The following is a 133869-nucleotide window of genomic DNA, read 5'->3' on the forward strand; positions in this document are numbered from 1 at the left end:
CACTGGGATCCCCGTGCTGGGTGCATTTCCAGGATACCTAGAAAAAAATCAACAACTATGGCAAAAGCTTGTCAATGTTTGCAATGTGGGCAATGTCAAGAGCTTTTCAGGTCCAGTGGACAAACTGTACAGGGACAGGGCGAAGGCTGGGAATAAGGAATCCACTGGGGCCCACGTGCACTGATGGGCACGTGAAGACCTCCTCCATCTCACCAGGAATCCCATCCTTTACCTATCACATTGTCAAAGGTTGAAGAGAAGTTTGGAAACTTGGAGTGTGCAGTTGGCTTAAAAGCTTTCGAGGTCTTCCCTGGCGGCGCAGTGGTGGAGAGTCCGCCTGCCAATGCAGGGGACGCGGGTTCGTGCCCCGGTCCGGGAAGATCCCACATGCCACGGAGCTGCTGGGCCCGTGAGCCATGGCCGCTGAGCCTGCGCGTCCAGAGCCTGTGCTCCACGACGGGAGAGGCCACAATAGTGAGAGGCCCGCGTACCACACACACACAAAAGTTTTCGAGTCTGTTTCCTGCTCTCGCCTCTCTGTGCGTCTGTTTCATCTTGGTCCCTCTGTTACTTTAACTGCCACCGTTCAGTGAGCTTTGCTGCTTCTCGTTCACAAAACAGCATTCATTTCATCTGGGCGCTCATAATGCCTGGTGGCCAGTATTACACCCTTGATTGTGCTACAGAGCAGGATATCACACCGGGCAGGAGGAAGAAAACGTTCCTGATCGGAATGATACATATTGGTGGAGCTAGAAAAATGATTAGTGACCAATGCAGAGATGAACTTGGCCACGGACGAGTGTGTGTATGAGTGCACGTGTGTGTGAGAGAGATCACACCCAGCCTTGGCACGGCGAGGAGGCTAGGTGGGCTGGAGGGGTGGAGCGGTGCATGGCGGGAAGTCTGGTCCTGGCGCTGCTCCCGGTTTCCCTGGGATTTGGAGCAAATCATTTAATCAGCTTCTGCCTCTGAAGCCCCTAAAACCCCTTTCAGCTCGGGCCTTAGTTCTGTTACCTTCAGGGATGGGTCAGCGTTGGGACAAGCTTTGCCACAGAAGGGCTGTTCTGGGGCCTGCCCCTCGTGGGACCCCATAGGTCATGCTGACCAGGCTAGACCTCAGATGAAGTCTAAAGCAAGGTCAGTCATGAAGGCCATGCCTGCTGGGAAGCACAGGCACCGTCACTGCGTACGTGGCCTCTGTCCACATGACGTCTTCAATTCTCCTAGAGTTTGCCATGTCGTTTTCAAAAACCAGACTGTCAGGGAGTAAACTCTGCCCAGACCTGCAGTGGGCCACGAATGTCAAATGTCCCCTCATCCCTGGAAAGCCCAGAGAAGTCTCTTTGGAAAAAACAATTCCAAGTTTTGTTGTCCAAAAATAGCCCCTTTGTGAACGTGGTTTTCTACCACAGACACTTTGATCAGACACCCCGGTAAACCATAAGAACAGGGTTTGCAGAGAAATGCACGCAGTGCCGTAGAGCTGTCGGGGGAGGGCCCTGGGCGGCAGCCATGACCGGCAGGGAGGCTGGCTTCCAGGAGCCTCATTCCTTTACCTGTAAATGGGGAAAAGCCACGCTGATCATGTAGGCGGTAGGGGCCAAGCTTGGCCATCAGGGAAGAGTTGTAAACCACTCAGGTGCTCCAATGACCCTCCACCTGCTTACAGCGTGAGCTCCTCTTGTGGTTGCAACAAAACCAGGCAGGTTTCCAGCTTTCTAGAAAAACTGAGCACAATAGAATTGTCCACTAAATAAAGCGTAGGCAACCGAAACCTGCTTGACTTTGATTTGTTTGTAAACTGATAATAATAAGAAAAAAAAACCCCAAAACCCCAGCAGCAACACTGTAGCATGTAAATCAAATTTGATTCAGTCAAGGCAAAAACCTAAAAAATGTGACTCCAGATAATCCCTGCTTTACAGACGCCTGGCTTATTAACACAAATAGCTACAGAAGCCTCAGGGAGGCCCCTGACCTCTCCCATTCTCTGTCTCCCCATCACTGGTCCCCTTTGATACAAGGCAGACACTGCTCTGCCCTGGAGCAGCTGAAAAAACATCCAGACTAGGATTCAGAATTGGAGGGAGAGAAAGCCCTGGAAAAGTAGGACCTAATTAAGGGAATTGAATAGTTAAAGTAGAGGCACCTCAGTGACTGTCTCTCCTATTGTCTCTCCCCCAGATAATTTCACCAACTTTCTCTGCAAGCGTTCCATCCACTCTGTTACCTCTGCTGCCTGAAATGATAGAGTCATGTGTTATAACAGATGCCTTTTTACAAACTTGGAATTAGTCTGAGCGGATTCCTCCCTCTGTCAGCTATGAGCTGAGACGGGCTGCAAAGGAGGAGTATGAGATTTTATGATGAGATGAATTGTGAGTGTGGGGCAGGAGGGGTGACAGGGTGCTGGGGACCCCAGGAAGGCACTGGGGACCCCAGGGAGGCAGAGGGCACTGGGGACCTCAGGGAGGCAGAGGGCACTGGGGACCCCAGGAAGGCACTGGGAACCCCAGGGAGGCACAGGGTGCCTGGAGGCTGGGTGCTCAGAACACAGAGAGGTGGGCAAACACCAAAGGCAGAGTGAGCCTATTAAACACCTTCTCCTGGGCCCTCCTCCTACTTGGCAGACAGGGAGCTGTCCCATCTCTGGCTCCTGTAGTTTTCCTCCCATCTGCACCTCTGATGCTGTGACACAGAATTCATGAGGCCTCAGTGGCTCAGCCTCACTTCGGGGCTCTTGTGGGCTGGTTGTCCTACATGGGAACACACACTCTGAAATCTAGACAACCCACTGACAGGTGAACTTTGAAATGCAACCTATTCAGAGTTCTAGGTCAGGTTGTCCTCAAGCTTCTGAACTTCGTACAAAGTTTGACTGTATTTTTTTTCCCATTTTTATTCAGAGTGTAGAATGACGTAGTCAGGCTGACAAAGTGAGCATATTTGAAGCTTTGATCTCTTGGTGTCAGAAGAGTGAATTGTTAAATTTATGCTGAGAACAACAGTGTAAAGACTTGTGCTTCCAGGAATACTGACCTAAGCAATTTGGACCAACCCTCCCTCTGAGGACAACAAGATGTATTTGAACAAAATATCTGAAAAAAATTCTTGACTACTGATGGACTAATAAGATAGTGAAAACCACGAGGCCAACATCAGGGAGAAGATCAAAATTTGGAAAGATGAACCCAGCTTCTGGGGCAATTTTTCCACTAAGAGTGTTTGCCAATCATGGAAGAGGCCACTGAGAAGTTTAGCAGTGCCTTTTGCCATCCCATAGGAAGAGAGGATGACATTTAGAGTTCAAGATCCTCCAAGTTTGGGGGTCTTAGCAAGCTTTCTTCTTTGGGTTGGGACCCCAAAGTGTTACGCCTAAGGAAAAAAAGTGAATTGGAAATAAACAAGCCTTCACGAAACGTTCAGTCCGGTTTTCAGACATTAGGATGTCTCAGAAAATCTCACTTATTACAATTAGATTAAAATGATTCCAGATTGCTAATATAACCAGGAGCCTGACAGTCACAAAAAGTTCTCAGAGAAAAATATTTTCATCAATTATTTCTATAAAGTATTTTTCTCCAAGTGCATTGTCCAGTACAAAATCTAGAATAACTGAACACACTAAGAGAAAAGATAGTATTGACAAGAACGAGCAGAAACAAAGGACAATGAAATTAGACAGACCCTCAGGGGCTCTAGATATTGGAATTGACCAGGCAAAATGTTAAAGTGAGTGAAAATTGAAAACTATAAAAAATGATATAACATAAATGAAAATAACCAAATACAAATTTGAGAATAGCAATATACAATTATTGAAATAAAAACTCAATGGATTGGTTTAATAGAATGTTCAATTACCTCATGAGAAAATGAGTGAATCTGAAACAGGTTAAAAGCAAACATCCAGAATAAAGCAAGGAGAGACACAGGACCAAACATACAAAATAGGGGGTAAACGACATAAAGGCTACTGTGAGAAGATTTTGTAAATATTTACAGGAGTCTGAAAAGAAAAGGGAAAAAAAGAATTGGCAGAAGCAATATTGAAGAAATATTGGCTAAGAATTTTTCTCATTGAAGAAAGGCATTCAAGACCCAAAATGTTTCTCTAGACACTGCTTTGTTGCATCCCACAGTATCTAAAAAGTAAGGATAAAAATGGCTTAAAACAAAATAATGAAAAAAAACATGCCAGGCAAATACTCACAAAAAGAAAACTAGTGTATATATACTAATTTCAGAAAAAATTGACTTCAAGATTAAAATCACTAGAAACACACATTTTCGAATGACAAACGGGGATACTTTGATTCACCAGGAAGATATAGCAATTCTAAATTTGTATGCACTTAATAACATGTTACCAAAATATATTTTAAAAATTGACAGAATGAAAATAAGTAGAAAAATCTACGAATGCAATGATAGCGGGAGATGTTAACACACCTGTCTGGAATGTGTAAACTGTGTAAGCCCCAAACCTACGAGATGCTTCTTTTCCTTGGGAAGTCCTGCAGGTCACACCATTGACAATAGGCACATGAAATGCATTGGTGAGACGAGAACCAGCCTCATGAAGAAGTCAGTAGTGGCCTCGTCTGTGGAACAGGCTCACCGGAGGAGGGGCCATGAGAACCAGGATCGCCAAGAGCAACAGAGACAAAGACATGAAAACCACAAGATCAGGTGTGGATGAGGACCCGTCAGAACACAGGTGGACAGAATCATTGCAGAGAGCAAAAGGGTCGGTGTGGCAACCTGCGGACCTCTGAAATGGTTAATAGAGCATAGCATCCTCAGGGGCAAAATGTACATGCAGCCAACAAGGGGACCACTCAACGCAGACCATGAGACAAAAGCAAGGATGCATATCTGGAGGGTAAAAACAGCTGCCCCATTAAAGAGTCACGATCCTTTGCCCTCTTTCCAGACCTGAGAAGCCTGGGTCCCTAGAAGAATGGACCATGTAACACGTGAGCTTATTACAGCCATTCCCTTGTGGGCGGGGGGGGGTCTCCAAACATTTTAAGGATCGCTAGACATAGGTTAGAGTTTACTTTGGTACCTAAGGACCCAGAGCTCCACAGTGGCCCCCTGTTGGGGGGTGGGTATATAGAAGTCAGGTAGTAATTATAGGTGGTCATGGCCAAGGACTGGCTTACAGTGGGTCCACTGGGTCTCTGACCCCCTATGGTCACGTCCCCCAACCCCAGATTATAATTAGGATAGGCAAACTTGGAGCAAGCTGTCTTTGGGTCTTTAGCCTGTGGGGTAAAAACAATCACACTGGGACATGACAGGTGGAAGCCTCTGGAAATGCCCCTGACCCTGGTCAAGATAGTAAATGAAAAACACTCCCGGTGAGCAGATATAGGAGGAGAAGCCCCGCCCAGTTCAGGGATGGGTCCATTCCAGCCAAGACAGCACGGCTGCCACACGACAGCCTCTCTCAGGTTGCTCCAGGGAGAGGGAATGTTCTCCCCGTGGGCAGAGCTTTGGGCCCACCTGGTCCTCCGCTCTGTGTGGAAGGAGAAGCAGCCCCAAGCTTAGAAGGTACTGGAATTCACGAGCGATGGGGAAGGACTTGGCCACTGAACAGAGGTTGGGATGGGGGACGTGAGGGGGGGAACACGGAGGTGTAAGTGGAGGCGTTGGTGGGTAGACACGAGTGAGCAGAAAGAGAGGCTCTCTGGGCAGCAGGGGGCATCGGCAAGGGGGAGGCAGCCAGCAGCCCAGCAGGAGGACCAGGCCTGCGTCCCGGACCTGAGGGCCATCCTTGCTCAGGTCCCCGCCCGGGGACCCAAGGCCGTGGTCTGGTCTGCACAGCAGCTCCACGGCGCCCTTTGCCGCGTCCTTCTCCGCCCCTCTCTTCCACCGCGGCTCGGTCCCAAGGGAACTCCTGACAAATGCCCTGCGTGCTCAGCTCCGTCTCAGGGTCTGTTCCCTGGGAGCCCGGCTGGGTGCCTAGTGGAGGGAACCGAGGCCATTGTGAGCAGCACTGACGCCCACGCATCCGCTCCACTGCCCAAGGTTCCCTCTCCTCACATTGGACATAGCGCTGCCGTCACCACCCCCAGTTCCTGTTCAGTCCTGGACAAAGCTCTCTGGCTCTCTGGGTGGTGTGTGTGTGTGTGGGGTCTCTGCATTGGGGGTGATGCCCAGCGGTTCCCATGGGGTCAGAGATCTGGATGAAAAGGCCAATTATCCCCTCCACATTCAATATAAAATGTCGGAACTGGGCTGGGATGACAGCGATCCTCACACCCATTGGAAAGGGGCAGGAGGACAGGCACACAGGAGTCCCGGTGGGGTGGGAGGAGCCCCGTCCACGTGCTCTGGCTGTGGCTCTGCTTCTTGGGTGTTTTCCCTTTGCTGTTGCTGTCTTCGTTCCTGTCTGAACGGGACATGGGGGAACCGCCCTCCTGGGGGCTGCGCTGCTTTCCCAGCCTGTCTGCTCCTATGAGAACAGGGTATGTTTAAGTCCCCATCAGTCTCAACCACAGCTGGTCCTCGTTATTTGTGGATTCTGTTTTTAAATTCATCTATGCGAGAAAATTTATTTGTAACCTCGAATCAATACTCGAGGAATTTAGGGGCCTTTTTCTGACATGCACAGGGGGGCAAAGTGTCTGAGTGGCCGGATGTGCAAGTCCCCAGCTGAGGGTGACAGTGACTCTGCCTGCTTGTTTCAGCTCGTGCTGCAAACCAGCATCCTTTCCAGAGCCTATTTAGTGCCATGTTTTTCACATTTTTGTGCTTTTTGCTGGTGATTTTGCTTTTTAAATGGCCCCAAGCACAGCGGGAAGGGCTGTCTAGTGTCCTAAGTGCAGGAAGGCTGGGACGTGCCACCCCGGAGAAAACACATGTGTCAGATGAGCTTCGTTACAGGAGTGAGTTATGGGGCTGCTGGCGTGGGTTCAGCAGAATCAACAACACGTATGAAATTAGCTGTCTTTGTGCAGAAACACACACCAAAGAGGCTCATTGACTGATGAAAATGTAGTGACCAGAGGTTCGCAGGACCCTGACCCTGTGTTTTTTCCCTTTGGAGCAAAAATGGCTCAGATTTCACTAATTCTGTGTTCACGGCGACTTCGTGCAGTGTAGCTGCTGCAAATGATGAGCAATGGCTGTTTTTCTCCTGGTTTGTAGCCTCTTTGGGGGATCGTCCTCTTACCCTGATGGTGGAGAGATGGCTGTGGTCTGTGAGCCTACGAGCCGACATGGGGGTCATGACCTTCTCTTTGCTTGTGTCCACCTGGAATGACTCCCTGGGAGTCACCTTGGTCCACGGAGAGGTTTTAGGAACGGACGCGAGGCCGTGCCCTGATCTCACCCTCGGAAATGGCTGAGGTTCATGCAGCTGCTGCTTCGGGAATTTCTCGGTTTCACCACTTTGCCATTGGGGTTTGAGAATCAGTAGCGTCTTTCCAGTCCTGCGAGTTCCTGAATGTGTTGACTCTCTGCCTTCCATCCCGCTTACAAACCAGAGAATTATTTTCTGAGCTCATCTTTTTGTATAATGTCTTTCCAGCAGCAACTAAACCCACACACGCTAAAATCCAATTTCCAACCGTGTCCCCTAGAGCTACGGTGTCCTAAGGTGGAGGACCTGCTTCCCACGGGTCACAGGTGACAGTTTTACTAAACGAGTGATCAGGGAAGAGAACAGAGAGAAGACTCAGCAGTTTTGATTCCAGTTCTTAGTTTTGGTGGTGTGTTTGCAGGAGTTTTTATTATTTCTCATAACTTACAAACAATTAAATATATTCTTTTGTATATTACCTAATAATATTTAAAAAATCAAAATCCATTGTATACCAAAGATAACCCCTAGACATTAATTATAGAGAGTCCACTTTGAAACAACATACATAGTTACTCATAAATCTTCTGTAGTTGAAAGCTTTTAGCTATGAAATTCTTCCCCCTTCATATGAGGACTTTATGTTCCATAATGAAGGAAAATTGTTCCTACTTTGGGACAATTTGCCTTCTTTATTTAAGTGATACTAGTCCTTTGGCTGCCTAGAAATTTTAAAAACAACTGATAACTACATCTACTGCCTGCAAGAGAATAAAGGAAAAGGAGCATAGGAGGCAACCTCATACGTTATTGATAAACGCATACAAAGACAATATTGGTACAAAGCTATTTCTCCATATAGTAACTCTGAATTTTGTTAATAAATACATATATATATATGTCAAACATTAATAAAAGAATAAAATTAAAAAAAAAATGAGTGACCAAGCCCACCAGGAATGACCCTCTTCTCGCCTCTGATGATGGTCTCTGCACGGCCCTCCTGCTAGCCCCTCGGCTGTGTAGGTTTTGCAGCGGGGACCCCGCCCCTGGGCCTGTCAGGGGCTCTGCTCACATCTAAGCCAGGCTCACAGAGCAGCCAGCATCTCAACGTCACCAGCCACGACGGCAGAGAAAAAACTGCTCCGGAGGGTCACACTCGGGCAGTTAAATGCTTCAGCCCAGAAGGGACACGCACAACCTGTCCCACAACTTGTTGGCTGAACAGGCAGGGGGCTGGCAGCATAGTGGCCGCGTGTGCTTGGAAGGGGCGAGAATATTTGGTAGAAAATGCGAATGACTGCCACAGAGGACTAAAGAAGCAGGAGGACTTTTAGGGACTCCAGGGGAGCAGACGTATCACAAGCCTGCTTGATGTAGCTTCGGGGCTGGGAGGACGAGCCCTGCAGAGCGGGCTTGCCAGGGTGGTCAGGGTGAGCACACACGGTTTCATGGTCCAGCCCCAGCTCCGGGTCCTGCTGGCCGCACACAGTGCAGTGTCTTGAGGTGTGGTGACTCGGCTCTCGGGGTTGGGTAAACCCTGGCACACACCCGGCCATGTACCTGAAAGCCCTTTGGGGGTCCCTCCATGGGTCCTAGCTCAGGGAACAGGCCTGAAGTTTTGTTCCCACTTGACTCGGGGGCCCTAGAAGTACTGAGCCACCATGTTCCTCACGCTGCATTTGCTTTGGTGGAGAGCGAGCTGATCTTTCCTGGAGGATGTCATTAACACCATCAATTTTTTGCTGAATTGCAAGCCCTGCAGTGGTTCCCGGTCCTGATCAAATCCCGCCCCCAGGCCCCTCTGAGTCACGGGTACTTGGATGGTTTCCTGGCATTTCATATGATTTGGAGGCATCAATTTATCATTTCCCCTACTTGGTATTCTAGAGACACTCATTTTTCATTTCATGCTGAGGTTTCTAAAAATGAACTTAGTGGTATCTTGAGTTTCTTACTCATTTCTCTTCCTTTTCAACCCCAGGCGATTGGATTTATGAAATCTTGGGGCCGAGGAGGTGAATGGAGGACCTAGTTACTCAGCACATGTGTTGTCACCCTTCTGCTTCGGTCCAGGTGGCACCTGTGTGGTCACCTGCAGAGGCGACACCACGTCGGTGGGGCTTGCTCCTTGCCCTTGGGGTCAGGTCACCAGCAGGGCCCGTGTCCCCAGGGCTCCGAGCTCTGAATCTCGTGGACATGCTGTGGGAAGCTGCTCAGGCTCTCGGGCCATCAGTGACTTTGTCTGGACAGTGGAGATCAGCGTCTGGTCTTTGCTCCTACAGGAGAAAGCCGAGCAAGTGGCTGGTGAAGCCAGTGAAGGTGTTTGCGTGCAATGATATGATTCCAGATTTTACCTAAAGATACGTAACGTCATAAGAGGAAAATGAAAATGCAAAGGCAGAGAGGAAACAGGAAATGCGCCGGGATGGCTGTTGAGGCCGTGGAGGGGAGTGTGGAGCTTATTACGTTATCTTGTCAATTTCATGTAGGCATGAAAATTCCCTTAATAAGAAGTATTAAAAAAAAACAACCCATAAAACAAAATCACAAGGATTTTGCTGGTTTGCTCCGGCCTCTCTGGGGAAGGACAGACGGACGGTGAGCTGCGGGCAGACACGTGGATGCTTACCTGGCTCAGGGAGCTCGAGCAGTCAACCTGTCTAGACCTCGGTCCCTTCGTTATTTTATTAAACAAAGGGGAAGACGGGGCCTCACAAGTGTTGGAGGAGGGGGTGGTGACTGGACGTGATGGAGCTTCCCCCCCGCGGTGGAGCTGAGCTTGACAAGGTCGGTGCCTCCCAGGTCCCCCTCCGCCCCCCTCCCCCGGCTGCACCGGGCCCAGCCCCTCCCCGCTGCCTGCAGGTCCAACTTTCCCCTTGCCAGGCTGGCCATCTGACACACAGCACCTGCCCTTTGGTTTCCTGTACCACATTAAATGTGACAGCGAAGCAAAACGACCCTCTGAAAACCCAGCCCTTGAGGGAAGCCTGGGGGCTTGGCTGGGGGCCCAGGGAGCCCCTGCAGAGGAGCCCCCCAGGGACGTGGCCGTACTTCCCCAGGTCCTTCTGTGACTCAGCGCAGGGAAGCCCCCTGGTGGCGGCAAAAGATCTGGGTTCTATTAAATCAGAACAAAAGAAAACACATAACAGGGGTCTTGGCCTTTCAGACCCTCAGGCTGGCAGGTCCTGTGAGCCCTCCAGCCCCTTGGCTGAGGGGGAGCCCCTGGCGGTCTGTCAGTGGCCGGGACCCGTGGAGCGTGGGCGGTCCCGTGGGTTGCGAGGCATGAGTCACGGCAGCCGGAAGGAGCGCTGTAAACACAAGGGCGTCTCCGGGGCTACTGGCGATCGGAGGTCAGCTGGACTCGGCATTTATAAGGGACGGTGGGCAAAGCTCAGACCAGTGGCCGGCAGGCCTGGGCTGGTCTCCACTGGGCCTCTCTTTGGGTCTCAGTGTCCTCCATCGTCAAGTGACCTCTGTCAGCTCTGAGCTTGTGATCTGTGCCCACGTCGAGCCTGCTACTCTTCACCCAGATCGGCTTTCCTTCTGGACCCTTCGTCTCTAACCCTTGTCTCCCGATCAGCGGCTGCCCAGCTTGGCCCGCCTCCCCCCATGTCAGCCCCCGTTCCCGCCATCACAACCTCAGCCTTGCTGTGGCCAGGATCGCCACCACCTCCCGAGTCTCTGCTCTGAGGCCCGCTGACCACCTCCTCTGCCCGTCCGGACCGTGCAGCACTGTCCCTCCATCAGGTCCTCAGTCCCCCTACCACCCGCCCCTTCCCCCACCGGGGATCCCGTCCCCCCTCCCCGCCTCCCCCTGCACCTCCATCCCTCCTTCCCTGGCCCTGCCAGTCCTGGTTAAGGCAGCGTCCACTGTAGATGGTGCCCGCTGACCGTCCTGCCAGCTTGCCCGGGTCCCTGGATGGTTCACTCCATCCCGTCACTGAATCCTCTGCTCAAGTACCCCTTCCTCAAAGACGACCATCCGACGTTACATAACCTCTTCCCTCATGTTCCCTCGCGCTGGTTTAGTTTCTCCTAGAACTGGCCCCCTGACGCGGCACCGCTGGTCCGTCTGCTGCTCTGGTCTGTGTCCCACAGAATCAACCCCACGAGGCAGGGGCTGCACTCACCCTGCTTGTCACTGGTTCTCTTCAGCGCTGGGAGACACGTGTGGTGGATGAAAGAATGACTCCAGTCTACCGATCGGGCTTGAAGTCATGACTCCAGGCACCCGAGAGGTGTCTTCACGGGTGTGGCTTCCCGGCCGGGGGTTCTGAACGCAGCGCTTGTGCAGCTGGTGACATCTGATGTCCCTGAGGGTGTGGCAGGGTCCTAGGCTCCACAGCCCTGTTGCTGCAGCCCCTGGAAGAACGTGCTGAAACACAGCTGGCCCGGGAGACCACAACCCACAACAGTGGCCTTTACTTTCTCTCTAGTGTTACCCCTACTTTCAAAATTAACTGTATTACTTGTTCTGATTATAAAAATAAGACATGTCCCCTTAAAACCTGAAGACAAGAGAGGAAGACATTGTACAGGTCAGGCTTCCAACAGACACCCAGAACCAGTAGGGGACTACACATGCACACCCACACACAGACACACACGCGCCAAGCGGAAAGCCAACCATCAGAGACGGGGACCAGCTCCAGGAGGTACTCTGCCAGGCAGAAAGAAAAAGGCCAGCAGCCCAACAGGAAAACGGGCAAAAGCTCTCAAGGGGCCGGCGCAGGTGCCCGGGGGCCGCCGACACACGACAGGAAACACACCCTCACTCGCTGCAGTACAGGAAAACTGGGAAGGTCAGAATAATGTTGACTTTTAAGGGCAGGGAGGCCTGGGGCCCTCTCCAGGGTAGGGGTGACCTTCTACCTTTTGCCCTGGATCCCTGCTACGTGGCTGTGAAGTTACAGTCATTGATCAGTTGTACATGAAGGGGTGAGGGGCTCCCCTGGAATGGGGCTGGTTCTCGCTTAGGGGGTAGAGGGAAGGCAGTATGGGCCTCAGCCTTTTGGGGTCAGACATGTTTGTGGAGAGAATGCTGTAGCCCTTGCCCTCTGGAGCAAAGCCACTTGCTTCTCCTGCGGCCCCCAAAGCACCCGGCTTTTCTGGTGCAAATGCAACCCATGCGGGGACCTCAGTCACATCGACTTCCACACACAAAGATATGTTTTGGCCAGGGTTTTCTGTTTTTGGTTGTAGGTTTAGTTTGACTCAAAGTAGTAAAAATAGTCTAAATCGATCTATTTTAAACACTGGTGGACCCATGCACACTTACACACATGTGTGATGTGTCCCGGCTGGACAGTAAGCCATTTGGTGCTGTTGGGAAATCATCAATAAGTAAAACCAATGGGAAGAGGAGAGGAAATGGTGTTTAGGACACAGGTACTGAGGCATCCGACTGAAAAGGAAAGGGGGGACGGGCCCATCAAAAGGGGCAAAACTCTAGCAGCCTGCCCGCCTTCTGAGCTGCAGGACACAGCCCGGCTCTGCCCGCGGGGTACCCCCTGCAAGGGCTCAGCGGGACCAGGCCCCTCCGTCAAGATGTCACAAGGTCCCCATTTGGCTTGCAGGGAGTTTGGAGGTGACGCCCCTGCCTTGTCACGGAAGCATCTCAGTTGGAATGGTGACTCACCAGTTTCAGGGTCAGGCTTTGTGTGGGTCTAGGGTACCAGCTCCTGTGCTTTATTTGGGGTGTGGGGAAGTCCGGCTCCTGGCATGGAACCCCTTCCCCGTGGTGGTGTCACTGCCCTCGAAGCCCCACTCCCATGGGCCTTGGTAAAGTGGCCCCGGTCAGTTAGCACCCTCAGCAGTGGCTGGGTGGGAACAGGCCGGGGATGGGGACACTTAAGCACGCTTCCTTAGAAGCATATCAGGAAGTCTGAGCCTTCAGGGGACAGAGACACCAGACTGGCTGGTAAAAGGGTGACTTTAAAGGAACTGACTGGCTCAGCTGGAGAGGCAGGTCAGCCCAGCACCTGGAAGGACTGAGACAGGCTGGGACCTGGGACACTTTGCTGCAGGGCTTGCACCTGGACAAACGTCTTCTCAAGCAACAAAATACAAAGAAACTATAAGGGACTAAACATAACTGCGTGCAGGCACAGCTTGGGTAAATTAATGACAGCAAGGTATAAAAAGACCAAAACCCAAGTGCCACTTCTGAAGAGCCAAGAGCAAAAGCAGGGCACTGCGCATGCACCCTGCACACACCACCACCTAAGGGGTGGGCAGACCACCTAAGCCACCCTCTGGCCTGACCCCTGGACACAACCCTCCCCTCACCCCATGTAAGGAACAGCTCGTCCCCTCTCGGGGAGCAGGCAGGCAAGGGAACCTGCGGTCTGTTGCCGATCTCGCCCGCTGCAGCAGGGGCCCCAGTAAAGCCCTGCCTGAATTTCTTGTCTGGCTTCTGATCAACTTCTATTGGTTAAGGAGGCCAAGAACCCTGGTCGGTAATAGGACGAGCCCAGAACCCGTGTCCGTTCCTGGGGTGGGGTCGGGGGGGCGGTGGGACATTTCAGACATCCTAGAGGAGGGCGCCCACAGGCCACCTAACCTGAATGGGCTGCACGACGTGCAGGGGCCGCACAGTGGCAGGGAGAGCACGCAAGCCCCCTCCAGCTGACTCTGGCCCCGGGCTCCCCGTCTGGCCTGCAGGTCCTGTCTAAGCCTGGGTGGGGCAGTGGCATCGCGGTGATGGCTTCACGGGCCCCGGCCGCCGCAGCCAAGGGCCCTGTGCGTGGGTTTCTGCTCTGCTGTTGCGGTGTTGAGTCCTGCAGGGTGTTCTCTCTGGTCTGTGGTTCGTAGTGAAGTCCGGTGGGGCAGTGTTAAGGGGCCGTAGGACTGGATCCTCAGCGGCCCCGGGATCCTGTCTCCTACCGCCCCTTCCCAGGGAAGAGGGAGAACGGTTCATATTCCAGTACTTTGAACAGCACTTTCTTCTGACTTTTGAACAAGGGGCCCATGTGTTCATTTGACACTGGGCTCTGGTTGGAGAAACAGAAGCCTGCCAGCCCGGCCAGTCAGCAGAGGAGCTTCCGGCACTTCCCAGCCTGGCGGACCTGGGGCGCCCCGGAAGCCAGGCTGCTGAGGCTCCTTGGCGACACTCCACATGACGCACAGTGTGGGTCACTCACAGCAGCCCCTGCACCCCCACAGCCAGTCTCCAAGCCATCCACCCTGGAGCCCCCATCCCCGGGGTGGGGGCAGCCACGCAGCTCCCTGCCCTGCAAGTTTCCCTGCTATTCCGGGTCTGTCTGGTGGGTCACTGGTTACAGTTCACGATAAGATGAGCAGATTTCGAAAACAAATGGATGGTTACTGAAGGGGAAACGTGGGTTGCGGGGGAGGGATGAACTAGGAGTTTGGGATTTACATACACACACGACTATATATAAAATAGACAGCCAACAAGGTCCTACTGTAGAGCACAGGGAACTCTACTCAATATTCTGTAATGACCTATATGGGAAAAGAACCTGAAGAAGAATGAATGTATGTGTATGTGTAACTGAATCACTTTGCTGTACACCTGCAACTAACACAACGTTGTAAATCAACTGTACTCCAGTAAAATTTTTTAAAAAGGGTGAGCAGAGAGGGGAGTCAGCATTCACAAACTTCCACAGCAATGTGGCAGAGTGCTTGTATGTGTATTGAATCTAATGATAAAAAATTATGACTTGTATTCTTTTTCCAGTGATTTATTTTTATTGGCTTTTACAAGCTGGTGATCGGAGGGGGTTCTGGTGTTTGACTTTGAGGGGCTCTTTATTATGGCAAGTTTCTAGGACCAGTTTCTCTTTCCTTTGTGATTGGAGGGCTGTAGCCCTGCCCTTGGCTCCTTCACTGCCCCTGTCACAAGCTTGCATTTCAATCATCCTGGGCATTTTTTTTTTTTTTTTTTTTTGTGGTACAAGGGCCTCTCACTGTTGTGGTCTCTCCCGTTGTGGAGCACAGGCTCCGGATGCGCAGGCTCAGCGGCCATGGCTCACGGGCCCAGCCGCTCTGCGGCATGTGGGATCCTCCCGGACCGGGGCACGAACCCATGTCCCCTGCATCGGCAGGCGGACTCTCAACCACTGCGCCACCAGGGAAGCCCATCCTGGGCATTTTTTATGGATTTGAATAGGAAAATCTTACTGACATATAAATCAAGAAGGGCAGAGTTACATTTCCACATGAATACAAGCATGCAGGCACCACGGCTGGCTATCTGCAGAAGGATATTATCCCAGCTACAGCGCGGAATGAAACAATGATGTAGTTTTATACTGAAATCATATACTTTTTTCCTTAAAAGTCAGGATGAAATCTTCCATCATGGACAGAGAATGCTTCAGCCAAGCGGCTTTAAAAAAATAGCCGTGTGTGAGCCTCCTTTTCTAAAGGGGTCCACTCTCCCCTCCAAGGGCGTTGTTTGCTGTCCCTTTGCAGGCTCAGAACAGCTGTCCCTCTTCCTCTGTGGGTTGTGGAAGATTTTCTTCTAATACCTTAGTGCCCTGGGCTGGGAAAAACAACGATCGCCTCCTAAAAAGCTTTCTGTTGCTGAACCACAACAGAAGGTAGCTATTCTTCGGGGAAGGTGCAAAATTGAATTGGGTCAGCTCAAGACCTCACCTGGGCATCTGAGCAGCTCAGGCCCCAGACAGAACTGTGCTCTGAGGCGGGAGCTCCGAGTCTTCTCCTGCCCTTGTTGATGCAATTTAGTAAAGAAAGAAGGACAGAGGCCGTATGGTAGCAAGAGGGCCGCAGCCTGCAGGGCACAGGCAAGCATAGGCCACCAAGATCCCTGGAGGCCAGGCGAGAAGGTGGCTTACAGCCCTTAAGGGCAGGGAGGGAGAATGACGTGTGGGCCAGAGGCAGAGGATGAAACACAGGATGCCGGAGGGACAGGAGGATGAGGCTGAGGGAACCGTGTGCGCTAAACGGTGCGGAATCCACTGGGCGTCGATGGAAATTTTATCTTTAGGAGGAGGAAACTTTCCAAGTGTGTAAGTAACTCTGGTTAATGAAAAAGCAAGCTCCCTGTGAGGACCAGTGCTCAGAAGAGCCCTCACCTCGCCTGCCCTCCACTGGAGAGCGGGGACCACAAGATGGCCGTGATCTACGGCCAGACCCTGACCACGGCCCCAGGGACAGTCTGCCTCTCAGTGCACAGGTGTTAACACGCGGCACCCTGTCTGACAGAGACGTGTGTCACCTTAGAAGATGCCTGTTTTAAGAAGGACGTCTGAAAGCCTGCCCTGAACTGTGCAGTGTTCAAGTGCAGCCCTGCCCCTGCCGGTGTGACATTTCATCGTCAAGGATAAACCTTGGGGTATTCCTTGCATCACATGATTTACAAAATCTCCAGCCACTGGCTTTGCTGGGGCCTGGGCATGACCTTCTGTGTAGACTGGGGACTTGTCCGCAAGCAGGTGACCCCCTCTCTGCTGGAAACGGTCTCTGCTTCCAGCTGCAAAACCACGGACCATGTCCGACCCTGAGGAAACCAAGAGCCCGAGGCTCTATTTGGAAGTTTTCTTTTTTGAATGTTACGGAGATGTGAGCAGAAATAACCGACATTCTGCCTGAGTTTGCTTTTTTTTTAAACATTTTATTTCAAAGGTCAACAACCGAGAGGCAACACCCGAGGCAACAAGTGGTCAGAGAACAATCGGAGTTTGTCTGAATCAATAACAAGATGCCACGTATGTTCCCTAAGCTTCTGTAACACATTACCCATTTCAATAAATAAATCCGCTCCAGTGCTGTGTCGCCAAGGACAGGCCCAGGTCTGTGCGTGGCGTCATGGGGGAGACAGAGGGCTGGGCTGGGGGCCCGGCCTCGCCGCGTCCCCCCCGTGACCCCACCCGGGGCCAGTGGCTTCGGGGCCCTTGGGGCTCCAGTGACGGGAACCCCCGGGGCTCCGGGGCGGCCGTCTGTCCTCCAGCCTGTCCACAGGCTTTGACGGCTTCACCGCAGTCCACCCTGGACCGTTTCCGGGTGGGTGCAGAGCAGGGGGAAGCGCTGGGGACATCTTTTGGGTGACATGATGGGTCTGAGCTCTGTCTTGGTTTTGATGCAGGCGTCAGCTTTGTCCTCACAGAGGTGTCTCTGCTGTCCGCACCCCGACCGCCTGCAGCATCCTGACTGTCCCCCGGCACGTTCCTGCCATCTGAGCTCCACCCACTCCGACATCCCGCGCTGAAATACCTGAGAGAGACCGAGGCTCCCCTGGGCGCCGCACACCAGTCCCGGCCGCTGCCACGCAGGATGCGGAGGGGGCACCCGGCGCCCCAAGGTGCCAGTGCGTGGGGCTCAGTGGGTGGCAGCCAGCACTGCCCACGAGCTGCTCCACCACTGCCGGGGAGCTCCACGGCCCAGCTGACATAGTACCAGGATTTCTCAAAGTGGCTTGTGTGTCTTTCCCAGGTGAATGTGCAAAAGGCAAGGGTAAATCACTCTTTTCAACACAGGATCCTTTATTTGAACTCTTCCTTGAAAGACAGTTTGTGGAGGACTGGCCCAGCCTCCCTCCACAGGACTCGAGGGGTCAGTGCTCCTTAAACCTGCAAGAGGAGGGTGAAACAGCAGCTGGTCACCCAGCCTGCAGCGCTCAATGCATGCCCCAAGCGCAGAGTCTGGAGCCTCTCCCTTCCCATCCTGAGGCCTTGGGGACAGAAAAGGGGAGAGGACACAGGAAGGCGGAGCAGAGGCAGGCTGAGCCTGGGAGCTGCTCTGTTTGTCCGAAAGCTGCAGCTCAAAGAACAGAACAAAAGAGGCAAATTTCCCACATTTTTTCCCTCCATTTTGAGGAGAGATTGCCGGGATCGTATCCACACCAGGTATTGATTAGGAAAGGAAAAATGAGCGTGAATGAGGCGTGCGGTGCCAGGGGCCACGGGGGAGGTGTGGTCTTTTAGGAGAAGCAGGTGTGGCAGCAGACAGGCCAGGCTGGCGCTCAGGGGCTGAGGGGCGCAGGGCGCAGGGCGCATGGGGCAGGGCGCAGGGGGCAGGGGGCAGGGGGCAGGGGGCAGGGCGCAGGGGGCAGGGGGCAAGGCGCAGGGCGCAGGGGGCAGGGAGCAGGGGGCAGGGGGCAAGGCGCAGGGCGCAGGGGGCAGGGGGTAGGGGTCAGGGGTCAGGGCGCAGGGGTCAGGGGGCAGGGCGCAGGGGGCAGGGCGCAGGGGGCAGGGCGCAGGGGGCAAGGCGCAGGGGGCAGGGGTCAGGGGTCAGGGGTCAGGGCACAGGGGGCAGGGGGCAGGGCGCAGGGGGCAGGGGGCAGGGCGCAGGGGTCAGGGGGCAGGGGTCAGGGGGCAGGGCGCAGGGGTCAGGGGGAAGGGCGCAGGGGTCAGGGGGCAGGGCGCAGGGGACAGGGCGCACTTACAGAGGTTGGTTTCCCGTCGCCGACCCCGGGCAGCTCAGCTCCTTGTGTATGAGGCGGAGCAGGAACTGCACCCAGAGCAAAGACAAGGCCACGGTTACTGCCGGGAGACCCTGGGGGTGGTGCCTTGCTGTCACCGGGAGGGTGCCGGAGCAGCCCCGCCCCCCGGGAGCCCAACCCAGCGGGCGCTCAAGGTCACTGTGTCTGTGGCTCTCCCGTGGGGCACTGGGAACCGGCTGCCCACGGAGGGGCCTCTTCCTCAGAACGTAAAGAACTTAAAAGCCTCAAGCAGAGCGGCGGGAGTGCCCCGCACAGCTGCCCACGGGCCAGGTAGGGCTGCTGGGCACTGAGTCCCGTGTGTCACTGCGGAGGCCGTGCTCCTGGGAATAAAGCCCTTAGGACAGATTCCAGCCAGAAGGATGTCTGTTTAAAAGGAAACCAGTCCAGTCATAAAGTGTCCACATGGGAAAAAGACAGAGAGTGAGGACAAGGTGACCCATGGTCACGGTGACACTGCGGGAGACTAGGGTGACTGAGGACCAGGCGAGGGTTCGCAGCCAGCGGCACCGGAGGCTGCCCGGCCACCCTTGGAGCAGCCCTGTTTCCTGGGGTAGCTTCCCCGGCCGTGCCACCTCAGGGCCTGCTGGTCGCCCCACCAACTTCTCAGACGTGACAGAAGCGGCCGTCTGTGTGCACTGCCCAGCAGGGAGAGGGCCTCTTGGCCCCAGAGCCCACCCAGGTGACTGCAGCCCCGTGTGACGGGGGCCAGAGGGAGAGGGGAAGGCCCGGGGCTCGGAGAGCAGGGCCCCAGGCGTGATCACAGCCAGACAGTCCGCAGGCCCCCAGGGTCACCTGCCGGGTTCGTGGAGCTCCAGCCTCAGACGTGGCAGGAGGTGAAACTGGCCTACTGACCCCAGAAGAGAAGAGGCGTGTCTGGTCTTTAAGGCTGAAAAGACTGTCCTCAGGGGAACCACCGGCCGTCTGCTGACTGTCCTTCTTGCTCTATCTCCCGCAGCGATTCTGGCTGTAGTCTCTCATCTAACCTAGCCGGTGCCTCAGCCTCGCAGTTATTGTTTGCCTGTTATGTGTTTTCCCTTTCGTCCTTTCTGACATTTCAGGTGAGTTTCCTGTAAGTAACTGGAGTCGGGGTTTCCAAGCCAGTGTGCCGTCCGCTGGCGACCACAAATCCGCTTGGACCCTCTCCCACACCCCTCACACCTAGCTCCTTTCTCTTCAACGACTGCTTCGACCTCAGGTTCTCCAGTTTCTTCCTCTGGGACTCCTCCTGGACGGTGCTGGGCCGTCTCATCTGAGCCTCCAATCTCTATCTGCTCCCTAGTATTTTCCATCTTTCTCTTTCTGGGCTGCATTCCGGATGATTTCCTTATACCTGTGTGTCACCAGCTCTGTCTTTTTTAGTTCTTGTTCTTTGCACATGAATTCAGGTCCTTCTTTGCCATCTTTAGTAATTTTTTTTTCATCTTTTTTAAATTGGAGTCTAGTTGATTTACAATGTGGAGCCAGTCTCTGCTGTACAGCAAAGTGACTCAGTTATACACATATAGACAATCTTTTTTTTTTTTTTTTGGCAGTATGTGGGCTTCTCACTGCTGTGGCCTCTCCCATTGCGGCGCACAGGCTCCGGACGCGCAGGCTCAGAGGCCATGGCTCACGGGCCCAGCCACTCCGTGTCATGTGGGATCTTCCCGGACCGGGGCACGAACCCACGTCCCCTGCATCGGCAGGCAGACTCCCAACCACTGCGCCACCAGGGAAGCCCTAGACAATCTTTTTTTATATTCTTTTCCATGATGGTTTATCACAGGATATTGAATATAGTTCCCTGTGCTCTACAGTAGGACCTTGTTGTTTATCCATTCTATATATACTAGTTGGCATCTGCTGACCCCAAACTCCCAATCCTTCCCTCCCCCACTCCCCCTCCCCCTTGGCCACCAGAGTCTGTTCTCTATGCCTGTTTGTTTCTGTTTTGAAGATAGGCTCATTTGTGCCATATTTTAGATTCCACATATAGGTATTATCATATGGTATTTGCCTTTCCCTTTCTGACTTACTTCACTCAGTATGATCATCTTAGTAATGTTACAAGTGTTTATTTTTACAGTTTATCTGATAACCCTTTTACCTGCCGCTTGGGGGTCTGTTTCTTGTGCGTGTCACTCCATCACAGCAGGCCGTTTCCTACTGTTTCCTGATTTGGGAGTGTGAGCTCATCTGCAGCTGGGTGTTAGAGACCCCACGCAGTGGGCGGTGAGCTTTGTCCCTCTCACATGGTTTGGGATTTGCTTCTGCCGAAGAACCAGGTACATCACCACCCTAGAACCAACTTTACTTAATTTTTTTGTAGGTGTTATGTAATATTTACACAATGCTAAGTTAAAAAATGGGAGGTTAGGGCTTCCCAGGTGGCGCAGTGGTTGAGAGTCCGCCTGCCGATGCAGGGGACGCTGGTTCGTGCCCCGGTCTGGGAGGATCCCGCATGCCGCGGAGTGGCTGGGCCCGTGAGCCGCGGCTGCTGGGCCTGCGCGTCCGGAGCCTGTGCTCCGCAACGGGAGAGGCCACAGCAGTGAGAGGCCTGCGTACCGCAAAAAAAAAAAAAAAAAAAAAAAAAAGGGAGGTTACTGTAAGCAGGTCCATGGCTAAAAGTTCTCAGGGAAGACTTCCCCCCAGTCTGGCGTGTGGGCTGAGACGGCACAGATCCTGGCTGTCTTCTGTACCAGTGTGCAAACGCGCATGCTTTCACTACACGCAGGGACCCCCGACGGTCCGGGCTTGACGAGGGGTCTCCACTTCCAGCTCTGCATCCTGGGCCAGCCCAGCACCTCGCCTCTTAGTCCCAGGGCTGTGGGAGGGGAGGCATAACCATCCAGCCCCTCAATTCCTGAGACCGACGACTCACCCTGGCTGCTCCAGCATCAGCTTGGGTACTTATTTTAGTTATCTTTACATTCTGGGGTCCTGGGGATATCCTTTCCTTTCTTACGAGTTTAGCTGTGCTTTAAAAGGAAGTTTAGTGTATATATTACCTGGTATTTCTGAAATTGAAGTGTTTTCAGCCTTAAACAGCCATAACGATGGAAGTTTCACTGCTACTTGGCGGAAATAATCTGGGGACTTAATTGAAGAGCTGCTTTTAACACCTAACAGGTTCATAAGTTGAGAGTCGGTATTTGATTCTGTATGAAATGGGGGGAGCTGTGTCTTAGGGCCTCCGGGAATGAAAATATAAAAGTTTCATTTAATTGATGGGTTGATGTTTCCAAGATCCTCAGCTCATTTGTAATGGGATCAACATTCGGTTTTCCGGGTGATGCGGAGGAGACGGTGGCTTCAGGTCTGGGACCCTACGCTGGGTGACCAGTCGGGGGGCGCGGTGGCCACTCTTGCAGGTGGCCGCTGCAGGGCTGTGCCGTCGGGACCGGCCTTCTCCATGCCGGGGAAAGCCTCCGACCTTCGTGTGCAGGAGGGGACACACGTGGGGCGCAGAGACCGCAGTGCTCAGCGCTGCATGGGCGGCCCTGGCTCCTGTTCTGAACTCCAGCCCTTTGGGTGCGGGAACTGGCCGCTTCCCCAGTGCGGCCGACTGGGGGCAGGAGGGGTACGGGAGCAGTCGTGGCACCGGGTGGGAGGCCAGCTCGGTGCACCGTCCCCTTTAATCCCCACAGTGATCCCGTCCCTGGTGCTGTTATTCTGCCCACTTCACAGGTGGACGCTTCAGAGCAGAGGGGCTCAAGAACCCGCCCGAGGCACACACGAGCCCCCTCTCAGCCTCTTTCCCATCCTGCTGGAAACCACCTGCTGCTGCTTCGGACATCTGTTTAAACCAGAGAAAGGGCCTAGGACCACGAACATTTAGGGGTCTGTCACCGGCCCAAACTCTGCCAAGAGCCACAGGAGTCTGCAGGAAAAAGTGCCACTGGTGTTTGGTGGACAGCCACAGAGACACTCGTGAAAGCTGCTTGGGTGAAAAGCAAGATGACTCACCACTAAGGCACAGGCGTCTGCAAACATCAGCATGTAGAACACGTTGCTCCATCCTGACGGGGAGAGGAGCCCGGCCAGCAACGGGCCCAGCGCTGCTCCTGGAACGAGGCAAAGGGACACGCGTGGTGCTGTGTGCAGAAAACTCTGGAACCGTGACTACCCAATACCCAGGCCCAGTAAATATACAGGAAGGTGCTCAACACCGTACTCCTAACTTAAAAGAGCACATTAAGGGGACTTCCCTGGCGGTCCAGTGGTTAAGACGTCCAGCTTCCACTTCAGGGGGCACGGGTTCAATCCCTGGTTGGGGAACTAAGATCCCGCAAGCCACGGCACATGGCCCAAAAAAAGAAAAACCACATTAAACGCTAAAATTTCACTCTCACCTGTCAGATTGATAAGGGATAAAAAAGCCTGGTACTTGTACTGGTGAAGGCAGAATTGGTACAAGCTTTTTTTGGACGCAAATCTAAAACTGTGTCTTCACTTTACAATAACCATTCTTTTGACCCAACAATCCCATTAAAAAATTATTATAAAGTAGTCAGAACCTAATGCACAACCTTAGACATTCTTATGCTATAAAAATATTTGGTTAAATATGAATAAGGTTCGTAGATGTTAATACTGTACCACTGTTAACTTCCTGATTCTGATCATTGTACTGGGGTTATACCAGGAATTCCCTGTTTTGGGGTAATACACGCTGAATACATAGCTATTGGTAAAAGGGGCAGCATGTCTGCAATTTACTCTTAAGTGGTTTGGGAAAAAACATGCACGTGTATATTCATAAGTATATACGCATGTGTGTATACATATGCGCCCGTGTGTGGGTGTGTATGTATAGAGAGAGACAGAGAAAAGAGAGAGAGAGGGAGGGAGAGGGAATGATAAAGCAAATGTGATTTCTTTGTACTATTTTTGAAACCTTTTTGTAAGTCTCAAACTATGTCAAAATAATTTTTAAAAAAACGATAAAACAGGGCTTCCCCGGTGGCGCAGTGGTTGAGAGTCCGCCTGCCGATGCAGGGGACACGGGTTTGTGCCCCGGTCCGGGAAGATCCCACATGCCGCGGAGCGGCTGGGCCCGTGAGCCATGGCCGCTGAGCCTGCGTGTCCGGAGCCTGTGCTCCACAACGGGAGAGGACACAGCAGTGAGAGGCCCACGTACTGCAAAAACAAACAAACAAAAAAACCCGATAAAACAAAAAAAAGCAAATATTCCTCAAAATATCCAAAGATATCCATTTAAGAATGTTTGTTGCAGCAGTTGTTTATTTTCCTAAGAGAGACTGGAATAAGTTATGAAACGCGCGTAGGATGGTTCAGTGGCTTGCAACAGGAAGAAGCACGGAGAATTCACACCAAGTTACTGAGATTTAACTGCTGAGAGACAGGATGATGAGGGTCTTTCTTATGTTAGACGTGCTAGTGTTGTTCTAAGTGCTCACAAAGCGTGCTTACTACTTTTACAATCGGAGAAGCAATCGTGTTTTTTGAAAGTCACAGAAGGACTCCAGGTAAACGTGGATTGTTCACACGGCTTATCTCTTCCCTCCCGAACACCCCAGGATGAACCATAGCTGAGTTAAAAAAAATTAAAACCCACAAGGAGACGGGTGGATGAGAGAAGGCACTGCTTTTGAGGATGGGATTTAAAGGGCGTGACTGGCACGGTTTTCTTTGCTCACGAGAAGGGGCCGGGGACTCCCAGCTCAGAGCCAGACTGCCCAAGTGCACGAGGCAGGGGAGGGGGGGCAGGAGGAGAAAACGGGATCTGGCTGAGACTCTTCTATAATGAACTGTTAGGTACGACCCTCCGGCCCCTCTGATCCCAGGTTTCTCCTCCTCAGCATCACTACACAGTGATCACCCCCCCCACACACACCCACCCCCCAGGAGAGCAGAAGCTTAACCTTGCCTCCCAGTGGCAGTGAGGTCACACCCCTGTGGGTCCTGGGGGCGGTCTCCTCCTCCAGACCCCAGTCGGACCCCGAAGACCAGCAGTTGACATGCCCCCCGTGCAGAAAGGGCTTCTGACGAGTTCTTAGTGGCTCCGTCTTAAATATGAATATATGACGGGATGGCCAAGGTTCACCTGTGTAGAGGAAAGCCTCAATGTGAAAGCAAACAAGCTGGGAGGAGGGGGAATCTGGAGGAAATAAAGAAACTGTGGAGAAGAACATTCCCAGGAAAATGTCATACCCTCCGAGAACTAACAGAAAAAGAAGTTGAATCATGCGAAACTCCCACTTTTGTGTCTGAAAACCATCCAACTTCAGCAATTTCACAGCATTCAATCTCACAACACCGCATCCAAGAAGTAAGAACAGGATGCACTAAAAGGGCAGAATGACACTAATGAATATAACATTGTGATGCCTGAACTAAAAAGTTCAGTACGGAAGTTGGAAAGGAAAGCCAAGAACATCTCTGAGAAAGTAGAGGACAACCTCAAAGACATCGTCAGGCAAGGAAAAAGGAAAATTGAAGGATGAATCCAGAAAGTTAAACATCCAACGAATAGGTTTCCTAGGAAGACAAAAACAGTAGAGGAGACTCGTCAAAGAGAAAACACAGCACACTTTCCCAGGGATGCAGGGCATGTGTTTCCGGACTGGGTGGGCCCCAGGTGCCCAGGGCATGGGGGATACAAAGAGGCTGCAGAGGTACAGCGAGCCCGGGGGCCTCCAAGAGGAAAGACCAGAGGTCAGAGGTGGAGGCCTGGGCTAAGGGTGACAACGGGCTTCTATGTGGTGACAATGGGAGCTAGAAGACAGAATTCTGGAGAAAAAGGACTCTCAGCTAGAATTCTATACCCAGACAGACTATCCACCAAGGGAGAGAACTGAATCCAGACCCCACAGACTCCCGAGCTCTCAAATCTGCCTCCTGCAAACTATTCCTCGGAAGCTACTAGGAGACGTTTTCCACCAAAGAGGAGAAGTAAACACGGGATCTAGGAAACAGGGGTCCACCGTGGGCAAGACATGAAAGGGGCTTGCAGGAGGGCGGTACAAGCAGCTCTGGGATGAGAGCCATGTCCTAGGCAGAGCACAGGGGTCACGTGGCTGCAGGGGCCCTCGCAGGCTGCTGGCCATGCTGGAGAGGAAGGAACAGCTGAGACAGAAATGTAAACAAAAGGGAAAACAGGACATTTGTTACTTTGGGGAAAAACAAAAATGTGCATATTAAGGGTGTGCAGTTAAAGTTTATTTCTGGGCTCAAGAGTGAGCGAAGTGAAGCAGTCAGGATGGCTGGGGAGGAGGAGAGGAGGGGCTTGGGGAGCAGGGTCCCCAGCTTCCTCACCAGGAGGACAGCAGCGAAGGTCGAAAGGTGATGGATCAAGAAACCTGTGAATGTGTTTGTGGGGAAGACTGGAAAGACTGGTCGAAAGTGGTGGCTTCTAGAAAGAGGGGGCGGAGGGGGCGTGGGCAGGGGGCTGGCATTTTGCATTATAGCAAGTTTCTAAGACTGCTATCTGGTTTCTAAAGTAACACTGTGTGTTACTTTGAGAAAATAAAAATTAACTTGAAGAAAGTCAGGGCTCTATTTAATCGCTCTGCATAAACATATAGAAACAGCCAGCCTTGCAGCCCACCGGGATGCCGTTCTCAACCCTGCGAACGCACCACACACATGAACTGGTGTCCCTGCAACCGTCTGGCTCTGGTGAATTGCGAGAAGGCACCAGCCTGTCCACAATTAGTCGAGCTGTCTCCGTCGGAACCAACATTTACAACATCTAATAAATACATCAGGGTAAACGCCCTTGTGAACAAAATTTCTGCTGGAACAGTGTGCATTCCCGCTTGAGCCTGGCTTTGCTTCCATCTACTTGGGCAGCACTTAGGCAGAGAAACAGTGGGGGAGACACAGTGGTGTCCGCATGCCTGCATGCCGTTTCCATGGCGACCACCTCCCCTGTCCCGGTGCACTGGGGCTGCCAGAGCCCATGGAGTCTCAGTCTCAGCCAGACCCCGGATGCAGGACCTGCAGCGAGCGCAGAGGTCAGGGATGGCCTGAGTTAGCCTCTGCCCTCCTTCTGTGAGGGGTGACAGGCATCCAGAGCTGGGCTTTGGTGCCTCCCGCGGCTCAGAGCCTGCCCCCGATTAGAGACGCAGAGTTTCTACCCTGGGCCAAGGACTTCTGCTTCCCTCTTGTTTTGAGAAGGAGATCAAGAAAAATGTATTTTTTAGGCTACTTCATAATTTCCTTCTTTTTTTTTTTTTTTTTTGCGGTACGCGGGCCTCTCACTGTTGCGGCCCCTCCCGCTGCAGAGCACAGGCTCCGGATGCGCAGGCTCAGCGGCCATGGCTCAAGGGCCCAGCCGCTCCGCGGTATGTGGGATCTTCCCGGACCGGGGCACGAACCCGCGTCCCCTGCATCGGCAGGCGGACTCTCAACCACTGCGCCACCAGGGAAGCCCCATAATTTCCTTCTTTTTAACCCCCCATCTTCTGCTTTAAAATGCAGTCAGGGCTGCCGGCCAAGCTCCCAATTTGCTTTCAGAAAAGGGTGTCACAGTGGGCGCTGGACTGACTCAGACAGAGGCCTCTGTGGACAGAAGGTAGAGAGGATGCTGCCGGGTCACACAGCCCCTCAGAGCCGTGCTCAGCCCAGGAGTCTCCCGACGGCGCATCTTCCAGGCCGTGGGAAACTTCTCAGGGGCCATGTGAGCCCGAGGGGGCGTGCTGGCAGGCTGCGGACACCCGTCACACGGCACGGCCCCCTGCCCCACCTCCCTAACCCCAGACCTGTACCCCGATTCCCAAGAGGTGCCCCCAAGGGGATGGTCTCACCGAGAACATCAGAGTGGTGACCACTGTCACAGTGCAACACGAGCAGGGACTGGGGAGGCCCCGTCCCACGGAGCCGTGCAGGCTGAGGCCTCTGCTACCCGGCCCCGCATCTTCGAACCCGACAGCCTGGATGGGAGACTGCCCAGCCCACCTGCGATCTCCCGTCTTAGAGCCACCGGGCAATTCCTTCCTCACCCACTTACTGAGTGCCTGCTCTATCCCAGGCACCGTCTCGGGGCTCAGAGTACAAACGAGAATGAAACAAACTCCTGTCCTCCTGGGGCTTCCATTCAGGTGCAGGGAGAGAGGACAGTACAGAGCAGACAGGTGGACGGTGCTCCAGAGGAGGGTGGGCCAGCGGGCAGAGGCCCTGAGCCTGGGCAGGGAGGGGTCCGCACACCCCAGACAGGGTGGACCGAGGAGGGCCCACGGAGAGGCCAGTATCGGGTGGAACTGTGCTTACAGAGCTGCTTTTGTCTGGGAAGCGCTTGGTTTACTGCTACAAGGGTGATCCAGACCCCCCCAGGGCCCCTCCCCACCTGGCCTGCCCTCATTGTCCCCCTACTTCAGGGGCCTGGGGCAGTAGGTGACACATCAGGATGCAACCGAGATCCTGCGCAGCAGCCATCGGGGCCACTCCAGCCCATCTCCCAGCTTCAGTTCCCGTGTCTCCAGAGAGGGGCCCTCGCCGACGCAGGAGCCCAGGGCAGGCAGCTCTGGGGTCTTGGCGGGAGGGGTCCCGCGGTCTGTGTGCTCCTCCCAAGAGGCTCAACAAAGGTCAAGGACGTTGCTGTCAGCCTTCTGACTCACGGATCAGGACAGGCTTGCTGTTTACCAGCTCCCATCTGCCCAGCTCAGAGCGGTGAGTTGCTCATTTTGCTCCCTTTCCCTCCAGAACATTCTACTGCATTCTCTCCAAGATCCTTAACGGGGCTGGTAACACCCGGAGGCTTGTGCGCCATGGGACCCACAAGTTCACCTGTCATTTATATTGAAATAAGATTCTATCTCCCTTGAAACAACTGTGATAAACAGTCAGTGGCCCAGCGGCCCGTGAGCCATAGTCTGCCCACCACCGGCTTGGAAGAAAACCTGGGTCCACCTCCTTTCATACCGAGGAAACCTTGTTTTGCCAGCCACGTGCGCAGGTCTCCTCTGGAACCATCCGAACAAAGAGGATAGGCAGGGCCAGCCACCTGTTTGCTCTGGGTTTGCATGTGCTTTTGATCTGCTCACATTTTAAGAAGGCCAGCTGGTCCTGATATCACCAAGGCAACTGGAATCCTGGGCATCTGTTAACTAGGATGTGACGATGTGTCTCCCCTAGGGCCACAATCATGGGCTAAAAGCATCCACGTACCTACAGACCCAGTTCCGTCAATGATGGCGGTCACGGTGGCCAGGGCGTGGGAGTTTCCCTTCAGACTTTTATGAGTCCCCTAGAAGAGAGGGAAACACAAATGTGAAACACGTCCCAGCAACAGCAGAGCAATTGCTCATGATTTTAGATACGCTTTTAATTTTAGAATAGTCTTAGAGTCACGGAAAATTTGCAAAGAGAGAGCAGAGTGTGGCAAACCCTGCTCCCACTTTCCCCTGTGTTAACATCTTACACCTTTCGGCTGTTTCTCATGATGAATGACCCACTACCGAAGCAGTACTCACGAAAATCTACACTGTATTCAGACCCCCTGGGTTTTTACCTAGTGTCTAATTTAATCTCTCTCTGTCCCAGGATCTCACCCAGGACACTGAATAACATTTAGTCGTTGTGTCTCCTGGGGCTCCTCTTGGCTGTGACAGGTTCTCAGACTTTATTTCTGGGACTTTCCTTGTTTCTTGTGATTGGATGGGGTGTGGGTTCTGGGAGGGGGACCACGGACGTGAAGGGCCGTGCTCATCACCTCTTACCCGGCATCCGTGTGTCAGTGCACACCTGCTGGTGTTGATGGTGACCCCTGGCGGAGGTGGGGCTGTCAGGTGTCTCCCCTGAGAAGTTACTCTATTTCCCCCTCCCCACGCTGCCCTCTGTGGGAGGACATCCCTGTGCACAGCCTGCCCCTTAGGAAAGGGGAGGTGTTCTTCCTCCCCCAGGGCAGAGGACCTGCATAAACCCTTCTGTGCAGGACACTTGCCTCTTCTCTCCCGTTTATTTATGGAAACTACCTTCTAACAGGGGATTTTGTATTTCAGTGCAGTGTGTCCTTCAGATGTCTGCACGTGGCCACCACACGAAATGACCGTCTTTCCTATCAGGTGGATGAGACAGCCCTGCTCTCTCAGGGCCCCTAAGGTCGACAGTCAAATGTCATCTGTAAGAAGCCTCCCGTCCAGGGAGAACTGGTCAGGAGCCCCTGTGGATTCCAAGGCCCTGGGTGGCCCTGCCGTGGCATTCACCACCCTGTACCTGAACTACTTCTTTACCATGTTGGCCTACTACCTGGAGTATGTCCTCCCAGGGCCAGGACCCCACCGGGCTTGTCCCTGAAGTCCCCAAGACCAGCAGGGAGCTGGGCACAGAGGGGGCACCCGGGATGGGCTGGACTCTGCTGAGGCCCCGAGGGGGGGCTCTGGGGCACACGGCCACCAGCCTCCGGGGCTGCCAGGGCAGCTCAGAGGAGCGAGCCAGATGCTGGCTTCGGACCTCGGGCCTCAGACCGTCTCAGCCCGCTTGTTTATGGGATGGGACTGCCATGTCCCCTTATTTGCTTCAGAAGACTCTTGGCATCCTTACTGGTCATCTGCAAAAGAGTGCTTCTAGAAACAGACCATTTAACTAACAGAGACCACCGCGTCACGATGGAAGGGGCGGCCGCCCCGGGCAGCATCTGGCCCCGGCTCTGCGCTGAGCTGCCCGCACTCACCAGGTCGGCGGAGACGGCGGTCGTGATCAGTGCGTACGGCCCGCTGACCAGGGCCCCGCTGAGGAGCAGCATGGCTGAGGGAAACAGAAACCGGGAGCGGGGACTCAGCCAGAAGAACAGGGCCCTGCGGGAGAGCCTCTACCGTCTTAGCTACTCCCTAGGTGGGCACCCCGGCATCACACACGGGTCGGGACGCAGGCCGGTGTGGGGAGTGGCCACTGCTGGGGCAAGCGTCACAAACATCTTCCTTCAAAGTTGCCCTGAGGTGTCTCTAAGTCCAATCACACTTTCCCAAAGATCCAAGCTCTGTTCAGAGGACCTGGTCCCCGCCTGCTCAAACCTGACGGGCAGCAGCTGTTGTCAAAAGCCAAGAGGGGGCTTCCCTGGTGGCGCAGTGGTTGAGAGTCCGCCTGCCGGTGCAGGGGACACGGGTTCGTGCCCCGGTCCGGGAAGATCCCACATGCCGCGGAGCGGCTGGGCCCGTGCGCCATGGCCGCTGAGCCTGTGCGTCTGGAGCCTGTGCTCCACACCGGGAGAGGCCACAGCAGTGAGAGGCCCGCGTGCCGCAAAAAAAAAAAAAGAAAAAAAAAAGGCAAGAGGAACCGAGAGCCCCGGTGCCCGGGCACAGACGGGACCACAGATGTGACCATAGACGTGACGCGGGTGAGCGCCTGGATGCCACCACCAGCCACAGCCTCGTCTGCAGCAGACAGGGCTTCCTCTCTGCACCCACAGCTGCACAGCCCAGCTCCGCCTGGGCGGGGCCACCGAGCTCATAACCTGTCCCCTGGGCTCACTTTCCCAGACCATCCTCTGGTTCACATTCCTCTGTGCGGAAGCTTCTGGACCGAGGGGTCCCAGGAAACTCCATGGTCTCCTTGGATCAGGAACCTGCCCTCTGGATGACTTTAACGGGATCCCTGCCAAGCCCCACTGCTGTCATGTGACAACAGAAGACGCAGTTACTCAGGGTCAGAGCCACAATTTGATAGCGCTCCTTGCAGGACGTTAAAGATAGCAACTGTGCCCAGAATGGCAGCTGACAGAGCAGCTAAGAGGGGACGGTGCCCCTGGGCTGGTGATGCTGGGGGTGCAAGTCTCCGCAGCCCCGCCTGCTGCCTTCCGGGGCATGTGCGGCTTCTCTGAGTGCCTCCTGCACTGGGCACCCAGAGCTTCTCACCGCCCCAGCCCAGGGGCCTGCACCCTCCCACGCTGGCCCTTAAACCTGAGGCCTCAGGTCTGGGAGCAGAAGTCTCTATGGGCCCCTCCCATCTGCCCCCCCATCCCCCAAAGAGGGACACGGGGACAATTTTAGCCACATCGCACAAACTGCATGCTTCGTTGTTGATTTTAAATTTCATTTCACAAGGCTGTGTGGACAAAAAAAAACTGTGTGTGAAAGAAAAGAAAGGCCTCATAGACTCACCGATGGTGGCTTCTAGACCCATTTTGCTGATGGCAGAAAATACGTAGAGCTGTGAACGGTGTCAAAACCAGAGAAAGACAAAGGTTTACTACGACTAGCTGAGAGGTTACCCAGGAATCTGTATTTCTGAAAAGCGATTCTCAGGCAGCCAACCAGACAGTGGAAACCCCGAGAAAGGAAGGAAGGCCACGCCGCCCTGGCAGGCTACCCAAAGACGGGCATCCAGAGTGCTCGGCAAACTGTCCCCAGGCTTGTCTCAGACACACAGGGTCTGATCACCCTGTGAGCTGGGAACCCAGGGGGGTGTCCCCACTCTGAGCTCCCAGGGGAGGGGCCTGGCTTTGGGGCAGCTCCCCCTGAGCTCCGTGTCCCCTCCCAGGCTGTCTGTCCTGAACACCAGGGCCTGGGTGGCGAGGGGGCCACACTCAGCACTTCTGAGTCAAGGTTCTTTGAGTGTCTGTGCTGGGCAGTGTCCAAGGCCCCAGGACTGTGCAGGGAGCAGTGAGCAGTGTGCAGGGAGAGTGTGCAGTGTGCAGAGAGCAGTGTGCAGGGTGCAGGGAGCAGTGTGCAGGGAGAGTGTTCAGTGTGCAGGGAGTGTGCATTGTGCAGGGAACAGTGAGCAGTGTGCAGGGAGAGTGTGCAGTGTGCAGGGAGCAGTGAGCAGTGTGCAGGGAGTGTGCAGTGTGCAGTGAGCAGTGTGCAGGGAGCAGTGAGCAGTGTGCAGGGAGTGTGCAGTGAGTGTGCAGTGTGAAAGGAGCAGTGTGCAGGGAGCAGTGAGCAGGGAGAGTGTGCAGTGCGCAGTGAGCAGTGTGCAGGGAGTGTGCAGTGAGCACTGTGCAGTGTGCATGGGGGAGGGGGAGAGTGAGAGGGGGCGGGGGGCACTGACTGGGGCTGAGGTGATGCCAGTTCCCAGAAACCAGAGCCCTGAGAGGAGGGGGCCCGGGCAGCTGGCGTGTGTGCTGGGGGGAAGACAGAGAAGCTGTTTCCAGAGGCACAGGGGCCCTGACGAGGTTGGGGGCTGCTCTCACCGTCGGGGCTGCGAGCAGCAGCATCAGGCCGCAGGTGGAGGCCCTTTTCTCCAGTCGATCGGAGATCACACCTGCCAGGATCCCACCTGCAAGGGAGAGGGAGGGTCCTGAGGGGCGTGTGTGGCCAGGGCAGGACCCCGTGGAGAGGGAGCAGGACCCGCGTTGCAGCAGCGGCAAGAAGAGAACGAGCTCCTCTCCAGACCCGTTTCCAGAGCCCGTGAGCAGGAAGCTGCCTCAGCGCTGGCGACCCGTGACCCAAGGGCACCTAGGTCCAGGGGTCGGCTTTCAGGCTGGCCTCAAAGCCCCTTTGCCTGTGAGGGTCCTAACACCGCCCGTCTGTCGCCCACGTGAGGCGTGCCCTGGTCCCCAGGGAGCACCAGCTCACGGCCCAGGATGGGGAGGGACCTGCCCTCAGAGGCCCGGCTCGGGGGCCTCCCAGTTGGAAGTCCACTCAAAGAGCGTGCGGGCCACGGGCCTTCTCGCAGCGCCGCAGTGGTGAAGGCTTTAGTCAAAGTAGAACAAAAATGAACTCACCGAAGATCCCGCCCACATCAAACAAGGTGGAGAGCTCCCCGGCCTTCTTGGCATCGAGGTGATCTAGTAACGGGACAGCAGGGCGTCACCGCAAGCAAGTTGCAGCAGCGCGCGAGCCTCACACAACATTCTTTTGTTTCAGAAGCATGGTTTAAACCAAGCAGCAGTTATTAGATCCATTATCAGATTAAGGTCAAGGGAGTAATTACAGAGGAGAAGGGAGAAAAAGAGTCCACTCTGCAGGCAGACACATAGAAAGGATGGAAACCGAACACTCTTAACCGTAAGGTGAGGATTCCCTGGCTCGGTCTAAGCATCACCCCGCCTTTGCTCAGGGTCCCCCTCGGGGCAGCCGTGAAGTCAGACACGGCCCGAAGGCGAGGCAGGGCCTGTGGGGGGCACCACCTGGGGAAGGCGCTGGCCTGCAAGAGCGCTCTGGACACGGACCAGACGACCCCCAGCGTTCAGGCCGGGGGTGGGGGCGCTGGAACCTTCTCCTCCAGAGGAGGAGACCGAGGTGTCCTCACACTCAGCTCAGGATCCATCACTGGACTTAGCACAAAGCCTGAGCTTCAAGCTGGATTCCGGCTGGCCAGCGCCTGGAGGTTTGGGAGCCTCCAGCCTGTGAGTCAGGTCGTGCCCTTCCTAGAGGCCCGAACGGCACATACCGGGAACTCTGCCCCTTTCAAACGATCCCTCAGGTGGTAAATGCCGGTAACTCATGATGTGAGCCCTTCACAGTCACAGGAGACCGCTGGGGTGGAAGGCGCAGGGCCGGCCTATCAAGGGCCCACGGGTCTACACTGCGTGCGCCTTGCCTGCGGTAACGAGTGGAGGTCGCTAGCCCGGGAAGGAAGCTCCGAAGCCCCTCCTTGACCGGGTCCCTGCTAACACAGGGTGGTCTCCTCACCGCCTCCACAGCCTCCATCCCCGAGAAACTCAGCCCTCTGGCCTCGGGCTCACATCCACCTCTGCTGGTCCTACGACACTGCCAGGAGTTACTGGTCTGTTCTCTGGAGCCCCCATGTCCCAAATGTCTCCTCTTTTCACGTTTGCTAGAGCCCACTCCTCCTGGGGACCCTGGTTTCTTTGCTTTGTCCTCACACTCCCTGACCCCGGGGCCCAGAGCTCGGGGCCCTCCTTGACCATCCCTGTCCCCATTTAGCCGCGGCTGCAGCCCCTGCACAGGACCTCTCCCCGGAGGAGCTGCTGGTCCCTGCCCATCTTCCCGTGTGGTCACGCACGGGACAGGGAGTGGGCGTTACTGCGGGGCGAGTCTGCTCTGTCAGAATCTCCAGCTTCAGCCCCTGCTGGACTGGAAATGCGAGACAAACTGTCCGCTCCCCAGAATTAGAGCTCATCTCCAAGAAGCAATTTCCAGGCCAGTTCCTCAGCCTTTCTTATCTCAGATCCCTCAGGCCTCTGCTCCTGTTCACCAGCTGCTGTGACCCAAAGTCCAATGCAGCCTACATTTAAAAGCACGCTGCCCCAGATAGGAAGAACCCCGTGGAATTTGTAGCCACAGCTGGGATATACCGTGTCAACCCTTCACACCCCATCCAGGTTATCATTATGGCAATGAAACGTGGCTGTCTGAATTCTTTTTGTCTGTACATTTCTACTAATCATGTTGTTTGATTCAAAAGCATCATGCATCCCTTTCCTTTCCAAGACTGTAGACACCAGTGGATAAAAGGGAGTCCCGATCACAGACCCTGCCCAGAACCTCCCAGCTGTGAGGCTAGCCACAGGTACTCACCTACATTTGTGATGTACAGTGGAAGCCAGAAGAGGAAAGTATAGCTGACCAGCTTGGCAAACAGCAGACACAGAGAGAACTCGATCACGCCCTGAGAGAGAGAGAGCAGGGGTTCACCCCGGCAGTGGACTCAGCAGGTTTGCTGAGATATGCAATAGAATTACACAGCACTTCATTCCCGTAAAAACAGCCCTCATCTTGGGTCTGGTTTTAGCACCTCCAGATGCACGGACACTGTATCGCTGTGGAGGACGTGAGGTAACTGGAGAACTGACCGATACGGACTCTTACCTTTTAAGGTTGAAATTCAATGTCTTTACATCGGATTAGAGTCAATAAAAATACTACTGGTTTAATTCTCACCCCACATCTCTCTGAAACTTAGCTATTAAAGGGGTTCTCAAAGGGCACAGATGTTGTGCAGAGTCATCTAGTTACTGAGTATTTATTGGCTATGTCTTTTTCCCCTAAAACTGAAATCACTACAAAGGATAGAGATCTGGAAACACACAGCACAAACAATTTCCACTATTCTGTAAGATACACAGGCTACCCCCACCTGCCTGGGACTAAGCAAACAAGTGGGTGTTGGGGAAACACCCAGGGAACCGGGCAGAATCATGTAACACCCCCTCCCCCTCCAAGTACAAAGGCCCCTCCATGCCCCTGCCTCTTGTTTGTGGAGAAGCTGAAGTCTCCCAGGCCTCCCGGAGTCACAAGGGAATAGGCTTGAGCTGTTAATAACCAGGATAACAGAGTCACAGAATCTTTCAGTATCTGATGCATATTCCTGAGTTGTTTTACAGATACTGTAACTGCCACCGGAGGAAAAAGCTGACTGCATGATGACCAGACTGTAGCCATGACAAAGCTGCTTCATCTTCAGCAGTACTGGATCTATGGTTAGCACAGTTCCGAGAACTGGCCTCAAGAGAACGGGATTAACACTATCGCACATAATAATCTCTGTCTTTGTGGGCATCAAAATATTGCGTTGACCAGAAAATTCATTTGGGTCTTTTCGTAAGGTGTTATGGAAAAACCTGAAAGAACTTTTTGGCCAACCCAATAATTGTAGCTTGTTCTGCCCATGGACATAAGCAGGCAACTAAAATTGTCAGCAAAGAGGTGCCCCACGTCAACTTCTCCCACGCCGAGAATATGGCATCCTATGTCAGCATGAAGAAGTTACAGAAGATGGACCTTCCCCCATGAACCCACAGAAGTGGGATGACGCTCTGACAAGGGGGATCTGTCAGCAGGTTTTGGAAGGCAAGAGCTCTCTGCAGGAGATGCCCCTTCTCTCGTCACTTTAGCAGAGCTGTACTGTAACTAACCTTAAACCAGACACCCCCATGGTCTACGCGTCTCTGGCCTAAGCACACCTGTCCAATCTTTTGATTACACAATACCTTGCCTAGCCTGTTGGTTCTTTCCTAGATCAAAGAAGTAAAAACGAAGAATAAGTAATTAATATCGATGGAGGACCAGATCTCTTCCTTAGCTTCCCTGTCAGTAAGCCTGTGAACAAACTGTGTGAACAAGAGAGCATCTAAAGAAAGACCACAAGAAGTCAACAGGCCTGCACACAAGCCTGCACACACTGGGGGATGGCGACAACTCTGACCCCTTATCTCAGTGATTAACTGAGATTTCTTCTCCTTTTCTCTTTAAAAACTTTCATGGCCGAGCAGAATCTTTGGAGTTGGTTTTGGGGACATGAGTCCGCCTTCTCCCCGGGTTGTCAGCTTTTCTGATTAAAGCGACTTTCCTTTCTAACCAACACTTGCCTCTCGAGTATTGATTTTCGAGGGTGAGCAGCAGGACCTGAGTTTGGTAACGCCCAAAAGGGAAACGTAGATCTTGATGAGGATACTGAGGTTTGGAGTCTCACGGCTACTGTGAAATGCTTGTTTGTGTTCCATCTTATGTCTGCGTTTAGAAAGAGGTGGCCCTTGTGAGACAATAAGTCCAGATATCACTTGGGAAGTTTGAGTGAGAAATTGGGTAACACTAAGGTACTGACCCCCTCCCCTGCTACTCCCAGGTTATACTGCATAGTTACAAACATCCCTCAAAACTAGGCAAAGCACACAATATGGAATTCATGTCAGTGCCTTTGAAATTAAGCAAGTTATGTTTTCACAGTCAGAGCCAGTATGAGGGTGTGTGTGGGTGAGGTACTGCATGCTTACCATGTGCCTGGCATTGTGCTTATTGTGTAGTTAATTATCTCATTTGATCCTCAGAGCAGCATTAAGTAGTAATTCAGGTCCTAAGCCTGTGTTACGGCGAGGAAATGGAGGCCCAGAGTGGTTAACACCCTTGCCAGGCACACCCAGCTCCTCTGTAGCAGGGCCAGGTCAGGCCAGGCCAGGGCTCTGAAGCCTGTTCTCTCCACCACCCCACTTCTATTTATAGTGTGCACCCTACTTTTTAGCAAAAGTATTTGAGGTGGCTACACAATAAGGTACAACAGAAAAGTTACTTCTTGTTATTAGCAACATTTAAAAAATAACTTCTTAATTTAGAACCAGCATGTCCTCTGGCCAGCCCACAGAGATCGTTTTTAGTGACCCCAGGAGTCCAGGCCTGGCCTTCAACATTCTCTTCTGGCAGGAGACCGGCAACAGGGTCCTCCACAGCCCAGTTTCATCTGGGTGCTGGCAGAAGTTTCTGTTCGAAAGCCGAGGTTCTCAGTTCTTTCACTTCTGGGCCATGATTCTAAGGCTCTGGGTGCACTGTTTAGCTTCCAGCTCCCACATGGTCGCTACGGAGCCTCTGGGTTCTCTCGGCTGGTTTTCCCCGAGGCCAGCGTGAGGGAAGCGATCTTGCTGTATGAGACCCACGTCTGTTCCCCTGAATAGGACCCAAGGGCAGGAGCCCAGGTGTTTCTGAGTGTGGCCCATGGGGTCGTCCATCCCGGCCCCCAGGGGCAGGGTGTGCTCTCTCCTCTCATCCTGCCTCTGTTCTTGGCTCTGCCTTCATCGCCCTCCACGGGCTCCCCGTTAGAAGAACACAGCTCCTCAAAGTCCTCTGCATGGCTCCCCAGAGGCTCTGCTGAGGGAGCCCGTGAATTTCGTATACATAATCTACATATATAATATATTTTATAACTATTAAGAGGCGAACACAACTCTGCAGCCTTATTCATTCCTGAGCTGACCTGTCGGCAACTTCTGGTTCATGCTATGGATTTCTAATTTATGGATTACGTGATCCGGAGAATCACGGATTTCTCTTTTTAAGCTTGATTATCAACAGGCCAGTTTCTGTTCATAGTAAGCATAAATGCCCCCGTTTGAAACTCTCCTGGGCACGTGTACTCACGGGAATTTTCAAGGCCCCTACGAAGCTGATGGCCGTGACGCCGCCCCCGCCGTCTGCCGGGAGAATGACCACGTGGTTCTGGTGGCCGGAGCGCTTTCCATCTGACAGCAGTAAGCACTGCATCTCTGGGTCCTGGAGACAGATCCCGTTGAAAAGATAAAAGAAAAGAAAAGAAAAGGTGTCACCAGGTAGTCTATTTGGTCGAGGTGTGGTAAGCTGCTCCACTAAAGGTCTTGGGGAATGGCTTGGATAACACCCTCACTGTGGCCATTGCTTTATGACCATTAACATTCACGTGGTTTTGGGAAATACTAACTAAAAACACACAAAATCCTATCCTTTGATCCAACAATTCTAGGACTCTGTGAAAAATAATTTGGGAAGTGGAAAAATACTTATATCATAAAATTAATGTCACACCATCACTGAGAAAAATTGCTAAAGTACATCCATATAAATATCTTGCAGTTGTAAAAAAAAAAGTTTGTGAGATTTGATGACATGGGAAGGTGCTTACGATACATTAAGTAATAAGACATCATTCAAAAGCACATTTTCATTATGATCTCAAAGAATGTTTAAATATGTACCTATGTAAGTAGGTAACTAAAGGATCTATTTATAGGAAAAAAGAAGCTAAATTCTAAACCGACAATGGTTATCACTGAATGGTAGAATTACATGTAATTTGTATGAAATGTCGATAAATTCTTTCCATGATCCTGTATTTTTTAAGGAGTTCACAAAGGACATACACGATCAAAAACAATATTATTTTAAAATTCATAAACCAATTCCACTATTTCATAAATTCTGATTCTGGACATCCCTAAAGGACAAAGTTTATCTTCATTAGGGCTTCCCTGGTGGCACAGTGGTTCGGAGTCTGCCTGCCGATGCAGGGGACGCGGGTTCGTGCCCCAGTCTGGGAGGATCCCACATGCCGCGGAGCGGCTGGGCCCGTGAGCCATGGCCGCTGAGCCCGAGGAGCCTGTGCTCCGCAACGGGAGAGGCCACAACAGTGAGAGGCCTGCGTACCGCAAACAAACAAAGTTTATCTTCATTAAAACAAAGAACAGTGGTCCTCAACTCTGGGGGGGATATCAAGTCAGAGCAAGGATGATCATCTAAAAGTGTCCTTCATGAGGGCACTATATAGGTCAAGGATTGAAAAAGAAATGTTTCTATGTATATTGGACTTACCACAAAACCAAATAGGTTTTATTGTACTTATCTCACTGTAATCTACACGAGTTAGATTAAAAAATGCAGTTAAATTTAAAAAAATGACAATGCATTGCAGTATCCCACTCTTGATATTAGAGTTCTCTTCTGGTGAAAGACAGAAATTGGGAAACGGGCTGGCAGGCTACAGCAACTATGGGCACTGAGCACCCAGCGCCTCACCTCTCGGGCAGCAAGGGCTGCATCACCGAGAAGCCCAGCGCCCACCATGACTCAGGCATCGAGAACTGGCCTTTGGTGAACATGGTCGCGGGTAACCACGTGCTCTGATGTTTCAGGATGCAGACGACAAACCCCCGTGTGGAAGCAGAACATCCTCCTGACGACAATTCCGCAAAGGTATATGAAGACAGAGAATTATGATTTGAGTTTGGAAATAAAGTTTTCTCTCGTGAATTACACCGGCTGTCCAGTGTAGGAGACGAAATCTTTAGTTCTCCACCCTGGCATCTCCTGGGGGCTCTGAGAGACCCCGGTGCCCAGGCTGCACCCCAGACCGAATACTGCAGTCTCAGGGGCAGGCCCCAGGAGAGACCGATGTGTAGTCAAGGCTGAGAACCACTGGACAGACTTTTTTAACACTAAGTGGTCTGACTGGTGGACCATGAAACGCAGCCAGAGAAAGAGAAAAAAGAAAGTGAAAAGACTCTGCTCAGCCAGGACAGTAGTAATTGCAGGTCCAGCACAGAAACCCACCAGGTCACAGCCCGGGGTCAGCACCTGGCCCTTCCTTGTTCTGTAAACTGGGCTGGTTGGCCGTCCCAGCCACCCAAGTCCAGTCTTTTGCAGTGTCTGCAGGAGACAGAGGGATGCGTGAGGTCACGGCGGGTTTTCCAAAGCAAATCAGGAAACCAAGGCTGCCTCTTCCTCGGAGCCAACAGAGACCTGCCGGGAGGACAGGGCAGGGGAAGCGGTGTGCCTGGAGCCCCCAGGGGATCTGCTGGGGTGGGGAGCCCTCAGTGGGCTGGGGGCTTATTCAGCTGGGGACACGCCTCTGAGGTTTATACAAGCACAGGGTGAAAGGGCTCCGTGTGATGAGAGCAAATGCACACGGGGAGTTTGCACGGATGACGGCTTGGCCTTGCCTCACACGTGCTGGCCTCACACGGAGTCGCGCTGGCACGCCGGGTAGAGAAACCTTCAGCGTCACAACACCCACTCAGCAGTCTTTAAGTGGCCGCTGAGCCACAGCCAATCAGAAAGGCCCTCAGAGGGGTGGGAGAGGGTTGGACTGGGAGGTTGGGGTTAGCAGGTGGAAACTGGTATACAGAGAATGGATAAACAACAAGGTCCTCCTGTAGAGCACAGGGTACTCTAGTCAATATCCTGTGATAAACCATCACGGAAAAGAATATGAAAAAGAATATATATGTATGTATAACTGAGTCACTTTGCTGTACAGCAGAAACTAACATGACGTTGTAATTCAACTATATGTCAATGAAAATAAATTTAAAAAAAGATAAACAAAAATAAGAACACAAAATGGAAAGAATGTAAAAAGAAAAAAAATAAAGAAAGACCCTCAGAGAAGCCAAGGATGACATGAAGGACATGTGACTACAAAGATGACAGAGGTCGACATCCCCAAGACGACATGATAAACACCCACGAGGGCTGGACGCAGGTCCGCTGCGTGGCAAGAGACCCCGGAGCCTCTTTCTCTTTGTTCACATTCTCTTCCTTGACCACCCCCTTCTTTATGTATTTCCCCATGAAGTCTAAGAACCATGCCTGGCATAGAAGGGAATTAAGCACTCCCAGCTGAAAAGCAGTCGTGATCAGGGTCCTGGGTAAGGTTGCACTCTGAGCCCATGGATCTGAGCCAGGTCACTCTGGGAAGGGTGACACCAGTGTGTCTTGCCAAACGTGTGGGACATCCTTCCTGCCTGTTGACCCAAGAGCCACCTCCAGCACGTGAGCTCTCCACGCTACAGAAGGGCGGGGACCAAACAAAGCCTGGTTAGCACGCAGGGGCCAGCTGAAAGGGGACACCCATCCACTGCGGCCAACACCTACCCGGTCATGTCCACATCAAAGTCAGCCTGCGGCGTGGCCGGGCCTGAAACAGGATGATGTACGGGGGCCTCTAAATATGTAACTGTCTCTTTGGTGACATGTTAGTAAACAGACTTTAATAGAAGGAACCGAAAAAAGGAAGAGGGAAGTTATGCTCAGAAGACAGAGCTAGCTTTACTGGTCAGTAACTACATTAGAACACAGGGCCTGGCTCTTGCCTCAAGGAAAAGATAAGTCTTCAGCAAGAAGTGGAGAGGAATTAGAGCCATTTGGACATTGATTAAGACCTGATGCTGTGGACTGATATTTGCGTTCCCCACAGATCTGTATGTTGAACCCCCATCTCTAATATGATGGTACTGGGAGGTGGGGTCTTTGGGAGGTAATGAGGCCATGTGGGTGGAGCCCGCACGGTGGGATTAATACCCTTATAGGAAGAGACAGCAGAGAACTTGCTTCTCTCCCTACTCTGCCACCTGAGGATCCGCAGAGACGGCGGCTGCCTACCAGCCAGGAAGAAGGCTCTCACCAGACATCACACCTGCTGGTGCCTTGATCTGGGACTTGGCAGCCTCCAGAAACAAATGTTTGAAATGCGAGAAATAAATGTTTACTGTTTAAGCCACCCAGTCCAGGGTATTTTTGTTACAGCAGCCCAATCTAAGACACCTGCTTCTGATGTACACTCAGAAGTGAGTAGAGATTTTAAAGCATTTCAGTTGAATTTCACTAAGATCTAAGAACCAAGATGTATGAGACACCATTTTTCCCTCTTCCATTCTTTCAACCACCAGAAATAACTTCCTTGGGCAATAAAGAAGAAAAAGTAAGAAGCCTGTTTAGTACATGTATCCTTTAAGCTAACTGATTTAAAAAGAAAAGAGAATATCTTATACTTTCAAGAATTAAAACCAAACCTAAAATGCCCTTGCGGCTCCATGTGGTCAGCTAGGCAGAAGTAATGGGAGGAATTTCTTGGAAGGACAGTCACCCTTTGGTACCTGGGATCCGCAGGGGATTGGTCCCAAGGATCCCCCGCCGAGACCAAAATCGGCAGATGCTCAAGTCCCTTACGTACAATGGCTTAGTACAGTCAGCCCTTGTATGGGCGGGTTCGCATCTGTGGATATGGAGGCTGACTGCATCTTGAAAGGAGAGGGGAGGGTGAGCCCAGCGCCCGGGAAGAGCCCTGGGCTGCATCCTGGCCTCCCCACTTGTGAAGGGGACCAGGCAGGGAGCTGAGCATCTCCGTGCCTCAACTTCCTCTTCTGTACAACGGAGGGGCAGTGAAGGGGCGGGGGGCTGGAAGTGGACTTCCTATGTTGCCTTCGGGTCGCTCTTCTTATTCCCAGACCACCCTATGCTCTCTCCACCTGAAACCCCCTTGGGCCACGTGTGTGCACACTTACTCCTCACCTCCTTGACAGCTCCACGCAAAGCCACCAGCTTAGGGAAGCTCCCAAGACCAGGCCTGAATGAGTGCCTGCTCAGTCCTCTCTGGGTGGCTCTGTCTGCTGGTTTTCTCTCTACCCCACACTCGTCCCGCCCCAGGATGTGAGTTCCACATCCTGGGACTGATGTCCATGGCACAGGTGCTGCAACCCTGAATGTTGCAGACAGTTGTCGGATGAATGAATCGCTGACAAATTTGATTTACAAACTAACAAAGGCAAACTGAAGAAATACAAGACCCTGGATGTCTGTGACAGGTGTCACCGAGGCAGGACTCTGCTTTCCTGCCAAGCGGCCTCGTGTGCAACTCACCAGAGGTTTGCCCCTCTCCTCGGTTAGCACCTGCTTCTGCAGCCGAAATCTGTGCGTGCCGTTCTCGTAGCCTTTTGGATGCTGGGAGAAAAACATTTAATTAGAGCAATTACCGAATCAATGGACAGAAATTACACCTAAACTCACTGCAGCAAGGACACTAAATATCTTCACAAAAATGCTATCAAGGGAAAATAAGACAAATGATTAAAACAAAACAAAGGCTAATCAGTTTAATCTCAAGGCTCCAGACTCTCAGATAACAGAGGGTGAAAATAAAATCCTTTCCTGAAGAATAATCCAAGACTGAGGAATAAAGAAACGTAAAACTGCCGATTAAGGCAACTTAAATTTCCTTAACGGCTTTGACATTTCTAAACGACTTTTCCTCTAACCAGTGAAAAACAGAGTCCCTTCCTACAACAGCAGATTGATTCAGAAGGAAGAAAACACCCTCCATATAGAAGGAAAGCATGGCTTGCCAGACAAGACAGAGATTGACCACTGGGGCCACGGTGTGTGTGTGTGTGTGTGTGTGGACAAGACAGAGCTTGACCACTGGGGCCACGGTGTGTGTGTGTGTGTGTGTATGTGTATGTGTGTGTGTGTACAATGAACGTATGTTTTAATTTCTCTTGGATTTAATTTCACCTAGGAGTGAAATTGCTGGGTCATATGGTGACTCTATGCTTAGCCTTTTGAGGAATTGCCAGACTGTTTTCCAAAGTGGTTGCACCATTTTAACATCCCCACCAGCAGTGTATGAGGGTTCCAGTTTATTATTATCTGTCTTTGATTCTAGCCATCTTAGTGGGTCTGAAGTGGTATCTCATTGTGATTTTGATTACATTTCCCTGATGGCCAATGATATTAAACACCTTTTCATGTGCTTACTGGCCACTTATTTATCTTCTCTGGCAAAATGTCTCTTCAGATCCTTTGCCCCTTTTTAAACTAGCTTGTCTTTTTATTACTGAGTTCTAAGTGTTCTTTATGTATTCTAGATACAAGTCTTTCATCAGATATATGATTTGCACATATTGTCTCCCATTCTTTGGGTTGTATTTTCACCTTCTTGATGGTACCCTTTGAAGCATAAAAGTTTTAAATTCAGCGAAGTCCAACTTATCTATTTTTCCTTCCACCCCTTGTGCTTTTGGTGTCATACCTAAGAAGGCTTTGCTTAATCCAAGGTCATGAAGATGTCCTCCTATATTTTCTTCTAGGAGTTTTATAGTTTTAGCTCTCACATTTAGGTCTTTGATGCATTTAAATGTTGTGTACACAGTGACAAACAGTTCCAAATTCACTCTTTGCCTGTGGATACCCAGCTGTCCCAGCACCACATGTTAAAAAGATTATCCTTTCCCCACTGAATGGTCCTAGCACCTTGTCAAAAAACAATTGACCATGAGGGTTTAATTTCTGAATTCAGTTCTATTCCATTGATCTGTACGTCTACCCTTACGATAGTAATACAGAGTCTTGAATACTGCAGCTTTGTAATAAGTTTTGAAATTGGGAAGTGTGCATCCAACTTTGTTCTTTTTCAGAATTCTTTTGGCTACTCTGGATTCCTTGAATTTTCATATGAAATCAAGGATCGGCTTGTCAATTTCTGCCAAGAAGCCAGCTGGGGTTTTGATATAGATTACACCGAATCCATAGATCAATTTTGGGCAATATTGCCATCTTGACAGTATTAAATCTTCCTGTCAGTGAACACAGGGTGTCTGTTCACTTATTTAGGTCTTCTTTAACTTCTTTCAACAATGTTTTTGTAGTTTGCAATGTATCAGTCTTGTACTTCCTTGGTTAAATTTATTCCTGAGTTTTTTATTCCTTTTGATGCTGCTGTTAATGAAGTTTTTTTAATTTTCATTTTTGGATTGTTCATGGCTAATGTATAGAAATATAATTGATTTTTATATACTGATCTTGTATCCTGCAACCTTGCTAACTTTTTAATTAGCTCGAATAGGTTTTTGGTGGATTCCTTGGGATTTTCTATATACAAGATCATGTCATCTGCTAATAGAGGCACTTTTACTTCTTCTTGTCCAATCTACATGTCTTTTATTTCACTTTCTTGCCTAAATGCTCTGGCTAGAACCTCCTGTACAACATTAAATAGAAATGGTGAGAGCTGGTATCTTTGTCTTGTTCCTGATGTTATGGGGAAAGCATCCAAGCTTTCACCATTAAGTATGACATTAGCTGTGGCTTTTTATAGATATTCTTTATCTGGTTGAGGCAGTTCCTTTCTATTCCTAGTTTGTTGAGTGTTTCATTATGAAGGGGTGTTGGATTTTGTCGAACGCTTCTTCTGCTTCTAATGAAATGACCCTATGGTTTTTGTCCTGTATTCTATTCATGTGGAGTATTACATTAATTGATTTTCAGATGTTTAACCAACTATATATTCCTGGAATAAATCCCATTTGATCATGATATTTAATCCTTTTTTATATGTTGCTGGATTAGTATTTCGTTGAGTTTTGCATGTACATTCATAAGAGAGCTTGGTCTATAGTTTTCTTGTGATGTCTCCTTTCGTTATCAGGATAATACCTCAGAGAGTGAATGGGGAGTGTTCTCTTATTTTTTGGAAGAGTTTGTGAATAGTTGGTGCTAATTTTTCTTTAAATGTCTGATAGAATTCACCAATGAAGCCATCTAGTCCTGGGATTTTCTTTGTAGTCAATTTTTAAATTAATTATTCAGTTTCTTTCCTTGTTATAGGTGTATTCAGATTTTCTATCTCTTGAGTCAGTTTTGGTAGTTTATATCTTTCTAGAAATTTTCCCATTTATTCTAAGTTATCTAACTTGTTAGCATACAGTTGTTCATAGAATTCCTTTATAATTCTTTTTCTTTCTGTGAAGTTGGTAGTAACGTCCCCTTTCTCATTCCAGATTTTGGTAATTTGAATCTTTTTTTCCTGGTCAGTCTAAAGGATTGTCAATTTTGTTGATCTTTTCGAAGAACAAATTTTGGCTTGTGGACAAAAAATGTTGTCTGCCGTTTCAGTAAGCAAAGAATATTGCTGCCACCAAGCTATCAGCCACTGCAGTCCCCACCTCAGCCCCTCCCATCTGTGTGCCCTGAGGGGAATTCAGGAAGGAGAGAAACAGGACACTGGCCCTAGATAGTTAAGATGCATATCTAAGGAATAATTTCAATGAGCCCAGACCCCTGCATCTTCCCATACAGAGACAAGCAATAAAATCATTAACTTGAGATGTCTATTTTTTATGATTAACAGTAATCTTTAGATGTTTGACCACATGGCTTTTTTTTTTTTTTTTTTTTTTTTTCAGCGAAAGCTCCTTTATATCCTGGCTCCTACCTTACCTCTTTGGAACAGTTCCTCAGAGCTACGGAGAGGCTATCTCCTGGGATACAGTCCTCAGTAAGGTCCCTGAATAAACATTACTCACAACTTTTAGGTTGTGTGTTTCTTCAGTTGTCAGGCTTAATTGATTATCTTTATTTTTTTTTTCTATTCTTTACTGTTGGTCTTTAGGGTGTGCTAATGGTATAGTAATGTTTTTTTGTTGTTTGTTTGTTTTTAATAAAAGAATCCTTAAGAGTTTAGAAACATATACTGAAATAGTCGGAGACAAAATACTACGATGATTGGTATTTGCTTACAAAATAAATCATGAGGAGACGGAGGGAGTATTAGAAGGGGTACTGGTGAAATAAGACTGGCAGGGTGATGGGTACACGCGGGTTCATGATACTATTCTTTTTACCTTTTTACGTGTTTTAAAATTTCCATAACGAAAACTTCAAAGAACTGGAAAAGGTAAGAACTTGATGCTGAAAATAACACCTTCAGATGGGAAATTCCCAGGACAAGGCTCTACTTAGAAGTCAGCACCTGTGAAATGTCTTGCAAGTGCATCCGGCTTTGCACAGAAGCTCTGCTTATGATAAGGGGGAGGTGCAAAAGGACAGAGCAGATAGAGAACCAGCCAAGCTTGCCCTCAGTTCCCCAGGCTCTGGGGCCCCTCGAGGAGGTCCTGTGACACGGGTCTCTCCAGGGCCCTACAGGAAGTGAGTAGAGTTCCTGTGGGAAAGAGAACTTTGGGGCTGTGGTAGAAGCTGATGAAACGCCCCCAGAAATCAGTCCAATCTCTCCCTCTGACCGACCCCTGAGAGGAAGAAAGAGGAAGAGGAGCCCCAGCTCCGTGGGCCACCCCGCCCAATGTCTCCTGGGGAGGCTCAGTGAGCTGTCAGGGAGGATTCAGCAGGGGAAGATGACACAGCCTGGGCCCCAGGTCACACACACAAGTGCAGGAACGCCTCTAGCACAGGTATGCTTTCCCGTACGTCTGAAGCTGTGCACAAGGATGATTCCATACACACACGTGCACGTGCACACACACACACAGAGCTGACGGGCCTGGTGATGGATGGGCCACGGGGCTGACGGAAGGAGGAGGTGGGATGAGTCCTCTGGATCCAGCCTGTCCAAGGGGCGGAGAGCGGTTCTCCGACTGACACAGGGAATGCCAGGGGCCTAGCAAGTTTATGGGGTGAAAATAAAGAGAACATTCTGGTTGTGTCAAGTCTGGCAAGACACACAGACGCCTCTATGGGGATGTCGGGTGGGCGGTGTGACCTATGACCACGGAGCTCAGGGGGGAGGACCATGCTGGGGACTCCACATCAACGCACACAGAGGTGCTGTGAGGATGCTGAAGGCCCCGCCCGCGCAGGATCTCCTATGCTGAGCAGGAACGAGGGGAGAAGGGGCCAAGGACCAGGCCGGGGGGCTCCCACGTTTGGGGGTCTGGCAGAGTAGGGCCAGCAAAGCGCTCTGCATGTTACCAGAGAAGCAGCAGAGCGTGTTACAAGCCCCCAAAGGGAGCCTCTCATGGAGGGAGGAGACCACTACATCACACGCTGGTGACAGGCCAGGGGTGAGGCCAGAGTGCCAGCCACACGCGGCCAGACCGTGCTGCTGGGGGCCCTGGCGGGTGGCTTTGGCAGAGCGGGGGAGGCCGGAGGACAGGAGGGGAGTCAGGCAAGGGCAGTCAGGGAGCATGACTCGGGGGGTCTACTCTAAGGTAAGCAGGAAACCGGGTGCGAGGGCGACAGCCATGCTGGGATCGACAGAGGAGACAGGGCAAGCCGGAGGCCAGGGGAGGGGACTGCAGGAGCAAGGCCCTGAGGCCAGGGGCGGGGAGCTGGCCTGCGTAGCTCCCAGAGTTACTGTCACCTGGGGGTAGGCAGAGACCTCTGCGGACGCTGGCGGGGCAAGCGCCCTTCCAGGGCCGCGAAGACCACAGGGTCGCTCACCAGCTGGGCATGAGCAGGTCAGGAAAGGGGTGGCAGTGAGCAGTGACAATGACCCAGGGAATGTGGTCCTGGTGCTGGGCGATCCTAACAGGCCACCTGCCAGGTGTGGACGCCAGTTTCAAGTGATGTCAGCCAGCTTAGCTTTGCATCATCCTGTAGTCACACCACGACACCCGCCCAGGAAAGGTATGATGTCCCCGCTCCTTGTGAGGCCCGGCCGGTCCCCAGCTCCTGGTCACCCTCTGAGTCCCTAACCCAGACCGCACCAAGCCTCTCGTCTGCTTTTGGTTGTTCTCATTATGATTAATCTTTTTCTAAAACTGCCGATATTTTGAGGGAAGGACCTGTGCCCATACTTTGTTACCCACTGACAGGACAGACAGGGCCAGGATGGTGACAGTCATCAGACACCTGGCAGACGGCACACCATACTGAAGACACGAGAAGCAGGGAGCACGTCCTTACCGTGGCCAGGGAGGAAGAACAGGCGATGTCCTTCGGATCTGAAATACCAAACACGAAACAGTGTGAACCAGGGCTGGGCGTTTCCTCCGACACAAGAAAGTAAACCAAAACAAGGCACCCTCTGATGCTTTTACTAAATTAGCAACAATTTAAGAAAAAAGGCAATGCACGAGGCAGCATGTTTGGTGGGGTGAAGGCGCAGCTCGGCCACCCCTGCGAGAACCCACACGCGCCCCTTCCCTCACTCGGGCCCCGTGACTGCCTGATCCCCACGCGCTGAAGCCAGGAGAGTATGAAACCAGCACCGACAAACGCAAATTGTCACGAATATGAAGCCTGCTTTCCAATATGGAAGATAGTTTACAAATAAAAATAAGCAGAGCATAAGTACACTATGGTGACAAGCCATGTAAGATACATTTAAAGGGTAAGTATCAGAAGGAACTAGAAAAACATGACCAGCAGACCAGAGTAGTGGGTTCTGAATAACATCTGGGATGTCACTTAATGTTATGGAATTAACTAGAAATGAAATTAGCGGGCTCAAAACATCTACCTTGAAATAGAACAAAATGCCTTTTACCTAAATGCAAGGAGGTGTGAAATAAAATTCATGTTTTACAGCAAGACAAGGAAAACTTACACATAAAAATGATTCTCTGTCCTTTGGCGTCCTCTCCCCCACACCGTGCATCATGTATCCGCATTAGGCATCAACCCAGCCTCCCCCATGAGCAGGAATACCTGTGCAGCCAAGAGGAGCAACATTCTCCCAGCATCCACAAGACAACTCCTTAAAGATCACAGTCCTTCCTGATCTTGTAAGGGGTCACATGACCCACCACGATGCCACTTAGACCTGGATTATGTAAACTGTCAATAACCCCTCGGTCTCAAAAAACTTACATAACTGTGCCTTGACTTCTAATGGGCGGAACAGTCCTCAGAGCTTTCTGCGATGCTCTTCCTGGGTTAGAATCCTCAAATTTGGCTTGAATAAAGTTTTCCAATTTTTTCTTACATCCACTGCTTAACTTTTTGTCAACAGAGGGAAGGACATGAGGAAGCGAACAAAACCAGAAGCTAGGCTTTTTTCATCTTCGTACTTTTTTTTTTTTTTTTTTTTTCATCTTCGTACTTTAAAATCACGCTGGTGTGACCCGGGAATGAGAGCCAGGCTTAGGGCCACGAGTAGCCCTGGCAAGCAGACTCCACTTCTTGAGGATCTAGACAGGCGCCTTTTAACAGCTTTGCTCCTTCCCCATCACCCAGAACCCGGGTCTTTTTTATAATTTTTGGTGAGACAGTTTAACCGCCCTGAAACACAAACCGAGCCACAGGGCTTTAAACTTCCCACAGCGGCGTTCCCTCCCGCGAGATACAGAGGGTGACACCGCGGAGGGGCCCCTGGACCACATGTGCTCCTGGGCTGGAGGCTCCTCCCCGCTGCCCTCTGCGGAGGGTGGGCCTGGGGAGCCCTGATGGTCCCGATGGCCCTGGGGATGTGCAGTGACATCAGCAGTTCCCCAGCCCGTGGCTTTCCCCAGCTGTGCTGTGAGCCCCAGGGTCAGTCTCAATGGGGTATGGCTGGTCCCCAGGACATGGCTTTTCCTGGGCTTTCACCCTGCAGGACATTAGTACCAGTGACCCTTGGCTGGGACACGTCTGAGGGCAGCTTCCCAGGCAGCCCTGGAGGGGCCTGTGGATGGGGTGCCCTGTCCCTTGGGCCCAGCCCCGGCAGGAAGGAGGAACGGGTGAGCCGGTCCCTCACTGCTGGTCACGAGAAGGGGCGCTCCTGGGGCTTCCCCACGCACCCTGCAGTAGGGGACTGGGGACCGGGAGGGAGCCGAAGCAAACCACCGAGATGCACGTGGCTCCGGTCTCCCCTCTCTGCAGTGTTCTGCCCTTGGACACAGGATTTGCCGGTCACTGCCTGCAGCTGGCTTTCATCATCACTCATACAGACGCCACCTCCTTGTCACCAGGGAAGTACAGGTACCAATCCCCTCAGCAGAAAGGGCCCGGGGGTCTGATTCTCGTTCTGCCGTGGAGGGTCTCTGTTAGAGCAGCAGGCCTGTGCCTGCAGTGGACTCAGGCTGACAGGCGACGTCGGGCCCAGGAGGCGGCCTCGTTCCCACGGGCCCGGCTCGTGCTGAGCGAGGAGGAGTAAGGGTGTCCGAGCCTGCGAACTGGCTTCTCTCCGTTCGCTGAGACACTCGTGGACACGGGGCCCTGGGTGCCGGGTCCCAGCGTGGGAGGGTTAGGGGGCCACAGAAATGCCTCCTCCCGTTGAGGCCGGTTGCAGGAGCTGCCCCCAGAGGGAAGCGTCAGAGGCACGGTCGGCTGGCGTCCTGTCCACGTCATGTGCGCAGAGCAGTGCCTCCAGGGCCTGAGCTCAAGAGGAAGACGTCCAGAGGCAAGGTGGAGAAACGGAAGTCCGGAAGGTGCCCCAGGCCGCACAAGCTGGGCCCTGGTGACCCGGACGGGGGCCAGGCAAGGACAGAAGCAGCAGCCGAGGGCGGTCTGACAAAGCCGGCCAGCCCCGGGGAGAGGTGACCGGCCCAACGCAGAGACAGCGAGGACCAGGTGACTGAGTGATGCTCGCGGGACAACAGAGGGCCCTGCCCCAGCCATGGGGAGAGCGGGAGGAGGGCGCAGGCGTGAGGGCAGGAAAGGAGGCCCAGTGGGAGGAAATCCTTGGCGGCCTCGTGAGGAACGGGGACACGGAACTCAACGGACGATCCTGCACCACCCTGAACATATTGACCTTGAACACCTGACGGCTAAAGGCTAAGACCCCAGGTAAAGAGAACCAGCACGGCCCAGGGGAATGCGATGGGCTGAGGGAGGAGGAGAGAACGGCCTCTGTGGCCCGGACCTCAGCCCACAGCGCCCTCCCCGCGGCCCCCAGGGCCCCGTCCGTCCTCACTGCCCGCTGAGGCCGCCGGCCCACAGGCCAAGGGGGGGCCCGAGTGCTCATCTGTCCTGAGTCAGTACCAGTACATCTCCGGGGAACACCTTACAGTCCTGGGGGAAGCTGGGCGAGTGCATTTCATCCCAGAGTGGGCCGGGGCGGGGCGGGGCGGGGCGGGGGGGAGGGGGGAGGGAGGCAGAGACCCACAGTCACCATGGAAACAGGAGAGGGGGTGAGAGGATGGCCGGCGGTGGGAAAGCAGCCTCGCCCGCCCCCTCGGAAGCTACAGGAGCGGCGGCTCGGTGGGGAGGATGCTCTCATTTTACTACAAAAGACCAAACCAGGGCTTCCGCGTTCTTGGAAATCCTGCCCCGCCCAGGCTGACTGAGCCGAGTGGTGTTCGCGCTGAGAGCCCTGGCCAGGCCAGCAAACAAGCTCCCGTCCACTGCCATGCCCTCCGTTCCTTGTCACTCCGCCCCTTTATCAGTTGAGGAAGAGAATAAAAGCCACCGTGGACTCTGGACCTCAGGCCGAAGGCACGCCGGGGCGGCGGCGGGGGGGTCCCTGCCCTAACATAGAGGAAGCGCGTCGTTGTCCAGGTGATGGTGTGGAAGCAGCCCCGGGAGAGTCCAGGTGACACGATGATCCTTCCCGGAACTCCGGTGGCACACAAGCGACAGTTAATGCCACAGGTCGGCATGTCGGCAAGGAAGTCACAATACCCACCCCACCCCCCCGGCCCCCTATCTGTTTAACAATTCACTTGTTTGGGCCATTTCGAGATGTTGCTAAAAGCTTACTGGGCCCCTGGAGAAAACGGCGAAGACGGGAGCTGAGCAACCCCGTGCCCTCTGCTCACACCCAGGGGAGGGGGGCGTCTGATCCCTCATCTAACCTTGGCTTCCTTCCTCACTGACGGGACAACACTGGCCTGAGAGCCGCACGTGTGCTCCACTAAATGGCGGTTAGTTTAAAAATGAAAAGGTTAGCATTAGCAACAAGAAAAAGGAAGTGAGAAACTTCACAGTGCCTTCACCTTTTGGATGATAAAACCGGCAACTCCGCATGCAAAGCTGAAGCTACGGTTAACGCTCCCCAGGGATGAAGTCATCTGACTCCGGAGCATCCCTACCTGGGGGCTGACAGTGGGAGCTACCTAGTACCATATGATTTTATTTGGCTTTAAGCCGAATCAAAGAGGCAAACGCGAAATATAACTCATCAGAATAGCTCGTGGGTTTAGAGCACCCTGACATGTAACAGCTAAAGCAGCACCTGCTTCTCTATCATTAGCGTAATTGCTAGGAATGCTTGTCCTGCCGATCTCTATTTTAAAAATTAATTTAAAATTCAATTAAAACAAAAGTCTGGGATTGAGTCTAGGATGGAACAAAGGCTTGGATTTTCTGGTACAACACTACCTACCTAAGGTATATGATCTTAAGTCATGTCACGGTTTTAAAACATTGTCAAGGATATATCTTATCAGAAGGCAAACAAGCTGGTGAGGCACATTTCAGTTTGTGACAGCAAGATTGGCGTGAGCAGGTGCAGCCACATGGGCTGGGCAGTGAGCAACGTGGCGGAAGACCATGCATGCCCAGTGCCGCGGGGCCAGAGGACAGGGCGGGAGGAGTTTCAACACTGGTTACTCTAGAAATCAGGAAACAGCAGAAAATCCAGCAAGACCAGGAGAGCAACGGCTCATCAGGGAAGCCTATACCTAAGAAGGAAGTCTTTCTGGCAAGGGAGAGCTGGACAATCCCAACCCTGCCTGGGACGAAGCAGCAGCAGCCTCTTCTCCTAAACTCGCCCCCCCCACCCCCGCAAAGCCCTCCCGGGGAGAGGTCATCATCCACCGGTACTTACGTTCTATGAGAAAGAGAAAGCACACTATCCCCATGGCTGCCACGATGGCCCCGGGCACGACGAAGGACAGGCCCCAGCAGGTGGACACCCAGTAGCCAGCGATCAAGGACCCCAGAATGTTGCCCACAGAGGTGTGGGAATTCCAGACCCCCATAATCAAACCTCGCCTGCAACACAGCAAAACACAAGGTGGCAAATGACGTCTCGGGGCTTACATGGATCAGTATGTGAGGTTACAACAGTGCCTGCACAGCATAAGAGCTGGTGTAGAAATAAAAAGGCAGTGCAACACACCACCTCTGCAAGGCTTGGGACCAGGGGTGCTTACAAGAGGACAGTATCTTCACTTACCTCCGGCTGCATAATTACATCTCTCTGAGCTTACTCATTCTATGATTAAAAGAAGAAACAGGCCTTTTCCTAGAATTCCTGGAAGGCCCCCAATTTAAATTTGTGCTTTTGCAATCTAAATACAATCATTTGATGAAATATCCCATTAACCAAAGTTCATGTTGAAGAACCTGCCAGATGAACGGGGCTAAATAAGACTGGATGAGTGAGTTTCCTGTTTTAGTCTCCCCATCTTGTGAGGCATCTTCGACCACTTCCTAACCGTGGGCCTGGCTGTGCTGCCTGTCACACAGACGTTACAATGGAATCTGACCGCAGTGAGGTCACCAGAGGCTGGGTACAGCTCTGCTACCAGGCCCTGGGTGACCTGGACAGGTCACACTTCCCTGTGTCTTTCAGTCCTGTGAAAATGTAGCTTCTGCTTCGAAAGGCCCTGACTGCATTTCTCCCAGGTTCCCAGGAGGCCAGGTGAGGCCCGGGCTGCTGGCTGGCTGCGCAGATGACCGAGACTCCACCCTACCCACAACGGGGGGGGGGGGGGCGGGCATCTCTGGGACAGAGGCCCGCCTGAGTTTTAGACCCTCAGGACCCAGAGGTTTCAGTCATCTTATTTCATACAGTAGCCTGACGTGTTTTTTTCTGTAATGAATCTAAAGAAAAACTAAACATAAAGCCGTCTGGTTTTCATCAGAATCTTCTGGAAACGAACGCTGCTGGAAGCAGGGCTGCCTTCCTCACCTCCCTTTTCCAAACCAGTTGCCGAGGCAGGTGACGACGCTGGGCCAGCCGGTGGTCTGTACCAGTCCGTTGATGATCTGTGACAGAGGGCAAAGGAAGAGACTGCTGAGGGGGGGACACCCACACCCGGGAGCCTGGCCTCAGGGGTTTGGGCGCCCAGTGGGGACTCTCACAAAAGGGAGGGGAAGAGCCCGATTCGATATGAGCCTCAACAGCCAGACGTGTATTGTAACAATATACGCAGACATCTTACCACGAGAGTCGTACGTGCCTGTTGTGAAAATTTTAGAGTAAGTAGAGAAAAAAAAAGAAAAGAAAATCTCTTGCTCGGAGATGAACTACTGTTAACAGCTTGGGGCCAAGCTGTCCGCTCTCTTTCCAAGCTAAAACTTTATGAAAAGAGAAAAACCCTCTCCTTTTTACAGAACTGTGATGATACCAGAAGGGTGGCTTGTAAATTGCACGTTTTCCCTTCTTACATCACGAAGAAGGTACTGTTGCTGACGATCCACCGAAGGGAGCAGAACCTTGACCTAGTGCCTAGAGAAATGATTTCTCCAACTTGCCAAGAGCGCCCTGAGCTTTTGTTTGAAGAAGGGATTTAGGAAGTGTATCAGCAACTGGCTCTGCTTTAGCCTCGGGGGCCTCAGGGGCAGCCTCCTCCAACTGCCGCCGGGAAGGAGCAGCCTCCAGAGGCAGACTGGGAGACGCTGGTCCAGCCTCAGGGCCAGCCAGGCTCAGCCTTCCCTCCAGGAACATGCTGGGACTCTGGGAAATAGGTTTTTCCTTCTCTCTGATTTTCTGTATCACCATAAAGTGTGCATCGCTTTGGTAATTAAAACAGCCAAACTCGAAATTCAAGTCCTATGGTGAAAATTTTACAAGCGAATTACATACAATTTGCCCTGATGACCTTGCAACATCTCCCTGGGCTGTGTCTGGAGAGCCTCGGAAGCTGAGCATCATTGTTTCAAGTCATTTCCCATTTCTAGCCAATATTATCTACAGGGCTGTGGGGAGGGGCAAAGCCAAGAGTTCCGGGAACCGCTGGAAGGGCCGGGCCGCATGCTCGTCTGGCCCTCACTCCCCTGCAGCACCCTTAGGCCCTCGCCTTTCCCTCCCCGCGCCCCGCTGACTGCCCCCAACCCTGCCCGACTGCCGACTATCCCCGAGTCCCCTCAACCTCCTCCCCTCACCACGCCCCTCATCCCCCCAACCCCAGAGCGGTCAAGTCTGACACAAGACAGAACATCTCAAATGCACCCAAATTAAGGCAGAAGGACTCAGAAAGGCTTCCTGCTTCAGTCCCCCTGCTGGGGTCCCGACAAACAGGATTCTTTAGGCGGCAACTCCTGAAACTGAGAAACACTGCGCGGCTGCTGGCATTGCAGAGCAGAGCAGAGCAGAGGGGCTGGGTGTGCCAGCGCCGACCCTGACCTCAGCCAGGACACAGTGCTGCGCCCGCTCCCACCACCTGCCACGTTCTCTCTTGGCAGAGCTGGGGACCCGTGACATTAACACCCCGTCTGGCTCATCACGGAAATCCCATGCATGGTGAGCCGTGGACCAGACCTTACCTGGGTCACCACGTAGAATCCAAAACTGTGGATGTTGTAGAAATACCCTACCCCAAACAGGGCAGTAAAAGCACCGCTGGCCACCATTCCGAAAGTCAGGTAATACCTAATTGACAGGCGTTCCCCTATTATGCCACTGAGGAGGGAGAAAAAAGAGAGACAAATATGAGACAACAAACACACCCGTAATGTAAATGACCCAGCGATTCCTTTCTGGATGCTTTCATGTTCTGTGCTTTTAGAACCTGAGAGCACTCCAATTTCCAGTAAAGTTTAATCACAATTATTTTCCAGTGGAGCATTTATTAACCAGAAGCTGGCAACACCTTTTAAGACTTTCTATTTCCAAGAAAAGTCACTGTTAAATAATAAAACGGAAACGCTCCGACATATGAGATGCCAGTTAGAAACCAAAACCCAAAGCGTGTCCTGCTAGCTGATCCTGTTTTATACAGACAACAGCCCGTGAAGGTAGAGGGTATTTTAAGATTTCCACTGTCGAACTGTAGACCAATACGAAAAGGGGTCACCTATGACCTTGAGCACGTCTCTTGGCCCTCGGGCTGGCATTAAGCCGCGGCATCAGCGGCCAGGCCAGAGGCTCTCTTGCCGACGACCCTCTGGCCACAAGCACTGTGATCTGGTTTAAAGACAGAGCCTTTTCCTTAAGGTAAAGTCTGAAACGTGGGGCAAAGCCTCCATGCTTTCTTTGAACAGCAACGTGACGCCATAAAGAGCTAATCCCTCTGGAGAATTGCTTCCTAGAGCTGCCCGGGTGCTCAAACGAGATAAATTCGGTTAAGTGCCTGGCAGGGAGTGGGTGCTCAATCAAACAGCTCCAGTGCTGCCAGGGAGGGCGAAAATCTCCAGTTTCATACTGGGACATACAGTCAACAGGCCTTTACCACCATCACACCTCACTACCCAATGCCATATGACATACGTCCTTTACTGCCTTGTAGGACATGTCACTATGGAACAGCTTGACACTGTGACTTATTGAGTGAATAAAGGGCTGAAGAACAATCACAAAGGACTGTGAGCCTTTTGCAATCCTTACATACACTCTGTGGCTCTCGTTTTCTTCCGCATAATCATTCTAGGAGTCAGATAAATAGGAACCGTAATGAAGGATGATGCCTGCCTGTCCGTGCACAGTACTCTGGGAGCCAGCTCCAAAATCCTGGTCTTTCATCTCAAGAACAAATACCCCAGAGAGATCTTCCTTCAGAATTTACCAAAGAAAAAGAAGACCAACCTAGTATCATGCAAATGACCTATTAAACACTAAAGCAGGAAGTAATTTAAAATTGTAAACAGCATTCAGGTCCAATTTTAAGCTGAGTAGAAATTGATCACATACAAACTCGAGAGCATTCCAGAGCTAAAGGAATTATCTATTTCATCTCACTCACCTCAGAGAAGAGGGAACATGTCCCAGAGGAGGTCGCGGACCTGCCCAAGGTCACGGAGTAAGTGCCAGAGTCAGATGGGCCTCCTGCAAGCTAGTGCCGTTAGCTGGGGCTTACAAATGTCCTCTAGTCTCGCTAGACCGTTTGGTCTATTGTAAAGTTTTAAAGAAAAGGCCTAACGGAATGGACCCACGTGGTATCAGAGGCTCCTACAGGTAAGAAAGGCCACGCCACACCTGCTTGAACCTGCCCGCAATGACCTGGGTTAGCGAAGGTGCCACCACGTCTGAGTTATCTGCTACACTAACACCATCCATCTCGCTAGCAATGTGTCATGATGTCACCAAGAAGCCATGCAAGGAAGCATGCAAGGAAGCAGGGTACACCCTCATCCCCGTCATGAGTCCACTGCGGAGTTCACATTAGGTTATTATGAAACAAATAATACGATTTCATAATAAAATAAAATTATTTAATAAGAACCTTCGTTGGCGAGTTGCATGAAGAATGATCTTTGCCAATAAATAAGCAATAAAAAAACCACTTTATTCAAACCAGGTTTCTTAGCCTCAGCACCCTTGGCGTGTTGGGCCGGGTAATTCTTTGTGGCGCGGGGCTGTCTTGTGTCCTGTAGCACACTTAGCGGCACCCCGGTCTCTGCCCACCAGATGCCAGTAGCACCCCCTTCTCCGGCTGAGACGACCAAAACCATCTCCAGATATGGCTAAAAGTTTCCTAGGAGACAACATCACTCCCAGCTGAGAACCACATTTAACTAGTGTTTTCTAGTAACTGAGAAAAACACACTCCAACCTTGGGGTCTTTTTATATTATTGATTATTGGTGTCCAGTAAAACTGTGGTTTTTAGAACATAAATATTTGACCGCAGGATGGAATACGGCTGGCGGCCGGTTGCAGCCCACGCCCTAGGTCGCCTGAGGCTTACACCGTCCTTTTCCACAGCTGGGCTCCCGTTCTGTGTGGCATCCGTATTATTTATTCCGCACTCAGACAAGCCCTGCAGCTCTATGCAGATGTGCAAGTTCAACAAAGGGGTGACAGCCACTCCATCAGCAGAAACCGCCTGTCTGGGTACCAGACACCCAGACGGTCCTGAGCTGGGGAGGGGGTCCAGGTCTCGGTGATAACACAGTCTGGGTGGATCTCAGGGAAGAAGGTAAACATTTACAGGGATTCCAGAGATTCCCAAAGCTCTAAAACTCTGTGTCTCTGAACAAAGCCCTCTTTGGACTAAAGGCCTTAGTCCCTGTAAGTTTTGTTTTGTTTTTTTTGTTCAACCTGGCTGGACTGACACAATAGCAGTTTTTAACCGGCCGACTGCATGTCCTGTTATTACCCACTAATATTTACCACCTCCCTAGGCCAATTCAGAACTGGATCAAGAATGGGGTTAACTGGCTTCCCTGGTGGTGCAGTGGTTGAGAGTCTGCCTGACGATGCAGGGGATGCGGGTTCATGCCCCGGTCCGGGAACATCCCACATGCCGCGGAGCGGTTGGGCCCGTGACCCATGGCCGCTGAGCCTGCGCGTCCGGAGCCTGTGCTCCACAACGGGAGAGGCCACAACAGCGAGAGGCCCGCGTACCGCAAAAAAAAAAAAAAAAAAAAAAAAATGGGGTAACGATCGTACGTAACAGACGCTGGGAACACAGCACGGGCCAGGCCCTGTTCCGAGCATTCTGCGTGTACTAACTCATTTAAACCTCACCACACTCCTGTGAGTTAAGAACTACTATTTCTCCCATTTTGCAAAGGGGAAACTGAGGCCCAAGGAGGTGTGGTAACTCGTCCAAAGCCCCCCAAGCGGGCAGTCAAGCTGGGATCAAATCCCAGCAACGTGCCTCTGGGGTCCACACCTCCCACCGCCAGGCAGGACGGCCTCGGCGCTCAGGGGAAGCTCTGTTCCGGCCTGGCGGGGCATCCAGGTGGACACGCCAAGCACCCGCTGTGTGAACTGCTCTGATGCCAGGCGGGGCTAGGAGAGAGACGGCGGCCCCTGAAACCAGAGGAGAGGAGGCTCTGCCGCGCTCGCCGGGTGGGGAGCTGCCAGTGCCCTGCTCCTGGGTGACCGGGTCCCGGCAGGGCTCACGGTGCCTCCAACCCCGGGGCCAGGAAAGCCGTCTGAGGACAGTCTGCCCGATCAGCAGGACACCCGGGCCGTGCGCTGGCTTCCACCTCATCCTTGTCTCTGAGGAGAGACTGGAGGACCAGCCACCCGCAGGCGGGGCCGCGTCTTCAGCGTACCTGAGCCGCGCTGTGCACCCAGCGGACCACCTGGGTCTTGCAGTCTTGGCCAGACCTACCTCAGGTACATGCCAACAGCGTACGCACACAGGAAGGAGTAGTCCAGGGCGCCGAGCAGCTGCTGGTAGTTTTCCTGATCTACACGGGGCGAAAAGCAACAGGAAAAGGAGAGTATTGTTTACTCTTCACTGAATACCAATTTATGTCCAGGAGAGGTACAGTGACATACGAGGCCTCTGCCCTCTACGTCTGGGTGGCGTCCTCAGAAGGGAACACAGAAAATACAGCAACTGGAAATCGAGTCACCATGTTTCCAATAATCGCTACATAAACATTACTCCCATTAGGTCAAATCCCCATGGCTGGCGGTGAGCTTGTGGGTTCTGTTCTGTTTCACATGTTACACCGGCTGTGGTCCGGGCGCCCCAGGCCAGCCCCACACCACAGCTCGGAGATTGCTCTCTTCTTTCCACCCACAGCTTACGCCCTGTAAGTCCTAACTTCCAGCTTGGACAAATGCAACCTGCAGATGACCTTCAGCAGATCTGACCGCTGAGCGACACCTGTGCCCACGGGCACGGGAAACGTGCGGCCGCTGAAGGTGCGAGGCTGGTTTGCTGGGAGGAGAGGTTAGTCTGCACCTGGACGCGCAGCTGCATCTGACAGCATCGTCACCGCTGCTGAGACCAGCCCGCTGGCTCGGGGACTGCCACCTGGGGAGGAGGCCTGCGGGGATGGCCAGCTTCAGCCATGGGACGAAAGCAGGGGGACGGACGGAGAACTCACCAAATGGGGCCCAGCCGCAGTCGGTCCCGTTGTCTGGGAGCTGGTGAGTGGGGGTGTCCCCGGCTTTTCGGCTCTGGCTGTTGAATCCGACCGCCCCCTCATATGAAGCCGTGCAGTAGCTGTGCAGCTCACCCTGGGATATCCATGGGGAGGACAGAAGCCAGAGAGAGAGAGTGCACTCAGGTGGGGCTCAGCCGCCCCTCTCCTTACAGCTGTCCTAGGGTGACTGCGTTCTAGGGGGATACGGCACCTCTGGGGCGGTGTGTCTAGGGGACCCACAGAGTGCCTACCAACGAGGATGGTTTCTCGAGCTCCCTAGTGGCCGTGCCCTCCTGAGCACAGACACAGCCGACGCAGCCTGTACCGGGCCACCCAGAGACGACTGCTCAGAGCAGCTGGGCAGCATGGGGGACCAGCTGCCCAGAACGGAAGAATGGATTCATCTTGCTGGATTTATATAACTGACTACAAGTTACAGGTCCACACAAGGATGAGGATGAATCTCGAAACAAAGTAAGCCTGACACAAAGGAGCACAAATGGGAGGACTCTGTTTATGAAGCTCAGGAGGAGGGAAATAAATCCAGGTGACATTGGCGAGAATGGTGGTCACCTAGAGAAGGGTAACAGTGACGGGGACCAGGCACAGGGAGCTGGACAGGGACCAGACCTTAACCTAGGTGATGATTTCCCAGGTGAGCATGTAAATATTTGCCAGGCTAGACACCGCAGATCTGTGCACTTTACTATGTGCAAATCACATGTCAAAACTCCCCCTAAAACTAGCTCAAGGTGCTCCTTAAGGAGGCATCCACACTTCCAGAAAAGTGCCGCAGGGCAGCCGGGGCTGTCCTGTTATGGGGACCTGAGTAACAGGTGACTTGTTCCTTAAAATACAAGGGGGGCTTCCCTGGTGGCGCAGTGGGTGAGAGTCCGCCTGCCGATGCAGGGGACACGGGTTCGTGCCCCAGTCCGGGAAGATCCCACATGCTGCGGAGCGGCTGGGCCCGTGAGCCATGGCCGCTGAGCCTGCGTGTCCGGAGCCTGTGCTCCGCAACGGGAGAGGCCGCGACAGTGAGAGGCCCGCGTACCGCAAAAGAAACAAACAAACAAACAAAAAAACCAACAAAAAAGCAACACAAGGGGCAGCAGACAGGACTCCATGCACCTGCGGTGCCACCTGGGGGTCACACGTGTCCCCTCCCAGGTGGCCCTGGGCTGCCACTTCTCCCCTGCTGGGTGCTTTCTGAGGTTTCCGCTACACGGGGCTCAGACGAACCCATCCATCAGGTGTGAGCGAGGGCAGAAAGGAGGCGTCCTCAAGGTCAAGGAGGTGGCCCTCAGCGGGAGCAGAGGTCCTGAAGGGGCGTCCTTTAGTGAGCTGCGACCTGAGAGAGGGCCTGGGGGGCTGTGAGGAAGGCTGGCCCCGGAAGGAGCATCTACGCCGGGGTCAAGACACAGGGCAGCGGGCAGGGAGCTGCACCCCAGTCCACCAGGTGGGGGGCAGCCAGAAGGCCTGTCCACCACCTTCACTTTGTGGGTACCCCGCCTCTTCAGGAGGGGGTCACTAAAGAGGCTGATCTCCTTTAAAAGGCCGCCTTGCTAGGGCTGTGGTCAGCCACGGCGGGACACCTGATTTTACATGGACACACGCCCCCGAGACCTGGCCTTGGCACACGGGACCCAGCCACTCTGTGGTCACGTGGCTTTGTCATTATCGCTGGGCTGCTCTGTTGTAACTTAAACACAAGGTTCCGCTAAAACCAGCCAAGGTTCCGCTTTCCAAACTCAAAGTAACACTTTGCAAATAGCTTTCCTCAGCCGAGCTCACACTCCGCAGTGGTGGAGGCCGGGCGCTGTCATCCTGGGATCCTCAGAGCCCCTTCCCTGCCCGCCTGAGAAACTGTGCACGTGGCTGTGAATTTGGGACGGGACACGGGGGAGCCCTGCCTTTCTGCGTCGAGCTGGACTTCCGGCACCTCCCCACCCGCCCGAGGTGGTACTTCCCTTCTCCTCGTGCCTTCAGAAGTCAGGTGTGTCCGCCCCGTCTCTGCTGCTTCTCTTGGAGCTGTCCATTCACCGTTCAGTAAGGGAGCCACAGGCAGGACGCAAGGACCCCCGTGGGCTGAGGGGGACCCTCGAGCGGGGCTGGCGAACACACGCCTTACATGGAAGCCCGGGAAGAGGACCGTTAGGGACGCGGCTCCCACTGGCAGGTCCACACCCTCCTTCACCATCCACGGCGGATATAAAGGATTACAAAGCATCCCTTCTTGTTTCACAAACAAGCAGAAGAGGTTTTCTGTTTTGGTTTGCCCCGGGATGAGAGGTGCCGGTCAGGGACACGGGCTCTGAGCCGGGATCCTGGTGCTGCTGTGCCGGTTTCCAACCTCGGCCGACTCACGGGGACTCCCCACGGCACCTTAAGAAGCCAGCACAGCGCGGCCCGTCCGGCGCTGCTGTAAAGATGAGCACGTGGAGGTGTGTGCAGAGAGCTCCTGTCCGGGTCCCTTGCCCTCAGAAAGGCTCAGCGACTGGCAGCTGTTTGGGGTCCACCCACACAGGAGCACCCCAGGGCCTCCAGCTGGCCCTAATCTCATTCAGCTCCCTTCTCCCCCCAGCCCTCCTCCTTCATATGAGAAATGCAATCTCCAGCCCACCCCACTGAAAAGCGGAAGCAAAAGCAATAAAAGACTTAACATTACTTGAGCATAAAGAGTTCTGAGGATATTTAAATGACCACATCTTAGCTTTTAATAAGACTGCCATATTTTAACTTTTCAATGACTTTTATTCCCCAAACCTGGTGTTTGCAGGAAAATTAAGGATTAATGAAACTAAGATAAACTTAGTTTGTCAGAAAGAAAACTCACCAGGTGAACTGATGCTTACCATGTTATAAAATCATTTCGGGGGTGGGGAGCTAGTCCTTTGCTTTCATAAAAGCAGTCTCCTTTGCACATTTCTTACACATGTGCCTTTCCACAGATAACACATAAAATTAATCAAAATACACCAGGCAGTGATTAAAAGTCGATTAATCAAAAGATAATGTGGCAGCTGAGAAATACGGTTGTGAAACGCCAAGGGAGGAAGAGCAGAATGGAACATTCCAGGTTCCTGGGGCTCATAAGTGTTTAAAAATGTCTGTGTAATACACAAAGGAACGGCAACAACACAATAAACCGCGAGACGCCAGAGTCACTGGAAGGTGGGCGGCGGGGGGGAGTGAGAGAAGACAGGTGTGGACATGATGGAAGGATGCAGAAAACAGCCATGATGTCACGAAGCACCATGTGGGGGGAGAGTCAGGGACACGGGGGTGTGCACTTACCTCCCATCTACAGATCCCCTCTCTAGCGCCCTCCACCTCCAGCACTGGGCAGCTGGAGCTGCAGCAGACATGTTCCCCGTAAGCTCCACACACACCGGCCCGTGCAGTCACTTAGGCACCAATGTTCTTATATAAATGTACATTAATGAAGACTCTACACGCTAAACTCTGAACTTGAGCAGCTTCACCCTGAGAAACTCTTTATTCGCTCATTCATTCCAAAAACATGGGCTCTTCGGTTCCCTGGCCAAGGCTACAGCGAGCTGCTCGTTGCCTGTAACGGAGGAGACAGCCCGGTGGGAACGGGGAAGGGGTCCAGAAGATGCTGAGAGGTGACAGGGAGAGGGGCAGGAGACGGAGAGCCGGGGATTCGGGCCTCATCAGGAGGAGAGGGGTCGTGTCAGCTTCACTTCACCTCTGAACGACACACAGAGTTTCGTGTGTGCGCACGTACGCGCACGCGTGTGTCCGTTTGAGTGTGTACATCATCTATACAGAGTGCATATGTTTCGTAAATTTTCTAGGGTTCATTAGGTTGTGTGGGTCCATTTATTTTAACTAGTCCTTTAGACTCCTTTTATAAAGCTCTGGGTTGAAAGAACTCTCCAAAGCATTATGCAAAAGAAGTCCTAGAAGAGAAATGAAAGTTCTGGTGCCTGCTATGCTCTGAATGCTGGTGCTCCCACAAAATTCATGTGTTGAAACCGAACCCCTGAGGTGACCGTATTAGGAGGTAGGTAGGTCATGAGGGTGGAGCCCTCATGAATGGGATTAGTGCTCTTTTAAACGGACTCCAGAGAGCTCCTCAACCTTCCCCCAAGTGAAGCTACAAGGAAGCGGCCGTCTGCAAGCTGGAAGAGGGCCCTCACCAGAAACTGACCGTGCTGGCACCCTCCCTGATCTGGGATGTCCAGCCTTCAGAACTGTGAGCAACAAACGTCTGCTGTCCACAGCCACCCAGTCTATGGTATTTTGTTACAGCAGCAAGAGTGGATGAGACAGTGCTCAAAACAGGAAGAACAGACAACCTGGGCCCCATTTACAATAGCACCTGGAGGTGGTCAGTTCACAGGAGCCACATGAAAACAGACCAGACACACACCTGCATATGCAAAGGTACACCCACTCACAAAGGTGTACAGGAATACACAGGGAAGCTTTTGGGTCACTGTCTATTTTTTTTTAATAGGATCATCCTACATGGACTTATGTCCACCTTGACTCTTCTTACTCAAAAATACCTGCTGGGAATCCTTCTGAGTCAACTGGTTTGGCTCTAATTAATTCTTTTAAGTAGTTGCACATATCAGAATATGGATGTGCCATAATTTATTCAAACTTTCAGCTGCTGATTAAGTTCACATAATAGCCAGGTTTTTTTTTTTCCTTTAAAAAAAATTGCAGACAACGCTACAAAAAAGATGCTTATGCAAATACTCCTAAGTGCTGGCACTTTCATTTTTATGGACAAGATTCCCAGAAGCAGGACTGAAGGACAAGCATCTTTAATTTCAACAGGTGTTACCCAGATGCTTTCCAAAAGGCCCTAACACTTCACATCTCTATCACCCATACCTGAAAGTCTTCTCCCGCCATCACTGCCAGCGACAGGGGCTATTACTCTTTTAGGTGTTTTGCCACTTTGTGGGTATAAAGTGGTATATCCCTTGTCTGTGAACTGCCTCTTCACCCCCTCCGTCCATCATTCCTTTGGATTTCCCAACTTCATACCCCTAAGATGGACATCATCTTGTTCTTGGATTTTTACTTTTTATTTTTTACATTTAAATCTCTAATCCATCCATCTATTCTTTATAAGATAGGGGTTCAACTTTATTCCAGATGAATCTGCAGTTGTGTCAACACCATGTATTAGATGAACTATACTTTTCCCATCACCTCTGTCAGCCATTCTACTGTATGTTTCCACAGTATTTTCTATACTTTTCTACTGACCTCTTTGTCTATCCTCATGCAATACCATAATAGTTTGATTATAGTGGCTTAAAAAATGTTCCCTTTTCCACACTTTCCTTGGTAATTAATTCTTGGTCATTCTTTTCACATAAACTCTAAGATTATTTTATTCAATTAAAAAAGACATTGCTGAGATTTTCATTGGAGTTGTGTCCTATTTAGATACGAATACTGGGAACAGGAGAACTTTCCAGAGAGCAAGTTTCCCACCCAAAGCCAAGGTACCCACTTCCAGCCTTTCAGGCTTTGTTTTCTGTCCGCCACTGAGGATTTCACGACTTTCTTTTCCTGGGTCCCGTGTGTGCAGAGAGGGCTGGACATTCACACTCAGACCGGTCAATGGGACAGCTCCCCTCGGGGACCTTGGATCCCCTGCAGCTCAGGCTCTCCCCAAGAACCCTCTGCTTTCAGGCTTTTGTTCTGGCCCACCCCGGGGGTGGGGGGCCAGGGAAGACCCCCCACCCCAGAGTGTCCCTCGGGCAGCGTGCAGGCCCCACCTGTCCATCGGCCTCCAGTTAAGAGGCAGGGCTAGCGCTGGAGCAGCTCTCAGAAGAGAGCGGGGTTGTAACCCCACCTCCTCCCAGCCCTGTTTTCATCACTATCACTTATTTTTCCTTTTTGTTATATACTAAAATCAGAGAAAAATGAAAGGTTTCATCAGTGGTTAAACTAAATCTAAACAGAGTAGCCTCATGCCACCACGACATGTCACATCACTATAAGTGACACTAAAGAATATGAATCATTTTATGATTCGTCACCCCTGGTGATCAATTCCAGGTACGCAAATATATTTTAATTTTGTTTTGCTCATAATGTGCTAATAAATATAGGTTATAGATAATTCAGACTGTTCCTTGGGTCAACAGCACCATCACTACTTCTAGTTTTATAAATAAGATGAGCTAAATAAAGCCCGTGAAAGCCTTGAAAGGCATTGCAAAGAAAGTTGTCATATGTAGTGTGACATCTTATCTATCTCAGAAGGCAAAGAAGCCCCGGGGTTCTGCGTCAGGCCAATCCACATCCAGACACGTCTAAGGTGCTAAGTCAGACAATCTGCGCATTGAAGAACATCTGGGTGTGATGCCGCGACTGTACCCAGCTTCTTACACCTGCCCTAGAGACCCTGTGGCAGGGAGGGTAAGGGCAGGGACCCTGGAGTCAGCCCAACCCTGTGGAATTCACCTGCGGTGGCCCTGGCCTGCACAGAGGAATTAGGCTCCAGAGTCTGTTTCCTCAAAAGGACACTCATAGGACTGCCGTGACGATATTAAATAAGGGAGGCGTGCCCCTTGTCAGGCGCGGGGCTCGGCCAGTGGCAGTCACTGTGACTGATGAAAACTGAACTAAGAGCCGGACCCCTCATCACTAAGCCCCAAGCCCCCGACGGGGAAGCCGGGAGAGTGGCCTGGAACGATGCCACCTCCCTTCCTGGCTAAATGGGGACCCTCGTGACCACCAGAAGGAGACCCTCCAGTGGCCAGCCCCCCTCAGCATGCTGCCTCGGTCCCAACACGGGCCCTGCACCTTTCCGGCTGCTGCTGCACCGCGATGCCCCCAGCAGGCCAGGATTGGCCCCAGGATCCACGCCCGGCCTTCCAGGATCCATCGGAGCCTCAGGAAGGCTCCCAACCCCACCGGCTCCTTCAGTTCTAGGCGCTTTCTAAGGTCCCTTCAACGGTCTATTTCCTTTTCATAACTTGCCTTTTTCTTGAGCCATATGTGTATTTCCCTAACCAGGAAGACAGGAATTAGTAGTATTTAAGTTGACAGGGGTGGGTTGGTCCTTGGTAATGATATTAGAGACACTGGTCAGGTGGATGAGGGCCCACCCTCTCCTGCCCCATCCTTTTCTCTTTTTTGAAAACTGCATTATAAAAGGTCTGCAAAGATTGCCATAGTTATTCAAACTTCCTACGTCAAAAAAGGGAGAAGTTTACAAGCGACTTGAAGGGCCGGGGAAATTCCTCCTTACTAGGGGTCAAGGAGGAATTTTAGGATCCTTGGAGTAGACAGACGATGTTTCACGCCCACTGGGAGTTGCTAGAGACCGGAGAACACAGAACCGTCCAGAGAAGCAACAGCCTCGGCACTGCCTCTGCCACTGGCCGGGAGCCTGAGAGGACAGCTGTGCAGCAGTTGGCCCCTCCTCCCCCCGACCCGGGGAGCACAGGAAGCAGGGCTACAAAGGTCAATGGAATTACAGTCCTGGACCTGTGTCCCGGGGAATGAGGAAAAAGTGAGGGAGGGGCAGTGGGGCTGTAAATGAACTACCTTTGGCCCTGGACGATGTCCTCGTCCCTTCTATAATAAAGGCTCAGCAGCCATTCAAGCCAGTTGACAGTCTGCAGGCAAAATGATGGCATGCCAGTGAGGGTGAGAAAACTACTCTGCTTTTTCCCAGGGTACAACTGGCTACTACGTAGGACTGTCATCTTTAATCTTCTTTTCCCCAAGTCGAGTTAAATGCCTGCTTAATACCTTCCTGCCCACCCATGACTCACACAGAAACTCAGTGTTCTAAGAATAATGGAGAAACACCACCACGGCCAGACTTAGGATCAAAGCCTAATGACCGTAGAAGCGATTTGGGGAACATTTTTAGACTGGATATATTTGGAGGGAAAGTTCACACAGGACAGAATAGATATTTAATTAAGCTTTAGAATTCTGGAACAGTCAACGAATATAACCGGAAGTATACTACCTCTGAAATTATAAATCCTAAAACCATTTTAAAGCTATTAATTTCAGAAAAGAGAAACTAAAAACCAAAGCAGCAAAATACCTTGCTTCTCAACAATCCAATTTCTCCATTTATCTCACTGCTCTCGCCCAAACTCCCCTTCCCCCAACCGGCTTACTAGTTCCTTACAGAGATTACAGGCAGGAAATGACATCGAGTGCTTTTAATGATTTCTTACCTTAACTATGCTGATAGGCTTTCGAGATAAGTGAAAACTTGCATACAGCAAAAATGTCAAAATAAAAATGAAGGCTCTGTACCTGAAACACAAAACAGTGGCAGGGGTGACATAAAATAATATAAGATGCCATATGATCCAGCAATCCCATTCCTGGGCATACACCCAGACAAAACCATAATTCGGAAAGATACATGCACCTTATGTTTGTTCATAGCAGCACTAGTTACAATAGCCAAGACATGGAAACAGCCTAAACGTCCATCGACAGATGAATGGATAAACAAGATGTGGTACATATATGCAATGGAATATTACTCATCCATAAGACAGAATGTAATCATGCCATTTGCAGCAACATGGATGGGCCTAGAGATTATCATACTAAGTGAAGTGAGTCAGAAAGAGAAAGACAAATATCATATGATATCACTTATATGTGGAATCTAAAATACGATACAAATGAACCTATCTGCAAAACAGAAACAGACCCACAGACATAGAGAACAGACTTGTGGTTGCCAAGGGGGAGGGAAGCTGAGGGGAGGGATGGACTGGGAGTTTGGGGTTAGTAGATGCAAACTACTACATAGAGGATGGATAAACAACAAGGTCCTACTGTATAGCACAGGGAACTATAGTCAACATCCTGTGATAATCCATAACGGAAAAGAATATAAAAATGAACATATATATGTATAACGAACATATACATGTATCACTTTGCTGTACAGCAGAAATTAAACACAACGTTGTAAATCAACCATACTTCAATAAAAAAAAAGGTGCATTAAGAATCCATTACAACAGTATTCTTAAATTTCCTTATGCTGTATGTTTTTTACTCAGTGCTACATCAAAGATCAATCCTGTTTATAACACCACTACAATATTTTAAAAATGTGCCACTTTTATTTTGTTAATTGAAACTATTTTAAACCATCATGAGAAAAACTAATCAAAGAGAAACCTGGGACACAGATGTACACATGGGTTTACAAAGCAGACAAAAAGGAATGATGATTTAGTTTGTAACAAAATCAACTGCAAGTGACTTATAAGCCTGCTACCCTGGGCATTTAAGATCATATTTATTTTTTACTTTTTGGAAGGACACAAGCAAGGCAGAAATATAACTATTTCACTGGCCTCGGTGAGAACAACTCAGTGACGCTGACAAGCTATGAATAAGGCCAATGGCATACAAACTATTGGCCCAAAGCCCTGCTGCTGCTCTTGGTTTATGAGAAAAGCAGTTCGAGAGGAAGTGCTGAGGTGTGTGGAGACTACAGACAAGAAGATACTTTAGCAAGAAGATGAAAGTTCATTCAGGTCTAAATGTGGTTCTAAATGTTTGAACCACCCTATAGAAAAGCGGCCCTTCGGGGAAGACAACGGGTCAGGAGGAAAAAGTCCTTGGCAAGAGATGATGACAAGCAGTACCCAGCAGGAAGGCGGGCCCTCTGCGTCCTGAGGCCCCGCCCCTAACCGTGAAGACCCGTCCTGTTCTGGTCTGGAAAGGCCAGTGACCTTCCAACTGCGTGCGGGCTTAAACCCGTAATGACCCAAGGCAGACGCAGGGGCCACAGAACAGACAGGGGCTGCAGGGGGCCACGGCCCCCGGGGACGCGGCTCATTCAAGACCCTCGATGAGGAGGGGACCTTCCTCCTGTCTCCCACCCACATTTCCAATGTTGTGATTTACTTCTCAAGGGTAGCTTTCTGGACTAACACGAGGACTCCTGAGGGTGTCTGGCTCCCTGGCCACCAGAAAAGGCAGGAGTCAAATAAATATTGCCAGCTTTTTAACAAAAGGTCATAGTTCAGGTGGGAAAAAAGGCTTGGTAGTACCGTGGGACTCAAACCTTCAACCTCTGGAACACCTGCGCTTAGCGAGGGCACACCACACCGACTTCATCAAGGAAACATTTACTGATGGTTTTCCTAGGATTCTTTGCTCTTCGAGCCCCTGCCAATGAGCAGGTAGGAAAAGAGTGAAACTATAACCAAGTGAGTGTGTCGTCTATCGCAAAGAACACAGACTATGCAAGTACGGCGGACCTGTGACAAAAGTCTAGGCCTCTGTCCTTGTGTTTCTGAAAGTCACCCGTTTTGGTAGGGGGTGGAGGTCTCTCAATTCCTTGCTGGAAGCTCTCCGCATCCCAGCCCCTGCTCCCCTGCACCAGCTTATGAAGGTTCTAGGCCACTGGAACTTTCAACACCCGAATTTCCAGCCCATAGCTAGACTCACTGGTTGCTTGATGCCCACTTGCTAGGGCTAGTGTGGACTGTGGGGGACCCCGATCGGCCCCCATCTGGGTACAGAGCTCCCTTTTCCCATCTCCACAAGGAGTAAGAAAATATTCTCAGTCTGAGTTACCTCCAGCCCCTCCCAAATCAGAGTCTGAGAGAAGGATTTGGAGCCCTCAAGGATGCTATATACAACCAGCTTACAGGTGTGCCATCGGCCAGGAGACTCTGAATTTCATCATCACCCAGCTCACAAGGATTTAGAAAGAGCAGGTCTACATAAATGGGCCTTGGGGGACTTCCCTGGTGGTGCAGAGGTTAAGAATCCGCCTGCCAATGCAGCAACACGGGTTCGAGCCTTGGTCTGGGAAGATCCCACATGTCGCTGAGCAACTGAGCCCATGAGCCATGGCCGCTGAGCCTGCACTCTAGAGCCCGCGAGCCACAACTACTGAGCCCGCGAGCCACAACTACTGAAACCCGCGTGCTTAGAGCCCGTGCTCTGCAACAAGAGAAGCCACCGCAATGAGAAGCCCGTGCACCACAACGAAGAGTAGCTCCCGCTCGCTGCAACAAGAGAAAGCCCATGCACAGCAACAAAGACCCAACGTAGCCAGAAATAAAATAAATTAAATAAATAAATTAAAAACTAAAATGGGCCTCAGGTTCATGGTCTCCACTCTCTACCCAGAACATTCCACTTATAAATATTCTAGTTTTATTAAATGCATTTAATATATTTATTAAATAGAATAAATAAACCCCGAAATCACGAGCTCGTCCATATGCCTCGATCAGGTCTGAAGACCCCTGGGGCCCTAACACACCTGCATTCATTCCTAGGCTGTCAAGCTGTCCAGGTTATTGGAACCCAGCAGCCATTCCCGGGCCCTTGTCTTCTTGTCTAGCGGGTGGTCTTGCATGTGATGCTCCCCTGCCCAGAGCCTGCAGGGGCGGAAGTAGCTCCCATGACCGCCCCGTGCTGGGGGATGCCACACGCTGGAGCACAGCCATGGAAGCCCCGAGAACACCGAGGGCTACAGGGTGGAGAACTTGCCTCCAGACATTTTCAGTTTAGTTTTGGGTGGAGGTGAAACACCACCTTGATGAATCAGCCCCTTTAGGAAGAGTACCGGCCTGCCGGTTAGCAGGGTTCTCGGAGGGAACCTGCTCTGCAGAATCAGGGCAAAGGGTCAACCTACCCTGCAAACTGGGAGTTTCCTAGACACCGAATGTATGTCTCCTAAAGAGGAACCCGATCTTTCATTTCACCAGTATCAGGCCAACCCTACTCCCTCTGTTTTCAAATCCTTCCTCTCTCTTTCCTCATCTTATTACGTAGGATTTGAGGAGAGGGGAAGACCCCGCAGCTAGAGGCTGAGTTTTCCACTTCTGGAAGGCCTAAACACAGCCCCAATGGTCACTTTTAAACCACTGTGGGGCCGGTGCCTTCCCAGTGGCCATGGCAATACCCCCGTCCTGGAGAGCGAGCAGACTTTTTACTTCTGCAGGATCACCCTGGGTTATGAGGACTAAACAGCCCTCCAGAAGCCCTTCCCCATCTTGTAATTCTATCCTTGTCCACCTTCTTCCTTTATCACCTGTGAAGCAAGGACTTTGGATAATATTTGTTTCCTTTTATCCATCTTGCAGTGGGTTGAATACTGTCCCCCCCAAAATTGATGTCCACCATAAATCTTAGAACGTGGCCTCATTTGGAAATCGGGTCTTGCAGATGTAATTAGTTATGTTGAGGTCATACTTAACTCACGTATGACCTAAAATCCACTAAGATCCTAAATCCAGCTCCGTGTCCTTATAAAAGGCCATGGGGAGACACAGAGACAGACAGGGAGGAAGGCCACGTGGTGATGCAGGTAGAGCAGGACAAGGAGCACTGGGACGGCCAGCAGCCACCAGAAACGGGGAGAGGAAGGAAGCATGCTTCCCTTGAGCCTTCCGTGGGGGTGCGGCCCTACCGACACCTTGATCTCAGACGTCTGCCTTCCAGAACCATGAGAAAATTAATTTCTGTTCTTTTTTGTGTGTGTGTGCGGTACGCGGGCCTCTCACTGTTGTGGCCTCTCCCGTTGTGGAACACAGGCTCCGGACGCGCAGGCTTAGTGGCCATGGCTCGCGGGCCCAGCCGCTCCGCGGCATGTGGGATCTTCCCGGACCAGGGCACGAACCCGTGTCCCCTGAATTGGCAGGCGGACTCTCAACCACTGCGCCACCAGGGAAGCCCAATTTCTGTTCTTTTAAGCCACCCAGTTTGTGGACTTGTTATAGCAGCCCCAGGAAACGAATATAATCCGATACTTTAATTTCTGCTTTGTGTTACATTTAGGCTTATGAATATTAAGCAAATACAATTAAATATGAATTATTTAAACCCTTACTTCATCAGTGTTCCACTTACTTTCTGTAACAGTAGATAGCATTCTCTGTATCCACCAATACTACAAGAATAGTGTTTGGGTTAACCCCAAGTTTCTCACAAAAAAAGCCTATCTCAGGGGCTTCCCTGGTGGCGCAGTGGTTGAGAGGCATTCCCAGACAATTCAGAGACTCAAGGGAGAATATCATTTCCTTATTTGAGTGTTATTTATCTCGGTCATATGCAAATAAGAAGTAAAAAGTTCTTTAGACCAGAGTTACTAAACGGTGTCATTTGGCACAGAAATTAGTAAGAAGACATCCCTAATTGAGGAACAAGGAAACGAGGCATTCTGTGCTATGAGTCTCTCCAGAGCGCCCTAAAGGAGGGTCACGACGTAGTAACGTTATCACTGACCGCTTGGTTCAGGGGCTTTCTGCCTGGTCGCCCCTCAGAGAAGCTACAGTTTTTCCCTCTAGTACTCAGGAGTTTGTGGGTACGTACTTTGAGGTTACATAGATCTCCTGTTCCTCTAACCTTCCCCCTGTCATGTGTGTCCACTGATGATCCTTGCCTAAACCAAGCATCCCTGATGGTCTCAGATGGCGATGTTCCAGCTTGGACACTCCTGCTCTACTTAGTGGCTGGCATTCCACTGCAGGAAAGAGCTTTCCTTCCTCCCATTTATGCATTGTTTAGTTAGAGCAGAATGGACTCACTGGATTCTTGTTTTATTCAATGGGCTATAATCCATTACTGGTATCGTTTATTTAAAATCTCATCCCAGATCGGGCCAGGGAGCGCCCCTTCGTTTTTAAGCACTTCCTTATTTTTTGGCACAAGATATTCCAGGCTCATCTCACTTTCCCTTCCCAGTGCTGACCCAGCCTCCAAGGATGCCTGACTGGCTCCTTCAGTGGAAAACGTTACAGAGAAACTGAGATCCAGCACCGGGTGTGCTCACTGCTGCCGGGGTGTTACTGTTCCCAGGGCCCCTCAGCGGGCAGAGAGAGGGCATTTTACATACACACACACACACGACCCATACACACAAAACACACACCCACATACACTACATACACACACATCACACACACACGTATTTCTCCCCCCACTTCCTCCCCAGTTCCTCTCGACATCTTTAATTCCAACCCAACACCACATGATTCATTCTGTCTCTCCTCCCCCCGCCACCAATACTCGTAACTCCTTTACCATCAGCGAGAAGCTGTCTCTCTTCTGTGTTATTCTTGACAAAGACGCATAATCTGAATCTAACCATGAAGAAATGCCAGACACACACAAAACAAGGGGCAGTCTATAAAATAAATGGCTTGTAGCCTTCAGAAATGGCAAGCTCATGAAAGACAAAGGAAGGCCAAGAGACGGTTCCAAATTAAAGGAGACTAAACCCACAGGACAACTAAATGCAAAGTGTGGCCCCAGACTAGATCCTGGCCCGGGGAAAAAAATCTATAAAAGACATGATTGGACATTTGATATAATTTTGAGTATGGACTGTGGAGTAGATAATAGCATTATATCTGTGTTAAACTTGCTTATTTTGATTTTTGTGTGCAGTTATATGAAAACGTCTTGTTCACAGGAAGTACACACTGAAGTATTTAGAAATAAAAGGGCATAATGTCTTTAACTTGCTTTCAAATGGTTCAGGAAAAAATGTGTGTGTGTGTATATGTACATCTACACACACACACACACACACACACAGATGAGAGAAGGTAGGGGGAGAAGCAGATGAGGACAAATGCTAAGAATCTGTCTGCCAGTTGAACCTGGCCCCCCACGGCTGGACCAGAGGTGAGTCACCATTTCCTCTGCCCTAGGTTCACTCAACTCAAGACAGAAAGTCTCAGAAGAGAGAGGCCGGTAGCCCACCTTAGGTCCTCTTCTGCCTCCTGCTGGACCTGGGCTATGGCGGAAGGGCACGGGGCTGCCATAATGGGATGGAAAATCCTGAGACTCACCTACCTACACACCTGCACATGAAGGAGGGAAGTCAATTCCCCAAAGGAAATCAAAGTGCTGTTAGGAAGAGGCAACGCATGCTGGGTAGAAAAACATAAAAAATGTCCTTCGCAGGAATGTCAGAAGAAAAGCTAATTCTCTTCTTTTACAGCTAAGGAAGCTGAGGTCTAGAAAGGTTAAATAACCTTTCAAGGTCAAAGAGCAAGTATGAGGTAGACATGGAATAGAAATGAAGACAAATATGCTATCTCCTTGCAACGCACAGTGTGGTCTATGGACACAAAGCACCGCATCACCTGGGAAATGCAGACTCTCAGGCACCAGCCAGATCTACTGAGTCAGAATCTGCATTTTAACAAGTTTCAGTTGATTCCCATGCACACTAAAGTGTGAGAAGCACTGTTCTATCTCTGTAGGTCTCAACCTTAAAAAAAAATAGAATTTGTGATTATAAGAACTCTACAGGAGCTCCTGGTAACATTCTTATTTTCTGCTGTGAGTTTGAAATTGTATCAAAATGAAGTTTCAAAACAAGGGAAAGATAAACATCCACTAAATAAAAGGGAACCACTTGTGGCTAGATTAGCAGTAGACGGGAGATGAGTGGACAAGCGAACTGCTGTGGAAAGAGCCAGATGTCTGAAGTCACACCTGAGACCCGGTGGGCGCTCCACCCACCAGCCTGGGCCTGAGAAGCTGCACAAGGTGCGGAGGCCGAGAGTGCGCTGGTGAGACGGAGCTGAAGGGATTCAGAACACGCTGCTGCAGCGTCAACGTTATTTTGAGCAGAAGGCATGTGAGTCCTGAAATCTCTTATCTGCCTAAAAGCAGAGCCTCTGAGAAAGAACTCAGCTGTCATTAATCCTCCCCTGGGAGCAGCTGGGAGAGACTGAGTCTTAATACCAGAAACGGGATGTGCCCACATCACACCTAAACAGACATTGTCACAACGGTATCCTAGCTCTCAACTAGTCTCCTAAGGGCACATTTACCTTTTCGAAAAGTTACCTGTTTTCCCAGAAGTGCCCTTCCCTTGCTCCTCTTCTCCTATTAAGATGGTATACAATCCCCCAATTCTAACGCCCCCTGGAGTCACGTTTTTCTGTGAACTCCCACACATATGTAGTTAAATCTGTCTTTTCTCTTGTGAATCTGTTTTTTTGTCAGTTTAATTCACATGCCCCCAATCATCCAACCTAAGAGGGGAGAGGAACAATTCTTCCTTCCCAACAGAGATCAGCAGGGGAGAAAACCCACTGAGGGTGTGGGTTAGAGACTAGACAGCCCAGCTCTGCACTCCGCCCTCACCATCCGCCTGTTCCAAGGAGTGTGGGATTCACGAATCTCCTGTGAGAAAGATTCTCAGAGCACACCAGGTGCTCTCAGAACAGAAAGTGATCTGTGTTTAACTTGTTCAGATTTCATTTTCTCTCTGAAAGTCCTGACCCAGCGAGGCCATTCACTAAGCTCAGAGTTAATATACTTATTTCACCCACAGCCATTTTACTATCCTGCCAGTAGTCAGTGGTCATTTTTCTGTGGGTGGGGACCAGGATTATCTTCGGTGGACCAGAAACCACTGAAAACCTTGAAGGTTTTCGGTCTGTCTGTCACTGCCAGAACCAAAGATGGACAACTTGGCCGTGTTGCTAGTCACCGCTTCCACCATCAATAAACCATTCAACAGTTATGGGGAGGCTGGTCATCCACGTGTGTTTTATCATGAAACTGGGGGCAGGGGGCACTGGATGCACAGAGGCACCGTGCCCAAGGACTTACCACTGATCCCTGGAGAACGAGACAATGAAGCGAATGCCGGGGGGAAGTCGGGCCATTTACGTCTCACTGACCGTGGAGCTTCGGTCACGAAATAAGATGCTTCATAAATAGGTTCTTAATCCTGGGAAGCATGCAGGGGTGTCTTGTCGGGTCTCACCTCCTCTCTTCCTTCCAGCAGAGGCTCGGCTCTCTACAAGGAGAAGGAAGGGTGGAAACGTCAAGTGTTCTGACAATGGCACCGTCGGAGGCCCTGGCAGAAGTAACCGCACGTGGTGTGGTCACCCAGCCCACAGCAGAGCTGGACTTCCCTGCAACACGGCGCTCCCACCACAAGAGCCACCAGGTAGGGGTAGAGCATCCGTCCTGGGGTGGGGTGGGGGGCAGCTTGTTCAAAGGTCACTGAAATGAACTTCACGTGATGTGTAAGAAAGAACCACTGATTAGAGAAGAGCTAACACCTATCCTTCTCAAACTTTTCCAAAATATAGCAGAGGGAGGAAAACTCCCAAACTCATTCTACGAAGCCACCATCACCCTGATACCAAAACCAGACAAAGATGTCACAAAGAAAGAAAACTACAGGCCAATATCACTGATGAACATAGATGCAAAAATCCTCAACAAAATACTAGCAAACAAAATCCAACAGCACATTAAAAGGATCATACACCATGATCAAGTGGGGTTTATTCCAGGAATGCAAGGATTCTTCAATATATGCAAATCAATCAACGTGATACACCATAATAACAAATTGAAGGAGAAAAACCATATGATCATCTCAAAAGATGCAGAGAAAGCTTACGACAAAATTCAACACCCATTTATGATAAAAACCCTGCAGAAAGTAGGCATAGAGGGAACTTTCCTCAACATAATAAAGGCCATATATGACAAACCCACAGCCAACTTTGTCCTCAACGGTGAAAAACTGAAACCATTTCCACTAAGATCAGGAAGAAGACAAGGTTGCCCACTCTCACCACTATTATTCAACATAGTTTTGGAAGTTTTAGCCACAGCAATCAGAGAAGAAAAGGAAATAAAAGGAATCCAAATGGGAAAAGAAGAAGTAAAGCTGTCACTGTTTGCAGATGACATGATACTATACATAGAGAATCCTAAAAATGCCACCAGAAAACTACTAGAGCTAATCAATGAATTCGGTAAAGTAGCAGGATACAAAATTAATGCACAGAAATTTCTTGCATCCCTATACACTAATGATGAAAAATCTGAAAGTGAAACTAAGAAAACACTCCCACTTACCACTGCAACAAAAAGAATAAAATATCTAGGAAAAAACCTACCTAAGGAGACAAAAGACCTGTATGCAGAAAATTATAAGACACTGATGAAAGAAATTAAAGGTGATACAAATAGATGGAGATATACACCATGTTCTTGGATTGGAAGAATCAACATTGTGAAAATGACTCTACTACCCAAAGCAATCTACAGATTCAATGCAATCCCTATCAAACTACCACTGGCATTTTTCACATAACTAGAACAAAAAATTTCACAATTTGTATGGAAACACAAAAGACCCCAAATAGCCAAAGCAATCTTGAGAATGAAAAATGGAGCTGGAGGAATCAGGCTCCCTGACTTCAAACTATACTACAAAGCTACAGTAATCAAGACAGTATGATACTGGCACAAAAACAGAAATATAGATCAATGGAACAGGAGACAAAGCCCAGAGATAAACCCACGCACATATGGTCACCTTATCTTTGATAAAGGAGGCAAGAATATACAGTGGAGAAAAGACAGCCTCTTTAATAAGTGCTGCTTGGAAAACTGGACAGGAACATGTAAAAGTATGAGATTAGATCACCCCCTAACACCATACACAAAAATAAACTCAAAATGGACTAAAGACCTAAATGTAAGGCCAGACACTATACAACTCTTAGAGGAAAACATAGGAAGAACACTCTTTGACATAAATCACAGCAAGATCCTTTTTGACCCACCGCCGAGAGAAATGGAAATAAAAACAAAAATAAACAAATGGGACCTAATGAAACTTCAAAGCTTTTGCACAGCAAAGGAAACCATAAACAAGACCAAAAGACAACCCTCAGAATGGGAGAAAATATTTGCAAATGAAGCAACTGACAAAGGATTAATCTCCAAAATTTACAAGCAGCTCATGCAGCTCAATAACAAAAAAACAAACAACCCAATCCAAAAATGGGCAGAAGACCTAAATAGACATTTCTCCAAAGAAGATATACAGACTGCCAACAAACACATGAAAGAATGTTCAACATCATTAATCATTAGAGAAATGCAAATCAAAACTACAGTGAGATATCATCTCACACCAGTCAGAATGGCCATCATCAAAAAATCTAGAAACAGTAAATGCTGGAGAGGGTGTGGAAAAAAGGGAACACTCTTGCACTGCTGGTGGGAATGTGAATTGGTACAGCCACTATGGAGAACGGTATGGAGGTTCCTTAAAAAACTGCAAATAGAACTACCATAAGACCCAGCAATCCCACTACGGGGCATATACCCTGAGAAAACCATAATTCAAAGAGAGTCATGTACCAAAATGTTCATTGCAGCTCTGTTTACAATAGCCAGGACATGGAAGCAACCTAAGTGTCCATCGACAGATGAATGGAGAAAGATGCGGCACATATATACAATGGAATATTACTCAGCCATAAAAAGAAATGAAATTGAGTTATTTGTAGTGAGGTGGATGGACCTAGAGTCTGTCATACAGAGTGAAGTAAGTCAGAAAGAGAAAAACAAATACCGTATGAGAACACATATATATGCAATCTAAGGGGAAAAAAAAAGGTCATGAAGAACCTAGGGGTAAGATGGGAATAAAGACACAGACCTACTAGAGAATGGACTTGAGGATATGGGGAGGGGGAAGGGTAAGCTGTGACAAAGTGAGAGGGTGGCATGGACATATATACACTACCAAACGTAAAATAGATAGCTAGTGGGAAGCAGCCGCATAGCACAGGGAGATCAGCTCGGTGCTTTGTGACCACCTAGAGGGGTGGGATAGGGAGGGTGGGAGGGAGGGAGACACAAGGGGGAAGAGATATGGGAACATATGTATATGTATAACTGATTCACTTTGTTATAAAGCAGAAATTAACACACCATTGTAAAGCAATTATACTCCAATAAAGATGTAAAAAAATAATAATAATAAACAGATGGACATGGAAAAAAAATAGAAAGAACCACTGAACTCCTCTTTATCTGGAGGCCCTCCTGAGATCACCCTGTTCACTCTCAATCACAATACTCTGCACAGCTAACATTCATATTCACAGGAGACCCATATGTGCCCAGCGGTCGCACCAGGTGCTCAATCACCAGAGTGCCAGGGAACTGGCCGTGCTCCATTCCCCCAAGCTGTGTCCCGGGCTATGTCTGAGCCACAGTAACAGAGAAGAACATAGGCCTGGACAAGGTGGCAGGTTATGAAGCCCATCATTTGACTGTGGCTTTGCAATGGAGTCTAAATGCATGTGATGCCGTGGGAATGAACTTCAGCTTGTCTGTGCCACCTCATTTCTCACACCTGTGGTCACCGCAGAGGCCTTGGAAAATGGCCCCATTCTGCACTCAGGGCTGAAGGCAGAGCCAGACAGGGAGGAAGGCGCAGGGAGGCCTGGTCTCCTGTCCCAAAGCCAACCTCACGACTTGTGCTATTCTTCAGTTTTTCTCCTATGTTCGGTGACAAGGAATCTTTGGGACCCATACATTAAATCACACAGCACACAGTGCATGCAGAAGCATGCACTGTTCTACCTTAATACTTATCGAAAAGTCACAGGTTATATAACGTTTTTAAAGAAAGCTACTTTTGACTAAACATTTACCTCCAGTTAAAGCTGAAATGTATTCAGTGTCTTTGAACAACTTCCTTGAGAGAACAGATTAGTAATAGCAAATAGTTCCCATTTAGAAGACCTAAACTATTCCTCAGTGCCTGTGTCTTCCCAATGAAAAGAGTTTCCCCATGTTCGTTCCCGCTCTCCCTGCAGAGTGAGTTTTCAAAGTGCACCTTGCCAAGCTCTCACACCCTCCCCACCCCGCCCCCCATCTCCTCTCAGTGAGGCACTGAGGCCCCCCTGCTCCAGCCAGGGGAACTACACCTTTGCTCTGGACAGCCAGCCTGGCCACTCGGCCTGCACCCACACCCCACCGGGGCCCTAACTATGTCACAGCCGCAGCTCTTCATCCCACCAGAGTGCCACCTGCCCCGACAGCTGGCCCTGGGCTGGGGAATCCCAGGCATGCCACAGACTTTCTGCTCCCTCACCTTCCCCAGCTAAAAAATAGGGATGATGGCACCTACTTAGGGTTCTTATAAAGATGAAATGAGTGATCCACGGACAGCCCTCAGCACAGAGCCCGATGTGGACGAGATGCTCAGTAAACAGCAGCTGGTACCGTTCTCAGTAGAAATCAGGGGAGGATGGCCCAGGGCTGCAGGCTGCCACCTGGTCCCCATCCCCTGGTTCAGAACCCAGCACAGAGCAAGCGGACAAGAGACGCGCTGAACCAAGCTCCACAAGTGCTTCGCAATGTTTCTGCTCAAATCTCTAGATTTCAAAAAACCGTTTTACTAAAATTCTGCTCAAAATGAGTGGGCTCCTGTTTGGGCCTAAATATACTTAGAGAAACAATCTTTGAGTGATTCCTTTAGAGTAAAGGATTTGGTCTAAGTTTTACAGCACCTGGAAATGGATGGTCAGAGTCAAGTTTCCTCCTCTGTCCAGACGCTGCTTCTCTAGGTACCTACAGCTCATCTGGAAATAGTCTATTGCCACCTATTACATCAACTAATCAATAAATCTCAATTCAATTCTGGTAAAACCTGTAATGTTAAAAAAAAATCCAGAAGACACTGGAAAAGTCAGCAGGAAAAGAAAAAAATCTTGATTTCCTTTTAAAACCATGGTTCTTACCTCTGTAAAATGGGTTAACTCAAGTGCTATAAGTTTTCACTCTAAGTGCAATTAAGATGTGTAAACATAGAGATTTTACACGTAGGACATTAAAAGCTCGATTTAATGAGGCCCTTTCCTCCAAAGCCTGGACGGTGCCCACTGAAAATCACTCCAGCGAGAGCCGGTCAAGACCGCCAAGGTCATCAGTGACAAATTCCGTGCTCTCCTGTGAGCCCCACTGCCTTGTCGAGGAAGAGGCCCGGAGGCTGGTCCGGGTTGGCTGGACGCTGTGGGGCAAATTCAGGTTGGTCCAGTTTCCCTCAGTGCCCTCCTCCCTCCAACCTGCTTCCTCCGGGCAGGTCTCCTCCAAAGAGAGGGCGGCAGAACTGGAGCATATCACTTGGTTTAAGCCCCATTTTGGGCACATAATCCAAGCATATAAAAAAGAAAACGTGGGCTTCCCTGGTGGCGCAGTGGTTGAGAGTCCGCCTGCCGATGCAGGGAACACGGGTTCGTGCCCCGGTACGGGAAGGTCCCACATGCCGCGGAGCGGCTGGGCCCGTGGGCCATGGCCGCTGAGCCTGCGCATCCGGCGCGTCCGGAGCCTGTGCTCTGGCAACGGGAGAGGCCACAACAGTGAGAGGCCCGCGTACCACAAAAAAAAAAAGAAAAGAAAAAAGAAAACGTACTTTAAAAATAACGGATCTTAATAGGCACCCTTGGAACTCACCACTCCAGTAGGGAAAAGTGTCAGAACACCCAGCTTCATTCTACTGTCAAAGACAGCAACTTCAGAAACACCCCATTAGAGCATCTCTCTTACTATCTAAAATGCACATTTTTATACCCATGTTCCGGAAGTGCCCAACCTAGTCTATAAACTACATAACTATAAAATGGGATGACCTGAGGGCAATACGCATTCTGGAGCCCCACCCTCAGACGCACTACCTGGGGAACAGTTCCGTGTACTCGCTGGAGACGAAAATGAGACTCAAAAGCAATGATGCGCATAACACTGAAAGGGTCTTCCCACAACTGAAGCGCTGTGGTCAGTAATCAAAGCAGCCCCAGGCGCATCTTAAAGAATCTACTTAAAGGCAAGGTTTTTAAAAGTAGATCTTATTTTAAGGCAAATGCAGGGGGCGGGGGGAATGCATGTCCCCCAAACAAGTTTTCAGACATTTTTCTTTTAGGAGAGAGACAGAGAGAGAAACACAACTTCCTTTTCCGAGAAAACACTTTCTATGGTCTGTGCTTTAAAGGCTGTAAGCAATATTAAAAATGAATGACAATAGCCAGTATTTCTTTCCTGGGCTTAAATACAAAAAGGAATCCTCTACCTGTACCACTTTCTTCCACCAACAAACAGAACCTCAGGGTGGCGGGTACAACACAGAACCTGCAAATGCCGTTCCAAAGCCACATGGTGAGACACTGGAGGTCTAGAGCCCTGGGTTCTCAAGGTTGACCTTAAAAGACATTAAAGAAGGAGCCATGGGGGGAGGGGGAGATCTCATCTAGTTACCAACTCGAACATCCTCACACAATTCAGATTCAAGGGCAGGTGGGCACTTTCCACACAGAAAGCTCAGGGAGACTAAAGGAAAGGCGGGCTTTGGAATTCCACCCGGAGAAATTCAAACCTGCGGTGTGCAGAGGGGCCTTCCAGGATCCTGGTCGCAGTCCTAGGTCGCCAGGTCCCCAGGATCAGCAGCGTGGCTGCAGAGGCTGGGAGGGCCGGCGGCGGCGCGGGGGGACTGGAAAAAAGAGCCTGACGGTCGGGGCCCCGAGGCCGGGTGACTTTCTGGGGCTTTGAGTCCAGTAAAATCCCTCCAGGAGGCTCACCGGCTCCGGGAACCAGATGCTCAGACCAACAATCAGAAGGCCCAGGGTGCCGGCGCTCCGAGCCTCCCGAGCCTCCCGAGCCTCCCGCGGGCTTTGGCGTCGTCTCCTCCCCGGCGGCCCGTCCCGGAGGAGGACTGGCGGGCACACCCACGTCCCGCCGCGCCGCCCACCCCGCGCGGGGCTCCCCTCTTGAGCCCCGGGCTGGGCTGTCACTGCGGCCGCGCGGGCCGGGGAGAAGGCCCGGAGGACGGCTGGGCTCGCCCCCGCCCTGGTCTCCGGTGGGCGGCTGACGGCCCAGCACCGGCTCCCCGGGCTCCGCTCGCCGGGTCCGGTGGCGCCCGGCCGCTCCTCCAGCCCCGCCCCCGCCCGCTGCAAGGGCCGCCCCGGGCCCGGGGCCCGCCGGACGCCTCCGCCCCGGACGAGCACAAAGACGCACGCACGGCGCAGGGACCCCCGGCCTCCCCGCCCGTCGCCCGCGCTGGCAGGTGTCGCTCGGCCGCGGCGCCCGAGTCCCGCGGCCCGGCCGGCGCGGGCGGTGGGGAGGGGGTCCCCGCGCCGCCCGCTACCCCCCGGGCCCGTCCCGGTCCCCGCGTCTCACCTGCGCCCCCAGGCCCGAGCCCCGCCGCCCGGCCCGGCAGCCACCGGCGCTTCCTGCTCGCGACTTCCTGGGGCGGCGCGCGGAGGCCCCGGCGGCCCTTTCACTTTCCTGAGGCCGCGGGGCGCCCGGCCGGGCGGTGGCAGCGGCGGCGGCGGCTCGGCCCCTCCCCCTCCGACTCATCCCCTCGGTCGGTCCTCCCGCGGCCCCGGAGCGCACCCGGGGGCCCAGCCAGCCCCGGGGAGGCCGGGCGGGGGCGCCCCCACGAGGAGACCCCGGGCCACCGCCGCTCAGGAGTCCTCCCCGCGGTCCCCGCTCCTTGCACCTGCCTGCGGGCGCCCGGGCTTGAGTTCGAAAGGGACCAAAGAGGAGCTCCCCAAGGACCCTTTGTCCTCAAGGTAAGTCCTCCCCGACAGCAGCGGAGCCGGGCTTCCCGAGAAAGGACCGGCACTAAAGGGGGCCAGCCTTGGTCTCCTGGACATATTCTTATTACCTCCTCTCAGGGGTCAGACTCATGAGACTAGCCTCGTATTAAGTGAAAATGGGCCCACGATCGGCTGTGGTGAACCATCTTTGATCACACCTGTGTGTGTGTGTGTGTGTGTGTGTGTGTGAGACACGCCCCTCACGTGGCTGTGCTGGAGAACCTCACTGGGTCTCAGTCACCTGAACCAGACGGACCCTCCCCGGTGCCATAACAGGCTTCCCACCTCACCCAGGAACAGTGTTCTGCGAATCCCACGCTCACTTCTTGCCCAAAATTGACCTCGGGCACCGCCCCCCACAAGCCTGATTATATTCCTGGGGTACCTGCAAAGCACCCGCGGTAGACACATGGCATCCAAATCCAGCCCAGGTGCCTAGCTCCCAGGAAAGCACCTCCCTGGAAGGGCCCAGTGAGGCAGAAAGCATGTTTTGCAGAAGAAATTGCAGGAAGAAGTCTTCCCCTGGTTAAAACAATGCTTAAAGTTAAAACCAACCCAAGCCGGAATAAAGACACTGACGTAGAGAATGGACTTGACACAGGGAGGGGCAAGGGTAAGCTGGGACGAAGTGAGAGAGTGGCATGGATATACACACTACCAAAGGTAAAATAGATGGCTAGTGGGAAGCAGCCACATAGCACAGGGAGATCAGCTCGGTGCTTTGTGACCACCCAGAGGGGTGGGAGAGGGAGGGTGGGAGGGAGACGCAAGAGGGAGGGGATATGGGGACATATATATACATATAGCTGATTCACTTTGTTTATAAAGCAGAAACTAACACCATTGTAAAGCAGTTATACTCCAATAAAGGTGTTAATTAATAAATAAATAAATAAATAAATAAATAAATAAAACCAATCCAAGGCCTGGCAGTAGCTGCCCAAAGAGGTCAGAAGGAGAGCGTGCACAGCCTCCTGGCAGGTACCCACCTCCCCTGCCAGGCCTGCGTTTGGGGACACCCTGCTGTGTTTGGGGACACCCTGCTATCCTTTCCTGTTGGCTGAGTTGCATGTCAAACGCTCCGCTTCTGTAGGCCTTTGAGAAGCGTTCTCAGTGCAGGAAGGAGACTGGCCAGCCTCACTGTAGCCCTGAGGTTCAGCCACAGGATGGCTGCTGGCCCCTCACCTGCAAGGGAGGTGGCCCTCGCCTCCTGCTTTCTCCCTCCCCTTGGCGAGGTCTCTTTCCGCAGACCTCCTCTCAGATAGTCCTCCTCCCCTCCCTTCCCCGACTCTCCGTTCATGGTGATCCAAGCCTGCCCAGCCTGGCACGTCTCTGTCTCCAGATCACCCTGCTGTGCCCCCGCCCCAGGCTCTGCTCTGGGCTCCTCCTCTCTCCCTGAGCTTGTGCATCAGCTTCCCTGCCTGCCCCCAAATCCACTCCTCCAGCCCTTCAAATTGCCCTCTTAAAGCAGATGGGACCCTGGCATTCCTCATGAGAACCCTTCAAGATCCCCCTCCGGGTCAGGAAAGAGCCTCAGTCCTTAGTAGCTGGAAAACAAGACCCTAACCCACTCTTGGCTTCACGACCAAAGCTTAGGACCGCTCTTTTAGTTTCCAGGACTTTCTCACACGTTGAGTGGCTATTTCTGCCTTAGCCCTCCAGACCCCGGCTCTTCCTAGTGAGCTCGGACTGAGAGGTCAAGTGTCTGTCTGTTCTCTCAGGCCATCTTCACTGCTTTCCCAGGGCACTGTAGGTACCTCTTGCTCCTGACAGCACACCAGACTGGTACTGGTTCTTTCTGATTCTATCTCCTGGCCCCTAGCCTGGGACTGGAGGGGTTCTCGGGGCCCTGCCCGACTCAGAGGTTCTCATCCACGTTTGCCAACTGCATAAACAGGTGCGGAAGGACTCAGCACAGGGATGCTCCACGTTTCCACACTGTTTCTCACCTAGAAAATGATGATGTTTGTATGGCACACTGGGGAAAACCAGACGGACCTGAGGTGGTCTATATAATATTTGCCAAAATATTCATCTATTAATTTTACAAAGATTAAAATATTAATCTTTTAGAAAACATTAATTTCTATATTAATTTTTTGTATGATTGTAAGAAACACCTAAAAATGGATTAGGGGAGTTAGTAAATTTGTATGAAATCTCCAAATAAAACAGTTCACATTTGAAATGAAAACATGTGATTGCTTTGATGATCATATCAGGTGTCATGCTTGAAATGGCTGCACACAAGCTCAGGACGGGGGCACAGCTGGGATGTCACCCTGGAGACACTTTCTTGGTGCAGGTAGATGATAACTTTAAAGTCTTTTTTACAATCACACAAATTTCACAAAAGTCGAAATTATTTTTAAGACTCTGACACTCTTCCTTTTCTTTCTACGTGTAATATTGACATTTCTTGTGCGAATCAATAAATGAATTTCCAACCCAGTTGAACTTTTCATATCCAGCATTTCGAACTCATGACACAGCGCGGGGACCGGTGGCGGTGTGCCCTCAGGCTGCCGCTGCCACAGCCCATGGCCAGGCTTCCAGAGAGATGAGTCCAGGGTGCCCAGACCTGGGGCTGCCCACTCAACACACCTGCCTGGCCGGGCCTCTGCTTTAACTCGAGACTTCCACGCTTGCTTTGAATTTATTTTGATTTTTATTTCAGAACAAGAGGAACAGACCAAATGAGAGGCACATTCACTCTTATCCAACAGATGTATCTTGGGTGCCTACCGGGGCCAGAGCGTGCCAGGCACTGAGGCCTCAGTCAACAGGGGCCTTGCCTTTGCAGAATCCACAGAGCAAGAGGCTTGCGGTGAGAGCGGGTGGTCACTGATGCGAGCGTGAGGAAGGGCCTTGGGTTCATTTCCTGGGGCGGCCGTAAAAAATGACCTCTGACTGGGGGACTTAAGACAATGGACGTTTATGGTCTCACAGGTCTGGAGGCCACAGGTCTAGATCAAGATGCTGGCGGGGCCGTGCTCCTTCTGAAGCCTCCAGGGGAGAATGGGTTTCGTGCCCTTCTCTCAGCTTGCAGCGTCGCTGGCAATCCTGGGTGTTTCTTAGCTTGTAGGTGCATCGCTCTAATAAGCCTCTATCATCACCTGGCCTGTCTGTGTTCACATCATCTCTCCGTGTGTCTGTGTCTCTGTGTCCCCCCACTTGTAAGGACACCAGTCGTGTTGCATTTAGGCTGTACCCTACTCCGGGAGGACTTCAGCGGACCTGACTGTATCTGCAATGATCCTATTTCCAAGTAAGGTCATGTTCAGAGCTTCAGGGAGGGACATGAGTTTGTGGGGCGGGGTGGGGCGGGGCAGGAGGGGGACATTATTTAACCCACTACGAGGCTAAATAAGTCTGAGCAGGTGGTGGAGAAGGCACTCCCAGGCCAGCGGCATCAGGAAGTTGGCACCCGAGGCCTGAAGAGGCCCAGGGAGTGAGCCATTCCTGGAACCCAGGGCGCTGAGGCTGAAGAGGGACCCCCTGGACCAGGGTGGCGCTTTGGCAGAGGAGCAGCAGCGGGGAAGAAGCAGAGAGTCTGCAGCCCCACTTCCCCTCCTGCCCTCTAACTGCCCTGATCTAGGAGGGGGGCGGAGGCTGGGGGAGCCCCCTGATGCAGCGCAGCCCAGGACAGATGTGGTCCTTCCCGTCAAGAGCTCCCAGCTAGTGGAGAGGTCAGACGACAGGGCACCAGCGTTCATCACAACACTGTGTCACACAGTGCTGTAGGGGACACAGGGGTGCAATGGAGGGTCACCTGACCCAGACTTGATGGTCACAGGAGGTGACACCTCTGCAGCATACAAGGAGTTGGCCATACAGGTCTTTTGTCTCCTTAGGTAGGTTTATTCCTAGATATTTTATTCTTTTTTTTGCAATGGTAAGTGGGAGTGTTTTCTTGATTTCACTTTCAGATTTTTCATCATTAGTGTACAGGAATGCCAGAGATTTCTGTGCATTAATTTTGTATCCTGCTACGTTACCAGATTCATTGATTAGCTCTAGTAGTTTTCTGGTAGCATCTTTAGGATTCTCTATGTATAGTATCATGTCATCTGCAAACAGTGACAGCTTTACTTCTTCTTTTCTCATTTGGATTCCTTTTATTTCCTTTTCTTCTCTGATTGCTGTGGCTAAAACTTCCAAAACTATGTTGAATAACAGTGGTGAGAGTGGGCAGCCTTGTCTTGTTCCTGATCTTAGTGGAAATGGTTTCAGTTTTTCACCATTGAGGACGATGTTGGCTGTGGGTTTGTCATATATGGCCTTTATTATGTTGAGGAAAGTTCCCTCTATGCCTACTTTCTGCAGGGTTTTTATCATAAATGGGTGTTGAATTTTGTCGAAAGCTTTCTCTGCATCTATTGAGATGATCATGTTTTTTCTCCTTCAATTTGTTAATATGGTATATCACGTTGATTGATGTGCGTATACTGAAGAATCCTTGCATTCCTGGAATAAACCCCACTTGATCATGGTGTATGATCCTTTTAATGTGCTGTTGGATTCTGTTTGCTAGTAATTTGTTGAGGATTTTTGCATCTATGTTCATCAGTGATATTGGCCTGTAGTTTTCTTTCTTTGGGACATCCCTTGTCTGGTTTTGGTATCAAGGTTATGGTGGCCTCATAGAATGAGTTTGGGAGTGTTCCTCCCTCTGCTATATTTTGGAAGAGTTTGAGAAGGATAGATGTTAGCTCTTCTCCACTGATGGAAGCAATTAAAGATGATACAAATAGATGGAGAGATATACCATGTTCCTGGATTGGGAGAATCAATATTGTGAAAATGACTCTACCACCCAAAGCAATCTACAGATTCAATGCAATCCCTATCAAACTACCACTGGCATTTTTCACAGAACTAGAACAAAATATTTCAAAATTTGTTTGGAAAAACAAAAGACCCCGAATAGCCAAAGCAATCTTGAGAACGAAAAACGGAGCTGGAGGAATCAGGCTCCCTGACTTCAGACTATACTACAAAGCTACAGTAATCAAGACAGTATGGTACTGGCACAAAAACAGAAAGATCAATGAAACAGCATAGAAAGCCCAGAGATAAACCCACGCACATATGGTCACCTTATCTTTGATAAAGGAGGCAGGAATGTACAGTGGAGAAGGACAGCCTCTTCAATAAGTGGTGCTGGGAAAACTGGACAGGTACATGTAAAAGTATGAGATTAGATCACTCCCTAACACCATACACCAAAATAAGCTCAAAATGGATTAAAGCCCTAAATGTAAGGCCAGAAACTATCAAACTCTTAGAGGAAAATATAGGCAGAACACTCTATGACATAAATCACAGCAAGATCCTGTTTGACCCACGTCCTAGAGAAATGGAAATAAAAACAAAAATAAACAAATGGGACCTAATGAAACTTCAAAGCTTTTGCACAGCAAAGGAAACCATAAACAAGACCAAAAGACAACCCTCAGAATGGGAGAAAATATTTGCAAATGAAGCAACTGACAAAGGATTAATCTCCAAAATTTATAAGCAGCTCATGCAGCTCAATAGCAAAAAAACAACCCAATCCAAAAATGGGCAGAAGACCTAAATAGACATTTCTCCAAAGAAGATATACAGACTGCCAACAAACACATGAAAGAATGCTCAACATCATTAATCATTAGAGAAATGCAAATCAAAAGTACAATGAGATATCATCTCACACCAGTCAGAATGGCCATCATCAAAAAATCTAGAAACAATAAATGTTGGAGAGGGTGTGGAGAAAAGGGAACACTCTTGCACTGCTGGTGGGAATGTGAATTGGTACAGCCACTATGGAGAACAGTATGGAGGTTCCTTAAAAAACTGCAAATAGAGCTACCATATGACCCAGCAATCCCACAACTGGGCATATACCCTGAGAAAACCATAATTCAAAAAGAGACATGTACCAAAATGTTCATTGCAGCTCTGTTTACAATAGCCCGGAGATGGAAACAACCTAAGTGTCCATCATCAGATGAATGGATAAAGAAGATGTGGCACATATATACAATGGAATATTACTCAGCCATAAAAAGAAACGAAACTGAGCTATTTGTAATGAGGTGGATAGACCTAGAGTCTGTCATACAGAGTGAAATAAGTCAGAAAGAGAAAGACAAATACTGTATGCTAACACATATATATGGAATTTGAGAAAAAAAAATGTCATGAAGATCCTAGGGGTAAAAGAGGAGTAAAGACACAGACCTACTTGAGAATGGACTTGAGGATATGGGGAGGGGGAAGGGTAAGCTGTGACAAAGTGAGAGAGAGGCATGGACATATATACACTACCAAACATAAGGTAGATAGCTAGTGGGAAGCAGCCGCATAGCACAGGGAGATCAGCTCGGTGCTTTGTGACCGCCTGGAGGGGTGGGATAGGGAGGGTGGGAGGGAGGGAGACGCAAGAGGGAAGGGATATGGGAACAGATGTATATGTATAACTGATTCACTTTGTTATAAAGCAGAAACTAATAATAATAATAAAAAAAGGAGTTGGCCAAGCGTTCGGGGAAGAGAAGGGACATGGTCTGTGCAGAGGAAGCACAGCTGGACAAAAGCCCGCAGGCTGGTATGGGGAGCGGGGATGGAGCAGGGAAAGGGAGGCGGGAGGGCTGAGGACCCTGGCAGCAATCTAGGCCGAGGATGGTTGTCTGGGAGTGCAGACTTAAGGAAGGCCCAAGAGGTGAGAGAAAGCAGAAGAAGCTGGGATGACACCCAGCTGTCTGGCTTGGGCAGCGAGCTAGATGGTGGCATCTTCGTGGAGAGAGTCGACAGGCAAAGGACAGACAGACTTGAGGGGCAGGGTGCGGGCAACGAATTAATTTATACTTGTTGAGCGTTTGGTTCCCGTGGGGTGTCTCAGTGGGGCCGTTGACTGGGGTTGGATGTGTGAGTCTGGAGTCTCTGGAAGAATCCGAGGTGGGTGAGAGAGGCCTGGTACAGACAGCGGGGGAGGAGAAAGCTTGCCTGGGGCTGGAGACTAGGGCTGAGCCCCCAGGGGTGCCAGTATCTAAGGGCCAGGCAGGGAGGAGGGGCTGAAAGCTGTGGATGGAGCTGAGGGAAAAGCCAGAAGAGTGTGATGTCCAGGAAGCCCCAGCAAGGCAGTGTTTGCTGATGGGGAGGGAGTGGGCGTGGAGCTGGAGGCTGCAAGGAAGTCATTGTCTACTGGCCTCACCCTGAAGGTCGTGACTGAAGCTTCCTGGGCCGGGGGTGGGGTGGGCAGAGGCCTGAGTGGTGGTGAGGAAGGAGAGCAGAAAACCATTTCAGGAAGTTTGGCTGCGCTGGGGAGAGGTGAAGGGCCCAAAGCTGGAGAAAGACTCAGGGGGAGGAAGGACATTTCTTAAATGCAAGGACATTTTCTTTCTTTCTTTTTTTTTTTTTAATATTTCTTTCTTTAGTTAGGCTGTGCTGGGTCTTAGTTGCGGCGTGCATGGGGGATCTAGTTCCCCCTCCAGGGATTGAACCCGGGCCGCCTGCATTGGGAGTGCGGAGTCTTACCCACTGGACCACCAGGGAAGTGCATGTACGTTTTCAAGCGTAGACAGAAGTCGAGAGAACATTATAATGAAGCCCCAGGTACCCATCGCCTGGCTTCATCAATGATCAATGCACCAATTTTGTTTCCTCTCTGTCTTGACACACTTCCTGCCCCAGGATATTTTGCAGAAAATCCCAGACATTATCTTTCACCTGTAAAGTTTCAGTGTGTATCTCTAAAAGATAGTTTTAAACATAATCACTCTACCATCATCAGGGCTCCCCAAGCAAGAATAATTCCGTAATAGCATCAAACACCCAGCCCGTGTTCTCACTCCCCTGAGTGCCCTATAAAGGGTCTCTCTCTGTCAGTTTACTTTCAGATGGGGGCCCAAACAGTCCACACATGTATTGTCTGATGTGTCTCCTAGGTCTCTCCATCTGGAATCTCCTGCGTCTTTGTCCGAAGCAATTTCTTGCTGTTGTCACGGAGGCCAGGCCATTCTTCTTGCAGAGTTTCCTACACTCTGCATTGTGCTGACCCCATCGTTAGGATACGGTCGAACATATTCCTTTTTTTTTTTTTTTTTTTCTTTTCTTCTTGCTGTACGCGGGCCTCTCACTGCTGTGGCCTCTCCCGCTGCAGAGCACAGGCTCCGGACGCACAGGCTCAGCAGCCATGGCTCACGGGCCCAGCTGCTCCGCGGCACGTGGGATCCTCCCGGACCGGGGCACGAACCCGTGTCGGCAGGAGGACTCTCAACCACTGCGCCACCAGGGAAGCCCCCGAACATATTCTGTATGTACTTCCTGTGTACTACCTGAAATTGGCAAGGAGCTCCCGAGGCTTGATCAGATTCGGGTCGATTCAAGCCAGTGAGGCATCTGGCATCTGGTCATCTTCTGCCGTATTTAGACGTTCCTTGCCTAAGTTCATTAATTCATTAGAAGTAGAATTCATAGTTGTGAAATGGTGACATCATAATTCCATTGTTTCTTTTTTATTTGCTAGCCTACTTCTCTAAAGAGAAACTTCCCCTCATCAGTTACTTAGTTAACTCTGAAGCACAGTTCATATAGGAAAGGCAGGATACATGTGGAATTCCTTTATTTGCCTCTTGTCAAAGTAATGAGTTGGCCTTCTACTATTCTTCAAAAGTTAGCCATGAGTTTTCCTTTGTTCTGCTTTTTTATTCTCTGCACTAGTGGGCTGAGCCACAGTTGCTGGATTTGTATCCATTCCAGTTACTCTCCTCGTTGAATCGCATTGGCCAGTGAGTCCTTCTGACATGACCCGGGTACCTTTGATAGTGTCCTTGCTTTCTAGGGTGACAAGATGTCCTTACGAGCTCATCCCATGCACCTCCTGCCCCAGACCTGGAAATTAGACCCTTCTCACAGGAGGCCCAGGTCCCAGAGCAGCCAGAAGGGAGGGTGGGCGTGGACACATCCAGGAAAGGGAGCTGCGTGCTTGAATGACACATGTCCCTCCAGAGGCGAAAGACAAGGAATCCAGAATACGTGAGGAGGAATGAGCCTCGGGTTGGAGAAGAAGAAACGATGGGAAAAGGTCAGAGAGCCGTCACTTTGCCGGTGGGCAGGTACGAGGGGAGGGTGCTTCACTCTGTCCCCTTTGTCGCAGAAGGGAGTCAGTTGTGAAAGTGAAGAGGGAGGTGTTTTGGGGAAATGGAGAGGGTTCTGGGGAACCATTGGGGACCCCGGGGAGGGGACAGCAGGTGTGGCCCGGAGACAAGACGGAAGGTCACGAGACAATGAACTTCTCTCAGCGCCGCTCTGGGAGGTGGTGCGAGCGTGTCCGTGAGCCCCAGTGGCGCTGAGAGAGGACAGACAGGTGGACAGCTCCACTTGGAAGGGTCGGCTTTCGCCACCCCCAACTCGCAGGGAAGACTCACTCCTTTTCCCTGGTCTTAAGAAAGAGGTCACTCTGACACCTGCTGGAGGGTTGGGTCATCCATGGTGGCGAGGCACTAGGAATGCAAACCTACTATGTGCAAAACAAGTTCTGTGCTAGTAGTGGGCATTGCAAGGAGAAGTAAGACTGGAAAAAAGGGACTTCTGCCCAGAAGCTCTGTCTCTGCAGGGAAACCACGAGGCGTGTGCATCCAGGGAGGAGCAGACATTGCCTGGGGGAGGGCTCCTTGTAGGGAGCTTTGAGGATACTGGGCTTCAGAGCTCGTGAAAATGCCTCCAGCTTAGAAAGCAGAAAAGCATGAAATATTATTAGAGAGATAAGGAAACAGAATGTGTTTCTTGACCGTGAAGGAGTTTCATTTTACCTCCACTGATCAAAAAGAAATATTTTAGCAGTACGGGGTGATCAACCGGTGAGCCGGGGACATTTTTGGTTCCATTGCTAATGTGGTTGGTAAAGAACAGGATGAAGAGCCTCCCACTAGAAGCACGTCTTGTGTTCCAGGCAGGCAAGAGTCCACACACCAAGGAGCCGTAGCCTGACCAAGAATGGAGGAGCAGGTCTGCTGGATCCCCAGGGGCCCAGAGAGGACACGGCCAGGCCTCCGGCCGCCTCGGGCTGCAGATCTCTTTTTTTTTTTTGCGGTACGCGGGCCTCTCGCTGTTGTGGTCTCTCCCGCTACGGAGCACAGGTTCCGGACACGCAGGCCCAGCGGCCGTGGCTTACGGGCCCAGCCGCTCCGTGGCATGTGGGATCTTCCCGGACCAGGGCACGAACCCGTGTCCCCTGCGTTGGCAGGTGGACTCTCAACCACTGTGCCACCAGGGAAGCCCGGCTGCAGATCTCTTGATTCGACCCTAGTTGACTCGCGTATTCTGTGAGTCACCCCTTCTGTCTCCACCCAAGGCTCTCCTCCTGGATGGGAAAAGCCCAGGCAGCAGCCTTAACAGCACTTAGAATTATCCTCCGGGATGTCAGACAGCTAGATCTCGTCTGCAAAGCAAAAGGTCTAAGCTGGACAGTAAAGTCGCAGTGGACTCATCGTCTTTAGAAACGTGGAGAAAAGGCTAAGAGTGGAAGGCAGTTGCCTCTGGGCTGTGAGAAAAGGCACAAAAAGGACAAAGCTGTGTATTTTCAAACAGAATAAAAATAAACATTAATGTTAAAAAAAAAGATAGAATGATGTGCTTAGCCTAGGCAATGGCTTGTTAGCAGTAGGATTTTAGACCCCGTGATATCGAAGTTAGGACGCATTTGGGGGAGAGGAGCTTTGTAAGTCCTATGATAACACCTAACACTTGAGGCAACTGCCATTTGCAAGGGCGGTCCTTGGCAAACTGCTCGTGTAAGACAGGTGGGCAAATGTCCCTGCTTCCAGGGCCCTGGCAGTTTTTCCTAGTTGAGGGCTTTCTTGCTTTTCTTCTGTATTGGGGTGAGGGGAGTGGTCGCTGGAAGATGCCTGAGTGCCTTGGGCGTAGCTGGACCCTGACTCCAGCGGGGCTGCTAGAGAGGCTTGCACTGAACGCAGGGACTTTTGCTTCCATCAGCCAAGTGTTCCTGGCAATGGAGCTCTGCTCTGGAGCTCACGTGTTGCCCGAGCCCATCCGCTGTAAATTCCTCCTAGTTTTAAGCCTATAAGGTCATAGCAGGTCAGGGAAAGGGAAATAGGAAGCTGGTCTATCAACTAGGGAGTCACCCCTCAGCTAAGCTAGTGCAGAGAAATAGGATAACCAAGTTGGAATATTTTTATAAGGTCTTCAGCAAGGCTCAATACTTTTCAGCCTAGGTGTGGTTTGGTAAAATATGTGTTATAAACCAAGGGACTGTACTTTAAAGCTCCCTCTGGGTCTGTATTTGGTGCTTTACGCAGAGAGGGTACTTTTACGTGAAACAACATGTTAACAGCCTGGTGGGAGAATGCAGTTACAGTGGGCCCTCTGGATCCTTGGGTTCTGTATCTGTGGATTCAACCAACCGTGGATGGAAACCATTCGAAAAAAAAAATTCCAGAAAGCTCCAAAAAGCAAAACTTGAAGTTGCCGCACACCAACGACTTTTGACACAGCACTGACATTGTATTAGGTACTAGAAGTCATCTAGAGATGATTCAAAGTATATGGGAGGATGTGTGTAGGTTATATGCAAATAGGCCATTTTATATAAGGAACTTGAGCATCCTTGGAGATTGGTATCTGCAGGATGGGCATGGCGGGGAGGGTACTGGAACCCCAACAGAAACCGAGGGACGATTGTCCTCCTGTTCTCTCTACCAAACCTTAGCGGTCTTGTCTGCCCATCTTTTCCCAGCCAACATGGAGCCTGGGAAAGTCCGACCTTGCACGGCGAGGGTCTTTGCCCAGTCAGCTGAGTCTACCAGGGGGTAGACGGGGGTGACAGTCCACAGAGGCAACTCCTCCTCACAGCCTCCACTAATGACCTCGGCTCTTGCTGTGGTCCCAGGAAGGCTTGGCCCTGGGGTCCTCCAGGTGCTACATTTCCTAGCTCACCCATTGTTTAACTCCTATGGTTGAAACCATTAGTTTTTTTGTTTTTTTTCTTTTTTTTTTTTTTTGCGGTATGCGGGCCTCTCACTGTTGTGGCCTCTCCCGTTGCGGAGCACAGGCTCCGGATGCGCAGGCTCAGCGGCCATGGCTCATGGGCCCAGCCGCTCCGCGACATGTGGGATCTTCCCGGACCGGTGCACAAACCCGTGTCCCCTGCATCGGCAGGCGGACTCTCAACCACTGTGCCACCAGGGAAGCCCTCCCATTCATTCTTTTATCAAATCTTGATTGAGTCAAGATAATTTTGGTATATCCTTAAGGTGACATACTTTTCAGTCTTTTAAACACTTTTGAAGAAGTTTGGACATGTCACCCCATAATGGTAAGTGATAATGGCAAGTGATAAATAAAACAACTTCAATTAAGTACAAACATTATATATACCCATTCAAAAAGCCTGGGAGGACACGCACCAGAGGCCAGCAGTGGTACCTCTCTCTGGGAGGTGGGGTTAGTGGTCATCTTTACTTTCTTCTTTATACTTTACTGTATTTCCCCAATTTGCCAAGAGCGTTTAGTAATTTTTAATAATCCGAGCCTAGGCTCTGCACTAGACTGCAGGGGCCAAGGCCCTGGGGCCCTTAGGGAGGCCGACCCCGAAACACAAGTCACAACTATGCGAGGAGGGCAACAGGCACAGCCAGAGGGATGGTCAGAGGGGCCTGAAGCAGTCGGGAAAGGCGTCCCCAGGAGGTGACATCTCAGTAAGGTATTAAAGCTGAAGAACTATTCCCCAGGTAGAGAAACAAGACCCAGGTAGGTCTTGCGTTTCAGAAAGAGAGAATGACATACACGGATCTCTGAGGGTGTCCTGGAGAAATGTGATCTAAATAGTTAACAACAGCTAATGTAGAAGAAGAACGAGCCTTAGGGGAAAGTGCTTATCTTCACAAATAATCAAGGAAATACAAAGTAAAGGCACCAGGAGACGCTGTTTTGCCCAGCAAATTAGCAAAGAAGAGAAATGACTTACAGCAGACCAGGAAGCAGCAGGAATCAGTCACTCTGCTGGGGAGAGCGGGCCCAGGCCGGCCGTTCTAAAAGGCAAAGTGGTAGTGGGTATTTAGTCTTAAGGTTCCTTCCCACCGGCGCAGTAACTCTTCATTCTCTATAACCAAATTCTACAGAGTCGGATTTCAGATGTGGACAGAGATCTCTGTACTCAGATGTCCATGGTGATTCTCTTTATTTCTTCATTCATTTCTTTATTTGGAGAAGTAGGTTCCCAGGTATTTGTGTGTGACTTTGCTACATCACTGACACATAGGAATATGTATTCTTCTGTATGCATCAAATATTGTACAATCAGTGAATTAAAAACGTGAGTTAAACTTACACATTACATTTCTCCAGCACCTGCCGTTTCCAGAGCATTCTCATCCTCACCATCTTATTTGGTCCTTAGGACCTCCTGCAGGTTGGGTAGGGTGAGCCTGACTCTGGGGAGAGCAGCCTGCAGTCTCCCCACCTGCTCCTTGCTCAGAGAGACTGATCCATCCTTAGGCCTGGAAGGTGCAGCCCCTTGTACCATGGGATCTCCCACCACCTCTACCACGGCCAGAGCAAGGTGACAGGTAATATCAAACATAGAAGCAACCTTCCTATCCACTAGTCGGAAAGGACATCCATTCTAGGTTGAGGCACTAACACGTAGCCATCAGATACCATAGTTTTGGTAATTTTTTAAATAGCATGGATTCATGTCAAACTTGCCCCAAACGGGTCTGTACCTTTTCTTCCCTCATTTCCTCATAACCCCTAGTATATGACCAGGGACCCAGCAGACACTAAGCCATAGTTATTTAACTCACATACTGAGAGAGCCCCTGGAAAATGGAATCTGATTTAAGGAGAATTAAAAAAAGATATTATATGAGCTAGAAGAAAAAAAGAATGAGAAAGAATGAGAAATTGATATACTTTACCTTTTTTTTTTTCTTTCCCAAGTGTTGCATAAAGTACAACTCTGTTACAAAATGCTACCTAACACCACGATCACAAGCTTCTTTGATTGAGGGCTTACTATGTGCCGGGCACTGCTACGAGGGGGGTGAGGGGAGCACAGGTGAGCACAGGTGAGCACAGTCTGTGCCCTCAAGTTGCTGCCCCACATGAACTCCAGCTGGCCCAACTTCCTGATGTCTCCTGGCTCCACCCTGTCTGACTGCATGAACCCGTCCGCCCACTGCTGCTGCTGCTGAATTACTGAATAATCCCACTACCTGGATGGAAAAGAATTTACTTCCTTTCTGGACTACAGCATTCTCAATATCCTTCCATGAAACCGAATACCTCACGTAGGTGTGTAGGGGTGTGTGTGTGTGTGTGTGTGTGTGTATCTGTTTACTTCCTCCTTGTCAGTTGTCACCTTTATAAGAGACATAACCTCAAACAGTTAAAAGAGTTCCTTTTATGTAAGAATCTACGCGTCTATATCTTTCTAGAAACCTTGGTCTCTTCCCACCCTCATGTGTATCAGTGCTAATGGATATAAGCATTAAACATAATCTGTTTTTCACAGACTAACTTCTGATTGTCACGATTACCTGGTTGAACCATCTTTGGCAGTTTGATCCTCTCCGGGAAGACACAATTGAAAATGACAAGACAACCCGAAGTCAGAACTTCCCCAAAGACCTACGGATAGACAGAACGTGCTTGGTTACTATATGAGTAACCACAGAGTAATTATTTAACAGTTACTAAGTGCTGAGTAACAATAATGCAATTATTAATAATAATAGCTCATATTTACTAGGTGTTTTACTGTGCTAGGCCCGTGCTAAGCTCATTATAAACATCTTATTTAGACCTCACAACAGCCCTAAAAGGGCAGTGAACTATTACCTCCATTTTACAGATGGGTAAATTGGCTTCAGAAAGAAGCAAACAGCTAGGATTTCAAACCTGGGTCTGACTCCTACCCACTAAATGCCATAAAAACTCCATTTTAAAAAAGAAGTTACAAGGCCTGTGTTTTTATATCTACCTACAGATATACCTAAAAGTGTATGTTTATAAATGTGCATATATATATATATATATATATATATATATATATATAATAGTTCCATTCTCAAGGACACAAGTATTTTAATAAACAACCACACATTTCCACACTGAAGATGGGCCTGAATTCATTTTGTTGAAAGTCCCTGCTTTTTATCTGAGCAGTTTGTAAACAAACACAGAAACAACCCTCTTTGCATTTTGCCGACTCCCCTCTGCCTTGTTCTCCACGGTCCAGAAGGCACAGGCTCAGGGCCTCAGCCTGTCGCCATGGCAACTGCCAGGCAGCCCCGACCCAGCTCGGAGGTGGGTCAGAAAGGTGTGGAACACGGGCAGCGGACCCCCAGGAGGCCTCCAAGTCACCTTCCTCCCCCGGGGCGGTCCCACCGTAGAAGCCGAAGCCACTATCCCCAGCCCCTCTGGGCAGAACCGTGGGTCGGGTTTCCTTCACTCCTTCTTTTGGCGGGGGTGGGAGAAGTAGAGAGAGGAGGGTCTCATTATATTTACAAAAAGCAAGAAGATAATTTCTGCCTGGGGGAACGGAGCTGGGAGGAACCGTGGCCCTTCTCCTCCGCTCACCTGAAGCCCTGCCGCTTCGCCCCTCCCTTCTCCACGGAGGGCTCATCTGCGCACGCTCCCTGCGGTGGGGGGAGGGGGGAGAAGCTGGGAACCCCCTCCCGGGGGGCGATGGGAAGGGCCGGCTGGGGGAGTAGGGGAAGTGCCTGCCTGTCAAGGTTGAGAAGTAGGATTTCCTCCTTTTTCCAGTGAAGAAACTCCTCCTAGTGAGGCCTCACCTTTTTGTCTCCGGGAAAGGAGGAGGATGAGCTATGCCACAGTTTCGTAGGCCTTCGGGTTTTGAAATCGCTGCTTCTGTGATCACCAAGTACTTGCGTGTCACGTGGGGCTTAAGGGTCAAGGAGTTTGGGGCTGCCCGGCATCAGGCTGGCCTAATGAGGTCTTTCTGGACTACGCAGGTCTCATAGGGAGAGGGTAGGTGGGGCTTTCTACCTGCCCTGAGCATGGAGCAGCCTCTTTCTGGAAGGAGTTTCTGGGCTCTTTGCTGCAGGAGGCTGGGAGGCCGGTCCTGATGTTTACCTGATCTTGCTTTATTTGGACGATTGCTAAGCCTGCAGGGTAATGAAATTACTATAGATTGACTGAAAGATTTGGGTGGGTGGGGAAGATTCTGACTGATTTGCATAAGCCATAAATCCAGTTGTAAATTTTAGGATCTAATCATTCAATGGCTAGGCACCCAGCTGCTTATGATGTGATCCAGGGCAGGGTGTGCTTAAACCACTTTCTGAGACTTTTAATCTAAGGCTCTCTGAGCCAGTGGTTCTCTGCTTGGTAGACGGTTAAAGTAACTCCCAGAAAAGCATAGTTATTCCTTTAAATCAGAGATCTGGGGGGCATTAGGGTGTAGTGATTTACAGCAATAGCTTGAGTCAGATGGCATGGTTGGAATCCCACTCGCTGTGTGATTCTGAGCAATGTCTTTACCTCTCTGTGGCTCCCTTTCCTTAGCTGTACGATGGAGAAATGACAGTGAGGATTTGTTAAGATAATTCATATATAAAACTCTTCAAACACTGCCAGCACAGTCAGGACTTAGCAAACATTACTCACTGGCATTTTTAGAGAAAATTTGAAAGTTGAATTTCTGACATTTATTTTTATATGCAAAAAAGCTAACATCTGGTTGCATATTCTTGATGGTATTACCATTCCAGATCTCTAATATTTAAAATATTTTGAGGTATTATTATAAAAAGACACACCCCATTGTAGTAAATGTGGCAACTGACAAGTATAAAGAAGAAAATCATAGTCATCTGTCCTTCTAAAGTCCCCACTTTTTCCACAAGAAAAACTGTTAATTTGGGGTGTTTACAATCTTTTTATCTTTGCAACTAACAAACAATATAATTGTAGGGTCTTGTGTGTTAATTTGCTTGTACATTGTTTCTTTTTTCAGTAAGTGATGGATTGGGGCCTGAGATGTGGTTAAGATTGCAACCTTCCATTATGCTATTGTTTCAGAGGGAAACGTTGGCATGCTATGTGTGTTCTGGAAGATCTGTCGATTATTCAGCTATTCGCCTCATGGATTTTGCCTTTGTGTTTACTCAGGCACTGCTACCCTCCCCCATCTCCCCATCCCCCAGCAACATCACACAACACAGGAGGGGGGTGGGTGGGTGTGAGGAGAACTTTCTATTAATGATATGTGATTTCTTTGTTAGATCTTCATTGATGGCATTATATAGCTATCATAATAAATAACAATACATTAATAAAACACCATTTTTGATCCCCAGGGCAGCTCTTTGAGTTTGGAAGGGTTTATTCCCCTCAGTTTACAGAATAGGAAACTGAGGCTCAGGGCAGGTGAGTTGCCTGAGGTCACCAAAGCTAATCGGCCGTGGGAACCCAGAATTTGAAATTGGGCATTCTGGCTCTAGGTGAGTAATATTTCCACTAAATGATGATGACTTTAAGACCTGTTTTCCCTCCATTTAGATCAATTTTTTAAAATAATTAAATATTAGATTTAAATAAATAAAAAGTTGGGGTTATTATTTTTTGTTGAAGGTATTAAATCTCAAAAGCAACTAAGAGCACCATGCAATATTTAGATTTAAGATGAAACACAGTTATTTGTATAATTTGCAAAAACACCTTAAAATTGGATATACAAATGTACGATGGCCAAACCATATATAGAAATAGAACTCTGACCCACAAGTTGCAGCAACAAGCCCAGGAAACCAACCCACTATCTACAGTAACCATTGCAAGAAGCCAGCCTACTGTAGGCCAGACTGGCAGGAAGTCAGTTGCTAGCTCTACTAACTGATCCAGGAACAAACAATAACCCCTTTAACAATCGGCTCCAAACGGCCAGGACTTGATTATAACTGAGAGGCACCCTCATTTTTGCCCCCCCCTTCCCCCTTAGGACCAGCCAGAGAAAGCTGAGTTTTTACCGTAACCAAACACATGGGATGTCTCGGTTCTCGTGAGCCCTCTGGCAGCTTTCCCACAACCACAGCATGCAATCAGGGCACCAACCCCTTTCCTTTTTCCCACTATAAAGCTTTCCCACTCCTCTGCCTGCCTTTGGGTCTCTGCCAAAATGCAAGTGATGGTGGCTGAATCCCTTGCTATAGCAAGCCGCGAATAAATAGTCTTTGCTTGTCCTCATTGGGTGGTCTTTGTTTATTTCCACACACAAAATAGAGATTCTTTTAAGTAAAAGTGATAAAGGAAAAACATATTTCTATCTCACCAGGGGATCTAAAGGCCCATATGGACTGGATTTCCTTGGGTTGGTTGAGCATCCACTGTGTGCAAAACCTGAGGGGCTGAGGGGGAAATGAAGATGAGGGCGGCATGGCTCCTGATACCCAGAAATCAGACAACCACCCAGATGACTGTCACATGAGACAGAACTTGTCTTGTGTATTTGATGAAGATGGTTAAAGGTACGATGGGAATTAAGAGAGAGACAGTGAGCACAGCTAACTTGAAGGATCAATAGAAACACAGGAGGGAGGTGTCCGACATTTAGAGCAAAACATTAAAAATACAGAGAACTATGGTTAATATATACTAATAAAAACTCACTACTTAAAATTAAATTTTGCATGTTGTCACACTCAGACCTTTAAAATATATAGGTAGATGGATGGATGATAGCCAGATCGATGATACAGAGAGCTGAAGTCCTTTCCTCTTTCTCTAAGCCCCATTCCCCTCTTCCTCCACGAGGGCACCCTTTCCATGAATTTGGAGCTTTTTCTGGAAGTGGTCTCTTATCCAGTCTTTGATGAATGGCTATGACTTTTGATAGGCAAGGCTGGGGGAAGGAAGACTTTCCAGGGAGAGAGTCTGGCACAGGCAAAGGCGTAGAAGTGGGGAAGTGAAGGATGTACTGCGGCAAGTTCCTGTGGTTTTCTTTTGTCTGAAGCATCTAAACCAGTATAGGAAGGGGATGGTGGGCCGTGAGGCTGAGAGGACGACTTAGGGCTTGAACGTGGAGGGACTGAACGCCAGTGGATAAGGCTGGTCTGCATTTGGGCTTCAGAGCAGAGGAGGAACGTGAGGTGGCGGAGAGTACCGAAGGCTGGAGATAGAGAGGCTGAATTAGAGGCCATTGCTAGAGCTTACAGGCTGGGATCAGCGCTGGTGACAGACGGGTTGGGAAGGAGATCATGAGGGGCCCTGGGCAGGCCGAGAGTCAGATGACCAGAGGGAAGCTAGGAGGAGGGGCCCATTAACGAGTGGGAGTGAGTGTGAATGTGCAGGTGTATGTGCGCGCGCGCGCGTGTGAGCGACTGTCTAGGCGTGTGTGAGGGAGCGAGCTCCATATGGGAACCCCAGGGGGCTGGACTCACACCCAGGGTGGAGGAGAGACGTCAAACCCTGACGGGCACCAGGGTAGATTGCATGTGCTAATAGGTTGGAGCCGACTCCTTGAGTCAGGAGGAGATGTTTACAAACACGAGAAAAGATCTCGAAGAACACATCTCTGTGGACCGCCAACACCGAAGGATCAGAAGAGCTCAGAAAGGTGAAGAGGGCCTGCCGAGGGACCCGAAGAACCAGTGGCCGGGGCTCGGAAGCGGCAGTGCCCAGCCCTAGGCAGAGGTGAAGGCCTCAAGAGAACTGGCCCGACACGCTTCCTGCACCCCTCCTCGTTGCAGCATCACCCAGAAGCTGGTTAAAGAGGGCCAGCCACGTGGTGTCCAGGTTAGCGAGCAGGTGGGTACCCAGTAAGCCTCAGGCCCCGCCCCCTCCCTCCTCTTGCGCGACGATTGGCCGAGGCTCCCCTTTTCGTTGCTATGACAGCCCCCGAAGGCTGCCATTGGCTTCTCCCCACGCCTTCCCGCCCCAGGCCCCGCCTCTCTCCCGTCCCAAGCGGCGATTGGTGGATGCATCCCGTTGCTATGACAGCATGCGTCGGTTAACAGTGATTCCTACCCCCACCTTCCGGCTTCTACGCCCCAGTTGGGAGGGAGGCGGGCCTGGCCGCGTCTCCATGGCGACGGCGGACGCGGTGCAGGCAGCTGGTACCTACCGACTAGAAAGGCTCAGACTGCAGCCGGGATCCAGACTGGGGCGGGATCATGTCGGACCTGGGCTCGGAAGAGTTGGAGGAGGAGGGAGAGAATGATCTTGGGGTGAGATCTCCGGGTAAGGGGGCGGTGTCCCAGGGGTGCGCGGACCCTTGGAAGCCGGTTTCGGAGAGTGGGGTGGCCTGGAGGCCAGCCACAGTCCCACTGGGAGGCCCAGCCAAGAACAAGGACCACGCAGGCCACAGCGGGCGCTGCGTCCTGCAAGATGGCTGTGAAAGGTGAAACGTTACGACGTCCGCCTGCCGAATCCCTTCTCGCTCCCCCTCCACCGATTCCTCCTACCGTTAAAGGCAAAGATTTCCAAATCCAAGGCTTTGGAAGCGTCCTCCACCCTGCTGTTACCTTCCATCGAGGCAGTTTCCTTGGATGGTTGGGTCATCCCAAGCTACCATACTATTCTTTTTTTTTTTTCGGTACGCGGGCCAATCACTGTTGTGGCCTCTCCCGTTGCGGAGCACAGGCTCCGGACGCGCAGGCTCAGCGGCCATGGCTCACGGGCCCAGCCGCTCCGCGGCATGTGAGATCTTCCCAGACCGGGGCACGAACCCGTGTCCCCTGCATCGACAGGCGGACTCTCAGCCACTGCGCCACCAGGGAAGCCCTACCATACTATTCTTGAATGTATTTTTGTATATTATTCTGAAACTATTTCTGTAATGGAGCCTGGCTCCTCAGGATTAAAGGAAGATGAAGGAGGTCCCACGCTCAGCGAAGTCTTCTTGAAGTAGTACCATACAGGCCTGTAATCACATGTGCTTTCTTCACTCTTGTTGGAAATGACCCGGGTCGTTGGAAATATTTCCTGGTTTAGACCGCAGAGAGGAGGTAAGGGATGCACATTCAGTGATGTGAGCTGGGCTCCCTGTGGGCATATTTGTACTGCCCGAAGCCAGAGGGTGGCTACTGCCTGCCTGGCAGGTTGGGAACCTCATCCGCTGTGTGTGTGCAGGGTACAGAGTTGAAATAGTTTCAGAATTACCTGAAAAATCTAGCACCCCTGCTGAGATAGATGTGCTTGCTCAGACCTTTTTACTAGCTCTGCACACCCATCTTCCAGCTTCTGCCTGATTTGCTGCTCAAGACAAGCACCTCTGTGCACTGGAGCCACCTGGCCAGTAGGGAGCGGCGGAAGTGCCTGGGATGTACGCATCCCGGGACAGCCAGCAGCTAGTGCTAAAAGGCAGGGCAAACTGCAGTGATCTACACTCCAGAACCCCCTGTGCGATGAGGCTGAGTCTGGGACATCACCCGGCATCACCCGTGCTTGGCAGCCGCCTCTTTCACGTCTGTTTTCACACCCCCTTTGCTGGTTTCTCCTGGGAGCACTTAAAAAAAAAAATCTCTCTCCATCCAAGGTCTGCTTCTGGGGAACCCAAGCTACATCACCTTCCCAGTAAGCTTTCTAGTTCGTCCCCTCAAATGGCCCTACTGATCTGTAACTTTTTAGTGCCCATAATTTTCAGGTTCGATTCACAGTTGGGGTCATTTTCAAGGGTTCTCTTCCTATTCGGGCACCCCAGCGTCTCAGTACTGGGTGTATTGAGAGGTCTTTGGGGCGGGAGGAGGAGCCTTTTGTACACTTTGACTTAGACTAACCCTGAAACAAGTTTGTAAGGTTATAAAGTTCTGCCTTATAATCTGAGCATGAATTTCTGAGCCAAACAGTGCTAGAAAAGCACAAGAACTGCAAAAAATGTTTGTTTCTGAAGCCCTTGACCTAGTGTGTCTGAGCTTGTGTGTAATGTCCATCCAGATCCAATGCCATGTCAAATCATTGCTGTATGCCCTCGCCATTTCATTATTCATTATTTGCACTCTACACTCATGTATTAGGTGCTTGAGAAACGTATATTTCATGAAGGATCAAGAAAATAGGGAAGCGATGAGCTTGTATTATGTTTTTTATTGATTTACTTTTAAGATAGATTAATTATCGATCTTAGCTATGAGTGTTTGAACCTTAAGTCTCTTGATAAGGAGTTTAAAGATAAGCTAAACTAAATTGAGTTGGGAGACTCAAGTTGACAACTGAGCCCAGTTTATTCCTCAGCTCCCCCTACCCCTCTCCCACCATCAGAGCTTCCTTGAAGGTCAAAGGTGTCTTCAGGCCACAGACACCCCAGGGATGATTTGCATTTTAAGTTCTGTATTATTGGAGGAAGGTGGGTTTAAGACATGTTCCACCCGCAAAGGCTACTTCAAACGTGTTCCTATAAAGAACACAACTTGGAGCACCTCGCATTTTCCTCAAAATGGTCAGTTTTGTTTACAGTGTAAAGGATTATCATAATACATTGGAAGGAGGGAGTGAAAGTCCCACCATGGACAGGTACCAGCTGTGTGACCTTGGACGGATGCTCCGTGTCACCCAGGTCTGGTACCTACCTCACCTGTAAGACAAGGCCAAGCATTGGGAGGATGCAATGGAATACTATTTATAAAATGCCTAACACAAAGTTAGTGCTTTTATTTATTTTGCTCATTTAAAAAAAATTTATTTTGGCTGCGCTGGGTCTTCGTTTTGGCACGTGGGATCTTCCTTGCAGCGTGCGGGATCTAGTCCCCCAACCAGGGTTCAAACCCGGGTCCCCTGCTTTGGGAGCGCAGAGTCTTACCCACTGGACCACGAGGGAGGTCCCTGGTTAGTGCTTAATAAATGGTAACTGTGATCGTCTCGTTTCCTTCGGTCCAGGAATACGAAGGGGAGCGGAACGAGGCAGGGGAGCGGCACGGACACGGGAAAGCGAGGCTGCCCAACGGGGACACGTATGAAGGGAAATACGAACATGGCAAAAGACACGGCCAGGTTAGAATCGGTGACTTGAGTGGGTGGTTTACTCAATTTAATACTCTGTTAGCAATTCTTAAATTCAGGATTGATATGAATTATATAATCAATGTGTTTCAGGGGACCTACAAATTTAAAAGTGGTGCGCGGTACATTGGAGAATACGTTAAAAATAAAAAACACGGTCAAGGCACTTTTATCTATCCAGACGGATCAAGATATGAAGGTAAAATAGCACCACAGAGCAGACTTCCATGTTGTGGAGGACTTGGGGCTGGAACGTCTCTGTGGATGCTGAGACACACGTGAAAGCTTCAAGTTCCCCAGTCATTCAACAAATAGGAGCTATGTTCCTGTGTTCACAGGGTTGATGCACAAACCAGAGAGCCTTGTAATTAGTGAACTGATCCACAGGGGGACATGTGACTGTCCCTGTGACCTGCACATTCCCTCCTGGGGGCCCATGTGCTGAGAGAGGCTGCTGGGCGAGCACGGACCTCGGGGAGTGGGTTGGACCCAGGTCAACTGGTGCTCAGTGGGTCTTCTCCTTGGAGCTGTTCTTGCTCTCTTCAATTTCTTTATTATTATTATTATTATTATTATTATTATTATTATTTTGCGGTATGCGGGCCTCTCACTGCTGTGGCCTCTCCCGTTGCGGAGCACAGGCTCTGGACGTGCAGGCTCAGCGGCCATGGCTCACGGGCCCAGCCGCTCCGCGGCATGTGGGATCCTTCCGGACCGGGGCACGAACCCGCGTCCCCTGCATCGGCAGGCGGACTCTCAACCACTGCGCCACTAGGGAAGCCCTCTCTCTTCCACTTCTGACCAGCCCCTCTTCTGATGAACACACTGTTGGTTTAGATGGTGGTTCCTTCACTGAAGGCTTCTGATCTGGGAGGCGTTCTGCCTCGTTAAACTGGCGTTCTTACCTCTGCCGCAGTGCGCTACGTGCCAGTGTTATATGGCTCAGGAAGATTCTTGTCCCCTTACTTCCAAGAACTGCAATGCCGCCCCACCCACCATTGTCACCTGGTGTGACGACGGTGTGACGTCTCACCCCAAAGACCGGTGAAGGCCATTCCTAACCCAGGGAGAGAGACGAGTGGGGGTGGGTTGTGAGCCTCGCAAACGGTGTGCAAAGGTTATGTTCTGGGCTGCTTTTCTGGGAAGAAGTTATCTAGTTTTCATCAGATTTCCAAAAAGACCTGTGAGCCCAGCCCTGGAACTGGTGTGACAGTAAGTGTGACCTGGTTCAGGGGACCCCATCCCTCCCTGCCTCAGCCCTCTTCCCTGCAGTGCGAGGATCAGATGAGTGAACACACGTGAGATGCTCAGGACCAGACCTGACGGATTGTATGTGTTCAGTAAATGTCGGTGGGCGACAGTGTAGCTTGTGTGATAGCAACGCTTCTTAGCACGGATTCCACCCTCTGAGGGTGTGGGCTGGAGCTGCCTGTCCGGTGGCCACATAAAACCAGAACCGAGGCACCCTCAAACAGGGCTTCTGCTGGAATCCGACACCTGGGTGGACAGTGTCACTGCTGTTCCTACTAGAGATGGAATTTCTCTTGGGTTTTGTTTCATAAATCTTGGAAGTCTGGCTCCAGACGTAGGGCCCATCTGCTTTTTAAATCAACTTGACACAATCTAATTTAGGATTTAATTCTTTCCAGATTCTGATGAACCTAATTTCATTACTGTCATTTTGATTTCAGCGTAGATGTTAATCTAATTTGAACAACATATATATTTATATATATTATATATGTTATGTATGAGAAGATATATGCATATGTGGAGATACATATACACGCACTCAGAATAGGGGACTGAAGGAGTTTTTACTGTGAACGTTAGCTAACATATAAAACTTCTCTGGAGGCAGTTGTACGTTGTCGTGTCTCCTCAATGGGTGCAGGGCGCAGTCACTGCCCAGGGATTTCTTCTCTGAGGTCAGAGGCTAAATACTCATTTTAGCTCAGTAAGTCAACAGTCTTCCAGCCCAAAGCCCAAGTTAACATGAGACTTCTTCGCCACTGCTTTGGCCGAGAGGGATGCAGACAGGCTTCTGGCCGCTTGGTGAGGATGCTCAGCATGGGTGTGCAGGTGGGGCGGCCCCAGGCGCTGGAGCAGGTGCGAGGTGGGAAACAGATTGAAATGCTGGCAAGTGGCTGAGAATAGACCACGGAGGCTCCAAGTTGTTGCTGGATCACTGAACGCACGCAAGGCAGCAGGAGTGTAGAGCTGGGGCCACTGTCCATAGGGCAGCAAACCCTGGCTTGAAGCCTTGCTGTGCCGCCGGCCAAGTGGGAAAGCCGCTGTTAGCACTTGCAGGCGACAGTGGCCCAGTACATACACCTGCCAGCCCGTCCCCCTGGAGGCCCGGCTCAGCCTCCCTCCGCCGGCTCCCCGCTCCGTGTGTCCATCGGCCCGGCCGAGAGGCAGGGATGGAGGGGGCTCAGAGTGGGCAGGGGCAGCGGTGAAGGGCGGAGCTGTTTCCTCCTGACCACTGCTTTTGTGTGGCCCTTCCAGGGGAGTGGGCGGACGACCTGAGGCATGGCCACGGCGTGTACTACTACGTCAACAATGACAGCTACACCGGGGAGTGGTTTGCTCACCAAAGGTTCGGTTCTCTCCCTGGGCCCACAGATCAGTTCACGTCATGAGCACTGACGGTGACTAAACAACAGAATCATGGCCGGAGAGCCCACTGGCCAGCCCTGCCCCACGGTTCATGGCTTTAAGGCCAGCATGGGAGCAATGTACTGCTGCTCAGGCGCAGGTTCCGGGAACCCACCCAAGGGCCCCAGGCCACGGAGGACCCAGGAGAACCTTCTGGGGGCTGAGTTGCAGCTCCCAGGAGCCCTGCCTTTCCCCCAAGGCAGCCAGCTGATAGGCAGGAGGCCGCCGCTGTCCAGCAGGGATGCCTGCTCTCAGCTTGGGCCACGAGCAGGAGGTGTGCTTCGATTGGGCCCAGTTATAGAAGCCTCTTGTGAGCCCACCTCAGCCTAGGCCCCCCCTTGATTTAAATGTGTGTCTCATAAACCTGGAAGGGTTTTCACTGCAACGGAACCAAGTGCATCGCGCTCCTCATCTTCACCAGGCACGGGCAAGGCACCTACTTCTACGCGGAGACGGGCAGCAAGTACGTGGGGTCCTGGGTGAACGGCCGGCAGAAGGGCACGGCCGAGCTCATCCACCTGAACCACAGGTACCAGGGCAAGTTCTTGAACAAAAATGTAAGTCAACGGGCAGCGATGTTTGCCAATGAAATAAGCAACGCCCTCCTCCCCGAGCCTGTGTGAATGTGTGAGCAGAAAATAGGACAAACCCAGGCAAACCCTCCCACCCTCTCCAGATAGGGAAACGGGGCAGCCGTGCTGAGCTCCGAGCCTCACTGATACCCACAGAGGGCAGGGCGGGGGCGGGGGAAGCTCAGCCCGTTTCTCTGCATCTCAGTAACATCCATGCTCTCTCCCAGCAGCGGGAATCATTATAGCACTGGGGGCACCTTGACCTTGGTCTCATGAGTAAATCGGATATGAAATACATATTTGTCTGGAACGACTGAGCATCTCCTGCAGTTGAGCCTGTGGGTGTTTTGACTTTCTTTCCCCTGGGAGGCCTGCAGCCGGAGCCGCAGGGAGGAAGACCCACCAGGTCCTCCCTGGAGCCTCACGCCCACCCACCTGCTCCAGGTGGTGGTGGGACTGGAGGCCTTGGGTCTGAAGGTTTCCGGTTCGCAGTACCCGTGATGAGTCATTTCTGTTTGGAGGACTCTGTGGCCTTGCGTGTCCTTGTTGCCCAAGCCCTGATGGGATGCAGAGAAACCCTGAATAATTTGGAACCTACCTACGACCCTGCATTTGCCATGTAGCCTTGATCAGGGGTTGAGCAGAAACTTTCCCCGAAGAAAGAGTTTGCTGAGCAAATGAAAGGTGTTAAGAGTTTGACAGAGGAACCTCTAACTGATATAATAAAGTAGCCTCAGACCCTTAAAACTCAGTTTTCATTTCCACATAATTCACGCCCTAATTGCAGACTCTACTTTTAGTCTTTGTAAGTGAAGGCACATTCTCCTCAAATCTGTACATGGAATACGTCACTCCCGGCAAAATCTCATGAGATATTTTTCGGCACATGGAGGTGGGAGGAAGAAAGAGACTTTGATACAAGTTAATTGGGAGGAACCAATGAGTGTTGTGGACCTAGACTCACTTGAGGAATAAGAGCAGAAGTGGGGCTTTGTTCTGGTAGTTAGAAAAAGACTTTAAAGTTGTGCTAGAGCTTCCAACTGTGAAACGCCCAGGCTCTGGATCCTCCCTGCCCTCCTTAAGCATCGCGAAGGCACAGACTTATACGTACAGCTTATACAGAATTACAGCATGGGGATTTTAATTACATAAATAGAACCACACTATAGCAGGACACAAAAATATACCCCAAGAAAAAGCTACCTTCTTGTGCATTCAGAAGTTTTTATGTAGGTTAGTTACTGGAATTGCGAAATCTACAGGTATTGACATTTTAAATGATGATGGATACTCTAATTGTCCTGAAAAGCTAAGCCAGTTTATACTCTGGTCAGCAGGATATGGGAGTCTTTTCATCACTTCTTGCATCAACATTGGATAGTATTAGTTTTTAACATTTTCTTTTCAAATCTGATGGGTGAAAAATGTTATAGTTTTAACGTGCAATTCCCTGATTCCTGGTGAGGCCCAGCACCTTTACACACTTTTATTGCTGGTTTGACTTTCTTCCTTCAGACAATTACCTGTTCACATCCTTGCTGACAAGTTATGAAAACACACTATAAAGCTTCAATAATGAAAACAGTGTGATACTAGGATAGAGAAATATAGATCAGTGAAGCAGGTTAGAGAGTCCACAGACAGATCGAAGTATATAAAATAATTTAGCACTTGAAAGGATGTCATTTCCAGTTAAAAGGAGTGGTGGGGAGAAGTCAAGAAATGGTGCTGGGACAGCTTGATGACCATTTGGGAGAAAAAAATAAAACCAAAGTTTGTCCTCCAGCATGTAGATGAAGATACTTACTAGAAGAAATAAAGATTTAAATGCAAACAAGAAAGTCACAGATAGAAGAATAAGTATTTATGACCTTTGGAATGAGGAAGAGGACTTTCTATACAGAAATAGTAAGGAAAAACCAAAAGATTTCACTTGATAAAAATAATCCAATATAGATTAGAGAATACCATAAAGAAAATTTAAAAGATATCTGACAAATGGGGTTGGGATATTTGTAACATTTAATTTGTAAAGCACTTAATCAACATGATTTAAATTTCAAAAATGTTGAAAAAAAATTCAGCCTTACGAATAACTTAAAAGGTGTGACTTAAAATGATGAGGTCCTGTTTTTTACATATATATAAAAAATGTAAAAGTATAACAAATGTTAAGCCCAGAAAAAATAAGGGTTTGCGGATGAGAGGCTCTTAAGTGCTGTTGTGGGAAAGAAAATTATTAGAGCCTTATTCTGGTTTAAAAAATATATATATATATGTGTGTGTGTGTGTGTGTGTGTGTGTGTATATATATATATATATATATATATATATATATATATATATATAAACACATACTTTTGTCCAGAAATTCAACTTCTGAAAATTTACCCTGAGGAAAATGTCAAGGGTAGACCTAAAGATTTAACTCAGAATATGTTTACCATAGCACTTTTTGTCAAAGTATCAGCATACCAAATATCAACAATAGTAAGTGAGTAAAACAGATTATAATTCTTTGATGAAATAACATACCAGGTTGACAACTGATGTTATGGAAGAATATCTGTGATATGGGAGGTCATTCATGCCCTATTTCTAAGTAAAAGTAGAATAAGAGTCAGCACGTGTAGTTACGGTCAGATTTTTATTTTAAAAAAATCTCTGTATTAGAAATAAGGTTACAGAGACTACATCAAAATATTAGTAGTTCTAACACAATATTGTAAATCAACTATATTTAGATAAAAATTTGAAAAATATTAGTAGTACTGTTTTTAGCTAGTTTGACTGTGAGGGTGAACTAAGTGAAATTTTTGTCATAAATACATTACTTTTATAAAGAGATAAAATGTAGTTAAAGTTTTTTTAAAAACAAACAAAAGGGGACCTATACTTTGCATTCCATTAGCCATTAGTTCACAAAAGCATCTTTAATCCATACTGAATTTTCCCCAGTTCTGTGATTTGGGGTTGGTTTTATGAAAGTCACATTTATAAAGCATTTTGTACTTTCTACTGGGTGTTGGTGCTCAAGAGTGAAGTATTTCTTGGTTTCTCTTTGCTCGTAGCCCGTTGGCCCTGGAAAGTACGTGTTTGATATTGGCTGTGAACAGCACGGGGAATATCGCTTAACAGACGTGGTAGGTTGCAGAGTCTATATCACTCCTGCGTTCATAGGCCAACGAGCTGCTCTACTGATCCTACAGATCTGTGTCGGGACCAATTGCCCTACGGGAGTATAGGAAAGGGGGTTGGGCAGAAGGGGAAGCTGGGTTCTGACGGTACCCCATGGGAGATCTGAAATGGGATGACCCTTCAAAGTGTCCTGAATGGAGGCCAGGACCTTTGACCTGCATGTGGACCAGTCACCGGCTGTGGGCTGCCCGTGGACAGGGGCATGGAACCTGGACGATGTGGCCTCCTTTGATGGAGGGCAGTTCCTGGGAGGAACTCTGTTATGAGCAACCAGCTGCCAACACCCCCAGCAGCTGGAGAAGTGAGCGCCTGAATGGGGTGGGGGGGGGAGATCACATGATCACAGAGGAGCCAATGAGAGAGCAGACACCCCTGGGGGCGGTTCTCAAAGCACAATCCCGGCGTGCAGCTTTGTCCCTACCTGGGAATCTGTTTGAAATGAAGAGTTTTGGGCCCCACCCCATTCTTCATGACTCAGAAACTCAGGCTGGGGCCAGCGATCTGGACTTCAACAACCCCTCCATGGGATTCTGGTGCAGTTCAAGTTTGAGCACCACTGTCCTGGAGAAACTCAGACATTTGGACATGGAGGAGAACAGTGTATTTCTGAATGACTCAACAGAAGTAATAGGCAGGGGTCTGTCACTCTTTGTCACAGGTATTATCATCTTTGCGACAATGAAGTTTTCCATATTTATAGATTGATGTTCAATCTTTGGAGTTTTGTGATAGTTACAAAACTGAGAAGTAGACCAGTATGCTTGGTAAGATTGACACGTGTTGGCTGTTAACCTTTGTCGGAATTATTCATTATTATAAATTATTCCACATTTGGAACTGATGAACTTTGTCTACTTTCATTGCATTTTATTTTTCTCTCCATAATCCTTGAGACTAGAGCTTCAGGGTTTATGCCCTTCCATGTCATTACATGGATGTCTTTGGGTGTTTTTAGGCCTTTTCTTACAATGATGTTGATACCGAAACTTGGCCTCTGTACACCTGTGCTGAATCGAATCTCAGAGACAGAGTTTTGGGTGAAGCAGAAAAGAACAGCTTTACTGCTTTGCCAGGCAAAGGGGGACACAGTTGGCTAATGCCCTCAAAACTGTGTGTCCCAACCTGGTGGAATTTGGTGAGGAGTTTTATAGCAATGGTTCAAGGGAAGGGTTGCTGATAAGGATCAGGGTGTGTGCAGGGCCTGCACTCCTTTAATCTGGCCTCAGGCGGTCTCCTGATGAGCTTCTCAAGGTTATCAAACTGTGACCTTCTCTCTGGAATGAGCAATATTTCATCAAGTAGTTAACATCTTCCATTTCTTGGGGGTTTTAGTTCTGCAGAAGAGCTCAAAGACATTGTTTCGTGTATCCCTTGAGGCAGAAGGAGGACCCTGCCCCAAGGCTGCACCACTGTTTCTTGGTTCCTCCCCCCTTATCTCTGCATCCCCTCCCTTTCCTGATTAGTAACTGCTTGAACCTGCCCTTTGGAACTTAGGGAAGGTCTTGTTTTAGGGGCCTATTCCCTAAAACAAAAGACGGGGGACACAGAAAGGCTTTTGTGTCCAGGAGCTTCACAAGGTCCTGCTCAGTTTCAATGTTTGTTTTGTTATGTTTAAAGAAACTTAGAGCTGAAATGTGGCTGAGCAGTTGCAAAGGGCACTTAGTCCTGGTCATTTCTTTTTCTTTCTTTTTTTTTTTTTTTTTTGCGGTATGCGGGCCTCTCACTGTTGTGGCCTCTCCCGTTGTGGAGCACAGGCTCCGGACGCACAGGCTCAGTGGCCATGGCTCACAGGCCCAGCCGCTCCGCGGCATGTGGGATCCTCCCGGACCGGGGCACGAACCCGTGTCCCCTGCATTGGCAGGCGGACTCTCAACCACTGCGCCACCAGGGAAGCCCAGTCCTGGTCATTTCTTAACCAGGAAGCGTTAACGTCTGAGAGCCTTCTGTGCCATCAGTGGAATGAGCACAGGAACTGTGTTGCCCTCACCTTCGTGTCTCATCCTCATTCTCTCAAGATTCATTTTCAGCCCTTGGATTATACTATGGAGAGTTGGCAATTACTCTGATCACTGAATCCTGTTATAAAAATGCCCAAATGAAATTCAAAACCTGTCCCGTCTCCCCTCACTTTAAATATCCCATGCATGTTGGTCAAGTTACATTTTTTAACTTAGGAAAGAGGAGAAGAGGAAGAGGAGGAGGAGACACTGGAAACTGTCGTTCCAAAATGGAAAGTGACCAAAATCACAGAATTGGCCCTGTGGACCCCGACCCTCCCCCAGGAGCAGCCTGCCGCGGATGGACCAGGCCAGGGGGAGGCCCCAGGAGCTGAGGGTATGGAGGCCCTGGGGGGCAGATGGAGTGGGGCTCCCCGGGAAGCAGGCTCTGAGTCCCTCCCCTCAGTCAGTGATTGGCCGTGGGTGTGCCCTGGGCAAGGCTCCAACAGCAGGTGGGGTGACAGGTCCTTCCTAAAGGGGATCTGGGCAGCATTTCTCTGTGACCCTCACAGGGCACTTCCTAAGAAGTCCTCAGGGCGCTCTGGACTGTCGAAGGGTACACTGGGCAGGAGCCCTTCTGTTGCAAGTGATTGAAGACCAATTCCAATTGGCCTAAGTGGAAAAATACCGATACTAACTCATTGGTTCACACAACTGGAGCGGCGGGGGTGAGAGAGCCTCAGGTGTGGCTGGATCAGGCCTCCGCAGTCGGATCTCCACTCTCCTGTGCACGGGCTCTGCTCGCCAGCACCCTCTCCCCTTGGGCGACCACAGCTCAGTGACTTTATCAGATTGCCACCCAATCCGCTCAAGAACCCTAGGGAACAGAGAGCTTCTTTCTCCATATGCTCATCAAAACCCTTGGGCTATATATTGTACACTTAAAATAAAAAGCCCTTGGGAATTAGCGTTTCAGACCAGTGATGCCCATCCCTGAACCTATCACTGTGATGGGATGGGGATGAGGGCAGAGGCCAGGCCTGGGTGGAGCTGTGACTCTGAGCTGGGGGGTGGTCCCCGATGGAGAAGCGGGCACTGCTGCCAGCAGGGTGCGTGCGGCAAGGCGCCTGCTGATACTGTTTCTCTTTGTTCCATCTCAGGCGTGGGAGAGCCAGTGGAGGAGGTCCAGCCTCTGACCGACGTGTCAGAGGGGGAGTTAAATTCAACGCAGCCCGGAGAGGAGGAGGGAGAGGCCAGCAGGGAGGATGGAGAGGAATTCCGCTACAACAGCTTGGACCAGGGTGAGCCTGAGCTCTGGGGGCCCAGAGGGCGGGAGGGAAGGAGGCACCAGGCACACCAGGGTGGGCGCAGGGTTTTCTCTGCCTTTGACCGAGGCCGTCCTTGGGCCAGGCCTGAGGGATGGGATGTCTCAGAGGACCTGCCCTGGGAATGTCGCTCCTTCTTAGGTGTCCTGGTAGGGAGAGCCGTGTGATGCATGTTCTCTCTAACTCGGTCCTTGCTAATCTGCATTTCACCAATACGGCACACCTTGGGCCTCAGGTCCCAGTTGACTGATCCCATGGCTTCATTTTACTACAGGTTTTTCACCTTTATAATGCTTTATAATAATATAGAGCAAACACCTTCAAAATTTAAACCCTCTTACCATTTAATTTTTCAGCATTAATAAACACAAATGCTCTTACGGGGGTGTGGGAGGAGGGTGGAAGCGTGGAGTACAGCTTCCATAGAGATCAGAGTTTCAACAGTGTTACTTATAAATTATAGTCCAGCAATTTTATTCACTGTTGAGTGTGCACAGGCAAAAGATAATGCTGGGCCTTTACTCTCACTTACATGGATATTCTTTGTCTTAGCATTTACTCTGAATAAACCTTTTGCTTAGTTTATTACTGGTACCAAAAGAAAAACTATAAAAGTCTGTGTAAGATAAAACTTAACATTCCATGATTTTGGCTGATAAATAGAAATGTTTAATATTTATAATACCTATTGCAAAAGATTTGCTAGCAAATCATGCATTTTTAAATAGAAAAAAGGTAATACACTCACATTTCCTTTTTCTTTCCAGGAAACATTAGTTTTGAAGAACAGGAAGTCAGACAGCCAGAACTGCTGGATTAAGATGAAGCAAAAGCCAGAGTGGTAGGAGATTGAGTCTTAAAGATGCTTCTGTTACCAGGGTAGTTATTACTAATCTATCACTAATCTTTCTTACTTAGTTGTTTGTTAAGATGTTTTACAATTGCAAATAAATTTCTTCATTATCATTTGTTTATGAAATAGCCTCTGCTTCTAGTGCTTTAAAAGTTACCTGGTTGGGACTTCCCTGGTGGCACAGTGGTAAAGAATCTGCCTGCCAATGCAGGGGACACGGGTTTGAGCCCTTGTCCAGGAAGATCCCACATACTGCCGAGCAACTAAGCCTGTGTGCCACAACTACTGAGCCCGCGTGCCACAACTCGTGAAGCCCGCACGCCTAGAGCCCGTGCTCCACAACAAGAGAAGCCACCAGCCCCTGCTCGCCGCAACTAGAGAAAGGCCATGTGCAGCAATGAAGACCCAACGCAGCCAAAAAAAAAAAAAAAAAAAAAAGTTACCAGGTTATTTTGCCATGATTTTTTAAGTGCTATTTTCCCCTAGGAGAAAGAAAAATATCATATGACTGTAACTCTGCTGAAGATGGTTAATGGAAATGGATTCTGGCTAAGTTAGCTGAGTGACTAGATAGTGAAGTCCCTCTCTCAAATTACCCTCAAGCGAGCCAGGAAAACACCTAGAAAATAAGAATTCCTGTGTGCAATGCTCATAAAACACAACGTAATAAATACATGTCAGGCTTGGGTAAGAAGCCCTCAGGTGCCGCTGGAGGGGGCACTCCCATCCGTTCTGCGCCTTCGGCATCTCGGCGTGGGCTTTGGGGCTCCCTGCCGGGAGGTCCCCACAAAAGGCTGAGGGGCAGGGCTGACCACAGGGATGGCTTTGGCCTGTGTGTATGCTCTTCAGGCCTCCTGGTGGGCTGGGGGCTGACACCTAGGTCACATCCAAGTTCCTTGAGTACGGGCCCACCTTGTTTTATGGTGTTTTGCTTTATTGCATTTTGCAGATACTGTGTTTTTTTACAGATTGAAGGTTTGGGACAACCCTGTGTCAAGCAAGTTCTATTGGCACCATCTTTCTAAGAGCATTTGCTCACTTCACGTCTCTGGGTCACATTTTGGTAATTCTCACAATATTTCCAACTTTTTCATTATTTTTATATTTGTTGTGGTGATCTGTGATCTTTTTTTTTTTAAATGAAGTATAGTTGATTTACAATATCATGTCAGTTTCAGGGGGTACAGCAAAGTGATTCAGATATATATATATATATATATTACAAAATATTGAGTATAGTTCCCTGTGCTATACAGTAGGTCCTTGTTGGTTACCTATTTTGTATATAGCAGTGTGTATCTGCTAAGCCCAAACTCCTAATTTATCCCTCCCCCAACCTTTCCCCTTTGGTAACCATAAGTTTGTTTTGTATGTCCGTGAGGAGTCTGTTTCTGTTTTGTAAATAAATTCATTTGTATCTTATTTTTTTGGATTCCACATATAAGCAATATCATATGATATTTGTCTTTCTCTGACTTACTTCACTTAGTATGATAAGCTCTAGGTCCATCCATGTTGCTGCAAATGGCTGATTTCATTCTTTTTTTATGGCTGAGTGATAATTCCAGTGATCAGTGATCTTTGACATAACTATTGCCATTGTTTTGGGACACCCTGAGCTGCACCCATATAAGACGGCCAACTAAATGGATCAATGTTGTGTGTGTTCTGACTGCTCCACTGACAGGCTGTCGTCCCATCTCTCCCTCTCTTTGGGCCTCCCTGTTCCCTGAGATACAACAATATTGAAATTAGGCCATTTAATAACCCTACAATGGCCTCTAAGTGTTCAAGAGAAATAAGAGTCACATGTTGGGCTTCCCTGGTGGCGCAGTGGTTGAGAGTCCGCCTGCCGATGCAGGGGACGCGGGTTCATGCCCCGGTCTGGGAGTGTCCCACGTGCTGCGGAGCGGCTGGGCCCGTGAGCCATGGCCGCTGAGCCTGCGTGTCCGGAGCCTGTGCTCTGCAATGGGAGAGGCCACAACAGTGAGAGGCCCGCATACTGAAAAAAAAAAAAGAGTCACATGTCTCTCACTTTAAATCAAAAGCTAGAAATGATGACGCTTCGTGAGGAAGGCATGTTGAAAGCCGAGACGGGCCAAAAGCTAGATCTCTTGCACCAAACAGCCAAGTTGTGGATGCAAAGGAAAAGTTCTTGGAGGAGATTAAAAGTGCTGCCCCAGTGAACACACGAATGATGAGAAAGCGAAACAGCTTTATTGCCCGTATGGAGAAAGTTTTACTTGTCTGGAGAGAAGATCAAACCAGCCACAATATTCCCTTAAGCCAGAGCCTAATCTAGAGCCAGGCCCAACCTCTCTTCAATTCCGTGAAGGCTAAAAGAGGTGAGGAGGCTGCAGAGGAAAAGTGTGAAGCCAGCAGAAGTTGGTTCATGAGGTTTAAGGAAGAAGCCGTCTCCTGACATAGAAGTAGGAGATAAAGCAGCAAGTGCTGATGTGGAAGCTGCAGCAAGTTATCCAGAAGGTCTAGCTAAGAAATTCATGAAGGTGGCTACATCTGTTCTCCAGCGTAGACAAAACAGCCGGCACTGGAAGAAGATGCCATCTAGGAGTTTCATACTCGAGAGGAGAAGTCAGTGACTGGCTTCAATCTTCAGAGGACAGGCTGACTCTCTCGTTAGGGGCTAATGCAGTTAGTGACTTGCAGTTGAAGCCATGGCTCATTTAACATTCTGAAAATCCTAAGACCCTTAAGAATTATGCTAAATCTACTCTGCCTGTGCTCTGTAAATGCAACGACAAAACCTGGATGACAGCACATATGTTTACAACGTGGGTTACCGAATATTTTAAGCCCACTGTTGAGACCTACTGCTCAGAGGAAAAGATTCCTTTCAAAATAGTACTGCTCGTTGACAAGGCACCTGGTCACCCGAGAGCTCTGATGGAGACGGACAATGAGATTAGTGTTGTTTTCATGATTACTAACAGAGCATCCATTCTGCAGTCCATGGATTAAGGAGTAATTTCAGCTTTCAAGTCTTATTATTTAAGAAATACATTTCGGAAGGCTGTAGTTGCCATAGATGATAGCTCCTCTGATGGATCTGGGCAAAGTAAATCGAAAACCTTCTGGAAAGGGTTCACCATTCTAGATGCCATTCATAACATTTGTGATTCATGGGAAGAGGTCAAAGCATCAACATTAACAGGAGTTTGGAAGAAGTTGATTCCAGCCCTCATGGATGACTTTGAGGGGTTCAAGACCTCATGGAGGAAGTAACTGCAGATGTGGTGGAAACAGCAAGAGAAGTAGAATTAGAAGCGGAGCCTGAAGAGGGGACTGAATTGCTGCAATTTCATGATAGAACTTAATCAAATGTTTAACATCAATATAGCCATTCCAGCTCTATGCTGCATAGAGTTAGCAGGGTATATCTTTCTCCATTCCTTTACTTCTAATAATTTTTAAAAATAGGCAAAAGAGGTTTCATGTAGGTAGCGTACAGTTAGGTCTTGATTATTTATCTTATCTGTTGATCTGTGCTGTTTAATAGGTATGTTTAGACTACTGATATTTAATGGTATCATCGATATGACTAGGTTTATATACCAACTGTTATTTTATTACCCTCTCCCTCCTTTTTGTCTTCTTTTAGATTGCTTTTAGGGTTCCCTTTATCTCTGTTCTTGGATTATTAGATATAAATCTTTGTCTTCTCTTTTAGTAATTGTTTTAGGGTCTATAGTACACATATTTAGTTCTTCACACTCTGCTTTCAAGTGATAGTATACCAGTTCTTGTGTAGTATAAGAACCCTATTTCTATTTCTCTGTTCCCAGGCTATTGTTGTCTTATATTTTAATTTACAGATATTATAAACCCCATCCTACATTGTTATTATTTTTGTTTATATATACCATAGTCTCTTAAAAATAACAATAAGAATAAATATTATATACTTATCCATGCAGTTAACATTGCAGATGCTCTTTATTCCTTTGTGTACATTCAGATTTCCATCTGGCATCATTTTCCTTCTGATGAAGAATTTTCTTAATATTTCTTGTAATGTGAGTTTGCTGGTGATAAATTTCTTTAGATTTTTATATTTGAAAAAGTTTCTATTTCACTTTTATTTTTGATGCACATTTTTCCTGGGTATAGAACTTTATGTTGGCAGTTTTTTCCTTCAGTACTTAAAGATGTTGCTCCACATTACTTGTATTGTTTCTGACAAAAAGTCTGCTGTTATTCTTAAATTTGTGTCTCTGTATGTTCTGTATATTTTTACTCTCTCTGCTTTTAAGATTTCTCCTAATTCCTGGTTTTGAACAATCTGATTATATTTTTTCTCATGTAATTTTCATTATATTTCTTGTGCTTGGAGTTTGTTGAGATTCTTGCCTGTGGGTTTGTAGTTTTCATCAGATTTAAAAACGTTTTGGCTATTGCTTTTCAAAAATATTTTTTCTTCCCCCGTCCCTTTCAGGGACTCCAGTTCTTCATGTACTAGCCTGCTCAATATTTTCCTACAAGTCACTGATGTTTTGTTTATTTCATTGTCAGTCATTTTTCTCCCTGCTTCAATTTGGTTAGTTTTTATTGTTATGTGCTCATATTCACCAATCTTTTCTTCTGCAGTTCTATCCAATGTGTTTTTAAGTCTCAGTCATTATAGTTTTCATCTCAAGAAATTTGATTTAAGTAAGTCCTCTGCTGAATAATTGAAGTTTACCATCCACATGTCCCTGGAGCTTTCTCTGTGCCACTCTCTTGTCTGGTACTGGTGAACCCCTGCTGCCTTGTCTCTACAAACTCTCACCCCTCCTCATCTACTCAGGCAGCCTACTGGGCTTACCTAGGTTCTCCCTCTCTGTACTCTGACCTGGAAACCCTCTCTTCAGGCAGTAAGATGGACAACTGTTGTTGCACTGCCCGTTGTCCAACATCTGAAAAAAACCTGTTTCATATATTTTTGATGAGCTTTCTAATTGTTCATGGTGAGAAGGCAAGTGCCATAGCAATTACTTCCAGGACCCAATTTCACTTTTGATACTGGCTCTAAATGTTTCTAAACCTGTACCCATCTCTTCTCACCTGGGCTCCAGCACTTACGAGGTATTTGACTTGAAAAGCCACACCTTTTCACTAATACTGAGATGGTATTACTCATCCTCTTATAAAGTGTTAAAAGCATAAACTGAAAGAATAGAAAAAGATTCAAGAAAATAAAAAGCATTCTGTAGAAGCTACTGTTATTTGGCATCTGGCTCTTTTCAGGAGCCATTTTTAGAATTGCTTTTCTCTTCTAAATTGCTCTAACTTGCTGATTACAACAAATTACTAGTTTACCTTTTTGTATATAATTATTTTAAATCCAAGTGCATAGAAAAATTGATTTAAATCAGTTTTCTCAAGTTCTAGGTCCTGCTTCCCTCTCGGTTCACAATACCCCATGTAAATATCCCTTAAACACTCCACATCTAGGCTCACAGGGGCAGAGTGGAGGAGGGAATCTAAACAAAACCTGAATGGTTTTATTGGTAATCAAAGCTACGATATAAAAAATAACAGAGCTTCCAACACAAATTGAGATCACTGTGTTCTAGGCATTATGCTAAATATTTTATGTAAAGAACATCGGTTAGCTTCACCTCACAACAATCCTATGAAGGAGGTACTAACATATGTCCATTTATTAGGTGAGAAAATAGAAGTTTAGAGAATTAAATGACTCCAGGTCACAAAGTAGGTGAGTGTCAAGTGTGCGCTTAACTCAGAGTTTTCTGACTTAAAACTTGTGCTCTTTTTAGCTTTTCTGCACCACAGTGACCTAATGACCAGATTGGGCCACTTCACATGCTCTGACGTCACCCACACCAATCATGGCTGCAAACAGTCCACAGAGGTTCCCCAGCTCCAGTGTCCTGCTCCATGCTCTATACAAGTGAGATGGAACAGGAAAATCAAGAAGCATAGACATGGCAAGATGATTTATGTCCTCCCCAGATGAGGTCCTGGCCGGGCCGTGGCTCTGCTTTCCTCCCTTGTCCCCTGGGCCTGCTGGCAGGGTGGCTGGTGGCCTGGATTGTTGCAGGGTGAGAGCCCAGGGTGAGCGCTCCAGCCCCGGAGCAGGCCTGGCCCAGCTCATCCACCCATCCAGCCCACAGGTTCCAGTCCTTCTTCCTGAGCCTCTACAGGAGACTGTCAGGTGTTAGAACCAAGCCCCCGGCCCCTGCACTGCTCCTGAAAGATGAGTCCATCCACCCAGCAGGGCCCAGGACCTGGTTGGGTTTACATCCTGAGTGGAGAACCAGTCTGCTGTGAACAAGGACTGCTTGGTCCATTTTTCTTTCTTTATAACCCCTGGGGTGGACAGCTGGACTCAGTTCACTGGGGTTCAATTTGGGAGCCGACTCTCTTTTTGAGCTTCATTTCGTCTCTAGCTCATATGAAGTAACCAGTGTTTTCTCTCAGCCTCGTGGTTGGCTATCTTCCCGCTGCTGCTCAGGCCTCCTCAGTGGGGCTGGGCTGCAGAGCCAGAGGACACGACCGGGATGACGTTTATGTAACAGTGAACGGGCACTGGAGATGAAGGCAGACTTGATCAGGTGAGGTGGTCTCCTTGGGGCTCCCCAGACCCCCGCACGCCCTGATTATGTCCCATCGCTCGCTCACCCATGCATGTCCTGCACACGGCAGGAGCTTCTGCGGGGTGGGGACTGAGTCTAAGTTTCTGTCTCCAGGGCCTCCAGCTGCCCATGTAGATGATGCCCATGCTCATCTCACATGAACTCTGAGGCTTCCGAGGAGGTCTTAAGGGCAGAAGAAAGCTTTCCCTCTAGTGGTAAAATATGGGTTCACTTTTCTTTTTTTTTTATTGAAGTATAGTGGATTTACAATGTTGTGTTAGTTTCAGGTGTACAGCAAAGTGATTCAGTTATACATATATTATTTTCAGATTCCTTTCCATTATGGGTTATTACAAGATATTGAATATAGTTCCCCGCGCTACACAGTGGGTCCTTGTTGTTTATCTATTTTATATATAGTAGTGTGTATCTGCTAATCCTAAACTCCTAATTTACCCCTCCACCCCTTTCCCCTCTGGTAACCATACGTTTGTTTTCTATGTCTGTGAGTCTCTTTCTGTTCTGTAAATAAGTTCATTTGTATCTTTTTTTTTTAGCTTCCACATATAAGTGATATCACATGATATTTGTCTTTGTCTGTCTGACTTACTTCACTTAGTAGGATCATCTCCAGGTCCATCCTCGTTGCTGCAAATGGCATTATTTCATTCTTTTTCATGGCTGAGTAATATTCCATTGTGTACATGCACCACATCCTCTTTGGGTTCACTTATCTTAAGGAATAAACAAAGGAAGAGGACTGGTTAGGAAGATGTTAGAGTAGTCAACTGGGACCTCAGAGGGTCAGGACGTGGGGATGGTGGCACATTTTTATCACAAATGCTGTGTCACCATCACTGTGTTCCCTTCTCTGCTGTGTCCCTGTTCATCTTCTCATGGCACGTGACATAATATATTTTCTTCAAGGCAGACAGCACCTCTTCACGTTCACTTCATTCAGACCCGCTGGGGACTGAGTCAAAATGCAGCTTCTGACCCAGCAGGTGAGTGAGGGGCCTGAGACTCTGCATTTCTAACATGTTCCCAGGTGATGCCCATCCCACTGCGTGTTTGAGAAGCAAGCTGATAGATGGCTTATTCAGGGTTCCTTGCCTTTCCTCAAAGACTGGTTGTGTTTTCCCAGATAATAAGCTCCGGGACCCCCGGTTTTTAATAATGTCGACGTGAGCCAGGGTAGAGGGTCCACCCTTCCGTCAGCACCCCGAGCGAGGAGAGCAAGATGGTCCAAGGATCACTGAAGGCAGTAAAACGTGTACTTTCCAGAATCAACCACTAAAATCAGCTGAGCTGCCTTTCTGGGAAGGGTTTTGGGGGAGAGCCTACCTGCAGCTCACTCAGAGCATTTCTCCTTTGGGATTTATGTGCTGTAGCTTCTTTGGAAACCACTTTGGCTTATTGCACTAACAGATTCTCACCTTATTGTGAGTGGAACAGAACGAAAGATAATGAGTTACTAGTTGAAAGAAACACTTTTGGAGGGAGAAGGAGAAATCTGACATTTCCAGATCCTTCATTTTTGGAATGATTTCTTCAAGAACGTCTTTGCTCCACTGAGAAGATCATGTGTGTGTATGTGTGTGTGTGTCTAATTCTTAGCTTTTTTGGGGTCTTCAGTTTTAGAAGCAAATGATATTCAACAGCTGGAAGTGGCATTTACTTGGACCCAAACAGGGATGAGAAGCTAAGGATTCTGGAAATTTTCTGCGGAGACTTGCAAAGACCTTTTGACACAGCTGAGTTCCTACCACCCTTTGTGATGGAGCATCCTGTAAAGTCTGTGAAGTCTGTAAAAGTCAAGTTCAGCTTGGTAGTTTGCCATCTCCACCCCCAGACTTTACACAGTGCGTGGAGTGTGCAGGCTTTGTCTTGCCTTGGAGGAAGTGTGTGGTTTTCTCGTGTGTGTGGGGTGGGGGGACAGCAGGTCAGGAGGGGTTGGAAGCAGGTGGTGCCCAGTTAAACAGGGAGACTGGGTACAGGCAAGTGGTGGGGCTCCCTCCAGGCAGGGTCCAGGCGCCAGAGTCACTGATTGGACCCGGAACCCGGAAGAGACACAACCTTGGAAGGATCCTAGGAGCCAAACGTCTGTCCAGAGCCCAGCACACAGCATCTCGCTTGATACCCCCTGGCCCGGCTCTTCTGCCAAGTCTTTCCTCCCAGCCCAGGGCCATGGTCTCCTCACTCTCCTGATCTGGCCCCCTCCTCCTGCCCTTCCCCCTCTTTGTGAAACAGGCTTGTTTTCTTTAGCAGGAAGTGGGCACCAGCCCGAAGCACATGGCTGCGATGGTGCCCGCAGGCCAGTCGAAGCCCCTTTCACTAACCCTGACCTCTCCCCACAGAGCAGTGGTGGGCTGGAGCCGGCTCACACCAGCTCAGGAGAGCGGCTTTTGAAATTCTCAGGCATTTTGTAAATCAACTGTTAAAACGTTGATGGCTCAGAATCAGCCACGGTGGGAGGAGCATTTGCATCATGGAAATTGGCAAATGCCACAGACACCCCAGCTCAGCCCCCCAGTGCTCACTGCTACGGGGGTGACACTTCCTCCAGAATAGAGGGTAGGATGCTGTTACCCAAAGCCAGGTCACAGTGGCGCACGCAAAACACACAGAAATGGTACCCGAGGTCACATGAGTAAAGGACAGAATTGGAGCTCAAACCCAGGTCTTCCAAACCCAATTTAATTCCTTTGGACAATGCTGGTGGTGACGCTGAATAACTACTGTCTCCTTCATTATGGGAAACGATTTCTTGTAATTCTATTAATTTTGTGTGTATCCATTGTCTGCTGGCCCTTGGGGTCTGGGGGAGGGAGGAAGTACGGGATAGGGATTGAGGAGAAGATTACTCTGATTTGGGACCATGCACTGTGTCCAGAGACTCTACAGCCATTGGGTGTTCATGGCAGACTTTCATATAGTATCACTTACACGTGGAATCTAAAAGAATGATACAAAGGAGCTTATTTACAAAACAAACAGACTTAGGAAACAAACTGATGGTTACCAAAGGGGAAAGGTAGGAGGTGGAATAAATTAGGAGGTTGGGATTAACATACACAACTACTATATATAAAATAGATAAATCAACGAGGATCTACTGTATAGCACAGGGGACTCAATACTCCGTAACAACGTATATGGGAGAAGAATCTGAAAAAGAATAGATATATGTATGTGTATAACTGAATCACTTTGCTGTACACCTGAAACTAACACAACATTCTAAATCAACTATACTCCAATATAAAGTAAAAATTGAATAAAAACAAAAACAAAAACAGACTTTCAAGTTCTAGAATTTGGTTGGGGGACTCAGTCAAATGGACTAAAACACTAGAAACAAGACTGGGTTGTCACCAGGTGTCGGCCACCAGGACAGAAAGACCCATTTGACAGAGCTCTCCCCTGCTGGTCTTGGCCACCCCTCCGTGCAGCCCCCAGGCTCACACAGCTGTTCACAGGTACCCCCGGGCTTCCTCTGTCCTGTAATGCACAAAGCCCTGCCCTTCAGAGCAACACAAGCTGCTCAGCTCAAGATAGGGACCTATTGGTTAAGGCATTTGTCTCCATAATAGCACGTGTACCCAGCAGGGGTTCCACCGGCCCACGTGTGTGGGTCCTGGGGAGCCTGGGTGACTTCACGTGTCATCACCTGGGGACCGGGCTCTTGGCATCTCTGGGAAGGGGATACATCAGTGGTTCTCAACTGGGGTGATTTTGCTCCCCCAGACACATTTGGCAATGTCCAGAGACATTTCTGGTTATCATAATTGGGAGGAGGGGTGCTTCTGGCATCTTACTGGGTCCAGACCAAGGATGCTGCTGGTTGCCCACAATGCACAGGACAGCACCCACAAGAAGCAATTATCCCTCCCCAGTGTCAACAGTGCCGAGGTTGGGAAACCCTGGACCACATAAATGGAGCAGGTTTGCAGGTGAATCACTGTCACAGAGGTGACCGGGTGCCACTCCCTGCCCAGGTCCTGGGCTTGTGGTGAACTTGGCACATGGTCACCGTTGCACCCTTTGAAATAAGCAATGTCTACACAAACAAGTGACAGCAAACAGCAGAGCAAGGCAGAGCATGGCTAAGGACATTGGGGTCCCTGGGGTGCAGAGGGAGGAGGCTGGGTGGGCTGGGGGTAGGGTTACGCTTGTAGTACTTTTAAATTTTGTACTTTCCCAGCTTGTACTTTTAAACTTTGTTTAAGGTGCTTTTTAAAGCAGATTTGAAAAATATTTTAGTTGAATTTATTTTTCCTTTTATAGTTCCAGATTTCTGTGTCATGGTTACAAAGGCCTTCCCCCAATTCTGAGATACTTTTAAAAAGTTCTCACATGGTGTCTTCTAGTACTTTTACAATTTTACTTTTTACATTTAAACCTTTTACTTTTTTCTTGCAATGACTGAGGAACGACTCCAACCTTCTCTTCCCCGGATGGCGACCCTATTGTCCCAACATCACTGACTTAATCATCCCCCCCCCACCCCACCCAGTCATTCCATTACCCAGTTTAACATACAGAAACACCTATATTTCAGGGCTGATTCTTGTCTTTCTATTTATACCTCTGATTGCTCTGCCTAAAATCCAGCGCTTCCGCCACACTGTTTTAACTACAGTAGCTTTATAATGGGTTTAATATCTGTTGGGGTTACTTCCCCTCTTTATCCCAACACTCCCTTTTGGATTTTGTTAGTTATTCCTCCTGGAAGTTTGTTTTTCCTCATGAACTTCAGAATCCACTCATTTCTCCCTCAAAAGTCATTTTCATGATTTGAATTTGATTGTGATCACCCTGTGGATGAATTTAGGAGATGGCATCCTTGTGATGTTGAGTCTTGCTTTCTATGGGGGAACATGGTGTGCCTTTCCAACCATTCCAGCCTTCTTCGGTGGTATGTTAAGCTCTCATGAGTCCTGTAAGTGTATTCCTAGGTGTGTCATGTTGTGCTGTCATGGCCATGCAAACGGGACATTCTCTGTGTCATACCTCCTAAGGATGTGGCCCTAAACAAAAGCTATTGATGTTTGAACTAACCCATGAGCTCAGCCATGTTGCTGAATTCTCTTCCTGGGGTACGAGGATTTCAGTCCATTTCTTGGGGTTCCAGGCTTATGGTCCCAGCATCTGAAAGTACTGACAACTAGTTTTCGATGCGTGGTCAGAGGGTGCAGGGTCTCTGCACGTGGGTGGGAAGGATGCCTCTGTTCCCCACTTCCTCTGCCATGCTCCTTGGACTGATCTGGGGGTCTGATGGAGTGAGAGAAGCAGTTAGGGCTGTTTGTAGGCCTTTGTGAGCCCCCTGAGACCAGGTGACAAAGGGACTTGGAGAGGATGAGACCCCCAGCCTGGCTGTGTGTAGGAGGTTCTGGGAGCATGGGCTGTGACCCTAGGTGGGTGCCTTCCTCTAGACGGTAGGATGGCAAAGCCACTAGGGGCTCTTGAACTTGGGGGCTGAGAAGGGCAGTGTCCCACAGATCCCTTCCCGAGCACCTGTGCTCCCCAGAGGGCTCCCAGAAATAACTGGGGTGGGAAGAGGGGGTCAGCACAAATGTCCCCGCAGCTTGTTCTTCCCCAAGGCCAGGGAGGGAGGACCTTTAGGTGACCCAGTTTCTGGCCTTTACTCCTCACAAGACCTGCCCACAGGGAGTTAGATTTTTATGTTAACTGTTTGAAAATAAGTACAGAAAAAGTCAGAAGGGGTTGTGTATGGATCTGGACGCTTTAAACAGGCTCGGCTGATGGTGACTTTTATTATGGTCCTTGTGCTGAGCTGCATGTCCTGGCCATTAACCAGTCCTTCAGAAGTATCCATTTTTGGTGTTTGTATCAATGTCTTTTATGCTCTGTAGTAGTCTTGGGGCTGCCTTGACAAAGTGCCACAGGCTGGGCGGCTCAAAAAATAGTTGTTTATTTTAGTCTTATACTCTGGAGGTTTGAAGTCCAAACCTGAGGTGTGGGCAGGGCTGGTCCCTCTGAGGCCTCTCTCCTGGGCATGTAGATGGGCTTCTTCTCCCTGTGTTCTCACAACGATTGACCCTCTGTATGTCTGTGTCCTAGTCTCCTCTTCTTATAAGGACTCCAGTCATCTTGGATTAGGGCCCACCCCAATGACCTCATTTTAGTTTTATCACCTCTTTAAAGACGCATCTCCAATAGAAGTCACATTCTGAAGTGCTGTGGGTTAGGACTTCAACTCATAAAATTTGGGGGGACATGATTCAACCCATAAAATTCACCAACATGACTCATACCTAAAGCATCTCAAATTTGGTGCTAAAATAAGACTTGCTTCAGTGGAAAATTATGATGGCTCTTTCTTCTCAAAGAAACATAGCAGTGTTTGCAGGGATGGGTGGCCCCAGGCCTGTGGCTGAAGGCTTCTCTGTCACAGGCATGAGCTCAGGCCCCTAATTCCTTTGCAGCCCAGCCCAAGGCCAGCTCCTCCTCCCCCTTTCAGCCTCCTCTCATCTTCCAAAAGAGCCAAGTACTGGCCAGGAGAAGCCCCCGTCACTGTGCCACAAAGTTATTAAACAACATTAACCTCCACCGTGTGGGGGGCAGCAAGCAAAACACGGTGGAGGGCTCCTTTCCAGGTTTGTGTTTTCAAGCTGACAGGTGAGGAAACCAAAGAGATAATGTGGGCGGGGTCGGAGGTGGGTGCCAGTGGGCACAGGACATCTATTTCCAGATGATGTCAGCAGGGCTCAGACTAGGCTTGTAAACACCCGAGGACCAGCAGAGCCAAAGCAAAGAGGAAAGAGGAGAGTGCTCAGAAATCTTTCTTTCTTTTTTTTTTTTTTTTTTTTTTTTTTTGTGGTACATGGGCCTCTCACTGTTGTGGCCTCTCCCGTTGCGCAACACAGGCTCCGGACGCGCAGGCCCAGCAGCCATGGCTCACGGGCCCAGCCGCTCCACGGCATGTGGGATCTTCCCGGACCGGGGCACGAACCCGCGTCCCCTGCATCGGTAGGCGGACTCTCAACCACTGCGCCACCAGGGAAGCCCTCTTTTCTTCTTTTTTGGTTCCTTATTAGTTCATAGAGTTGAAAACTTAACACCAAATAATGAAAAGCTTCCAAAGGCACCTCCATCCTTGCCCCTCCGCAGGACAGCTCTGTGCCCAAGGACGCCCCGCACAGGGAGGGTCATTCTGGAAGCTGAGAATGACAGAAGAGGGCTTTTCTATCTTTGCAGCAGAAGTGGGGGGCTAGTCAGAAGAATTAGAGAATATAAAGAAAACAGTGTTTCTTGCACACTTGACTTCAAGCTCCGAGATTCAAACCCATCTCGTCGTCCCGTGTAAACCCCCATGAGCAGCCCAGTGAAGAGGAGGTCGTTGTCTGCCCCCTTCATCACCCAGGGGCGTGAGACCCCGAAGCCTCCCCCCCTGAGAGGGTGAACCCGGACATCCTGTGGACCACCCCAAAGCAGTGACCACTATGTAAACCCCATTTGCTTGATTTGTGAAGTTTTTATCATCATCGTGATTAGGAAGGGCTGTGTGGCTCTGGGATATCCAGGAGAGAATGCAGAGTGATTGCGAGGTGGTGGTGTAGCACATCCAACCACGACTGCGCCCTCCCTCTGAGCACTTGGAGGACCTTTTCTTTTTCTTCAGCACGGATGGGGTGAGAGGACACCGCTGGGGGCCCCCCCTCGACTGCCTGGACCAGCTTCTTCGAAGTCAGAGCACCATTGCTACACCATCTCTGGATACTTCACTGTGCCTGGTGGGCTTGGGGGCTCTCTGGTTTTTCCTTCCTGTTAGTTAGGGCAGGACCCACTGCCTTCATTTGCAAAGCTCCCCTCCCCCCTCCACTTGATCAAAGGGAGAAAAAGAGAAGCTAAATAAGACCTGCACCAAGGGGGGATGTCACAAATCCTTACACCCTGGCCTCTGTATAAGCAGCTGGAAGTGCTTGGAAGGACTGGGGGTGGGGTGGGCTGAAGACTGAGCAGCCCCAGAGATGTGCACATCCTAATCCCTGGACCTGTGACTACGTTACATCACATGGCAAAGAGGACTTTGCATGTGGGATTAAGTTATGGGTCTTGAGATGGGGAGATATTCCCAGATTATTGGGATTATTGGGTGGGTTCAATGTAATCCCAGGGGAATTTGCAAAAGGGAGACAGGAAG

At 50.0% G+C, this 133869-nt stretch overlaps 3 protein-coding genes across 6 annotated transcripts; 2 read left to right on the top strand and 1 right to left on the bottom strand.

Annotated features, from left to right (window-relative positions):
* Window positions 1-16915: 16915 nt before the first annotated feature.
* On the bottom strand, window positions 16916-85293 carry SLC37A1 (solute carrier family 37 member 1; the record flags this gene model as incomplete). 3 transcript variants are annotated; one of them, XM_081235227.1, is made up of 20 exons in its annotated part: window positions 84377-84958; window positions 77788-77977; window positions 69393-69474; window positions 61156-61288; window positions 60429-60507; window positions 56693-56828; window positions 55116-55192; window positions 54027-54193; window positions 49244-49281; window positions 43469-43549; window positions 38441-38572; window positions 35111-35201; window positions 33352-33414; window positions 32818-32903; window positions 31790-31838; window positions 30364-30437; window positions 28860-28938; window positions 22695-22792; window positions 18693-18757; window positions 16916-17877 (listed from the first exon to the last, which is right to left on the bottom strand). In XM_081235227.1, the coding sequence occupies exons 2-20, from the start codon at window positions 77841-77843 to the stop codon at window positions 17862-17864; spliced, it is 1602 nt and encodes a 533-aa protein (XP_081091353.1). In that variant the 5' UTR covers window positions 77844-77977; window positions 84377-84958. The 3 variants fall into 3 exon arrangements, with proteins under 3 accessions (XP_081091353.1, XP_081091352.1, XP_081091351.1); XM_081235226.1 differs by lacking the exons at window positions 16916-17877; window positions 18693-18757; window positions 84377-84958 and adding an exon at window positions 85177-85293 and having other exon boundaries at window positions 22563-22792; XM_081235225.1 differs by lacking the exons at window positions 16916-17877; window positions 18693-18757 and having other exon boundaries at window positions 22563-22792; window positions 84377-85151.
* Window positions 82158-100621, top strand: LOC308617538 (uncharacterized protein; the record flags this gene model as incomplete). The annotated part of the gene is made up of 10 exons (XM_081234727.1): window positions 82158-82226; window positions 83673-83781; window positions 84556-85571; window positions 88276-88425; window positions 94596-94702; window positions 95539-95650; window positions 95868-95911; window positions 99004-99172; window positions 99546-99899; window positions 100120-100621. The coding sequence occupies 8 exons, from the start codon at window positions 82158-82160 to the stop codon at window positions 99167-99169; spliced, it is 1773 nt and encodes a 590-aa protein (XP_081090853.1). The 3' UTR covers window positions 99170-99172; window positions 99546-99899; window positions 100120-100621.
* Window positions 100622-105739: 5118 nt separating this feature from the next.
* RSPH1 (radial spoke head component 1) lies at window positions 105740-119525 on the top strand (the record flags this gene model as incomplete). 2 transcript variants are annotated; one of them, XR_014015891.1, is made up of 10 exons in its annotated part: window positions 105740-105793; window positions 108441-108554; window positions 108657-108762; window positions 111072-111162; window positions 111643-111778; window positions 114865-114936; window positions 117166-117325; window positions 118089-118229; window positions 119021-119132; window positions 119236-119525. XR_014015891.1 is itself a non-coding variant. In XM_081234810.1 (9 exons), the coding sequence occupies 9 exons, from the start codon at window positions 105740-105742 to the stop codon at window positions 119071-119073; spliced, it is 927 nt and encodes a 308-aa protein (XP_081090936.1). In that variant the 3' UTR covers window positions 119074-119192. The 2 variants fall into 2 exon arrangements, 1 of the variants encoding a protein (XP_081090936.1); XM_081234810.1 differs by lacking the exon at window positions 119236-119525 and having other exon boundaries at window positions 119021-119192.
* Between the last annotated feature and the right edge of the window lie 14344 nt (window positions 119526-133869).

This window comes from Mesoplodon bidens, assembly GCF_964165515.1.
Source record: "Mesoplodon bidens genome assembly, chromosome: 5".
Classification (NCBI taxonomy): Eukaryota; Metazoa; Chordata; class Mammalia; order Artiodactyla; family Ziphiidae; genus Mesoplodon; species Mesoplodon bidens.